The 143,532-nt window shown below is 41.1% G+C and overlaps 2 protein-coding genes and 2 pseudogenes across 7 annotated transcripts; 1 reads left to right on the top strand and 3 right to left on the bottom strand.

Annotated features, from left to right (window-relative positions):
* Positions 1–16,510: 16,510 nt before the first annotated feature.
* On the bottom strand, positions 16,511–17,849 carry LOC120613137 (60S ribosomal protein L6-like; annotated as a pseudogene).
* Positions 17,850–28,651: 10,802 nt separating this feature from the next.
* Positions 28,652–72,104, top strand: CSGALNACT1 (chondroitin sulfate N-acetylgalactosaminyltransferase 1). Its single transcript, XM_039875750.1, has 8 exons — positions 28,652–28,706; positions 29,355–29,438; positions 34,414–34,630; positions 42,765–42,866; positions 57,761–57,939; positions 58,884–58,978; positions 67,027–67,108; positions 70,063–72,104. The coding sequence occupies exons 1-8, from the start codon at positions 28,652–28,654 to the stop codon at positions 70,350–70,352; spliced, it is 1,104 nt and encodes a 367-aa protein (XP_039731684.1). The 3' UTR covers positions 70,353–72,104.
* Positions 72,105–79,323: 7,219 nt separating this feature from the next.
* SH2D4A (SH2 domain containing 4A) lies at positions 79,324–132,420 on the bottom strand. Of its 6 annotated transcripts, none has more exons than XM_039875743.1 (10): positions 132,182–132,420; positions 127,021–127,398; positions 119,128–119,287; positions 117,493–117,664; positions 103,893–103,973; positions 100,164–100,275; positions 98,309–98,510; positions 95,366–95,496; positions 81,531–81,751; positions 79,324–81,050 (listed from the first exon to the last, which is right to left on the bottom strand). In XM_039875743.1, the coding sequence occupies exons 2-10, from the start codon at positions 127,199–127,201 to the stop codon at positions 80,958–80,960; spliced, it is 1,353 nt and encodes a 450-aa protein (XP_039731677.1). In that variant the 5' UTR covers positions 127,202–127,398; positions 132,182–132,420; the 3' UTR covers positions 79,324–80,957. The 6 variants fall into 6 exon arrangements, with proteins under 6 accessions (XP_039731677.1, XP_039731678.1, XP_039731679.1 ...); XM_039875744.1 differs by lacking the exon at positions 132,182–132,420 and adding an exon at positions 128,977–131,791; XM_039875745.1 differs by lacking the exon at positions 132,182–132,420 and adding an exon at positions 131,394–131,791.
* Positions 132,421–139,419: 6,999 nt separating this feature from the next.
* Positions 139,420–139,538, bottom strand: LOC120613143 (uncharacterized; annotated as a pseudogene).
* Positions 139,539–143,532: the final 3,994 nt, after the last annotated feature.

Here is a 143,532-nt window from a genome sequence, read left to right as displayed (position 1 = left end):
TATTTATGCCTGTTTTCTTTGGACACTTTCCTGTCTTGTGATTTTTTTCCACTTTATATATGAACTATAAAATCATGCAATTTTGCTATAGTATCATTTTTCATATACCTAGAGTCAGGTAAATAAATCTTTTACAAGATCAAGCTTTTGGTCTCAGATTTTTGTTTTTTTTTACTCATTTATGTGAGATATTAAAAATGCCTAGCACATTCGGCAGCTAGCAAATATAAGCACATGGTGAGCACTCAGTAAGAGTTCAAAATATCATGATGATGCAGCATCAGATTTTATAGTACTTTGGAGTTTATGGAACATTTCCACATATATTTCCACATATATTAGCTCACTAGCTAGCCCCCAGGGAAAATCATTAAACATCCTTAAAAAAACAAATCCTAGTTGCCACTGCCCCTGGAGTCTGCTGCAGAGCTGCCCACATACAAAGCAATTTCTAAAGAACTTGATTACAAATCAACACCTGCGATTTGGGATGTTCACCTTTGTGGTTTTTAATCTGCGTTTACATTCAAAATCTCTGCTTTTCTGTATGCAGTATCTTAATATATGTAAGGCCTGTCATTCTCAATCAGAGTGACACAGGCCTCCTGTCTCTGAGTTTATTTGCCCTGAGATATGACTGACTTCCTGTCAGAGGCACTCTAATCATAGCTGCACAGTGTGGCTTTCATGAGCTGCATACAGCCTGTGTTTTGAGGCAGATCAATCCACACAGACCTTTCAAATTTGGTGGAGGTCTAGTCAGCTGTTTTCATATGATGAGTAAATAGGCATACACTCTTTAAATATATTTATATATATTTGACTGTCTTAAGAAGCACACTTTATTTCATTTTTCCATTCTTGTCACAAAAGATCGTGAAGACAATCTTTTATATTCTTGAGAAACGGGGCACTATGAAAGATTCTACTAGTCAGAGGAAGCTGCAGGAAGGCAGAGATAAATTCAGCGTAAGGAATAACTTTCAAATAGTGATGTTTCAGAGCAAAGTGGGACTCCTGTCTCTGTAAGAATCTGTCATCAACTGACGGCTACTTGGCCAACTGGTTATAATTCATGATTACGGCCTCAGACAGGCAGTGGGACTGAATTACATTTGAGGATCTTTTCAATCCTGGTTCATGAATGTTGGATCTATACCTGGTTAAGGAGAAAGAAAGGAAGTAGAAAGGGCCTGATTAGAAATCTGTTTTCTATAACGAGTTAAAGCAAGTGATGGGACCATATAAGGGTGAAGTATATCTTTAAAAGAATTTGTTTGGGTTCCTAAATGTAACCTTAGAGAGATTGATTTTGTGTTTGGGGGTCAGTAGTCCAAAAGTTGGGAGCAATTTTAGTAGAAGTCCAATGAGAAATTGTAAGTTTACAAGTGGAAGTGTTCCAGACTCTGAGTTCTTACACAGGGCAACAGATTTGCTGAACCCCGAACTAGTAGGATAATGCATGAGATTCTTTGTGTTAAAAGATGGAAATATTATGTAAAATAGTCAGATAGTAGGTATGTAAAGCTGATTTGACAGGGTGGGGGATCTATATGAGTCTTTGACAAAGACTCTTAAGCTCCTTTGAGACTCAGATTTCTCACCTGTCAAGAAGCTTGTCTGATGCAGGACAGGGACAAATTTCCCGCAGGTGGGGTGGTGGTGGTGGTGGTGGTGGTGGGAGACCCAAAAGGAGAGAAGAGGGTCCTCTGGCAGAGAGTAGAAAGAATTCAACACACATGCCAAAGTTAGAGTCAAAAAGAAAGTTTATTAGAAAAGGGTAACACTCCACAGACGGAGTGTGGAGTCTCAGAGGCAGAAGGTGAGAGGGACAGTGAGAGAGAGAGACAGAGTAAAGGCACTGAGAGGGACCCTGAGTGTTCAGGGAATTCAGTTTATATGTCATTCTTTAGAACCTGTGAGTTACAGTTTAAAAGACTTTGTTAACTCATTTCCTTTGATATGGAATACAGTGAGGTATGTAGCGTGAAGTTAAGAATATGTAGAGTGAAAGGCCTGCTGGCAGTTCCCAGTCTTTAATCTTTAGGTTCCCCATGGTTTTAGCCACCGGGAATGACTCTTGGTTCCTGTTTCCCCTTCGCAGGTGTGGGGAATGGGCTGTAGCAATCCCAGCAGAAATCTTCCTTTGTTCTGCAGGTGTCCTCCTGGCCTGGCTGCAGGGCTGATCAGCATATTGCAGTCTGATTGTGGCTTTCTTAGCATTTAATTCTCTTGCCTCCTACCTACATTAAGACTGCACCTTGATGTTCTCCAAAGCCTTATGCAGCCCCAACCTTCTGCCAAAGTGCTGCTCTGATTTCTTATTATCTTTGCCAAACAACCACCCCTGAGGGATGCGCTGCCACCCACTCTGCCACTCAGAACATGCTGTCTATCCTTGTCTGTCTTTTGGGATCCTCCTTTATGAAAGGAGGAATTCTGGTCTGACTGTGGCCACTTTCCACAATTTTGTGACGCTTGCAGAGGGGGAATACCACATTGATGACTATCTAACTTATTATCTGTATTGATTTAATTCTTATCTATCTCTAAAACACAGAAGGAACAACATTTGCCTCCTTTTTGCTTTCCCCAGATGTTTCCTTGGCACTGATTTTTGTGTTAGATTCTTGCACAATTTTTTTTACAACCATCTGGGAAAAAGAAGTTAAAGTAGGAAAAACGTGATCAGATCCTGTGCCTTAGGATGCCTGTTTATCTCAAGTAAACAAAAAATCATTCTTTATGTTTGTGGTTTAGTTATCTCTTCAGTATGGGATATACAGACTGAGTGGCACTACTTTTGGCTTTGATTTTAAACTTGTAAATAGAGCGCTTGGACATAAATTTCATGTCATTCCATACAACAGTTTAGCTCAGGATAGTTAATAATTAACATTTAAAGCACATCGAGATGGTATTTGGGGACTAAGATAACAATGAGGGGTTCTGTGGTCTGTGCTCTGGTGCCCAGTAAGTTGTACCCTGAGGGGTCCGGAAAAAGGGGATTACTCTGACATTACAAGGGTCTGTTATCTTAGTGCAAAAAGACAATAGACAGGCTCATTTAAGGTAAAGATCGACCTTTGTCAAGAAAGCTATAGGCCCTGCGGTGACTACCCACCGTTACCCGCTTTTACTTAGGAATTTTTATGTTCAGACCATTCTGTGTGGTTACTTTTGGTCTCTGAGTTTGTAAGGCCCATCACGCAGGCTTCCCCTGAACTTGTCAGGTTTACTATGTGGCCTCTTTTTCTTTTTCATCCACAACTTGATTTTGGAGCAAGATGGAGCCAAGCTGTGATCCTTAGGAAGGTGAAGGTTTTGAGGGCACACTGTGATGTATTTTAAAACAAGAGGATATAGAAACAGCTACAAAACCTTAGTAGCTGCCTACATAGTAATCTCAACCTCCTGTACTCTACAACCAAGCCCTCATGCTTTCTGAGGAGCTAAGGCAAGGCATGAAGATACTGAGTATTTGACTTCCATTGTTTGTGTCTCAATAACCTCTAAGAGATACCCTGTGACCACTTTGCTAAAGCTTTTTTAAACAAGTGAAATCCAGTTCCTCTCAGCTTGCAGTTCAGTGATGTGTTTCTTTGTCAGCAACTTTGTGACTTTGAAAAGGTTAGGCAGGCATTCAGATGCATTTTGGGGCATTTGGGGGTACCTGGAGGTCTTGGTGCAGGAGCAAGGGAGAGTGGGGATTCTGCACAGTGAGTGGGTCCAACCTGTGTTTGGGGGCAGAAGAGAAAGTGGTTTGGGAGACTAACTAGCAGGCAAGAAAGCAAAAGGACTTTAGGTGCTGCGTTGGGCCTCAGTTCTCAGCCAGCATCTCCAGGGAAGCGAGGGCATTAGAAATTGGACAGCCCTTCTGAGCATCCCTCGCTGCATTGTGCACTGTGCACGGGCACTAACGCTTTGGTTTACCGTTAAGTTCTCAGAAGGCCTGTGTGATACTAGTTTCCTCTGTGACCTCACCCTGTCCCCTCTATCCTACTTCCTCCCACAAATTTCATTTGTTTGATGATGCTTTAAGTTTCTTTGAGGAGGGAGAAATGCTTGTTTTTCCAAAATCAGAGATAAGAGGCTTACATGCAAATAAATGGTTTGAGGCTATGCTCTGTAGAGTGAATTCCTCCTGTGGTGATAGTAAGAAAGAAAGTCACCCAGCCTTGGATTTTTGACAGTGGGCAGGAACCCAGCCCTCTGTCAAGATGAACAGAAGAGCTAGAATAATTGCTCTACTGTAGCAGAAAATTTTGAAATTCTTAATAATTTTTGAACAAGGGACCCTACGCTGTCATTTTGCACCAAGCCCTGCAAACTAGGTAGGCATTCCTACCTCCAAGATTGATAGGACAGGAGGGGAAGGTAAAGAGAGGAAGGATTAGATTAACTGTGCAGTCCTGACACCTGTGCTGACACCTTTGATGGGCTGGAACACATGGAACCTGTGTTTCACACACACCTATGTATACAGAATATTTTGTTGCAAGACTGCAGAAGCTGGCAGGTCTGACTTTGCTTATGAAGATCTTATTAGTGTTTGCTGTACTCATTCAAAGCAATTTTGTTCCCATAGGATTTTTTTAAATCCTTGAGGCTATCACTCTTCTTCCTGCCTTCTGTTTCCTATTAAAAATATACTTTAAGAGAACACTTGTACTGTTCTGAATTGCCCAAGATGGAAGAATTTGGATTTAGCAGGAGGAATGATCAAAGGCTCAATGGAGACTGAGCAGGGCCTCGTGCAAATTGGAAGGCCATGCGCTCTGTGGCCGTGGGAGGGGTGGGGGAAGATAGATAGGCAGGCAAGGGGCCACCTTCTCATGAGTGGTGCACCCCGGTGGTGTGGCTGGGCTGCTGCTTGGACTTCAGCCTGTTCGGCCCTGTTGGGTAGGAGCTGGTGTTTAGAAAAAGGATCTGTAGTTTTTTAACCGTGCCCCTAGTTTGTCCTGTTAGGGTCATGGATGATGAGGTTTGGCACCAGGGCTAATCAGCATGTGTGGATGAGACATCTGCTATCTGTGCAGAATGTCCTCAGCTGTTTTGGGGGCTGGGAGAGGAGGATAAAGCCAGGTCTCAAGACCAAAGGACCTGATTACTATGTGGGGAGAAAAAACTCTGAGTGATTGAGGGTTCAGAAAGGGAAGCTGACTCTTGGTTTTGTAGGCTTGGTGGCTAGATGGTCAGGGAAGACACTCAAGGAGGTGGGACCTGAGCCAGTCTTGAAAGGTGAGAAGGGGTTACTGGGGAGGGAATGAGGTAGGGAATAGATTGGCAGCAGAGGGTGTGGTACCAGAAAGCCAAATGACTCAGGAACAGGACTGGGATGTAGGGTTAGGGTGGAGACCAGTTGAACCAGCAAGCAGAGCCCAAGAGTCACTAGGAATGTAGCTCACAAGGACTCTCAGAGCTGGATATAGAAATTCAGCTCACAGAAATTGTCTGCATCTGTAGTTAGAAGGCACTTTCTTCCCAGGAGGCAGTGAGCTGAGACGTCCTTATCTGAAATCTTTTCCTATTCTTCCAGCTGGAAGTTCTCTCTCATTCTTCCCAAAGTAGTGTACTGTGCTTGAGGGCACTTCTCAGTCCCCATCTAGGTTTATAGCTCTTCATTTAGATTAAACCAGTAATCTGTACACAGTAGATTTTCTTATTCATTAATTGCATAGCCTTCATACCTATCTTTCCCATTTGGGAACCAGCTAAGTGAGCCTTAGGGAAGTCTCACTCCACCTAGGTCCGCCTGCCAGCACACAGAGGTCCTTGGCCTCCCCCACCCTCTTATTGCTCCTTGTGTGCAGTGTACTCCCAGAGGGCCGGATCCTTATCGCATTCAGCTTTCAGCTTCTGTACCCATTGCATATACTGCACAATCCATGTGTGTAAAAGAAATTACTTGAAACCTTTTGGAAGAAAAGCTTATATGATATCCGAGGTGTGTACAGTGCTTACCTTATAAATCTCTGCTCTTAAAGTTCCATTGTAAATTAATTGTTTGGATCGGAAGATATTAATACCATGAATGGTGGTATTTTGTTCCTGGAACAGACCGCAAATCTGATTTACTTCAACATCAAGAACACAAATGTCAGGAGTCGGGAGTAAGTGGGTGTGGAGAGTAGCTTCTTAAGAAAGTTACTTTCATTCTCTGTCCTGGGTGTTACTAGTACGTTCTCAATGTAGTACCTAACACTGAAACCACTTTAAAAATTTATTTTCAAATATTTTAGAAGGATTGCAAAAATAGCACAGAGAGTTCCTGTGTACCCTTCACTCAACTTTCTATAATGTCAACGTTTTACGTAATCATGGTACAATGATCTAAACTAAGAAGATAACCTTAGTGTAATACTATTAACTAAATTATGCTCAGGCTTTATTCTGTTTTGTTTTTGAATCTCTCCTACTCGGTGTTCTCTGAACTTCTTAGATCTGTGGTTTGGTATCCGTCATGGATTTTGCGAAATTCTGAGCCAGTATATCTTTAAATATTTCTGTGCCCCATTCCTTCTCTCTTTTGCCGGAATTCCAATTATGTGTATGTCACACTGCTTGATATTGTCTCACAGGTCTTGGATGTCTTGTTTCTTTGTCTTTACTTTTTTTCTCTTTGTGGTTCAGTTTGGGTAACTTTTATTGACCTCCCTCAAGGTAACTGATTATTTTCTCAGCAGAGAGAAGGCTACTGATAAGCCCATTCCAAGGCATTCTTTATTTCTGTTACTGCATTTTTCCTTTCTAGCACTTCCATTTGATTCTTATAATTTCCATCTCTCTGCTGGAGTTACCCATCTGACTGCACATGTTGTCCACTTCTTCCACTACAGCCTTTAATATATTCATCATAGTTATTTTAAATTCCCTGTCAGGTCATACCAGCATCTGTGTCATATGTGAGTCTGTTTCTAATAATTGTTTTGTGTCTTGGATTTTTTTTTCTTGCCTTTTCCTATGCCTCACAATTTTTGTTGAAAACCAGACATTGTGTGTAGCTGGTAGAAACTCAGATAAACAACGTTTATGCCAGGAAATGGCACTTTTTTCTTTCTCTTAGGTTTTTAGTGTTTCTGTGTATGCAAGGGCGAGTTAATCTAGTCAGAGGTTGGGCTGGGTTTAAGCTTTGTTGTTATGGTTACCCTCAGTACACTCCAAACTTTATATTCCTTTAGTAATACCTTGTGTTTAAGGTAGAGGTCTTTTTACCTGAGAGCTGTCTGCTCAGCCCTGCAGTTTAGGGCTTCCATTTGCACTGCCCCTCTGAGGACTTCCTGTGTTTCTCTCCTGTCCCATCCCAGCAGTTCTGCTGTGACTTGTCGTTCAAGCTTGTTGGCTTAGCTCCGCAAGGCAGTGGGGGGTTGGGCCCTCTCTGATGTTCTGATTAAAATTCAGTCCTATGCCGGTACCATGTCACTGGATCTTGGGGAGTTTTCCTGTTCCACCCCCAGGAATAAGGCTTTTTCATTCCTCCTTTCCCCCAGCTGCAGTGATTTGTCACTAGTTCCCTAAAAGTGAGGATGTTTGCTGCCCTTTCCCCACCAATAAGGTGTTCATTCTATAGGGGAAGACAGGAGAGGAATGTCTGGGAGGAGTTTCTTGACATTGCCCAACCCCCCCCCCCACCCTCGCCACCTCCCACCTTCCTTCCACCCCCGCCTCCCCTCGCATGGCCAAGCCATGGCCACCTTCCCTGGGCCTGCACTGCATGGACACTTACTTAAGGTTCTTTCTGATTTTTCTGCAAGTACCCAATGAGGTTCCTGGAGAAAGAGCCTGCAAGAGAGTCCAGACTTCTTTACTTTTTGGAACTCCAGTGTCTTCCCTGTCCTGCCAGTTTGCCCTTGGCCCTCATCATTTTGTTAACTACTTCTTATCAGTGTCCACTTGCATCTATCCCGGGAAGCTAGTGCGCATGTCTCTTTTCTCTGTGCAGGCTCCTGTCTCATCTCAGATTTTGGGCCAGCTGTTTATACGGTGACCTCACTTCTCCATTAAGTTCAAAAAAGTCTTGCATTTGAAATTAGTCAGTCTCTCTTTTGTTGTTAAGTGATGCTCCTTCAAGCTCATTATATCCTGGAGTGGATACAGAAGTGCGAAACCACTTTTTAAAGTAATAATTTAAAACCTATTGATTACATTGTGTCCTTCCATTTCTCTACAAATCAATAATCTCTTCTCACAATCTAGTTTCAACTATCATGCACAATTCAACAGTTTAAAAGAATGGAACTGCATTGATTTTACTCGTGAGTGGGAATGTTGTGGCAACATCCCAAATCTGGAAGTCCATTGTTAGATTTATTTTCAGTGAAAACCTCAAACCCCATAATTTCTCTTCTGTAGCCATGAATCAAAGAAATGGGGCTGTTGACTAAAACCCCACCTTGTCCTATATCTCTATTCTTTCTTTAAGTTTTAACATTGAAGTGTTGGGCACTTGGCTTTCTTCACTCAAATGTTGTATTATCATAAAAAGTAAATTTATTCTTATTTGTAATAAGAATAATTTATAATTTACAAGCATACTTCCCCCAACTAGGGGTGTTGAGCCATCCCATCTTCCTCATTGCCAGAATTTGGGGTAATTATTTTCCATCCCTTTCTTCCTTTCACTGTAATCTACCTAGAATCTCTGATGCCAGTGTTGATACAAGTCCCATGTTCACTGGATTAGGGGACTTAAAAGGGTTGGAGAAAGAGGGGGAAAAGGTAATATTTTATTTCCACCTCAAATATCCACTTTTTCCTGCATTTCCCCTGCCCCTGCAGGCCCGAAGTGTGGCTGAAGTGTTTATACCTGCTGCCCATCTCTTTCCTCACCCTACACAAACCCTTGGTTGGGAAGCAAAGCCAATACTTCACAATTCCAGGAGGCTATGCATACCCTTCTAATTCTGTTGTGCTTCTTCCTCTGGGGCCCTGTCCCAGGCAGTCACCTTTGCTTCCTTCCTGTCCTGCACCCATCCCCATGGTCTGGTGCCTGTGCCCTAAGGAGCCAGGTGAGGAATAGCCCTTTCTCCCATTCAAAATGTCTTTTGGACTTTTGAAATTATAACCGTGAATGGATTTCACAATTAGGTGCTTGGATCGATTTATATATGGTGTTATAAATGCTGTACGGTAGGCACATAGTGGGTTAAAGAGGTTTTTGTGGGCTGGTCTGAGGACTTCACCACAACAGATTACCTCGTTTCTGTGCCTTCTGAGTCACAGATAAATGCTGTAACACAACCCATCTGTAAACAGAGGACGACCTCCCTGTATTTCCTTTGCAGTGTAAATGCCGCTGTAGCGCAGCCAGCGTTTCTCTGCACCGCAAGTCGGAATCCATCTGATTTACCCAGAGAGAGGGAGCAGATGGATGGCAGTGCTGAGATTATCTTGACTGTAAGCAAGAGACAGGGTCTGTGAAGCGTCTTTCCTCTCTCTCCATCTGTTTCCATCGAGGTTGTTGATCAGAAGTCGACATTCATAGAGAGATGTGAGCTTGTTCTTTAGAGTGAACAGTCTGCTGAGCTCTTTGACCAGATAACTTTATTTTCATATTAGGACCTGTAAGAGCTGAGGTGGGAGAAGGATAAGCACCAAGCAGAGAGGCTCCATTGTGTAAATGCTCACCGAATCCTACCTGGCTCTCCTCTGCCCCCAGCCTCTGGGTTTTACTGTGGATATAAGTGAAGGGAAGGAATAGACCTTTCCAACCTTGGAGAGTTCTATTTGGTTTATCAATTGATATGGAAAATACAATTCATGTGGAGGTTTTTGGTCGGGAGGATACTGATGGTAGAGAACAGCCAAGAGGAAATTTAATTGCAGGAGGAGCTAATTAGGTCAAGAACTACTTGAAACTTCATAGCTTGTTAAATGTAGGAATAGATGGGTAGTGGGAAACAATGAGACTTATGCTTTGAGATTTTTAAAGATATGGATAATCAGTGGTCTGTTCGTTCATTGGCCGTGCCCTGTGTAATAGGCATTGTCAGTGCTGGGGATGGACATAGTTATGTACAAAGTCCCTGCTCCCTCATAAGCTCCAGAGCCCAGTAGAAGGGACACCCATGTACATAGACAGTGACAGAACAGAGCTATGCCTTAAATGAGTGGTACAGGGGAGAGAGAGTTAGCTGTAAAGTGGCATGGTCAGAAATTATCAAAGGCTTTATATGCCGTCCGTCTAAGGGTTTCTAGTTTATCCTATAGGACAAAACATTAAACGAAATGTTAAACATAGAGTTACTTTATGACAAAACAGCTCTACTCCTAGTTATACACCCAAGAGAAACAAGAACATATACTCACACAAAAAGTTGTACACAAATGTTTAAGTAGCATTGTCCACAATGGCCTAATGGTGGAAACAATTCAAATGACCATCAGTGGAGGGATCGATAAACACAATGTGACATGTACGTATGATGGAGAATTATTCACCATAGAAAGAAACAAAGTGCTGATACACACTACAGCTTAGATGTCCCTTGAAAACATTATGTTGAGTGAAAGAATCCAGATATAAAAGATCACGTATTGTATAATTCGATTTATGTGAAATGTCCAGAACAGGCAAATCTGTAGAGACAGAAAGTAGATTATTGGAAGTTGGCTTGTATACTTAAAAATAGAAAATTGTTTAGTTTGTGAATCATATCGCAATAAAGCCATGTATAAATAAATAAAAATAAATGTGACATAAACTCTGTCCCAAAAAAAAAAAAAAAAAAAAGACCGAAGGCTGGGAGACTAATGAAAAGACTTTAAAAATAGTTAGGTGATGAAGGCTCCTGAACTGAGGCTATGGCAGTGGGATAGGAGGATAGGAGGGATGCTGAATTTGTTCAGGAGACGGTAATTCTTTAGGTCTAACCGTAGACTCCTAAGGTTTTCCATAGACGTTTCTCAGGAGTATTTAATGAATAAGCTACTATGAGCATATTTATTTATATCATGGCTTTTTCAAAAAAGAATTTAAGGCAGCTCTAGTGTTTATTGATGTCAAATCTCCTTCTCACTTATGTAAGTGCTAAATCATATCCTTCTTATGTAAGACACAAATATGGGCAGACACTAGGCAGGGGAGCTGGGGCAGAGGCTGAAAGAAGAAAGACCTAAATCTTGTTTTTTACTATAAGATTAATTCAACAGACAGAAATATGAAGCATCTCTGTTTACATGTTTCTGACCACAGTCAACTGATTGCCTTGAAAATGAATTTCCAATTTGGAAATAATTTTCCAAACATGCTATCATTAGTTTGAGGGTAAACATTTAAGCGTAATAACTAAAAGCAAGTATGCCATTGCTGGGCGGGTGGCTGTTACTGGGCTGGCAGGATGGAACAGCTCTGAGACCAAAACACAGCTGGGCCTCCGGCTGGTGTTGAAGTAGAATATGCCATTACCACGAAAGCCTTTGGGGCAAAATCAAGTCAGACAGGGGCATCAGGCCCGACATCGGCAAGGCTTGGCACCGCTTAGCAGGCCGGCTCCAGCAGATGACAGAGTTTAGGGGGCTGGACATGGCTAGAGTTTTGGGGTTTAACTAGACACCAAGAAACAGGCAGGAGGTTAGATCTGAATCAGGAGATCAGGAGTAGTGTGCTGGAACCTGAAGAGCCTACAGGATTTATCACCAGACGTTTATTGAATGTTTACTGCATGTCATCCACAGCCCAAGGGTGTGTTGGTTGATCTCAGGATAAGGACTGTGTACTTCTCTGAAAAGGAGCTTTCATGATTCTCATGTAGTTAATATTTTGTTATTTAAATCCTATGAATTTCTAGATATTTTCTAAAGGATTCTTAGAAGTTACCAATGTTCCTTTAAGGTGATAGTTTATAAACACGTTACTCATTTTCAAGCTCATAGCTGAACCTCCTCAAAATATGAATATGTTTATGGTCAATAAGTAAATAGAGTTTGTTAATAGTACACAGTATACTTCAGCCTTTGCTCCATGTTTAATGAAATCATTAATCTCTGTAACCTCTACCCACAAACTAAATTGCACTGGAATTCATGAATAAGCACAGACTGTATAGCCTCACATAAAGTGTATGGATATAAAAGTATGTCTTAGTACCCTCCAGTTAGGTACCAAATTTATTCAGAATCAGTCATGTATGTCCTTTGCAGATTATTGAACAACGGAGAACCACAGATGAAATGCTAAGAGTGAAATCTAAAAAAGACTTCATTTGGTTAAAGATATAATGAGCGTGATACAAGTACTTACTTAAACCTAAATGTAAACAAACATCATGAAAGGTAAATGGGCAAAAGATATGAACAGATCACAAAAGAAGAGATATGAGTGTCTGCTATACATATGAAAAAGTGAGAAATAAATAAAAGTTAAAAGTAGAATATTAAATTGCCAACGTTTAAAAAATAATAAGACATTGGTGAGAGTGAGGTGAAATGAACATTTATACTGAGTAATGAGAGTGGTTAGTATAACCATTGTGTAAAGTAATTTGTAGCAAGAGCCTATAAAATGTTCATGCCTTTTCCCAGTATTATCATTTCTGAAAACTTATTCTCAGAAATGCTCATGAATATTTATATTAAGAATGTTCATCATAGAAGTATTTATAATAGCGAATAAGTAGAAACATCCCAAATGTCTGACAATTGGAAACTGGAAAAATCATGTAGTATCTACATAGTGTAACATTGTATAGCAATTGAAAACCATTTATTCAGTAACTCTCAAGTAAAATGGGGCAAAGCCTATGCTGTAGCAAAACCATAATTTCAGTTGTGAAAATAATTATAAAGTTTACATCTATCTTTGAGAAAAAAGATTGAGAGGATGAAAATACTATATCGAAGCATTTATGTTTTTATTCCTCAGTGGTGGAATTATAGGCAATGCTGTTTTCCAGACATTCTACTTTGAAAATCTGTTATTCTTATATTTTGCAAAAAGATATAACAATGCTTGAATCATGTTGACATGATTAAAAGAGAAACTATGTTTGACCTTCTCAAAGTGACAAAGTCTGGTGGTTGAAACAGACACAGAATTCCAGGTGATGGTATTAGTACACTTTCTTCCTGCTTCCTGGTCCATCTGGAGAATCAAGAAGAAAAAAAATTTGTTGGTCACTTTCTCAGTCTTGACCAGTCTTAATCCCAAATATAAGAAGACTGGCAGAGACAGTATGCCTGCAGAGGTGAGGGTTTTTTGGTGTTTTTCGTATTTTTCTTTTTTTTTAGGAAAGTGATTATCAGCCTCTCGTAAGGTTGGAACACAACTTCTCTTGCCCCGAGTTCTACTCTTGCCTTCATCATGATTGATTGCAGGTATCCAGGCTGAAGGGAACAACTCAACATAAAGCTCCAAGTGGGCGCGAGGAGCTCTGAAGGATGGTGGCTCTGGGTCCTTATGGCCCCAAACAACAGTTAGGTAGAACCTGTGTTCAAATAACCAACAGCTCTGGTGCTCTCTGTCTGAGTCCTTTTCCTGTGGCATCTTACACTGCTTTCTAACTTTTTAAAAGCCCTCCTCTGAGGGATAGGAGTTTCAAATGTCAGGAAGAAAGAGAGCAAAACATCTCTTCTTCCTTCTCTTTGAAAAGGACCCTACTGTCAACAGTGCCTTTTTTTTTTTTTTTTTTTTTTTAGCCTGTCTCTTCCTTTTCCTTTCTTTCCCCAAAATATGTTTCGCAGTCAGTTTGTGAAAACTAGTGTGAGCTCAGCAGCCTCTCGTACGAGGCCTTCCATCTGTAGCTTGGTCTGTATTATGTGCCATATATTTAGAATGCCTAAATTAGTAGTGTTCCATGTGCTATTTAAAGACGAGCTGGAAAGTCGGATGGAAGAGCAGGGCTATTGATCAGAACTGGCTTCTAAACGGCGTTGGCTCTCATCCTCGAACCCCAGAAGTTAGAGATATTTTGGGGACATCAAGTGAACAGATGATCTGTGAAGGCAGCTGGCTCCTGTGGTAATTAGTCTGTGGAAGCAATTGGTCATTTTCTGAATTTGGAGCAGAATTTCGCTTCTGTTTGTGCCATTCATGTTGTGGACAGAGGCCCCGCTTAAAACTCGTGGGGCTGGAAAATAAATGTGTGCACATGAACCATCACAGCTGATAGAGAGCAGTTCAGCTTGGCTTCCCAAGGTAAAAGGTTCCCAGCAAAAAGATGGAAGGAGAATTTTGTTTTTGTTTTTAATTTAAAATTGGAGATACATACTCCACTAACTGTGTTTACTAGGGATAAGGGAAGATGGTATTGTCAAGGGAGCCAGTAAAAATGCAGGATAAGACACTTCACGGTGCAGACCTCACTCATTTTTCTTTCAATGCGTGTGTATTGGGGGGTGGGGCTCCCCACACATCCAACAAGCAATTCTCTGACACCAGCTGGGTGTCCTATAATTCTATCCAATTCTGACACTGTCTACCTAGAGATAGCATCAGACTCTGCAGGTTCGGGGCCCAGTCTCACAAAACTGTCTCTGCCCACTTCAGCTGCCATCACGAGTCTAGGTTATCACCTGCACTTTTGATTGTCCAGCTATAGATTGGAGGTTCCAATAACCCCCTCTTTGGGTTCGATTAATTTTCTAGAGCAGTTCACAGAACTCAGAGAAACATTTACTTACTAGATTAGTGGCTTATTATAAAAAGATATAATAAAAGATATAGGTGAACATCTAGATGGAAAAGATCCACAGGGCAAGGTATGTGGGAAGGGGCGCAGAAACTCCCCAAACCACACATCCTTTTGGGAGTTTATGGAGGCTTCAGCAAGCAGGCATGATCAATCACTAAGTCCATGTTCAGCTCTTTTCCTTTCTCAAGAAAATGGAGGGTGGGGCTGAGAATTCCAAACTTCTAATCCTGGCTGGGTCTTCTTATGACCAGCTCTCATTCAGGAGCCCACCCAGAGTTGCCTTAGCTAAGCAAAAGACACTTCTATCACCCAGGAAGTTACAAGAGTTTCAGGAACTGGGAGCAAAGACCAAATATTAAAACAAAAGATGCTCTTAGTACTCTTATTACTTAGGAAGTTACAAGCATTTTGGGAGCTCTGTGCCAAGACCTGAAGACAGAGACCAATATATATTTTCTCTTATCTCACAGTGAGGAACGTTTATGAGACAATCCCATCCTTGTGCTGTCCTCTTTCATAAATTTGGCTTTGGAGTCATGCTGCCTGGATTTAAATCTCAGTTGAACCATTTTAACTAATTGTGTCAGGTAGGTAGGGTGCTTAACCCCTCTGACCCTCACTTTCTCTGTTTGTAAAATGGACATTATTAACACCTCATGGGGTTATTGCAAGGAATATATGGGTTAATACACATAATGCTTTTATAGCAGTGCCTGGCACAATCAATATGAATAATTATCATTACTGTTTTCGTTATTTGTTGATAGGCCTGGGGAAAGCATTTTTATAGCCCCAGAAAGTTTTCAGACTTCTTCCTTCCCCGGCTCCTCATACCCTCCTGAATTACAGTCGATTTTCTTGAAGACACCACTGAGATAGCAGCAGATTCATTTCCCTTTCTTGGCTCATCTCCAAAATATCATTTAATATAAGCATAATTATAAGTTTTTCAGTGAAGAAGCTTTTAGAAGTTTTCTTCACAAAGTCAGAATTGTGATCTTAACTCAATGTTAATTTTATGGTTATGAGTCGTCATATTTAAAATGTCTGTAGTATATTAATCATAATTTTTGTGCATACAGTATCAGTTGAAGTGACAGGGCGCCTCTTAGGAAGTGTATGATGTGGAGAATTTTCAATCTGAGATTTGATATCAATATTTATTCACATTCATTTCAGCATGCCTTGGAAGGTAAGTTTTTGTTCTTCATTTCTTTCTTTGGGCTGCTGTATTCCATTCTAAAACCCTGGGCCTTCTTTGGCTAGAGAATGCCATGATTTCATGATTCCTACAATTTTTTCCTAATGAGAATCCTGTTAGGAGATGGATGGCATAAGCAGGATAGCACAGTTGGCATTTGAAAAGATACTTCTGGACTGAGAACTACTGTGAACAGCAGACATGCGCTCAGCCCCTTAGCTGAAGCTGCAGGCAAATGTGTTAGTGTTGTGGCTTCTCACCTATTGGGGTTTATGAGCAGCTGAGTCTTTCAAAGCTTGACCGTTATTCTTATCTGAAGTTTTACCCATTATTCTTATCGACTTTCCATTCATCCTGTTAATTGCTACTAGATTCTTGTTTCTCTGGCTCAGGGCTCATTTGCTTCGCACTTTGCACGTGGTGAAGACTCTGCTCGGGGTTGACATGAGCACCCCTCCACAGTGGGCTGTGTGTCTGAGACATCCCTGTCGTAGAGACAGGGCACCCGGTGCTCTTTGGTTCTGGCATCGGTTTGACTAAGCAAGAGCAGAAGGAAAAGAAACTCATCCTTTTATTTCTGGACACCACAGCTACTACTGGGAGGTAAACTGCTAATCTCTTTTCTGTGTTGGTTGTCTTATGTGAAACCATTTGTCTTTTTTTTTTTTTTAACAGATCAGGCATTTAGGTTCTTCATCATAAACTCAGAACACTAGTTTGTGAGGATAAATACCATTTGTGAGAGCAAACACAGAGCGGAGGTAGCCCTGGAGCTGAGGGACGGCTTTGATTTTTGGCAGAATCTGCAAGACTACAGCTTTCCGATCAACTTTGCGCTGCTCTGTGATCTTGTATTTCTCTTTCTCTATGTTGAAGATCCCTGGTATCTGGGCTTGCGTAGCTTCTTATTCTTGAAGTAAGTGTCAGTGAGATGTTTGGGGATTTTCACACCGCTGATGTCAATTTTGGTGGAGGTGACAATGACAAATTTCTGGTGAGTTCTACACAGAGGAACTCGATTGAGGGACAGAAGTCCGATCACAAGTAGCAAGCCACTGCTCAGCTTCTTCAGGAAAACCATCCTCTTGCCTCTGTGATGCCAAGTGAGGATGATCAGAATGGTCCCGGGAGTGACCTGAAGTTTTCTCGAATGCCGACCGAAGGGTTTCTTGCCATGGCTCAACAGCTTTCGATGCACATCTTCAGCAGGATAATATCTAGGTATTTTGTGAAGTTTAACCACTGAGGTGCCACATTCTTGTCACCTCCAATTGGTTTTGTGACAGTAGCCAGAACCTTCTCCTTCTTTTTCTTTTCGATCTTAGATTAGCTGTTGAATACTTCCTCTTGTACATGGTCTTTCTGGAATACATGGCCAATTGGGAATACCTGCCAATTCCTCTGACCAGGAGAGGGTTCCGGCTGTAGTGGGGTTTCCCCTTCTTAGGCGTTTTGGCCTTGAGGTTACACTTCTTAACCTTGCCACCGGCATTAGCCTTCTTGGCTTCAGGCTCCTTCTCCTTAGAGTCCAGCTTGTCAGCTTTTTCACCCACCATCATGCAAGATGGGAAAGAGCAAATTGTTTGTCTTTTTAAAGCATGACTGTGTTTTAGGACCTACTTGATTTCATAGTGTTTTTTCTTTTTTAAATGTTAACATGATAGATGAGTCTCTGAGGCAGAACATGAGTAAGTGTTAAGGCACAAGCTCTCAGGAATAAAATTTAAGCCCTTTAGAATTGTCAACTTGAGAAAAAATGGAAGCAATTCTTCAGAAGAGAAGCATCCAATAAAAGTGTGAGTTAGCATTTGAATGTAGGTTACCTTTCTTCCCCCAAAATAATGGTTAAAGGATTTCTCTTTGCCTGGCTTCCTAGGAGGACATGTAGTAAATCCTGAGACCCATTCATACAGGCATTAAATAGTAGATAGCATTTTTAGTTCCCATTCATTCAATGGCATTATTGAGCACCCCCTAAGTGCCAGGCACTGTCCCAGACATTGGGGATCCAGAAGTGAAAACCCAGACACAAAGCCCAGCTCGTGAAGTATATATTCTAGTTAGAGAAGAAGATAAACAAACTGAAATAAGCAAATTATGTAGTATGAGAAAAGGGGGAAAAAATAAAGGAGTTTAAGGAGAGTGGGGGCTGCTGGGGAGAATACTACAGTCTTAAATAAGACAGACTAGACCTTGTTGAGAAGATGACAGTTAACAGAAACTTGAAGGTGAGGGAGCAAGTCATTCATACATCTGGAGGAAGAGGGTTCCAGAGAGAAGGAGCAGCTGGTGCGCTGGCTGTGGCATGCTGGGGCCAGCGTGCCGGGGCAGAGTGGGCGAGAGAGTGGAGAGCAGGAGATCAAGTCAGAGAGGGGAGGGCCCTTCCTGTGGACCATTGTGGGGACTTTGGCTTTTACCCACACTGAGTGGAGAAGACCCTGGCTGGTGTTAAGCAGAAGGGTAACATGATCTGACTCGCATTTTAAAAGGATTATTTTGGCTGCTGTGTTGAGGTAGACTGTAAGGAGATAGGGTAAAAATGAGGAGACCATTAGGTGGCTGTCGCAGAAACCAAATAGCAGATAGTGGCTTGGACCAAGATGGTGACAGTGGTGGTTAGCAGCAATTGGACTCAGGGCACATTTTGAGGATAGAACCAACATGATTTGCTAATAGATTGATGGGAGAAAGAGAGGAGTTAGAAGTGACTCTGGGGACTTTAGCCTGAGTAACTAGAAGGGTGCATTGCTGTTGACAGAGATGGGAAGAGTCTGGGGAGGGAGGGTGGGAAGAGAGGAGGAGAGTGAGAAAGAGAGAGAGTGTGTTAGCGGAAGAACAAGGGTGTGTTTTGCAAGTTGCTGATGTCTTTCAGATGCCTGAAGCTTGTTTTTCTGAGAAAATTATAAGAAAGATATTCTGATAATAGATTTTTTAACACGCATAATTTGTTCTTGAAGGTAGACCCCCTATGTAACTGATAGTGGGAATCAGTGGTTGCTGGGTTGGTGAGAACATTTTTAGTGGTGCGGCAGGGCAGATTCAAGATTGTCGTGGGTTGAGGAAAGGAAGGAGAGGAAGCGGAGTCCTTGGGTATAGACAACGTGATCTAGAACTGCTCTGTCCAGCATGGTAGCCACTCACTATTTGAAATTAAAATTAATTAAAATGATATAACATTATAAATTCTGTTCCTCACTTTCACTAGCCACATTTTCCGGTCCCAGGATCCATTTGGGAACACAGATTGAGAATATTTCCATCATGGCAGAAAATTGTATTTGACAGTGCTGATCTAGATGCTTAGCAGTGAAGGAGAGGAAAAAAATAGAGCAGCAGCTATCCTGAGATTTGTGTGTGTGTATTCAGGGGTGGCTGTGTGTGTGCGTGTGTGTGTGTGTGTGTGTGTGTGTGTGTGTGTGTGTACTTAAGTAGAGAGACATAAGCCATATGGGAAAGAGCTCACATGTGAATGCATGTGTTTGCCTCTGTCTGACCAGGTAGCTATAGTGCATAGAAAATATCCCCACCACTCCTGCCAGCATTTTGATACCCTTAAAAATTATTTCGAATACTTCTAGTTGTGTTAAAAATATTTTACTTAGGAAGAGAAAATATTGTTTTGTCCCTGAGAAAATATCGTTTATCTCCATAGTTTTTAGCTTTGCGCATAAAAAGTGGGTTGATACACGTTTGTTGATTTAGACTCTGAATTGCTATTGGGACATCAGTGGTCTAGTGATGCAATACATATATAATCACCTGTGCTGAGCACTTTCTATGCTCCAGCTACTGTGCCATGTGTTGAGGATATAGAAATGAATTTTTACTATAGAATGCATTTGCATCCCCAGTTTTGTACTCTCTCCCCCGAAGTGGTCCTAAAGTCCACTTGGGTATTATCTTGTGCTGTGATTTGGGGGTCAAAGGGAGCTTGGATAGCCTTGCTAAAGTCCTCGGCAGGGTAGTTAGCTAGAGACCTGTGATGTTATATCCCCAACTACATTGCAACTCTTGAGGTCACGCCTGTCGACATGTGTTTATTGAGGTCCTGCTAAGTGCCTACCCATTTGTTAGCTGCTGGGATGTAGCAAAGATTTAAAAATAAGATAAAATCCCTACTCTAGTTGGGAAAATGAAACGTAAATGCAAGAAGATAAAAGCAGGACCGTGAGTAGAAAGGTGCCGACTGGGAGTGTGGGGCGGACTGTGAGGGCAAGCATCAGGGCACAGAGGGGTCCAGCAGCCCGGAGTAGTGGTCAACAAGGCCGCGCAGGAGAAAGATGTGACCGTAGAGAGTAATTGTAATTTTATCAGCCTCACATGAGAATCTATTGCATTATAAGGCTAGTGTCTGATTAACGATAGCCTTTAAAACTTGGAACAAGAATTTTAACTTGATATTTCCAGCAATAGGGAATATTTTAGGTGCTTGTGCAGGGAGGTGATGAGATACAGGGGAACTTGCCAAGTGCACAGACCTAGCATCCCTCACGAGCATATGAGACCGGAGCACAGTGAGCAGGGGTGGAATGCATTGATCCTGCCTGCGCTTGACACTGTGTGAAAACTTCAGTGTCACTATTTAAGGAGAATTAAGATCTCTCCTTTCTCCTCCCAGTGCTGTCAGTGTTGTTCCTAATCTCACAGATAACTCACTGCTGGGGTAAGCTTGCTGGGGATGTGAAACGAGAAGAGAAATGAGCCCCTTTTTATAGATACACATTTTACTCTTCAGCTCTAGATACTCCAGCTCATTAGATTATTCAGAGAATTAGAGATTCCCAGTGATGCTTCAGCATCTGTGCACTTTGCTAGGTTTGTATAAAATACACTACTTGATTCCTAATTGGAATGTAAGGAGGAGGCAACTGAAATATGCATTGATGTAGTTATATATAATTCAAACTGAAAATAAACCTACCTACCACAGTGAGAATTTTTCCATTAGGCTCTGCTACAAAGAGGTATCTGTCATCCCATTGTTTATATCACTTCTGGTTCTTTAAGAATCTCAGCGTGCAGGGAGAAGTTCTTTCCTGAAGATAGGCATTTAGTGTGATTCACGGACAGGCATCTTTGAAACCTAAGTCAAGTAACGTGGCTCTCCCTCAGGTCCTTGATAAATCTCACAGCTTCTGAGGGTACTTAATGAGAAATACTAACTGTTCATATTTTCTATATCAGTATCTGCACAAATGTCTCTTAATTCTGGATATCTGCCTGGTTATTACAGCACTTCTTACACCTTTTAAACTGTATTCCTTTTGTGTGGCAACAGATTTCTTCTTAAGCCTCAACTTCTATAGTTTAGACGTCACAAGCATGTGAAGGAGAATAAGATATAATTGATGAAGCATGAAGTATGCAGATTTTATATGTGAAAATAATGGAAGGAAAAGAAGAAGAAATCAGCTATATGAAATTATTAACATCGATAAAATCAAAGGCCAGTCTGCAGGACACTTGGGCCACTGGCCCACAAATGACACTTTGAGAACTCTGGTTCTCACCATGGATTGAGTCCTCAGTTCTCTGAGACCTTTCCCCATGGCGTACCTGGAGAATAGATTCTCATACAAAGGCCCCTGAAGTGTCTTATCACAGTGACAGCTGTGATGCCCACCATCTTCATCGGAATGGATGAGGTCCCCAACCCAGAGGATGACCTTTACACAAGTCTTTCAGATGGGTTCCTATCACGAAGTATAATATTTTCTCATATCTTTTCCCAATTCCATCTCTTCACGTCATAATAACCCACATCTCATGACAGCAGCTGCTCACAAGACCATTTACCATTTGGGTTTTTCTCTTTGCGTTCCATGTCTATAACACCATCATATAAGCTGTTTTTCAGGCGTTCACGATTTTCTCGTGCTCCCAGTATTTCTTCTCCACGTTCTTATAGAAACGTCCACCATCCAAACCCTAACCTGAAATGGATTTTATATACCAGGGAAAACCAGGGATCACTAAGATTACTGTTACACACATGGCAAAGCTGCACAGTGTACGTAAAGGTCATTTTAAGGAGAGTAACAAGCATAGAGGGCTGGAAGCTCTTCTGATTTTAATGTTGTGCGCTCCAGTTTCATTTGATTATTAGGACTGTAAGGGATAAAAACCTCTGTCACATTAGGCCTCTGCAACATTGATGCTCCTTTAGCGATGCAGTTTAGAGTAATGGAGCAATTCAGTGTTGGAGAAAGGGGAGGCGTTATTTTTGCCATTACTTAACTTCTAGAATCGTTCTGAAGAGTATCAATGACACTTAACTGCCTGTGAATGACTTCACCTCCATTTGGGAACCACTGGATTGTGGAAGCATTGAAATCACGTTCCTGAAAGCGGTGCTTTCCAACCTTGGCTGCACATTACAATCTCTTGGAGCAGTCCAGGCTGCAATACAGACTAATGAAATCAGAATCTCTGGGGGTGGGGCCTGGGCGTCAGTGTTTTGAAAGCTCCCCAGGTGGTTCCAATGTGCAGCCATGGCTGCGAATCACTGCTTTGAAGGAATCACAAGATCTAGAGCTAGGATAGCCTTAAAGCAATAGTTCTCACACCTTTGCCTGTTTCAGGGGGCTGGTCCCTAGAAATTGTGATACTCTTTGTGGAAGATATAAGGGCAATTTTTGCCCTTCTTCAATGAGTATATAACCTTCTTTGGGAGGAGGGACTGAAATTTTTCTTCCCATACCCCCAAATATGCTAGCTAACACTTATTGAGTGCCTAAAATACTTTGTGCATTAAGTGCTATATATGCACCTCAATCCTAACAATAATCTTATGACATAGGTCTTTTATTACAGTCATTCGTATTTTATGAGTAAGGACGCAGAGGCAAAGAAAAATTCAGTCGCTTGCCCAAGATTACGCAGCTGGAAGTTGACCCCATGCACTCTGGCTCTAGATTCTGTGCTCTCTACTGATTCCCAGTCTACACTGATTCATTCAACAAATATTTACTGAGCGCCTATAATGTGCCAGGCACTGCTCTAGAATGTTCAAGCACACTTACTCATACTTTTATTGTCATGCATGGCTTAGCAGATAACAGACCTGTGTATCACTGTCAGAAAAATGACTTAAAGTCAGTGGTTTTAAAATAATTGTCCTTGGCCAGATGTCCTAAAATATCAACTCTTCTATATTTAACAACCTTATATAGCAAGTTAACTATTTAGTTGAAAGTATATTTTTAAAATTTTCTTCGAGACCCTCTCTTTGACCCACGGATTATTTAGAAGTATGTTGTTTAATTTTCAAGTGTTTAGAGAATTTCTTCTCTTTCTATTATTGGTTTCTACTTTGAATCACTCTCTATAGTTTAAATTCTTTTAAAATTCTTGGTTTGTTTTATATCCCAAAATATAATAGGTGCTTGCGTATTATGCGATTGTTAAGTGGAATATTCTGTATGTCAGTTAGATTCTGTTGGTTGATTGTGTTGTTCACATCTTCTATATCCTACCTGATTTTATGTCCTGACAAGGGGATTGAAGTCCTCAACTATGATCATGGAATTGTCTATTTCTCCTTTCAGTTTTATCAAATTTTGTTTTATGTATTTTTAGGCTCTGTTGTTTGGTGCATAAACATTTAAGATCATGCGTCTTTCTGGTGAATTGATCCTTTTATCATTTTATAATGTACCTCTTTGTCTCTAGTAAATTTTCTTTGTTCTACAATCTACTTTATACAGCCAGTTCTTTTTAATTAATGTTTGCATGGCATAGCTTTCTCCATCCTTTTTCTTTCAATATACCTATGTCATTTGTTGAATTTGAAGTGAATTTTTTGTAAACAGCCTATAGTCGTGTTGTTGTTGTTTTTTAAAAGTCCACTCTGAGAATCTCTTCCTTTTAACTGGTATAGTTAGACCATTTAGACTTAAGGTATTTATTGAAATATTAGAGTTTATGTCTCTCAAGTTAACTATTCATATAACCAGGGTACATTTTTATTTTAGAAAGTTTACCAAGAGATTAAATAAAAACAACTATCAGTGAGTACTTGACCAAGGGGTCTTTGTTTATTTCTGTGATTTTATGGCTAAAGTAAGAGTTTGATATCATCCACATGAAAAGTTTTCTAAGCTAAATTTATTGCAGCCATTCTCAAATGTGTGGAGTTCTGGGGTCTCAGATGCCCATTTGTCCATGTGTTTCATTGACCTAGAACTTTTTTCTGACGAAAATTTTAGTCCCATCTGGGGAAATCCCTTTGTCCAGCTCCATGCAGAGGTTGGGTGACCTTATGTTCTGGCACATGCTGGTTGGTGTGTCATAAGAGGATGCCAGTGATGCCACAAGCACAGTAACGGATAATGAATGTTTGTATCTACTCTTAATGAGCAGCATAGCATATTTACATGCCGTTATCAGTTACTCATTGTCCCAGTTATTATTGCTGGATATCAAATTATCCCAGAATTTAGAGGCTTGAGATCACCATTTTCATATGCTGACAAGATTCTGTGGGTCAGAAGTTCAGGAAGGATAGTGGGGATGGCTTGTTTCTGTTCCAGCATATCTGGGGCTTTGTCTGGGAAGGCTAAAAGTCTAGAGGTGACTCAACAGTTGGAAGCTAAAATCATCTGAATGCTCATTCACTCACAGATCTGGCAGCTGGGCTGTGATGATGTGAGGACCAGGACTGCTAACTGGAGTATATACATGTGACCTCTCTCCGGAGCGTATCTTCTTCACAGCATGACAAACTCGGGTAGTTGAACTTTCCTACATGGCAGTCTGGGTTCCAAAAAAGCTGTTCCAGCAAACAAAGAGGAACTGCATCACTTCACTGTCCTATCTCAGGGAAAACACTCACAAGCCCACTCAAGGAGAGGGAACACAGACCCCTCCCCTAGATGGGAACATTGTCATATAATTTGGAGGGGTCGCGATTTACTTGAGATAAAATATTTAGGGAGTACTATCTAAATAGAGTAAATATTACCTATTCTTATAATTCTCTAAGTTTAAAAATTCCTTATATTAAACTGTCATCTGAAAACTGCATATCTAATAGACCACATTATTTTGATCTCCTATAAAATTGTTTTCATGCTTTAGTAGTATAGCATTAGTTTTATGATATGTTACTGGAGAGGCAGTGGCTTTCATAATCCTAAATTACAATTGTGTTTCTCATTTATTGTTATGTCATGGACACAGTAAGTCGTGTATTGTTTAATGCCTATTTTGTACAGTTGAGAAAACTGAGGCTTTGAGAATTGACTTTGTCCAAAGTAATAGAGCAAGTTAATGGTTGAACGGAGTTGAAATTCAGGTCTCTCTTCCTCTGGGCCAGACTGTCTCTGTAAGAACTTGCCCTGGCTTTGTGACCTAAGGTGTCAGTCACTCTATGACTCGCTACCTCGCAGGGGTTTAGCATGACCGAAACATAGCTCGGCGTTCTGAGCAGATTATTATATTAAAAAGATGTTCTTGTTGGCTTGACAAACCTTGTGAATGCGGTTTGAGAGACAGACATGAGTCAGGGTAATGTAAATACAGTCAGGCTGTGTGTCCTTTAGTTTAGTGATAAGTTGCTTAAGGAGTTGTGCAGGGACGAGCTTACCGGTTAACCAAAGACAATGGTGTGGGCACACATTCCTTTCTCTTTGACCTTTTAACTTCTGCTCATCGCTGCTGCTTATATCTTAAATTTTCTGCTTTTCCGCAACATCCTGGATGTACTGTCCCACAGTGTTTTGAGAGGAAGTCTTGCAGCTGTTTGGAAACATACCCCGATAATGGCCGCTCTGACTTCCTTTCCTCGGATGTTTGTTCTGGAATCCCTGCAGAATTCTCCGCTATCTTAGTCTCCCTGCTGCTTTCTAGCCTCTTAAACTCCAGTTAGTCCAGGTAGGTGTCTAGTCTGTGTAACTTCTCACCGTTGGTTTCTTAAAGTAAGGTTATGGAAAGAGATGGGGCTGCCGTTTCTTCGTAGAAGCCCATCATCCTTGAAGAATAAGAACTCAGGGTGAAAAAGAGGTCTGTGTAGCTGGGGTCTTGAGCAGCACATCGTCTAGTCTGGCCAACAGCGTGAGAGCACGGAGGGAGAGAGAGCACAGAGGCCCGATTTCCAGGGCGGCCACTTCCTGGCCTGTTTATTTCCTGGAAGAACCCCACTTTTTCATTAAACTTAAACATCCTCTGAAATCCATTTTCCCCCCATGCCTTCTGTTATTACTTCTGACTTCAGTCTCTTTGTCGTTTATTCTCACTTTGACCCATTTCGTGTCCTTTGACCCTGCCCTTCCTAAGGCTTTACTCCTCCCTCTCCTGGGCCCCCTTAGGTCTTCCTTCAGCCACTTTCTTCCCAACGCTCTGACTTCCTTGCCCTCCACAGCTGCTCTGCAGAGCCCAGTCCTAGATCAATGAGTCACTGTATTTTATCCTTTCCCTGTTCTTCCTGCTGCCGGAGGAAAGTCACTGTGCACGTACATGCTGATGTCAGTACAGCGTATGCGCCCCAGCCCAGCTGTGCCCTTGTGCTGTTTTGTAACTCCTTTCCACGTCCTTACGCCGCTCTGTCTCCTATTCTGCACTGCCAGGATCCCAGCCCTTTAGCCCTCTTTTTACAGCCTGTACCCCACCCCGAATCCCTCACTCTCAGCGTTGCCTTTCTCCTGCTTCACTGAGAAATTATCAACATTTATTGTCACGCATGCCTTTGGCTCCTTGCCCCAAACCTGCACTATCCGTACCCCTCCTCTCCTCCTCCTGTTCTGTTGTGGGAAATAGGTGACCCTTCTCCGTCCAAGACCAAATCCTTTCTTGGATTGTAGAGTCCACTTACCTCTCACTTTCTCCTTCCATCTGTGTATCCTCATTATCTATTTCTTTTTGTTCCTTACTCTCAGCATATGAAGGACTTGTTTCTTTTTCCTATTTTTTTTTTTTTTAAAGAAAGAAAACACTTAATTCTATAATTTCCTCTGGCTAGTACTCTAATGAGTTCATTCCCTCCTTAGCCAACCACTTTCCTTCCCTCCCTCCCACCCATCCTGCTGTACAGAATGTGTTCGCTAGGGCTGGAGACAAGAGTTCTGGTTTTCCTGGAGCTTACCTTCTGGTGCAGAAACAGTAGTAAATATGTGGATAAGTAAACACCGTTCACATAACGCGCTAAAGCGGGAATGTGAAAGAGGTGACAGAGTGACCGGAGTGGAGGGGGCAGCTTCAGAGAGTGAGATTAGGGAAGGCCTCTTTAAGGATGTAGCATTTGGGTTGAGACCTAAAAGGGGAGAAGGATAAGCCATGTCAGGACCCGAGGGGGAAGCATTCTAGGCAGATGGGAAAGAACAGGCAAAGCAAAGGTCCTAAGGCTGGAATGAACTTGACTTCAAGGAAATGAAAAATAAGTACTCACTCAACTCATTCCTGCCACTTCATCTCTTATCATTTTTCACATCTGGCTTCATACCTGTCGCTTCTCTGAAACCATTATTGATAAGATCTCCTGCTGGTCATCCATTGGCCCGTTTTGTCCTCATCAGACTTAACCTCGATGTATCAGCTGCACTGTCGAGCAGCCCCTCCTTACCTGTGGGGGTGGCCTTCCTGCTGCTGTCTTCTGCCTTTCTCCATACTTCTCTCATTGCCACAGACCTCTCTGTCTCCTTTGCGGATCCACGCACTCTGTACCTGTAGGCTTGGGATATCCCAGGTCTACATCTTAGGCTCCCTCTTCTCATTCTACAGACTTCCTGGATGATCTGACCCACACCTGCAGCTTCACTTTTTATGCAAGGGACAGCTAACTCTTGTCTAAAAGAAGGCCTATCCGCTGAGCCTCAGACCTCCTCAGGCAGCTCCCCAAATGAGCACATCCATAGCTTAACTCGTAACCCTTTTCTCACCTGTAACTGGAATCACACTACCTTTATCTCTCTCACCTGCCATCTCATTTCTAACCAAGTTCTCTATAGTTCTTTCTACTTCTCATCATCTCTACTGCCTTTTCATTTCTTGCTGAATTATTGTGGTTCTTCCCTCATTACCCTCTGATCACATCCCTGTTATCCATCCATGCTCCACACATCTGTGAGCTGATAGTGCTGAGATGATCTCCTCTCTCCCTTGTTGAAGACTTACTGCACTCACGCTCCCTTGAGCTCCAGGGCAGAGTTCGCACTGCAGGATGACCTAGTGGGCTGGCGCAGTGTACCCTTCCTGACTTTCCAGCTTCATCTCCCACCTCTCTCCCACACCTACCTTTTGCATCCCAGCTTTGCTGAACTGTCTCATAGTTTGCCAAACATCGCAAGTTGTTTTTCGTTTGTTATGTGTACTCATGTTATCTTCCTGTAGCATGCCCTCTCCGATTTTGTAGTCCTGGCAAACACCCACTCTCAGCCTTTAGTTCTGCTGAAATATCTTCGAGATCCAACTGTCCAGACCCTCCAGCAGGTGGAGACTCCCTCCTTTCTCTTCCCTTACATCTCATGCAGCCTCTCTTAGGTGCTTCTCATATTATTTATGCCTGTTTTGTTTACCTACTTGCTTTCCTCTGTAGAATGTGAATTCTGAAGGTGCAGTGAATTTTATCATGTTCATCTTTGTATCTCTAATATAGAACCCAATCCATGGTAAATAATAGCCATAAGAAAAATCAATAAGGACAAAAATAACCATGTCAAGTGAATATGAATCATGTGAGGCTGGTGGGTCCCTGATGAGGAGCCCAGCTCAGTGCTGCACTGAAATTATAACACGCCTTCGCTTCCTTATTGTCAAATACCGATAGCTTTCATAGAGTGAAAGGCAGATTGTAGTTTTGGCGGGGGTTGGGGCAGTGGTGGGGGAAATGGCTCTGAAAAGAAAGTCAACGGCTAGTACTTGTGATGAAGGGACACCTCTAAGTAAGTGGAGTTCTTGGAAATTTCTGATTAAGAGGCAAGTGTTGATTTTGTCTGCCTGGATCTATGATGTGAATAAATATATACCAAAAGCAATAAATAGAAATAAGAAAAGGTGACGCATGCGTTGTTTCAGCAAGGACATGGGTCTGTGCAACCAGTTCTTGTCAAATGAAAGAAAGGTTTTGTGAAAAGTTGAAAATGGCGATAGTCTTGAATCAGGACGTGTGCAGGAGCTGCTCTGAGTTAATGCACTTCGATTCAGGAGAATGATGTGCACAGACGTTTCTATAGGCCAACAGATGTGGCAAAGCTTTAAAGTGGTTACTTTTTATTGTTTTGTTTTTTATGGGGAAAAATTATTTATGTTATAGTATCTGAGCATTTAGGGGTTCATGGCAGTCTTAGGACATAACTTTCACAAATGTCAAATGTCTATTACTTTCTCTAAGAAAATTGAGCTGAGAACAGATGGCACTGTAATGGTGTCTCATTTATCTCATGTGGTCTGGGAATGAAATATTCCGTCTAAGCAGAATTTTGTAGGTAACCGAACCACCAAAATAGTAAAATGTTACTATTTTGTAGTAAGTTTTTACTATTTTGGAGTAAAATCTTTCTCAGAATTTCCCTGTTTCTCTTCTTGAACAGAGCAAGGAGAATGTGCTCTTGCAGGGTCAGCAGAAGGAATAGTACGTGCTCTTACGGTGATGTCTTCAGAGGCAACCTATGTGGGTGAAGTGTTTTTTCGTTATATTAAATGATCTCATATATTTAAATTTCTTTTTAAAATAATGTTCTTCCTTCTCCCCTGCTGTCAGGAGGTGACCTATCACTATTTACACTGTCAGCATTTCTGCCTGTTATAGATTTTCTTTTCCTAATTACTTTTTGTCTTGTTAGAAATTTCTTTTTCATAAAAAAATCCCCCCTTTTGGAATTTACTAATTTAATATGTTATGAATTCAGATGATTGTAATTTTAACAACTATTACTATTATGTGTTGAAAGGAAAGCCCTAAGGGTGGATGTAAGGATTATCTGTGGGTAAATGAGCCAAGAACAGTGGTTTTTACTACAGGCTTTCTATTGTGTGTTCTGACTTCTGTTTTTCTTGTTCCTACTTCTTTTCTACACTCTGAGTTATTCATGTTGCATATGAAAAGTGACGTTTAGGGAGTAAACTTTTGCACAGGGGTCTGTCTCAGTCAGTCGTTAATACGTTTGGTGGACACAGGGAAATCACAACTTCTCTGGGTCTCAGTTTGCTCATCTGTAAATTGAGAAGGCTGGACTAGATGATCAATCACCAAGGTCCTTTTATGTTCTCATGTGCCAAAAAAGTAGTTCAGCAAAGAAGAGTTTGAAAGCTCTAAGACCAGAGTGACTGGAGGACTGAATGATCACTTTGGGTTAAGAATGTCATGGAATCATCTCAAAGTGGGAGGGTCACATTTAGAAGGCATGGAAGAGGGAAAGGTAGACTGGTGGGAAAGTGTGTCTTGAGGAAGGCCTTTTCAGAGAAGGGCAGTTATTGCAGTATACCATTTTAACTATTTTTAAGCATACAATTCTGTGGCATAAAGTACATTCACATTGTTGTTAGGATGTCTGAACCACTACCCGTTTCTAGAGCTTTTCATCACGTCAAACATAAACTCTGTACCCATTAAACACTCAGTCCCCATTCCCTGCTCCTCCAGCCTGCTTTCTGTCTCCATGAATTTGACTATTCTAAGTACCTCATCATATAAGTGGAATCCTGCAATATTTGTCCTTTTGTGACTGGCTTATTTCACTTGGCACATGTTTTCAAGATTCATTCATGTTGTAGCATGTATCAAAATTTCATTCCTTTTTAAGGCTGAGCTGAGTAATATTCCATTGTATATATCTACCATATTTTGTTTATGTATTCATCTGCTGATGGAGGTTTGGATGTTTTCCATATTTTGACTGTGGCAAATAATGCTGCTATGAACATGTGTGTACAAGTATCTGTTCGAGTCTCTGTTTTCATTTCTTTTGGGTATGTACCCAGAAGTGGAATCGGTACATCATATAATAATTCTATGTTTAAGTTTTTGAGGAACCACCAAACCACAGTGACTACACCACTTTATATTCTCGACAGCATTGCAGGAGGGTTCCAGTCTCTCCTGGAGGAAGAGTAGTTATATGTGCTCAGTGTAAATCAGCTTGACTGGAGCCCAATTTCACATGAGGCAGAGGCATCAGCTATAATTAGGACAGTAGATTGGGGCCAGATTATGGAGGGTCTTAAAGGCTGGCCCTGGCATTGGTACTTTATTGTATAGGCTTCAGGAAGCTGGTGAGGGATTCTGAGCTAGGGGGAAAGTAGGATTATATTGGTACTGTAGGAAGGCTAAGGGTCAAAGTATATGTATCAGATGATTGGGACATGGGTCGGCAGAAGGTTGCAGCTATCCAGCTGGGAGACCTAGGCTTCATTTCAGAAGGTAGGAAAGGCAGAAATGAAAGTGGAGACACTTCTGAGTTCAGCAGTGCAGCATTGGCCACAACCCATGTATGCTCGTATTGACTGGGGGTAATGATGTGAAGGTGAAGAGTGGTACCTCCTTGACCATCAGCATCATGACTTCTGAGGTCCTAAGTTGAGGACAGGATGTAGAGTGGCCACCAGTGTCTGGTTAGCTCCTTGTCTACTGACGGAATACACATTCACAGCAGATCATGAAGCTGTATCTTGGACACCTGGAGGTGACCCCACCTAGTTCATCATCCTAGGGCCTAGCTCCCTTGAGTAGGATAAGATGAATATTAGCATGCTTGCACAGGTAGCAGAAACACCAAACTCAAAGTAAGTATGGAGAGAAAGAAGGGAAAAGAGGGTGCCAGTTAGGGTGTCTAAACCAAAATTTAAGCTAGCTTCAAAGTTCCTATTTTGATCTTTGATTTGCACAGTGCATAAAAATGATACCATCCCATAAACTGTGACAACGAAGCCTTTTTTTTGGTCGATTTGCTGTGCATTTGCCATCATGCATGCCAGTTACTGGCTGAAACCCATTCCTGCCTCAGAATGCTTCGGCCCCCTTTCCTCTCAGTTCCTTTGTGTTTCCACCACTAAAGAGTTACAGGGGGCACAAAGGTCCCTGTAGGTTGTCCTTTGTGTTACAGGCAGACAAAGTGCTGTGTGTGGCAGGTAGAGGAGCGTGTGCCTGTGGGTGTGGTGAGCGGTTGGCTGGGTGTGGATTTTAGTGGATACTGGATGCAAGAGAGTTTTAAATAACTTACTTAAAATAGATAGAAATCTAAAATCAGATTTCTAAGACATAATTAATTTAATTAGGCAGAATATGGGGAAATATGCTAAAAAGTTGTTCAAGGCATCATCACCATGATGCGGAAGACAATGAGAAAGCAGCTGAAATTGTGTTGTGCAAGACTATCTTGGGCATATCGACCTTCTTGATAGTAAGGAGCGCCATGCCCGGAAACCACTCACAAAGACTGCTACCTGTCCCAGCGGGCTGAGGATGCCTGCTCCACAAGGGCAGCTGTGCTTACAGGGTTATAGGAATCATTATTAATAAGAATTATTACTCTGGATTCCTTATAAATGGATGTGTATCTTGAGACAAGTTTGTGTATATTTCTACCTGTATCTTCAAATCTGTGAATTTAGATTTAAAAATTAATGATTCTTATCCTGATGCTGAGAAAGAAAATGACTCAGTTTTAAAAAAAAACAATCCCTAGCCCACGTACTTTTTTTATCTGCATGTTAAACTGACGACAGCCTTTTCCATGTTTATTGCCATGTGGAGAGGGTCTGCTTGCTGACACCGAATAACAGAAGCTTGACAAGTCACAGCCACCAACCCCAGCAGGTCTGTTTCATGTGTGCAGATATGCTGTTACTGAATGCGACTCCTTTTGAATCAGACAGCCTTATTTGGACCCTAGGAGTTGGTGGTTTATCCTGCTGCTGTAGACACGTTAGAGGTGGGGAAGAGCCTGTTTCCTCAATGAGTACTGGTTACCTGAAAGAATTAACAGTCTTTGAAGGGAACCACTTCACATTTTCACAGAAGTCCTTTGAGCTTCCTAAGAAATGAACCTCCCTCTTTCTTCTGGGAATGACCCCTGCGGGGACTCCGAATTCTGTTCCAACCTGAGCGCAGTGAAACTTCTCTCAGAGAAACTTCTCTCAGCTTCCCTGACTTTGAGGGCTGTTGAGCAGTATGCCCTCTCACCTAAGGAAGCAAAGAAGGCTTCAGAAGAGGATTCAGTCCTTGTAAATCTGTACTTCAAGTCCTTCAATCACCCGTGCTCACTGCCAGCAGATCGCACATTTTGAATCTCCAGGCGGGCCTGTGAGACAGCTATGAGAAACGACACTATGAAACTTTGCAATACCAAACTCCTCTTTGTGGCACCTGAAGGAGATCCAGACTTTGAACAGGATCAAAGAGACTGTAAAACCGGGGCTGTAAGATGAAAAGCTCCTTTGAGGCATAGAACAGAGAACTTAGCAATGTTTGTGAAGACGAGCAGTACTTCCTGTACAAGAATAGACAAGGGAGAGTGAGGAGGAAAAAATAAGTAGTTTGTGAGAGGCCGTGAAAACTGTGACTGACCATAGACACATATATTCCCTGGAAATTTACTTTTGTAGCTACTCAAAGACTGGAAGGTATGTTCTAGCTAACGTGAGGATTAAGAGGAAGGAAGCAATAGGGAATAGACAGCATGGCAAATGAAAGATAAGAGATGAGGAAGCTTATCTAGTGATTTGTTGGCTCATATGTGCTTTTTGTTTTTGTTTTCCTTATTGTAGAAAAACACCCACATTAGCAGTGACGTGGGGAAGACAATGGAGCACAGGTGCCAGGGGATCGTGTGGTCATTGGATAGGGAAGTTCTGTCGGGCCAGGGCCTCAGGAGGCTCACCCTGAGAGTTGAATGGAGATGCTTTGTCACATCTTCAACCTGACAAGCGAGACTGTGTGGAGTTTCAGTAACAGTCACATGGGGTGGAGCACACTTTGGGGGGGTGGTCCATAAATAGACCTCCCAACTAGTCCAGCTCTGAAGCACTGAGCTATGCCGTTTCTCAGAGGTAGGAAGGGCGATATGAAATTAAGTAAATTGTGTGCCTGCTACTGTGCTGGGTACTTTATGTGTTTTCTGCTTTAATGCTTCCAGAAGCTTCCACAGGGCCACATGAGCCTTGAGACTGGCCCCAAATAGACTACTATGGTCAGTTCATCTGAAATGGCTGTAATTTCTAAGAGAAAATTTTAACATGCTTTTAAATTAAATGTAACAATTATAATATTTATCTAATCATATTGCAGAAAGTGCAGATAATAGCAGAAAAGAAAAAATATATAATCCTACCTCATGTCACAGCCAGTCTCATTTTGGCATATTTCCTTTCTTTGATGCCTCTAAATACAGTTTTATATCTAACATTACAAACTTTTCCCCATGTTTTTATGAAGTTTTCATAACTGTTATTTTTAAATTAATGATATTTTTATTTCTTTTGGGGTTTTTAAAGTGGGAGCATTGGCTTTTAATAATAATTATTATTAGACGTAGAGATTTAATCTTAATATATTTTTTTAAAAAGGCGTTTTGTGCGAGATCTCAGCTATTAGAATGCTCAGTAGGCGAGGTTAATTTTTAAAACTATCTTTTCTTGTGTTTCTGTGAATAGGGATCTACCGCACAGAAAAGGATAAAGGCACTTTGTATGAGCTCACGTTCAAAGGGGACCACAAGCACGAATTCAGACGACTTGTCTTGTTTCGACCGTTTGGCCCTATCATGAAAGTAAAAAAAGAAAAGCTCAACATGGCCAACACGCTTATCAACGTTATCGTGCCACTGGCAAAGAGGGTGGACAAGTTCCGACAGTTCATGCAGAACTTCAGGTTTGTTTGTTTGCATCTGTTTATCTTCCTCAGTGTGGTGTGTGCTAAACGCTGATATCATTTCCCGTCATCTCCCTCATTTCCCCTGCCAAGTACAAAGGCCCCTTTCTTTCTCTTCTTGTTCAACTCTGTTTTCTTCATATAAAGTTTATCATTTGTGTTTGCCTTCCCCTAAAGCAATTAAAAAATTGCCAGATAAGCAGATTTACTTTCAGAAGTGAAGAGTAAGAAGGACTGGATTTTCATCAGGATCTGCAAAGATGGCCTCATGCCTGCTGTGTTCAGTTTTAATTGCGTTTGGGCTCAGGTTTGGGGACAGCGGGGGCCGTGGTGTTTCATCAGTGGAGTGGGCCCTCTCCCAGACTCTCACAGGCCGTGGACTTGAGCTAGAGGATATGCTCACTCAGCTGCAGACTGGCTTCATTTGCTGTCCTGCTCTAGCAGTGGCTGGAATGGGTTGAATCAGAATCTATTTTTTTTTTTTTATTTTAATCTATGTCTCCTCAGAGATTAAATTTAGAATTATGCTAAGAAGTTTCCAAGCACTCATTTTTGTAGCCAATCAAGAAGACTAAGTGGGATTTTATTTTTAGATGCAGTAATGTAGTTTTTGCATGTATATCTTTCAGCTCTTGTGCAATGTTGTATCTTATAAGCTATATGGCTACGATTCACTTACTGGTTGAGGTTAATAAGCTAATTTACCTAGACAGCTTATTTTAAAGATGGAAAGTCAGATGTGTCTAATTATAAATCTTGGAAGATTAAACTTATTTTTAATCTTTTATTATTAAATTCACATTATTAAAAGCCAGTAATACTCACTGGTTGATACTTCTCAAAATTCTGCGTAACGCATGTACTTTTTAAAAAATTTTTACCTTTGAAGAGTAACCCTTTTTTAATTAAATTTTGAGGTCAGAATACAGTTGTTTTAGAATACACCTTTGGAGGTCATTTGGTCTAATCCTCCCTTAGTTCAGAATCCCTCGGTAGTATTCCTGACATATAGTTCTCTATGCAGTGTGTGTGTGTGTGTGTGTGTGTGTGTGTACGTGTACCAAATAACTACCGACTTCACAAGGTAGGCTGCCTCTATGCTGACCATCTCTGGATAGAAAGCTCGCTTTTATTAGGACCTGAAGTCTGCTTCTCTATAATTTCTACCCAGTGGATCTAGTTCTAGCCTCTGAAGATATGACTGAACAAATCCATTTCCTCTTAAACATCATGGCCTTTCAAATATGTGAAGAAAGCTATCACAACTACCTTTGTCTTTTCTGTTCCAGGTTCAGGAGCTGTGGCTTTAGTGGTGATATCATGCAGATTTGGGTGGGCCGATATTTCCATTTGTTCCCAGTTTGGAGAATACCCCTGTGGGTATGATCACTTGACTGTCAGCCATGTTGTTCTGGCTCCAGTATTGAAGTGTCTATGTCACTTTGGCTTCTTTTGGCTTTCCTTTGGTGTTTCTGTGTTCTCTCTCTGTCTTCTCCTTGGAGGGGCAGAGTACTGCTGGTTGATTGAGCATTACATCCTGAGAAGGATGGAACTTATGGATGGCTCTAGGCATTAATTGAAATCATTACTCCTGGTGGCTAGTGAGCCCATTTCTAGGACTGGTTTATAGTAAGTTCCTTTGGCTAAGAAGCTGCCTAGAGCTTGGCAGGTTAAGGGCTCTGAGATTTGCTTCAGCACGTAGCCGGGCTTGGTAAGGTAGTGCTGATGCTAAAGAAATGTCTGTCTGGTGAGGGGCCAAGGCCTCTGCGTAGGACCCCGGGTCCTGGAGTAGTGAGATTCTCTTTGGTATATATGACTGGCTACTGCCTCAGTGTCATGCGGATTGCAAATAATTAACAGGAATAAAACCAGAAGGGAAAATTTTGTTGAAAAAGGTAAAATTAATAGCTTACAGGTCTCCAAAATTGAGATAGTGAAATGAAATTTAATTCCAGTTAATGTTTTAAAAATGAACAAAATCCTAGGGCCTTTTCTCTTGACTTTCACTGCTGAGATTGTTGCACGTGGGCAGGAGAGAGTGGCTGGGAAGACTTGTTACGTGGATGGGATATTTGAAGGGCTGTGTGTATCACTTGACCAAACGTGAGGCTAAGAAGACGACTTGGAGATGCAGTACCTGCCTTCATGGAGAGTATAATCACGTGTCCCCTGTCCCTTGAGTTTATTTCTACAAGGGACAGTGGGACACAAGAAAGGCTTCCCAAGACAGAAGATATTTGAGCAGAAGACTGAGTGAGGAGTTTGCTTTGTAGTCCAGGGGTTTCTGAGTGCGTTGAGGTCTCTGAAGAAATGAGATGAGAGAGGGTACTCAAGCCTGAGAGTATTTAATTCTATATCAAAACTCAGTAAAAGTGGCATTTCAGATCGGTCAGCAGAGAATGGATTGTTTGGTGCGTGGCTTTAGCACAATGAACCAAACATAGCAGGAAAAAATTAATTCTTATTTCACACCAAAACCCAAAGTAAATACTCTGGCTGAATAAATATTTAAATGTAATTAATATGACTATAAAAAGTATTGGGAGAAAACATAGGGCTATTTATTAAATATTGGATGTCGTCTCTGTGAAGTTCCTTCCATCCCACGACTGGAAACGCTGACTGCGGTAGGCACTGGACATGGCCCCATGAGTGGTTTTTATTCCCTTCTTTCGTGTTCTCTGTTCTGTAAATTTTTATGTAGTTAACATGTATTTTATGCTTTGTTTAAAAATTCAGTGAAAGGGTTTTTTGGCTCTTATAATTTAAACATGACTTTTTAGTTTGTAAAAGTGATACATGGCTATTATAAGATGCTTAAACAATGCAGAATGCAACAAGGAATAAATTATTTAAAAATTCACTCTTGACTCCACCTCCCCAATTAACCATTTTGAACATTAATTGGACAGCATTCTAGGTACCTTTCTTTGTATATATAAAGATAGAAGAATAACTTGCTAGCTGGGAATAATTTAAATCAACATGAGATATACTATTTTTAACATGAGATATTCTATTTTTAACAACATGAGATACTCTATTTTTAATTAAAAAATTAAATTTTACCTTACTCAGGTTTGTGGAAGAGAATCTGAAGTATAACAGAAGAAATTGCCAATCTTTAAGAAAATGTTTCTCTGCTATGAGAGATATCAGTTCCCAAGAGATCCCTCTAAAGTTAAAAAAGTGATTTTGCAAAACGAGATTGGAATTATTATGTATTTTTGCTACACATTTTAATTTTAGATTGGATCAATTGAAAAATTACAATAAGAAAAGGAAATCGGCAGTTATTCTTTCTCCCTCTCCTGTGTCCCATCTTCCAATATCTTTAGTTATCTATTATTTTTACCTTGTCAGAGTTTGCAACCTTCACATTCTGTTTTGTAATCACAGTTCCTGTATTAAAGTGGACTTAGTGTGTTCATTAGCAGTCCTCTGACAGTAGCTTCCTTATTCCTAAGGTCCTGGTTGGCAAGACAATTTTTCAAGAAGGCTCTTAAGTGCTTGAGAATAAAATGTCCACTTATTATCTTTATAGTTTAAGTATGACTTTGTTGGACTGAATGTTTTTGGGGGACACGCTTTCCGTAGGACTCTATAGAGATTCTTTTTGCATCTGATAATACCGTGGAGAAGTGTTAGGACAACTTGATTTTATCCCTCCCCAAAATTACTTGCTTTTGCCTAATGCCCGAAGAATTCCTTCTTTAGTCTTGAATCATAATAACTTAATCAGGATATGTCTCATCTCAGTGTCTATTGTTCTCTCTCACATTTTCCTGCACTTGTTTCCTTTTTGTGGATTATTTTCATTTATGGAACTTTTGGGGATGTTCTAATTTTGGGTACTTCTCCTGCTTTGTTGGATTCTTTGCTTCGCAGACACAATTGTACAGTCTCAGGTCTTCTCCATTTATTAGCTTCACTCTATCTTTTAATGCCTTTGTCTTTTATCTGCTTTCACAGAAGCCTTTCCTTTACATGAGGAATTTGATTTTCAGATATATCTATTCTGTGCCTTGCTATTTTTAATTTATTACCTGTTTGTTTTATCAATATATTTTCTGAGCACAGAATATGCCTAACCTTAATCTGTTGTTTTTGTCACTTCCTCTTTGAACTTTTTTATTGAATTCACATTTTTATTAAGAAAGTATGAAATACTGTAAGATATTTTCTTCTGTTTGAGTTTTATATTTTTTCAGACTAGGTTTTTCATTGGCTTTTGAACACTGTTGCTTTCTTCTTTAATTTTGTTGTTATTCTTGAAATGTGGTAGCTTATCCTTATCCTTCTTCTGCATGGCATGCGGAGGGCCACTCAGACTTTCTGTTTGCTCTGAAGTAGTGATGGATTCTCCTTGGCTACCTCCAAGTCTTGACTGAGAACTGTTCGTGTCCCGTTCCTACCTATAGTCTGAAGACAGGGTATTTGTTGTTCTATTCACTTCATTTGTAGTCTGAAAGAGAGGTAGAGGAGAGGAAGAATGCAGCTGAGGCTCTCTTCAGCCTTCGTTGGAGGTTCCCAATTTCTGTGGCTCTTCTGAGCCCTGGGATGGATATGTGAGTTGTGTCAGGCTCACTCTACCTAGTTGTGGATGGATCTTTTCCCTGAGGGGTAGGTTTTTAGCTGTCAGAATGGGCTTGGTTAAGGGCTGAGGCCTGAAATACCACAGAATCAGCCCCATTTATTTAGTTCTCTTATCTCATTTACCTTTTATCTTCAGCAGCTCTTCCCAAAACTCGAAGTGGAAAAGAGGAAAAAAGATTTTGGCCTTTTATTTAACTCTGTGTGTGTGTGGAGGCTCTGCTTGGGTGTGAAGACAGAGACAGAGACATATATGAGTTACTTCATTTGACTGTCAGTATCTCTCATCCCTACTCATCTCCCTGCACTTATGAAGGAGCTTGACTAAATGCGATGGTCTTTTGTCCTTTGGTTCTGCCAAGTCCACCTTTTTTCCAGAAGCTACTTCACAAAGCATAATTAGGTTACGTCTACCTTCCTTCTCTACTTTTCACACCATGTGGAGAAACTAAATATTCTGCTGTGCTCCCCCTGTGCCAAGATCCTTAAATGGGGGCTGAGGTTCCTGCCTCTTCCCAGACCAGCCGCTCCCCTCTGCTGCCTTCTCCTCACCTTGGCTGCTTCTCCAGCTCCTCTTCTGGAAGCAGTTGCTGGAGCTGGGAGCCACATGAGGCTAAAATGGAATCATCTGTTTGCTGCCTTGCCCTCCTCTTTGTGATGTTTAAGGCAGACTATTATGTCCCTTTCATTGGTCATTTATTGGTAGCAGAACTTTTTCCATTTTCCACTATTTTTGGTATATGGTTTGTGATTATAACTATTTGAAATTAATTTATTTGAAACCTCTTTCCAATGCATTTCCCTTAAAATGTAAACACCCCTTCTAGACCATCCAACTGTTACTGTAGTTATTCCATCCTGCCTTATATTACAGCTCTTCATTCCTTCCAATACACGGTAAAGTCCCAGGGGCAGTTGTCTAGGTTTGCTTAGGACTGAGAAGTTTCTTGAGATGTGGACTTTCAGTGCTAAAAGCTGGAGAATCCCTGGCAAACTGGATGGTTGGCCTCCCAACAGGGACCGTAAATGAATATTCTTTTTAGATCTTATTCCAACAAGAATAATGCCTTGCACAGCAAAGTTAGCTCAAGGGATCCAGGCAGCATGTGTCCAGGTACAAATAATTTACACCAAAATACAGACATCCTCGTGTACACGGTCACCCACGTACGCTCTCTCTTACACATATCTTTGAGATTGAAGTCTAGTGAGAATTCTTTCGAAAAACACAATAATTACAAGATCATTCAGACAGTGATGTTTTCATAGCACTGCTGTGCTCCTCCTCTCATTGAGCATTTGTTTATTGCATTATAGACAGTTTCAGTCAGGCACAGTAGATGGAGAACTTCTCAGGGCCAGAAATGTCTTACTCATTTTTTAAGACCCCCTGGTAGAATATCTGGAACATGGTCTGTTTGGTTATCGTTTGTTGAATGAAGGAAGGAGTAAATGAATAAATGGAATGGACCCCTGGAGGTGGACCTCAGAACAAATTCTACTTTGCCTTTTTGGGAAACCTCAGCTGCTGAATGAAAAGTGAAGTTCAGATATATGTGTTTTATTCCTTGAAACACATAGTGCTTTGAATGGATTTTAAAATGCCAGCAAAGATGTTACTAGAAAAACGAGAATGCATTTTATTCGGGCTCAGCAGGTGACCCTCTCCTGATTCTGGGATGGATTTTTTCCAACTGCACACATAATTTTAAAGCATGGTTTGTTGAGCGCTTGGCACTGTATGTGTGCTTTTATTCTGCTCTGGCAAAGGAAGTTAAAGCATTATCTGGCAAGTTTGCAGAAGGGATCTTTTCAATGCAGAGAATTTTATTGTTGGTAAGTGATGATTCAGTCTGCAGGGACTGGGGCTGTGAGGGAGCTCTCAGTTTTGAAGCACATTGTCGCATCCCATGCCTCTGTTCCTGATCTCTTTTCTGCTTCTAAGAGCTCTGCCATCAGTCTGGGCTTCAGAGGCAGCTCTTACCTTTCTTCTACAGGAAAGAAACAGAATTCTCAGAGCCAAGCCTGTACCGGGGTGAGCCCTCCGTGCCTCTCGCCTAGGGGCAGTGTAATCTTCCCTGATGTTTATTTCACCTGGAATTCTCTTCTTCCTCCTCTCTGTGTTTTTATACCTTTTCCATCCTTCAAGGCCCCAGCCATTGCGGCCCACAGGATTTGCTGTGCTCTCTGAATTCTCTGTACTTTTTATCAGTGCCACGAGGTGTCCTTATTTTATTTGAGCCATTTTATTTCCTGTGTAAGTTTTTTTGAGGGCAGGAATCGTATCTTCTCTTTAGATTCTTCCCAGCCACCCCGGCTAGACAATGACTTCTTTTTAATGTCATCATAAAAAGCATCGAATAAATTGGCTTCTGCAATTAGAGCTCAGGGATTTCTAGAAATCTGTGATGTGGATTGTTGTGTGGGGATTAAGGAAAGTAGCTAACAGAGACAAAAGGAATTAAATGGAAGGAAATGCAAAATATTAAAATATCACAAAATAAGATCTCACCAGTAGAATCTTTCCATTAACTTACTTTCAGAAAACTCCTGTTAAAATTATGCACTCACATACCTCTATGTACACACATACGTGTACACAAACATATTTACATATATATACATTTATACATATTCATAGACACACATCTACACATACATTTACACACATATTACACATGTGTATGTGAAGCAAACCCTCAGCAGAGGATCTAACTCACCAGGTGAGTTAGGTGTTACCATTGAGAGAACAGGACATATGCAAGTAACAGGTAAGCTTTGATGGGGAAGACAGGTCCAAACAAGTGCAGAGCCAGAGGCCTGGCCCTGAGAAGGCTGTTGGGACCCTGGAACATAAACTGCCAGGTGCCTGGGACAATCAGAGTTACAGAGAGGAGAAATGGAGAACTAGTAAAGGTGATTGTGTCTGCTCAGGAAGGGTGAGACTTAGCAACTGTGCTCCTGCCTTGTCATTCCCTCAGACAGTCATGTCACTGGAGGTTACCAAGGTTTTCTAGAGTTGTAAATGAAAAAATGCCTTTTTACCTTTGCTCATTCAGTCTTTAAGACCTTTAGCATTTGGCACGCACAAGAAAAGCCATAGTCAAGGAGTCTAGTCTAATCCTCTTTGGACTTTAGCTTTCTCATCTGTAAAATGGAATTGGTGTCTTCTTTATTTCATAGACTTCTTATGGCAAAGAAGGGTAGGATGCAGTGCCTAGGATCCAGTGCCCTTTTCCTGGCACTGGGTGGCCCCAGTGGGCCAAGCCTGTGGCATATTGGACCTGTGTGGCCTCTTGCATCTGAGTTTTCATTAACCAGATCTGCATATTGAAATTTCATTGTTTTCTTGTTAAGATCCATCCAAACACAGGTAATTATGATGGTCAGCCAGAAATGTCTCGCTGCTTCATCTCTGCTGTTCTATCAGTTCACTCAGTTTACTTCAAAATCCTTTTGCACTTTATGAAATAAGTATTTGTTTGGGCCTTGCCTATTATTGTGAAAACAAGCCGAAACACACATGTGTTTTGTTTTCTAGGGAGACGTGCATCCAGCAGGATGGGAGAATTCATCTAACTGTTGTTTACTTTGGGAAGGAAGAAATGAATGAGGTCAAAGGAATACTTGAAAACACTTCTAAGTAAGTATGAAGTGGAGCCATAATCAGGAATCATGGTGACTGAGCTCATACACATGCAAGGCTGAAACTTCTGTTTTAGGTGGATTTTTCCTAACAGTACGGGCAAACTGGGAGGTTTGGTTGCTGGCCATGTTTGGGGAAATTCTGCGCCCTCCTTCCTTGGGATACCACCCTACTCTGTCTGACACTAGTCTTCATTGTGCAGGGTGTTGATTTTGACTTTGAGATAAACCGCCCTGAGCAGTGAGGGTAGGAACACGGGCTCCTTTGAGCTTCCACATGGTTGTATGCCATCATTCTTACAACTGTAGATTTGGGATCTTTACTTAAAGAGTAGGAATTAGGGAGGGCACAGCTTGCATTGAGCTCCACCTCAGCCACAGCTTGTATGGCTGAGTGGTAACCATACTCATATCTCATCCACTTAGCAAATAGTCTCACTCTTCTGACTTTCATTCGTGATGCATTTTGAGAGATTAGGGGCAAGCCAGAAGTGATGGCTGGGACAGGATCCTTGATTAAATCTACTCAGTTGAACAGAAATTATTTAACCAAAAACTTTAGACTTAGGCTTGTATGTTTATACCTTGTTGATCAGTTGCATGGGGGAATAAATGTATTCAAAGCAGCAGAGATAGATTTTTTTCCCCTACCACAAGTATTTATTTAATAAATAAATATCTATGACATTTTCTACGAGTGAGAAAGCTGGAATCGTACTGCCATGCTCCTCTCTGGTTTGCCATAGAGATTTGTAGGGTTTCAGTTGAGTAATGAGGCGGGGGTAGTTTCTCCATAAGTGAAACTTGGAAGGTGATCAGTAGTTAACTCAGTGGTAGAAATGGTCTGAATAGGTCCATATGGTCTAAATATAAACAGGGCCTCTACTTTGAGTTTCTGGTAAATGGTACTAGGATGATAGTCAAAGGATAAGATTCCAAGATTTAGTGCACTTTTGTATTTATTGTCATGTTTTGTTACTAATTTTGTATTAATATGCACAAGATCAGAATGCTAATTATAATTATTCAAACATTCTGAAGCAGTCTACTGGCCAAATTTTGTCCATCAATTGTTTTTGTAAATAAAGTTTTATTGGAATGAAGGCACACTTATTTGTTTACATATTATTTATGGCTGCTTTTGTGGTACAACTGCAGAGTTGGATAGTTGTGACAGAGACTATATGACTTGCAAAGCCTAAACTTTACTATTTGGCCCTTTACAGAATAAATTTGCTGACTTCTTTTCTAAATCAACAAAGAGTTAAGAATTTAAAACTAGTAACTGCTTAAAGCTATGGTCCCTATTGAAGGGAGATCAAAGTGAATGAAATAATTGAATATCTTAAATGTAAGTGAAATAGAAATCTCTTGACTGCAGTGCATTGCAATATCCTTTTCATCTCTGCTTAGGAATGAGGAATGTCAATTATTAGAATGTATGCCCTCTGCCCAGTGGATAGGTTTTAATATCTCTGGAAGTGCCCATCCCTGAGCATGATCTTTTAAAAATATCTCAGATGATTCTAACATGCAGCCAGGATTGAGAGCCATTGTCTTAGAGAGTGGCAGTCCACCTCAGGAGCTTCCTGGGAGAGGTCTTGATCGCAGCCAGCTGCCCATTCCAAGGTATTTTAAGTAACTATCCAGGTGACCCCAAGACACAGCCAGGATTGAGAACCTCAGTCCTAATGGGTCTGGCACCTTCTGAGCACATCAGGGGATAACAAGACATTTGCTAATAGATACACATAACCAAATTCACAGGAGTCTGATGGGTAAGTGGAAGGCCAGTTTATACAGTGTTATGGGAAATACCCTTTCTAGTGACTAGAATGCTTAAGGACTCATTATCAAGGCATTCTTTTCAGTATCAAATTACCTGGCAAGCTAAATTCTCAATCAGAATGTTGCTTGGTGAGCAAAGAATGAATAGAATCTGAACATGAAGAGTAAAATCATTTGAGTGGTAGGGATGTAAGTTTACTTCAAATTCTGGAGAATTTCCAGAAGTTACTCTACGCATAGCAGAGAACTTTGTGCTAGAGACTGAGCTGATCAGTGCTTTAAAGCAATGCTGCAGAAACTTTGGCAAAATTAATTGGAATCGCAATTTTCTGTGTTGATGTCCTCGTTCTGTTAACTGGAGATATCTGCAGTGTTAATGTCGCTGATGCCTTGGGGCGTGTCCTACCCCCTCTGTGGTGCTACTTTGCTGAGACTACCTCTCTTAGGAATGCCCCACCCTCTGCAGCCAGCCTGAGTTGATCTCACACTGCTGCACTGCCACTCCGCCTTCAGATGAATCTTCCTATTCACCTGTCACCCCAGCCTGGTACCCAAACCGGCTTCTACCCTTGTCTTGACAACTTATTACGGCCTCCAGCCAAAGCGGGGGCCTGGTTTGCCCCTTTGCCTTTGTTTCCATTATTCTCCTCTACTTGGCATTTCCTCCACTCTTTCTACTTACTCAAACCTCCCACCTGAGTCCCCACCTCATGAGCTCTTCCTGATCTTTATTCCTCTCCTCTCTGAACTGTTCTCCCTTTCAGCACATGTTATATTTAGCACTTGGCATATGATTTGGCTATTTAAATTTCTTTCTTTTGTCCTAACTAGGTTATTTGATGCTTAATAAGTAGTACCATATCACATGCCTCTTTGTAGCTCCAGCACTTAGCAGAATGCCTTACTCAGAAAATGTTCAGTGTTTATTAAGAGAAGGATAATGACAGATATATAATAAATTTGTAAACATAGTAATCTATATGAAAACTTATATAAGAAGCTTTATTTAAATATTTTTGTCATTCTTTTAATATGGTAAAACTTTTGTTTAAATGCACCTTATCTTTGAATAGTAATCATTATTATTTATATGGATTATCTTATTTAATATTCACAGCAACCTTATGAGGTAGATGTTGTTATTATTAGCCCTGTTTTGTAGATAAAGAAACTGAGGCATAGCGAGGTTGTTACTTAGGCTGCCATCTCTGACCCGTGGGAGAGCCAGGGTACGAACTTCGTCTGTGAATTCTGGGATGCCCAGTCTAAAATTGCACCAAATTTTCACTCCAATATACTCCCTCCTAAAACCCACAATGGTTAGTTGAAAGTAATAAGATTTGAAATCAGTCTAAATGAAATTTATTTCATTTGGGTATCAGTAGTGTGATTACACTATTTTAAATCCAGCTAATAAATGTATATATTTTAAGAACATCTTTTAAAAATCCAGTTTAATGACTATGTGCAATGTTTTACTCTCTCTCGGTTTATGCTTACTCATTTGAAATTTACTTTTCAGTTAATTGCTATAGATCAGTGTTTTGCAAACTGCAATTTGTGATTCATTAGGGGGTTATGAAATAGATTTAGTGGGTTATGTTCAGTGTTTTAAAAATTGAAATAGAATAGGAGAGATGATATCAGTGCCTCCCAGCAGTAAGTATTGTTTCATGAAACTTTAATTTCTGTGCATGTGTGTGTGTGTGCATGTGCGTGTATTGTCTCCTAATGTGTAATATATTGCTTTGCAAGGGTTGCAGTCAAAGTATTTAAAAGCCACTGCCATAGAAAACAGCACAAATTATTTTTCAGTATCTGATTCTTATTCCACGGAGTTTTCCGTATTAAGCTCAGTTAATCCCAGATTAAAGCCAAAGTCAGTAGCTCTCAAATATAAATGGGCTTTGGATAACTTGGTGTGCTTTTGAAAATATGCATTCCTGGGATCCAGTTCCAGAAATTCTGAGTCAGTGAGCCTGAGATGAAGCTTGGGAACCAACACTTAGAATGAGTTCCACATGTGATGTTGATGTGGGTGGCTCATGGCCTACACTTGAGAAATGCTGGGTTAGATAGACATTTACTTATAGCTGTGTACAGTAAATCCTCATTTAATGCCATTGATAGGTTCTATGACTTAAAGCAAAACAATGTATAATGAAACCAGTTTTACCATAGGTTAATATAAACAAGAGTTAAATTCCTATGGCATCTCATCAACATTATAATGAAATGCCATTCGCTGTCTGGTGTTATTCAAGGACCTGCTGCATTAGGAAATTTGAAAAACATAACTGGTAGATGAATTAGCATAAGTTGACATTTACTGCATTGCAAGTTTATCTTTATACAGTCATGAGGACACAAAAGCATCTTTCAGTGGAATTAGCTTTGAGATTAAAGTACTAGAAATGAGATACTGCCCTGCCATTGCAAGTATGTGACAAAAGAGGGAGGTGTGTGTGTGTGCGTGTGTGTTGTCAGGGACCTGCTTTGCCCTGGTGTGTATCAGCATGTCATGCCTCTTTGAAGGGATTTGTTTGACACGTACCCTCAGAAAGATTTTATCAGGACATCTCAGAAGAATATTGGAGGGGAGAGAGATTTCGTTCTGTTTTGTTTTGATTTGTTTCTGAAATTTGAGCAGAATTGTTGCTTCGTTTTACTTTTTTTCTTAAACGAGGAACTTTTTAGAAACTCTCATCTGCTAAAATGAAAAATGCAACATAGTGAATGTCTCTCAAGCAGATAAGGAGTCATGCACCCTGAGAAGCACCTCACACACCTCAGGCTTGTGACCATCTCACCTGGAATTTGCCAGGGAAGGGGCCAAGAAGCATGATTCCGCTTGGTGGACCAGTGCTTTATGGAGATGTGCCTATATTTTTTGGCATTCTAAATGGTTTGTTGGAAGATTCAAACATGGCATATAGATTATAGTATTGTGACACTGTTAAATTTCCTGAGTGTGGTTATTATGTTGTCATAATGTTATAAAGGAAATGTCCTGGTTCTTGAGAGATACTTGTCTTTGGGGGTAAAGTTGTCATAATGTCTGCTACGAACTCTCGACCTTCAGAGGAAGAAAGAAAAAATGTACGGCAAATGTTGACATATAGTGAATCTGGGTAAAGGGTATGTGAGTACTTATACTGTTCTTACATTTATGAAGATTAAAAATTTTTCCATATATTGGGGGAATATATGATGAAAAAATTAAGTGATATTAAGTTCATACAATGGAATGTAATGCAACAGTTAAAAGAAAGAGATGTTATGTCAGTGAAAATGGTGAAATAAAGACTTCTGCAAACAAACACTCTCATCCATAAAACAATAAGAAATTTGTTTAAAATGGTTAGAATCAGCTCTTTAAGAACTCTGGAAATTAAACAAAGCTTGCAACAATCTAGAAAGTGTTTATCCTAGAAAAATGACTGAATTTTGGTATGAACAGGGAGCTCTGTGGAGCTTTAACTTGCCCTTTCTCACCTCCCTCTTCAGCTCTTCAGTAGTCTTGAAATCCAACAGCCCACGAGCACAGCAAGAACGATAGCCTGGCAGCCACTAGGGGCCAAAATGGGGCTAGAGCTCCTTTAAAACGTCATTCCCAGAGAATATCATTGTCTGACTTGTCTGGGGGGTCCCCTGGAAGATTCCACTTACAAGATTATTTTTATTTGACCTGATTCAGAGCTCTCCCAGTGGAAAAAGCCTTTTTCTCCAGGGGGTATTTATTGGTCAAAAACAATTATAGAAAGTCTGTAACTGTGGCTGCCTGAGCTGGTAGGTAAGAGTTGGGGCAAACATTAGACTAATCAAAAAGCTTATAAGCCGAAGCTGGAGAGCGAGATCTGCACAGAGACTTTGAAAAGCTCTAGTACATTCCTGGAGATCTAGAAGGGCAGGCACATGTCTAGGGCTGTGCTCATACTTAGGAAAGACCTAAACAGGCCCTAATATTTTATCTCTGGATGACCTCGAGGCCCTGTGCAAGAAGGAAGTAAAGCTAAACAAAGTTGTTAACTGCCAGGTTGAGTGTTAGTGGCATGCCCCAACATGAACATGAAGTTCCTTGGCAAAGACTTAGAGACTTACTGGTTCCAGTCATTTAAGGAAATCTCTCTAATCATTAGCTTACCACTAAGTGGTCACACACAACAAAGACTACAGACTACAGAATTAGTTCATGAAAGTCACTAAACAAACAACAACAACAAACTGCAATAACAAACCCTGGGTTGATTTTGATTTCCAGGATTGCTACACTATATTATTTAAGATATTCAGTTTTTAAAAATTATGAGGCATACGAGGAAACAAAAACATATGGCTCATGCATAGGACCAAAAAACAATTATTATAAATTGTCTCTGAGGAAGCCCAGGTGTTGGACATATGACACAAAGACTTTAAATCAGCTGTATTAAAAATGTTAAAAGAATTAAAAGAAACCATATTAATAGAACTAAAAAGTATGAGAACCATGTCTTACTAAATAGAACTGTGTCTTACCAAATAAACAGTTGGAACTTATAAAAAGAGAACCAAATAGAAATTCTGGAGTTGAAAAGTAAAATAACTAAAATGAAAATTTTACTTGGTGGAGAGGGGGTTCAATAAAGGTTTGAACAGACAAGAGAAAGCATCGGTGAACTTTAAGACAGGCCAATGATCCAGTTTGAGAAACAAAAATAAGGAATGAAGAAAATGAACAAACCATAGACACTTGTAGTATACCATCAAGCATGTCAGCATAGACATAATGGGAGTCTCAGAATGAGAAGAGAAAGGGGCAAAAAAAAAAAAATACTTAAGAAATAATGGCCCCAGACTCCCCAAATTTAATGACAAACATTACACATCTAAGAAACTCAACAAACTCCAAATATGAAAAACTCGAAAGAAATTTACACTAGGCATAGGATAGTCAAAAGGTTGAAAGACAAAGACAGAATCTTGTAGGCAGCAGGAGCGAAGCAGCTCACCAGTTGCAAGGGATCCTTAATGAGATCAGTAGCTGACTTCCCATCAGAAGCAGTGGATGCCAGAAGTGGAATGGCATATTCAAAGTGCTGAAAGGAAAAACTGAGAATTCTATATTCAGCAAAACCATACAACAAAAATGAAGGAGAAATTAAGAAATCCACAAATGAGCAAGAACTGAGAGACTTCATCACTAACAAACTTGCTGTGTAAGAAATATAAAAAGGAGTCCTTGAGGCTGAAATGAAAGGACACTAGTCACAAACTCACATCCAGGTGAAGAAATAAAGAATGCAAGTAAACGTCACTACATAGGGAAACATAAAATACAGTATAAATATTTTTTTTGTTTATAGCTCTATTTTTCTCTAATGTGATTTAAAAGTAAAATGCATAAAGCAGTAATTATAAGCGTATATTGATACATACATGCATAAAGATATCATTTTAATAAAATAACAGTACAAAGAGAGGAGAGAGAATAGAGGAACAAATTTTTGTACACTGTTGAAATTAAGTATTTCTTCAAGAAGAAATAGAAAATCCGATTAGACCTATAACAAGTAAATGGATTGAAATAATAACCAAAACACTTTCCACAAAGAAAAGCCCAGGCCCAAATGGATTCACTGCTGATTTCTACCAATCATGAAAGACAAATTAATACCAATGTTTCACAAACATTCAAAATATAGAGGAAGAGGGAACACTTCCCAACTCATTCTATGAAATCATTATTACCCTGATACCCTAACCAGATAAAGATATCACAAGCATAGGAAATATAGTCAATAATATTATAATAACTATGTTTACTAGTCTTATTGTAGCGATCACTTTGTAAGGTATAGAAATGTCTAATCAGTCTTGCACATCTGAAACTAATATAATATTGTATCACAACTATAATTAAAAACTAAATTTTAAAAGATCACAAGAAAAAAACTATATGCCAATATCCTTTATGAATATTAGATGAAAAATCCTCAGCAAAATACTAGCAAACTGAATCTGACAAATATAAAAAGGATTATACACCATGACCAAGTGAGATTTATCCTAGGAATGCAAGATTGACTCAACAAAAATCAGTCAGTGTAACACACAAAACCACATGACCATCTCCATATACACAGAAAAAAAAAAAATTGGAAAAAAATACGGATTTAGCTTTTCCGGGTATTTACTATAAATGGAATCATACAATATATGACCTCTGAGTCTGACTTCTTCACTTAGCATAATGTTTTCGAGGTTCATCCACATTGTAGCATGTATCAGATAGTTCGTATTTGTGTATGGAAATGTAACTGCTATTCATATGTTATTTTGTATCCTGCAATTTTACTAAATTTGATGATTGTTCCATTAGTTTTTGGTGGAGTCTTTAGGATTTTATATATATAGGATCATGTCATCTGCAAACAAAAGCAAGTTTACTTCTTCCTTTCCTATTTGGATACTTTTTATTTCCTTTTCTTGCCTGATTGCTCTGACTAGGATTTTTAGTACTATGTTGAATAGGAGTAGTGAGAGTGGGCACCCTTGTTTAGTTCCTGATTTTAGAGGGAAGGCTTTTTGAACTTTTCACCATTGTATATAATGTTAGCTGTGGACTTATCATATATGGCGTTAAGTTGAGGTACATTTCTTCTATACCTAATTTGTTGAGAGTTTTTATCATGAAAGATGTTGAATTTTGTCAAATGATTCTTTTGCATCTATTAAAGTGATATATGGTTTTTATCTTTTCATTCCATTAATTGTGTATCACATTTATTAATTTGAGGATGTTGAACCGTCCTTGCATCTTAAGGATGAATCCCACTTGATTGTGGTATATAATCCTTTTAATGTGCTCTTGAATTCAGTTTGCTGTATTTTGTTGAGGATTTTTGCATCTACGTTCTTCAAAGATATGGCTTGTAATTTTCTTTTCTCGTAATGCCCTTGTCTGGCTTTGATATCATGGTAAGGTTGGCCTTGTAAAATGAATTTGAGTGTTTTTTTTTCCTGACATTTTGGAAGAGTTTGAGAAGGATTGGTATTAATTCATCTTTAAATGTTTGGTAGAATTCACCAGTGGAACCATCTGGTCCTGGACTTTTATTTGTTGGGAGGTTTTTGATTACTGATTCAATCTCTTTGCTCATTATTGATCTGTTCAGATTTTCTATTATTTTATGATTCACTCTTGGTAAATTGTATATTTTATGAAATTTACCTCTTTTTTTCTAAGTTATATAATTTATTAGCATATAATTGTCCAATAGTAATCTCTTATGATATTTTTTATTTCTGCATATCAGTTGTAATGTTTCCTCTTTTGTTTATAATTTTATTAATTTAAGTTGTCTTATTTTCTTAAGTAGTCTAGCTAATGGTTTGTCAGTTATTTATCTTTTCAAAAGAAATTTGCTAAAACAGAATCATATTGTGCAAACAGGCCTGTATAAGCTCAGAATCTAGAAAATTCTAAATTAAATGTTTGAAGTACTTTAAATTCTTCACTCTTTTTAAACATCTTCAGTAAGTGGAACTCATAAGCGATTTCAATATTTATGGCTGTTAGGTTTAAAATTGTAAATTATACATTGAATATAATACTGATTTCTATGTAAATTTTTAAGTGCTTTTTTTTTTAAATGAGAGCTATTGTGGGAAGTGTCACATTAAGAGAATTTCCTTGCAATGATAGGAAGAAGTCTGTATTAGAGTAAATCATATTAGTCAGCAAGATCTTTTATCATTTTTAATCTAGCAATTCTGGGAAATGCTAGTCAATTAGAGAAATTAAATCTCCAGTAGAAACAGTAGCTTTCTCAGGTCATTATAACCTCTATCAGAATGATTAAAGATAACTTGGAGGAGTCCCCAAGCACCAGACTATATAAAGGAAAGAAATTGAATGAGAAATTTAAGTTTCATCAGCCAATAATACAATTCAAGAAGAAAAGAAGAAATTATGAGTAATTATGAGTAATCATGTGGCCTTTTGAAACTGCAGACTCTGATTCATAATAGGAAATCAGATAGTATAGAATGTAGTGCTCTCGTTCTATCATGAAAAGTGCCCAATTCTTACTAGGCCATTTTCTAAGGCATGCCACTAAATATTACATTTCTTTGTATGGATAAATTAAATATTTTGAACCAAGTTGCATCTTATTTTTCTCAGCTCTCTTTTTTTTCTGTTATTTATATATTTCTCATCTTCTTAAAAGCTTGGGTTTGTGTCTGTCTTGTGGAATCCGTTGATTGAGACTCTTTCTGATGTGGAAGGTGGACTTATGTGCGGAGGCTTCTCCAGCACCCACCTGAGGGAAGAAGGTGACATCTCAGAGCATCATTCCCCAAGAGTAACAGATCTGAGAGTACCTCAGTGTTTTTCATTGATTCATCTCTTGATTCACACAGTGTTTATTGATCATCCACTGTGTCCCTGTGTATGCCACTTACTGCATCGTGTCGGATAATCTCTGAAGATAGAAAAAACAAAAAGTAAGGCAGTCTCTGTCCTCCAAGGGTTTAGAGCCTGCTAGGTCATCCTGTGCATGTCTGCATGGGCAAAGGCACAAGAAGGCACTGGGCACAGGAGGACAGAGACAGGACTGGGCAAAACGCCTGGGAGCCCAGAGAGCGACTTCAGTTTGCAGCAAGGCATGAGAGGTGGTGACACTTGACATGGGCCATGAAGCTTGAATGGGACTTTCACTGGAGTGCATGGAGAAAGCATATTCCAGAGAAGGACCACTGAGCGGAGACAGGAGGCCGCAGCCACATCCATGCCATCAGTGACCATCTTTTGACCAGTCACTGTGGGGCAAGGGGGACAGACAGAGGACCAAACGGGGTCCCTGCCTGTGCACTTCTATGGTCTACATTTTGAGGTTATAGCCTTGTGGCCATGTTGTGCAAATTTTAAACCCATAACTGCCAGACCACATTGGAGCAAATCACTTTTTTGCGTTCCAATGTGTGTCTTTGCTTTTTCATGGCTTGGATGCTTCTTAATACACTGTTTCAAATACTGTTGAGCAGGGAGTGCTCTGCTTAGTGAGTCCCTTGACTACTGAACAGCGTTTCTGAGTGAAGACATGGGATGTGTTGAGGGAAGGGGCCTGGCTGTCTTGCAGAAGCCATTTTTTCTCCATCCTGTTGCAGCCTGTGTTCTGGAGCTGGTTCTGGTGAGTTAGTGATGAGAGAGGGGGCGTCTGACTTACAGGCCAGATGTTTAACAGTGTATTACTCTCTGTTCCAGAAAAGAGGGCAAGTGAGGTTGCTCAGATTCTCCTTCTGGTGTTTCTAGCTCAACCCTCTTTCTTCATAGAGAACACTTGTTAACGATCAGAGACCCTTCCTGGTGGCACGAGAGGAGAAGGAAGGATTCCCCCAGATAATGGTTAATTATAAGAAGCACTGGGGTTGTACCATTATCTACCTGCAGACAGACCCCTAGCTGAGCACAGTGACCCAGCAGCCACACTGGGAAGCACAGGTAGATGACAGAGTTAGCCCTGGGCCTTCTCCAGTGCTCATGACTGACTGATGGTGCTTCCCAGGCCAGCAATGACTTTGTCCCCACCCTACCTCTATGTGCATTGATGTCCAGCTCCCTAATTAGGCCTTCAGCACAGAGCCATCACATACGTGTGTCGCCAGGCCAGCAGTAACCACACATTTCCTGCTGGCCAGAGTTGGTCAGGGTGGATGAGAAGACCATGCAGAGCTGGCCCAGGCAAGGTTATGTACAGACCAGATGGGGAGGGGGATGGGGGAAGTAGAGGCTACCGTTGCCACATGTGCAGTGGCCTTGTAGGGTGAGAGGGCTGTTGTGTGGGCAGTGAGAAGACAGAGCTGGGTTGTGTGTCCTGGGGCTTTCTCTATGGCCTGCAGACATACTAGAGAGGAGGTTTGAATTGCATATTCAGATTGGGTAGTGCCACAAATGTAACATGGATCGTCTCATCTTTGCAGAGAGGTTGGATGAAGACAAAGGAAGCAGATAGCCATTTGCATTAGGCCATATGGGGGGTGCCCCAGCTTCTATTTTCCTGAATTCTCTTTCCCTAAAGGCAATGCATTGAAACATAGAGGTTGATGTTTTAACACTTTTTAAAAAAAAGTTCTTCCAAATTAAGGTAATGTCAAACACTGGGCATAATGTTCTCCCCATCCCTTTGCCCAGGGACTTTGACTAATAGCCAAGACCCACTCCTCTCTCCACCCGCTACTGTGGCAGAGCAGAGAAGAGCAGCTCAAGCCAGGGTTTGCAAAAATTTTGGACAGAACAAACTAGATTAACTTATGTATCAGGTAAGCGTATATGCCAAATGACCACTCTCCCCTCTAAATTTGTAGCAATCAGCTGTCTCTCTACAATGCATTCAAAGATTGATCACCTGTAGGCTTGTCATATCTTTAATGCTGTTATCTCAGTTTCCGATGCTGCCTTGTATACTTATGTAAGTATTTAGCAGGACTTGACTTTTGTAACTATTTGATATATTTACACAAATGGACTGTAGGCTGTTCAAAGAGGAAAATCCTGCAGTTCCTTTAATGCAGCATATTAGGGAGCTGCCTTCTTCTTCCCTTGATGAAAGTTGTTCAAATATAAAGTGTTTTTATATTCAAACTCTTAAACGATTGTTCCTGGAAGACCTCTTGGAGGAGATCCCTGAATTATGAGTCAGATACAACCTGAATGAGGAAGGTCCTGCTCCTTCATTGCGTTTGGGCACGTCATCCTCCCTGCTCTGCAGAGTGCCTACCAGCTCTCCCTGCAGTCTGGGGGCATCTCAAAGAGCATGAACCCTGAGACAAGCGAAGAAAGAGACCTGCTCCTGGCTGTGAGAGACTGATGGGCCCCAGGATGGTGGGTGAGTCCTGTGAAACCTGGTGAGAGATGGCCCTAAATGAACAGGCAAAATCCAGGCATCTCTCAAGGGTAAAATGTTCCTGAAAACTGAGCAAATAGGGAAATGGATTGAGCTCACTTCCAGGGGCTGAGGTGTAGAAACCTCCAGGGGAGGTGAAGACGACTGCACGTGAACATCTTTGGAGGCAAAGATGTTCTGTCCTTAACTAGGGCCAGACCAAGGATTGAAGAGACCATAGAACATAACCTCAATGCCACTCAGAAAATATGAGCTGGGGCCACCTAGCCAGAGGAAAGAGTCAAGATAAAATTCTGATAGAGGAAGAGAATCCCTCCCAGGTACAGCAGTGCTGAACGGGATGCAGAAACAAAGAAACTTAGAAGTTTAGAGTGTAAAGAGGCCTTGGAACTCTGTAACCATCAGATTTTACAGTGAGAAAAATGAAACCAGAAAAATGAAGTGAAGTGCCCCCAATAAATTAGAGGCAGAGAGCTAAGATTAGAATCATTCATCTGTTCACGTTTATTCACAAACGTCTGTTGAGTGTCTCATGGGGGCCAGGCACGGTTCTAGGCCCTGGATCCAGGTTTTCTGACTCATGCCCTGGTGTCCTTCCCATCACCAGGCCTCCTGTCTTGATTTAAATCTGAAAAGCATGTCTGGTATTAGACTCAGACAAGGTTAGGCCCACAGATTCCGAGGGTAAAAATCCAAGCTAACTCCCAGATCCAAAAGAAGATAATAAGTCAAGGAAGGGGTAGCAAAACTAGTCCTGCTGATTACCGGATGCGTTTTAAAAGTTTATGACTCCATATTTGTGTTGATCTTTATCCAAGATAATTACTGGGAACTCAAACTTTGAAAAGTAGAAATGAGATTTTGTACTTGTTTTGAATACATCAGGATTAGGGAGAAGTTGAGGGATGCAGATAGGCCAGGTAGTTGGGAGGACTCAGAATGATGGACAGAGGTGGGGAATTGGGGGGCTGAGAGAATGGGGTGAAGGGTTAAAGAAGTACAAATTAGTAGTCGATAGATGGTCATGGGGATGGGAAGCATGGCATAGGGAATGCAGTTAGCGTTAATATGTTGGCTAGGTGGGGTGCCAGAGGAGGGAGGGAGCAATTGGGGGGATCGTTTTATGAATTATATAGATGTCTAACTAATGTACTGTATACTTGAAACTAATTAAAATAAATAAATTAAATTTTTTTTTTTAAAAAAAAGAAAAGAAAAGAAGGATGACGTCAGCAGGAAAAGGGGAATTTCCCAAATGCTAGGCCTCTGCACAGGTGGAGTTAGGAGCTCTGCCTGGGAGAAGACAATCCCTGTTCCACTAGGTGCTGAATGAGTTCCTGGAACTTTTGCTCAGGACATGCCCCGTTTCTGTTCCTGGGAAAGAACAGCTGAATGAAGAAACAGCTTGACTTCACTGCCATGGGCCTGGGCATCCTGGCCTGTGCTAACAATAGCAATAGCTGATGCTTACATGGTGCTTTATACTCTTGGCAGTGTTTATCTAACTAATAACTGTGAGACAGTTAAGGAAGGTGTTATTATTCCTGTTTTGCAGATGAGGCAACTGAGGTTCCGAGGATTAATGGGCTTGCCTAGATCACAGAGTTAATCTAGAGGAGAGCCAGGTCTGAGATAGTCCTAGTTTTCTAAATCTAACTACTTCATTTTCCCCATAATGCTCTGCTGCTTTACCTGAAGGTAGAGAAGGAATCCAGGTGTGGATCTGTTATAGAAGGATAGACATATATCAAGACCATCATGCCTGGCTCCTGGAGCCAAATACAGATGGGAAGATGCTATTTGGAGCCGTTCCAATGGGATTTTATTTCCTTGGGCCAGTGGTGTCATGTGGGTGGCTCAGGAGGCATGGAGATTTTCCTGTGTTCTGTTGACCTAATCTTCACTGGGTAGTTTCTCCATCACAAAGAAATACTCATTAATCATGACAATACAGTTTTTGATTTGGAGAAAGTATTAGAGAAACAAGAAATAAACTGGTGTTAAAACTTCACTAAGTGTTTGTTCTTGATACTTTTAATACCAATGAGTTTTTGATGAACGGATCGTTTTGTAACTTCTTGGGTCGTCTCGGTGGCCTCAGAGTTACAGAAGAAACCTGGCAAGATGTGGATGGACCTTGGCCATGTATTTGCCAGGGGATTTGTTGGCCTGGGAAGCCTGGGCGCATGAGTTACTGTCTGGTCTTCTCCTTTAGAGCTGCCAACTTCAGGAACTTCACCTTCATCCAACTGAGTGGAGAGTTTTCCCGGGGAAAGGGACTCGATGTCGGAGCCCGCTCCTGGAAGGGAAGCAACGTCCTTCTCTTTTTCTGTGACGTTGACATCTACTTCACCTCGGAATTCCTCAATACGTGTCGGCTGAATACCCAGCCAGGTAAGGGCGTGTGGCGTGGGTTCTCTTGCTCTCTCTCAGGGTGGCATTTAGCTCTGTCACACTCACATATCATTCTCTTTGCAATTCACTCTGATGTCCTGCTCCCTAATCAGCCTTATTTACCTGAGTGACAAAGAAAAGGAAAATCATCTGGTTTAATTTCTCCTGTGATGTCACAGTGTGGGCCTGTCAGTCATCACAATTCTGGGACTCTTCGTCCCAAGTTCATGTTTATAACCTCTATTCTATTTTCAACTGGGAGGTTGGCTTTGGTGAACATCCACAGGAAAAAGTGTGGTGGGGAGGACATGACATGGAAAAACTTCCTGAAACCAAAGGGAAAAGAGTAGCTGTGAGAAGGTACCAAGGGAGGAAGGGCTTTATGCGGAAATAACCCACAATATGAAAACTATTTTCATAGAATTTGACTCATAGGCAAGACTGATATTCAGCTGATAACCACTGGCATGGGCATGTCAGTTGTTAAAATATTGAAATTCTTCATGTAAATTGATAAAGAGCAATTGCGCTGGTCTCCCTAAGTCTGTGCCTGCTGCCCTAAGTCACCCAGGTCTCTGGCATCCCTTCAGACAGCCCCACGAGCCAGCAAATAAAGGGTTAATGTCCGGTAGAGCAGAGGGCACCAGGACTCTCTTTCACACCCACTCCAATTGGTCTTTGCTTAGTGCCAGAGCCACTGACTGTCAGTATTTTGAATATCACTCCTGTGATAAGAGGTCAGAAATATTAGAGAGTCTGTCCATCTGGTCTACCTGGTACAGAACTTCTAAGATCTATTTTAGACTTGAGTGAAGGGAAAAGGAAGAGTGGATGCAAATATTTGGGATGTTTCAGAGGGCTGAATATAAATGAACAAACCTAATAGTTTTTTTTTTTTTTTTAAGCCTGTTTCTTTAAGGAGATGTTTGTTTTCTGCTTTTCAGGGAAGAAAGTATTTTATCCAGTCCTTTTCAGTCAGTACAATCCTGGCATAATATACGGCCATCACGATGCAGTCCCTCCCTTAGAACAGCAGCTGGTGAGTAATTACTCCGCAGGTGCCTTTGTGTGATTCTGTTTCATGTCTTTCATTATCAGGGGCACCTGACCATGAGTAAAGGTGAGTGGAAATCTGTGGATTGATTCCCACTGTAATTTTTAAGTTTGGCCAGACATTCTGGCCTTTGCTTTCAGTGCCTTGTTGATTAAACTTGTGTGCAGTATTTAAAAGTGGAAAATAAATAGGAACGGTACCTTACAGAAAGGTAATTTCACACCTTCATAGTTTTCTTCTGTGTTTTTTGGAAGCTAGTTTATTGCATTGTGGATGCAGCACATTTTCTCTTTATGATTACAAAATCCTGCAAAGTAAGAAAGATGAGATTTATGTTCCCATTTGACAAATGAAAACCAGAAGTCAGAAAGCAGTGGGTCACTCCGGGGCACACAGCAAGTGAGTTATCAGGGGAGCAGGGACTAGATCCAAGGCCCTTCTCATCATGCCACATGGATAGTGGAACTACACAGCCACCAAGGAGCTCTGTAAGCTGAGATGTCTCTTCGCTAGTGGTGGCAGGTGTTCTGTCCATCAGAGAAGCAGTGCAGGCAACAGGCAGCTGCTGAGAAAAGCCAGAATAGGGTCTCTGTACCACACGTTGGCATGCCCCTCTGCAACTACGTTTCCCATGATTGTTGTCACTCCCCAAGTTGGGCTGTGACCTTTTCCTGCAGAGAGAACAGCTAGGCTCATCTAAAGCCGTGTTCTGGCTCAGGCTGAATCTTAGGGGAGCATCTGACCTGGGGAGTTCTGTTTTTCATTGCTTCTCTCTTCTCTTGAGGCAAAGTCATGTTTCTTCCCACTGAGTACATTGTAGGCTGAGGAAAAGAAATTTGCTGTGTGAATGTAAAGATGCGATAGGACGAAGTCGCTCATTCTTCTGTGCGGTGGGAAAGTAAACAGATTTTCATTGAAAACTTGTGTTTTATGAAATGCTTTTGGAGGACACATTCTGTGTTTAAGCTTCTAGAAGTAGCAAAACCTGTTTCTCCAGCCATATTCTGTGCCCCCTTCCAATTAACCTCTGGCAGTTGATGTAATGATCTGTTCCAGAAAGTTTCAGCTTGGGTTCCTTCAGGTTGGACAAGGTTTATTCCTCACCCATATCTGAGCACAGTTTCACTTGAGACCCAAGCCATACAGTACAGTGGTGATATAGTTTTCTCTTCCCCCAGTGAAATTCTACTACCACAGATATGCTGAATACTTATACATAAACACAGCAAGAGGTTTTCGTTCCCCTAAAACAATCTTTTTCTGCTTTGGGGCAGTATCACCTTCGTTGAGACAGAAAAAGCTTCTTATTTCCTTTCTGTAAGAGTTCTAAGCTTCTAATAGGGTTTGTGGGGGAAATGAGGTACAACATTTATTTTCTTTCAACCAATCAGAATAAAAGTTCCTCTTTTTTTAAATGAAGTACCACTTTACATTTGACATCAAACGTTTTTAATGTTTTGGCTTCAAATTCATAATGAACTTATTTACTTGCAAGGAATTTTGTTCATTTCACAGTTTAAAGTTTTATCCTTTTATTACCATTCCTACAAGGAAGCAGGTACCACAGATACCTAGGGAAGCCACAAGTATGATGCAGTTAAGCCAGTTTCTCAGATCCTCAGAATTACTGGTCGAGCCAGAAACAGAACTCAGATTGCTGTGTCCATAGCTGGAACTTCTGAATTAGCCGGCAACCTTTAACATTTACTTCTAAATATAACTTAGACCTTTCCTAGTCCACGTAAGTCTGATCCTTTGGGGTTCGGTATTTATCCAGAGAAACGCAGCAGTTGTCTCTGAGATGAAGGAATCTCCGTCCAAAAAAAGGAACGTTGATTATGTTCTTGATTATGTTCTTTACTGGATGAACCATTTCTTGAGCACTTGCTGCCTATGGAGAATTAGTCTACATATTAATGGAGGAGTTAGAAGAACTGAAACAGTTTCCCATACTCAGAAATGATTGCAGGATTATTTCACTTATTCTCTTATTTTTCATAGACTTGCCCAAGATCACACAGCCAACTAATAGCAGAGCTCAGGCCAAAACTAGGGTTTCCTTACTCTAGTGCAGTGGAAGTAGATTTGCTTAGGATCTAGATAAGAGCTGAAATGTAAAGGAAATGACTTGACAGAAATTCCAAGGTAAAACGTCAGGCTACAGAAACTAATATACTGGAGATAGAATGTGTATGGGCTGAGAAGTTCTAAACTAAAAAATAATGATTACCGATGGACAAATTAGGAAAGATTTCCTACCAAGAGTTCATTTGGGTTCAGTCTGGAAAGATGTGATGCACATATATTAATACATACTTGATAGCCTTCCCTGGAATGCATCAGTATTAAAGGTGAGGGGAGAACATAGATCCATGATGTAGCTGTAACTGAAGTTACTTACGTATGCAAACAAAAGACAGCATTTCCAACAGGCTGCAAACATGGCCTCATGTTTATTACCTCTGGCTATCGCCACTGTTGTTTGATAATATTTTGCCTGCAGACAAAAGCAAGAAACCAAACTTATGATTTTTTTGCGTGTGTTCAGACTACTTGTTTCTTTACTTGAGTACAGACCATTGGTAATAAGTAGTAAGTGAAATCGTGGGATTTTATGCTATTATTAATTTTTTGAGTTTTAAACCAGACATAAAACTTGTGGATGCTTTAATGTAGAAACAGCTCTCTAAGAAAGGAATGACTCTAATTTCACTAATTATTAACTTCAGACATTCCACTTTTCTGCTTCTAGTCTTGTCGGTTCGTGCCGGGGCCTTGGCAGGAGCCTCTTAGCACTTCTTTCTTTAGCTTCTTTCCCTTCCCTATACTTCAGTCTTTCCTTTATCCTCGGCCAGAGATACATTTCCAAAATGCAGATTGATTCCTTTGAAAAAATCTTTTATGGCATAAAGGCAGTGGTGTGCTGGTAAATGTTTGACAACCCATTCTCTGAAAGGGGCGGGGCCCTGATCCATAGTGTTTGCCATTTTCTGTAGTGTCAGTCGCCTGGTGTGTTTCAGGCTCCTGATTTGCTGTCGCTGACAGCGTTAGGAAGTGCCTTGCACAGTCCTGCTGAACTGGGCCTGGCCGGCTCCAGCACAACTCTGCAACCTTGATTCCTTGTTGAGATTAACTGCCCTCCACGGACTGACTCTAAAACTGATTACAGAGAGAATGTTTGCAAACCCCGGCGCCTGGCACATGATGCCAACTCAGTGGATACCCAAGCCAGCCTCTCTGCCAAGCAAGCACCCTGCCCAGTGTCTCCTCATCTCCTTCCACCTCAGGGCTATCTCCTCACCATTTCTACCGCCCGAAGTGGCCAGTATCTCAGTCTGCCATGCGTCCACCTGTCATTTAAATTTGATGACTTTGTGCCACTTTGTTCAGTGTGCGAATGGTGTATAGGCTCCTGCCCTCATGCTCTCTCTGATTAAACCCTTCCCTTTCTACTGCCTCCAAAAAGTGTTTTACCACTAACCTGAATTTCCTTTAATTTATAAAAATTGCTGACTGGACATAATCCATCCTTTTATTCTGTTTTTATGTATTCGGGAAGCAGACACTCACTGAGTACCCGAAGTAACATGAATAAATGCCACCCACACAGCCTTTCGTAAGGCAGCACTGTGCCCACGTTATCTCATGTAATACTTGAGAAGGGGAAGAGGCTTTATTCTGCTCATTTCACAGATGAAAAACTGGAAGCTCAGAGGCATAAGTAACTTGCCCAGGCTGCTAAGTGGCGGGGTCAGGAATGCAAGTGCCGCCTGTGTGATAGAGACTGGCCTGAAGATGCCAAGCGGACACATTCTTTGGGCTCAGAGTGCTTCTAGGAGGGTACAGAATCTAGCTTGAGGTTACAGATTTCTAGAACAGAGAGAACTTGGACAATTCCTTGTCCAGCATGATACCCTTCAGAAGACATTTAATTTTTTTAATGCATATACCAATAAAAGACTTTAGAAATATGTGGGTTACTACGAATCTTGAAGGAGGTGACATTTGAGTTTATTCTTAAACCAATTATTTGAAAGCTATGGCTCTAGAATACTTTATTTCTCAAGAAATAGAAACTGTCAAAGAACTGTACCCTTATCACAGGGCACGTGCAGCCTCTGGAATCCTTTGCATTGTGATCCCCGAGCCCTCGGGGCTCAGATAATAAGGAATGGGCAGTGTGGGGTGAGGGAGCACCCAGCCCAGCCACAGAAGCCCCAAAGCTCAGTGTCTCTGCCGCTCATGGACAGGGCTGGCTACATACCTGGCATGGCCCGCCCAGTGCACAATGAAAACACAGGGCACTTGTTCAAAACTTATTAAGAATTTCAAGATGGCAATAGCAGAGCCTTAAACTGAGCCTGAAGCCCTCTCAGCGTGGGGCCTGTGGACTGCGTGGTTTGCATACATACCACTGTTGTTTCTCGTGAATGTGAGGCTGCTCAGACATGACGTTGATTCTTGGGAGACTGTCTCTTTGATTTAGGGGAAATACTTTGCCTGGGTATTTTATTTTAGGGCCCAGATTCCTTCACAGGCAGTTGGCCAAGTCAGCACCATTAAACCAGACAGGCGCTGCCTGCCTCACAACACCCAGGATGACCACTTTCCCATGTCTTTAGGGAGAGACACTGATTCATGCTTTGTGTTTTGGTCCTAATAGAAAATATTCAACCCTGTCACATGAATCGCCTGCAGAGCTGCGGGTCTGGAAACTTCCTGTAGGAGAGTAGTCCTGACAAGTGTCCTTTTGTGGTGTGTCTGTGCCCTGCAGTGTCCCGCTGAGGTCTAAGGTAGGGAGAGAAAGGGTGCTATGGAGAGTCGGGAGGAGGCCAGCCCCTGAAAGACATTTTTAAAAACAAGATAGCACTGGAAAACAGATCAGTGAATTCAGGACTCCCAGAAGGAGGAGACATTTTCCTTTTAAAGTCTAATCTTTATCTTAGGGTTTCTTCCTCCTCTAGACATCATTGGTGTGTGTCTTGTCAAAGCTCAAACAGAACAGCGGAGCTCCTTATGCTTGGACAAGGTCATAAGAAATTAAGCCTTTTGCTTAGCCTCCAGGAAGGTGAGAGTATATTTGTCTGCCACATAATTCGGAGAGTTTTCCCACTGGAATTCCTAGGCCTTCGCTGAACCATTTGCTGACAAGAATTCCCTACTTGAACCATGTCTGTTTCCACTGGCTTGATGCTGTCTCTGCCCTAGGATTGGCTGCTCCTCATTTGTTCACTGGAGAAGTACAGTAGGTCCTCAAATAACATTGTTTTGTTCAACATCGCTTTGTTATAATGTTGATGAGATGCCATAGGAACTCAAATCTTGTTTATGTCAATTAGCCTATGGTAAAATTGGTTTGTTATACATCGTTTTTCTTAAAGTCACAGACCTGTTGCTAATGTTACGTGAGGACTTACTGTATTTATTGAGTGCTCATGTGCTGAACAGTGACCTGGGTGCTGGAGACAGAGGAACAGAGCTGAAAGGATAATTTCAGAGAGCTTGGTTTATAGAGAAAATAAACCAGGTGACGGTGGGGAGGGAAGGGCCAAGATGGCGGCTGTGAGCAGTGACATTGGAGCAGAGCCTGGTAGTGAGTTGGGAAAGGATGACCCAGGCAAGGGGGACGGCAAGTGTCTAGGTGCGGAGACCTGTGAGCCTGGTGAGTTCGAGTGAGGGATAGAATATCAGGTCTTTATGTAAGGGGCACACGAGATGGGAGAGGCAGGCAGGGGCCCGGTCACCTGGGGCCTTTGCAGGCTAGAGGTTCCCTCGTGGCATTTATTCTAATTACTTTGGGGAAAATGCAGTTAAAACCATTGCAGTGCTTTAAATGGGAACGTGCTGTGACCTCTTGTACACTTGACAGCACTCACTCCCAGGGAGGCTGCTTGTTGAGAGCGCCACTCCAGTTAGTGACTCGGCACAGCTGGGGGTGGTAGAACCTCTAATAACTGAACCCTAATAAGTGCTCTTCATCTCATCCTGATATTCTTTGCTGTGGGCATGACAAACAGTTCCCACCAAGGGCTAAATTTCAATGAGCTCTTCAGATAGTGGCTTTTTGTGGCTTGCCAACTTTAAAGCCAACATTAATAAGTGTTTATATAGCTCGTTCTCTAGATCACAAATCAGTTTGTTTCTGTCACACTGTCCCGAGCTGAGGGTCACTCTTTGCTCGGTCTTGCCAGGCACTCCATTCACTCATCCCAGTCCTGGCATGGCTGCCTCTTCAATCCCCCTTGTCTTTCTTCCCAAGCCCTGACCCATTGTTTTTTCCTGTTTGGAGCTTTCTCTTTTAGATTCCACATATACCTCAGCCAAATATTTGAAGTTTTGGATACTGACACTTATCATTTTACCCAGAAGCTCAGAGGACTTCTCTGTGTCCTGGCCAACAGAAAGGATACTAAGCCATTGGCTGCAACGGAAACAGTGTACCTGGTATGACAGGGATGAAACAGAAACCATTTTTAAAAATGACTCAGTTTGGAGATTTTTCCAGACTTTCCTGCCCTGAAAAATCTTTCCAGTTGACAATAATGAAATTGTCTTGTCGCTTGGCAGATGCTGCCTAACAGGCCTTTGTTCTGAAGAATTGGAGAGCATGTGTTGGGGACCGCACCAACTGACTAAACCTCTTTTGGTCTTTATTTTCCTTAGGCAGTCCCGATGCGTGCTCACAGTAGTGCGAGCGGCATTCAGATGTAGGTTATAGTGAAAATAAGATGGTTTCATAGGTTACAGAGAAAAAGAGTTTTTAAGTTCCTCAACCAGGCTGCAAGCCATTTGTCGAGTATAATTTAGCCAATGGTATAGATAAAGGGAAACTTCGGAGAGGGGGAATAGAAGTAATAGGATAAATATTTGGATGTTAGAGCTGGAAGAGAGCTTAAGGATAATTTAGCAAAACTTCCACATTTATTGGAAAGGAAATGGAAGCTTGGAGAAGTCAGGGACCTGCCTGAGGCAAAAAAGCTAGCCAGTGGTCAAGCTGGGACAAGACGCTGGTGCTCCTGCCCACAGAAACTCTTTTTAATTAGCAGTGAACAGCGCCAGATGTCCCAGACAGGAAATGCAAAACTCCGAGTGGACGGGGACCTGCTGCAGCCTCCCCTCCTTCCTTTCATCAAAGCACCTATGTAAACGACAAGAATGAATCATGAAAAAGAACTATTAAAATAGGTCCCAAAACCATTCCCAGAATTACCTCAGCCAAAAACATATAAGCAGTTTTTTTTTAAAAGTCTTTCTGCTTCGGCCAGTATATTGGAAATTTACTTGCAAAGGAAAAGATTGAGCAGGGCCAGGTTTTGCTTTTTAAAGACAGTCACTGCTTGGATGGCCTCTCGGCAGCCCTGCAGCCTGGCAGCACTGAAGATGCTTTTTGGAACAGTTTGGTTTTAAAAGAGCTTCAAGATGAATGGACAGAGTCTTTCTTCGCAACCTGGACTCTTAGTACCCTTTTCCTCAGCAAGCGAGAGTCAGCAGAGCCAGAGTCACAGGCTGAAGTTTCAGGTTTTCCTTTTATTCCCTGAGGGAGTCCTGTTTGTGTGCTCTGCCAGGGCAGCTGAATTCTGAGTTGTTCTCTATCCCTTTTCTCAACTTCCTGAGCCCTTTGCTGGCTCCTTGCCCAGGCCTGTGAGAGGGGCCGAGGCCTCCAGTTCTCGCTGGCACTGGTGTTGGGCCAGACACGTAGGTGGCTTTTCCATGGCACTGCTCAAAAACTTGCTCTCCAGTGTGTGTGTGTGTGTGTGTGTGTGTATGTGTGTGTTTTCATACCTACACCCTAGAAACATTCCAGTCAGAAGTGCCAAAAATCACAAGGGCCCATTTTGGGACGGGTGAGTTGACTATTTCTAACCATCTGAAAGGACTCGAATTCACCTGCATTTCCCACACAGGGTTGCGACTCTCGATCAGTGCTGGGATGGGCTCCCTATTCAACATTGCTCAGGCGAGGCTGTGAATACTCTCTATTTGTTGTTATCCACTCTGTCCTTCCTCTTCAAATGACAATGCTTTCCCTGCAGGTCATAAAGAAGGAAACTGGATTTTGGAGAGACTTTGGATTTGGGATGACATGTCAGTATCGGTCAGACTTCATAAATATAGGTAAGACACGTGGACTTGCGACAAATCCGCATCTTTACTGCCACCCAGAGGCCAGTGAGTGGCCATGCAGGAATCGGGTCAGGTTCCAAGGAGTCTGGTGGCAAAGGTGGTGCCACTTCCCAAGAAAAAGATGTTTCTCTTGTCATGGACTTGGGGCTGGACCAAGAGGGGGCTTTGGAGTGTGCGGCACTTCAGCCCCTGTAATCTCCACCAGCACCTCTCATTCGTGCACAGCGTGAGGGAAAACAGCAGCATAAAGGCAGCTTCTACGCAAATCCTCCAAGGCTGCCTTCTCACCTGGTCAGGCTCCTGCACCCTCTCATTTCGAACATCATGGGCTTCCACAATAGGGGGATCCATTAAAAAATAAGGGCAACAAAATAAGGGGAATTTTGGAAAATCATGTACCAGAGAAGATTTAAATTTCTCTCTGCTAAAACTCTGAGAATTCCAGATGTCACTTCAAGCTCTAAGTATACAGTTGCTGTCGCAGACACACGCACACACATGCACGCACGCATGCACACATATATGTACACACAGGCTCTCAGTGCACAGAGAGGAATAGTCCACTGGTTGCAGTTGAAGAGGCTGAGGCTTCAGAGGCAGAGGGACCTCACAGCGGGTGAGGGACATGGTCAGGGTGAGAACAGAGTCGCCTGACCCCTTGGAAATTCCATACCACCTCCTATGGTGCTGCTTATTTGTGGGCATCTGAAGGGAGTAGAACTGTGAATTCTACATGGCTAGCGAATGAATGAACAGGTCAGGAACCCTGACCTGGGGCTCAGGGTTCAGGGTTTGGGGCGGACCCTGAGCCAAGGTGGAGTCAGGGAGGCCCTGCCTCACACGGCACGGAGATTCCCATTCCCACCAGCTCCCTGTGGGTCTCCCAGAATCTGCTCATCGTGTTCTCTCTGGATCGGCTCTCCCTCTGGCCCGAGGCCTAAAGCTTCTCTTTTTAAGACCAGTGAGTCTATCTGAGCAGCCCCAGGTTTTTGTCCAGGGGTGAGGTGGTCTACAGCAGCGGTCCCCAACCTTTTTGGCACCAGGGACTGGTGCTCCTATGAGAATCTAATGCCTGATGATCTGAGGTGGAGCTGAGGCGGTGATGCTAGCGCTGGGGAGCGGCTGCAAATACAAATGAAGCTTCACTTGCTCACTTTCCACTCACCTCCTGCTGTGCAGCCTGGTTCCTAATAGGCCATGGACCCGTACCTGTCCGTGGCCTGGATGTTGGGGACCTCTGGTCTACAGAGACTACAGAACCCTCACAGAAATCACGGGGAAGGAACAACTTGAAGTTAGGTCCAGTAAGAAGCAGCAGAGCACTCAGGATGTTGTTGTGAGTGGCGGGTGCCCTCAGATACAGAGCAGTGAACCACGAGTGTTCTTTGATTCCTCTAAGAGATAATCCTAAATGATTATGTGCAAATCAGATCTCCCAAAATGATATATTTTCTTAAACTTTTTAAAGGAGACTTCCATTTCAAGAAACTGTTTCCTTGCTCTGCGTACAAGAAAAGATTATTTTGTGATGATGGATGTTTATCTAATTTGGGTTTATAGTATATTGTTTTTTTTCTAAAGATAGGGCACAGCTGTAATTGAAAAACGTGGGAATGGTAAGCTGGGAAAGGTGCTCTTCCTCAGTAAGCCATTGCCATAACATTAGAACGAACCTTTGGGTCACATCTATACCCCAGTCATTCTTTGCAATCTTATATTTATCTGCAAGCATCTTACTTGAGCACCTTCTATTTAATAAGTTGTAATGATACCGATGGGAATAATAAACTCGTTATAGCTAACCACGCACTGCCCCTTACACTGTTGTCTCATTCGGTTATGACACCTCCTTCATTTCTGGATAAAGAAATCAAAGCTCAAGAGAGGTAAAACGGCAGCTTGGATGAGAACCAAGACTCAAATTTCAGACCCTTGACTCAGAATGGTACAACTTTCTTTGCCTACACAAGGGGGCCGCAGGTCACTCCGTATACATAGCCCAGGGGTTGGGGGTGTGTAGTTTTCCCTCTGTGAGCTCCCACTTCCGGTCCCAGCAATAACTTCCATCAGAGCAGTGCAGCTTGGGAGCTTCAGGGGACGAAGGAGCTACATAAAGACTCTGAAAAAAAATGTTGAGAGTCATTTCACTGTTTCTTGTAAGGTTTGGACAAATCTTCTAGGTGAGAAAGGAATGATGACCAAAAAAAAAAAAAGGCCAGGTTTTCTTTGGGCTTTAGGTTAAGAAAAGACGTTGAGAGGTGTGTGCATCTCAATTTACAAAGACGAGAGTTAAGGCAACCATTACTCACTTTGTGAAGGAGTCCATGATAAAGTGAAACAAGGTTTTCTGAGCAAAACTTCAGAACTGACTATGAGGCCAGTCCCTTAACATAACTCATTTCACCAGCCTGTGGTAGACTCACAGCTTTTCAGGACCACTTTAGTCTCTGAAAGGAAGAATGCTTTTATGGGATGTGATTTTTTTTCACACTAAGATCCTGTTTTACTCTCTCCTTCTGCATGCCTCTTGTTTATTCCATTTGAAATGGCAGGGGGAGGTCACATTTATATTGAAACACATGAATTTTCATTCGGAGGTTTAAGGTTGAAAAGTTGGGATGCTGTCGTAGCTTTTAGTCTCAGGCTAGGGCTGATCGTTAGCATTGCTGATAGTTCTTGAAAGCAGGCAAATGCTGGGGATTCTGTTTGCAGCCTAGTTATCTCTAGGAGTTAGTGCTGGCTACCACGAAGTTCTCTGTTCGAGAACTCTGAGTTCTCAGACCCGGATAGACACACGTAATTAGGAGTGGTGGTGAAACACATCTCCCTTAAACACGTCTTCTCTTCGTGCAAAGTTCTGTGCTAGTGCAGCTCAGGAAAGAAAGCAAACATAGATCAGGAGATGCGAGCACAGCTTGATTCAGCAGTGTGTTCTCTCCTGACAGGTGGGTTTGATTTGGACATCAAAGGCTGGGGTGGAGAGGACGTGCATCTCTACCGCAAGTATTTGCACAGCAATCTCATAGTGGTGCGGACACCTGTGCGAGGACTCTTCCACCTCTGGCACGAGAAGCGCTGTGTGGACGAGCTGACCCCCGAGCAGTACAAGATGTGCATGCAGTCCAAGGCCATGAACGAGGCCTCCCACGGGCAGCTGGGGATGCTGGTCTTCAGGCATGAGATAGAGGCTCACCTTCGCAAACAGAAACAGAAGACAAGCAGCAAAAAAACATGAACTCCCAGGGATAGATTTGGGGAGATGTTTCATTTTTTTTTCCTTTTGCAATTACCAGACAAGTGGCTGCAATAAGGAAAAGATTTCCATAAAAGATTAAAAAAAAAAAAAAGAATTTGACTGATTAGTAAGAGAGGAGGGAGACAGAGCTTCCAATTTCTGCCTATTTGGCTTTTATGCAACAGGAACTGAAATCTCCCACTTTTGCCTGCAAAAGTAGCCCAAATGCATCCATGCAGTGTCTGACAAAGGCAGAATGATTGTGAGATTATAAGCCTGATAGCTTATAAGGGTTGTTTTGATTGTGTTTGCAGCAAAGTGAATCTATTGTTTTCTATGCTCACTGAAATCTTAATTAAGATCAGTTTTATAGAAGGGTCATTACATGAAAGGCGAGCATATATCACTCCATATGAATGATTATTTCAGTAGGACTCTTGTGTCTAGGAATGCTAAAATATCAGATGGCAGGTGAGGAGACCATGTGAAATTCAAAGATACCCTCATTACAATCCTTGTGAGTATATTAAGCAAAACCAAATGGACTCAAACAGAAAAGAAACCATAACTATTGTGTAATCTGCCCTATAGATTAACCAAAAATAATCTGCTCGTCTTCTGGTTGTAGTTTTAACCATCTCTATTTGTTAATTTTATTTAAAAATGCACTTTTTTTTGCTTATGAGTTGTATTTTGCTTATTTAATGACCAATTTGCAAGCCTTACTAAGAGAGCACAAGTTAGCATACACTTTTATATTTTTTAAGACGATACTTTCAGATGCAGTATGAGAACTTTCAATTCAGAGCATCAGATCGATACTCATATCCGAGGACATGCCAAATGCTGACCCTGTCAAGCACCGAATGCCAAACCTTCATCAAGGTTTGGGGCCACTGATGGATTGAGACATAGATATATTTTACCAAAACTTCATCAAGGTTATGCCAAACCTTCATCGAGGCCGGCACGGTTTGGGGCCACTGATGGATTGAGACATAGATATATTTTACCCGAAGAGTATTTCCGAAGAAGAGCAACTGAAAACTCAACACTGGACGGAAAGAGAAATATACTTTTTACCTTAACAGAAAAAGAAACTCATTCAGACTGGTGGTATCTTGATTTATTCAAAAGTCAGAAAACACATTTGCTCCTCAGAAGAACCAGGGACCACTTTCTTACCTGTTTAAATAAACCAAAGTGTACTATATGAATCAAACAATCTTTTTTCAAAGCAGGGTGCTCTTCCTGGCTTCTGGCTTTCATGAGAAGAATCGCAGAAAAATGAATTTTGTGAAAGATCACTCCATCTGCCGGGGTCTAGTGGGATGGAAGGTTTTGCTACATGTTCACCCACCCCAGTCTAGGAGGAAGTAGCTTGATTATTTTTTAAATTAAGTAGTTCTACTCAGTCACCAAGATGCTTCTGAAAATTGCATTTCATTAAAGTCTCCAACTATTAAAAAAAAATAAATATAGTTAACATTGAGTGGTTTCTACATTCATGAGAAAATTATTTATTTACTAGCCAGTACCAGATGCATGAGCTAATTATCGCTCTGATTACTTATTTTCTGTTTGCCCACAGTCAATTCATTTTTTAAAGGCTTCAAGAACATTCAAGCTGTTGGAGTGTAAAAAAAATGCATTGTATTGATTTGTATAGGTATTCGTAAAATTTAATTAAAACACAGGACATGAATGGAAGATGGCATTGGACAGCTAATAAAATGTGATTTGTGGATATGATTTCTTCCTGGAGTAATAATGCCATGTCTTTAGTTTTTTGAAAATAACTTTTTGTGCATAAATCAGGGTTTCTCGACCTTGGTATTGTGTACATTTTGGACTGGCTTTTTCATTGTCATGGGGGTTGTCCTGTGCACCGTAGGATATTTAGCTGCATCCCTGGCCTCTGCCCACTGGGTGCCAGGAACCTCTCTAACCAGGCTGACAATCGAAATGTCTCCAGTCATTGCTAAGTGTCCCCAGGAGGGCAAAACCACCCCTGGTTGAGGACCACTGGTCTAGAGGGAAAAGAGAACCATAATGATAAACTTGGCCATTAATATAATTTACTTGTCTTTTTAATTAGAAGAAACTAAGAAATGATTTCTAAGGCTTCTTTTGACTCTAATTGTTTCATATTTTCACATTCAGTGTTGATACTTGAGATTCAGGGCACATATCTAGTCTGTCTCTCCACTGGTTCTGATGGATTTGTGGGACTGACCTGCACATTCCTGCCTGTCTCCTCCCTGAGTCAGGAGGACGCATTTCCAACAAGGCCGGTGGCAGCAAGCAACTGTTCTGACCGTAGAGTTAGGCAGGTCTAAGCGTCCCACAGGTGATGCGGTCCCAGGCCATTTGTGCTTGTTCAAATCGCGTATCACAGATGCCTGAAACCATGGTTAAAATTTGGGTTTTAGAAGTAGCTGAAAAGAAGAAGAAACAGCATGATATTAAACTGTTTCTCTCTTTTTAAAGCTTAGTCAGATAAAATAGTTTTATCAAAAGGTAGCAGTTTTATCAAAAGGTAGTACCCTCCACCCTGCACCCCAAATTCCAGCCAGGTGTTAACTACCAGGGATGCAGCTAAATATCCTCTTAAAGCACATGCAAGAGGGGATCTGTCTTAGTTTGGGCTGCTATATCATAAACTGGGTGGTTGATTTCTCGAGGTTCTAGAGATGAGGAAATCCAAGGCCAAGGCTCTGGCAGATCTAGTATCTGGTGAGGGCTGTTCTCCCTGTATCCTCACATGGCTGGGAGCAGACAGAGGGCTACTCTCCTCCTGATCTTAAAATAGCACTCATCCCATCATGGAAGCTCCACTTACATGATGTAATTACCTCTCACAGGCCCCTATCTCCTGATAACATCACATTTGGGCTTCAACATATGAATTTTGTGGGGTTACATTCAGTCCATAGCAGAACCTATCCTCATTCCCTCCCCAAGATGTATATGAAAGAAGGACTGGCGAAGGCCCCACCGAAACATAATCAGGGGCTTGAAATTTAGCCTTAGCTAGCCAAGGAAAGCAGTAATGAACCTGCGGCCTGAAGGACCCAGGCACATTGCATCTTCTGAAGGAAAGATCTTGTCAAGGAAGCACTGAGTCTTAGGCTTGTGGTAGGTCCCTTCCAACTCTCTGCATCCTCTCTATGTTCTTAAATTGCCTAGTAACTAGCCCCAGTCATCTCACTGGAGCTGGGGTCGCTAATATAAACCTCAGTTCTCCAAGTAGCAGCGTGCTGACTCGGCCTTGTGAGAGCCAATTGTTAGCTCCTCTTCCCACTCCTGAATAAGTAATGGCCATGGAGAAGTATTTACACCATGGAAATTGGCAAAGACTACACACCAGGACTCCCCAACTCACCCTCCACCCTGCACCCCAAATTCCAGCCAGGTGTTAACTACCAGCACTCCATTGCCTCTAATCAACATAACCTATTCTTGTGCCCAGTTTTCCCTCTAGTCATCTACTTTCTATTCCCTCCTTTGTAGTCATAAATGTGGCGAATTTGCTTCTCTCCATACATAAGCGATGAGAGAATCAGGCCTAGGAATTTTTGAAAGGTAAACAACTTCACACAGCCTCATTTTTAAGATTTTGCGTGAGCCAAGTAGACATAATGTACAATCCTGAAAAGTAAGAAAATCGTTACCCAGAACCTAATTTTAATAAATTTTGTTTCAAGGAAAATCTTCCAATGTTATCTAAACTTAATATCATGGCTTCTCCAGCCACACCGCTGGGTTCAAATTCTACTTCTTACACTTGCCACCTATATCTTAAACCAGCCACTCAGCGTCTCTGTACCCATTTCCTCATTCAGAGTGATGAATGCAATCATGTCTATAATCATGATTGTTATGAACATTGAGTTAATATGTATGAAGTTCTTGGGACATGTCCAGCACGTGGCAAGTATTTGTGTCCAGCTGTTTTGCAACGCCAGTTCCCCATGGCCAGCACCTTTTGGGAATAATCAGAAGACCATTGTGGGTCACACACTAAAGATCACGAACCATCATGTGCACTGTTTCCTTTATTTCTGTCATTCTGAAAACAATGTCAATCTGAAGAAGGGTTATTAGGAGTGTAAAACAGATAATTTCTCCCTTCAATTCTATGCTCAGTAATTTGGAGCTGATGATTCCACAGGCTGTTGAGAGGCATTAGAGGTTTTTGAAGTAAGGAGCATAACTAGGCACCTTTTGTATGTACATGATGCTAATCTTCCAAGGTAAGTAATATTGTTACTTCCATTTTTCAGGTGCAGAAAACCAAGGCTCGGAAATGGTAAGGCACTCACCCAGAGCTCCAGGCTCACACATCATTTTCCCATCCTTGCCAGCTTCAAAAGGCTTGAAGGTCATGTTGGGTGGAGGGGGCAGGAACTTTGGTCTGGGCCGAGTCCAGAGCCTGTCCTCTTGAACGCTGTTTCCCACTGTTTCTCTACTCTCCAGCCCCACCTGAGGAATCCCCTGACAATGGATGAGCACTTAACATAGTGATTCAGGAACACCGAAGCAAGCTGGCCGCCGCCCGCCAGCTGCTGTGCAATTTTCAGTGGGCTTGGAGCTCTGAAGCCTTGGAAGCTGGTTCTCAGGCAGGATCCCAAGGCATTAGGCTTAAAGACTGCCTTGAGTAGGAGGGGAAACAGGTGGGAATATTTGCTTTTTGAAAAAGATTTGACATTGTTTCTGAGAATTGATAAAGCCCTTGGGCGGTCCCTTAGCTGGGTGGGTGTGTTTTACTCCAACACCCATCAAATAACTGGCAGCTTTGTATGATCTGTGTTCTGATTAGCTTTATATTTGAATTCAAAGCTGTTTCTCCTGGCAGGACTCAATGCTTTGCTCTTGCTGCCAAAATCTATGGGGACTGTGCCAGTTGGTTGGGGGTATTTGAGTGGTGGTTATTTCAACACAGAAAATGTTCTCTCAATCAGCAGAGATGCCTTTCAAAATATCTGCACCACTGATCCTTTACACATGCCCTCTGGAGTACTCAACCCCAGTGCCCTGGGCTGTGTCTGCCTTGTCTGCTCTCCTCAGGGAGGGCATGCAGGTGGCACCCTGGGGAGAGAAGCTGGCGCCGTATTGCCTTAGGGCCGTCTCCATCCACAGTCATTCAGGGGTTCAGGGAGAGCCAGGGCACCTTCAGCAGCCTCCGTCCAGGGCTCATCAAATGTCAGGACTCATCAAATGTCATTTGTCTGGTGTCTGGCTATGCAGGTGGCCTGCGGGCTACGGATAGTCCTCAGGTGGGATATTTGGGGAACTGGACTGACTCTTCATCTACCTAAGAGTCAGACACGTTAGCTTGAAATGCGGGGAATACAGTACTGCTGCCCACTCCCTCGATCTCAGCCATTTCTCATCCCCCACCAGCCCAGGACCCAATCACCCTCCAACTCCAGTGTTTAAAGAACAACAGTAAACATCACATGGTCTGCTAAGATGTGAAACCTCATCTGAAAAGGTTAAGAAAAATAAATAAAAATAGAAAAATAGAAAACAAACAGTAAAAGCCTCAAAGTCAAAGGAAGACTGAAGGAAAAAATATGCATAACTAGTTTTCCTTCTAATTATTAGCCTCAAATGGAGCTGAGTAAAAATTATACCTATAGTATGTGGGGCTGTCAGGAAAGGTAGGGAGTAGCTTGGTTGGAAAGCCTTCCTACGGTTCTGTCACAGCACCGAGAGCACCCCCAAAAGATAAGGTGCTGGCCATGTTTGCTGTTGAGGACATGCAGTGGAAGGCTACTGAGATCTTAACTCAGGTGGTGGGAAGACTTCTTGAAGGAACACCCTTTCAACTGAAGAAAAGTAAAAGCTGATTTAGACTGACGAGGGTTAACAGGGTCTGGCCCACTCCCTGGCAATCTGGCTTAGCATTGGAACTGCCTGATCTATTTGGGAGACAAGGCAGAATTAATCCCAAAGAGGTCTGGGTTTGTAATTATTTTTCTGGTTAAAAAGGGAGCCAAATCTTGGAGTTTTGTGATCAGAAATCCCAGAGCAACTATCATTTTTTCAATGGCTAATTTCGGGGTAAAGACTGGTCACTGCTAATGGGAGTTGTAAAAATCAGGCATTAGAGAATGCTCTTTCCATGCTATTTAAAACACAAACTAAGTGAGCCATTTCTATGCAAGTCAACTGGCTAATACATCGTGTGATCCCTCATTATATCCCTTACTCTTTAAAGTTTCCCTTTCCCTCTTAAAATTCATCCCGGAAACTCTTAACAAATGGGCCATTAGTCTACATAGGCCATCGGTTATATAAGCTGAGTTGGGGGAGCATGGAGTGCCTGGACCCTGGCTTTGCTGGACCATGATTAACTAAGAATAACTACCATTTGTGGAGAGCTTTATATGTCAGGCACTTTACATGTTTTTTTTCTAAGCCTCAGAACCCAACAAGTGACTTCAGTAACTCTTGTTTCAGAGACGAAGCAGCTAAAACTCAGACAAGCTTAGTATTTTCCTTTCCTTTTAAGAGGAGTTCACACAGCTGGTTAATGATGTAACCAGGATCCCAACCTACACCTGCTGGGCTCACTCTCTACTACATCCAGTTACCTCATTACCAAATAATGTGTTTTTACCACAGAATAAAAAGAGGACACTTTGTCATTTAAGCCTCACGATAGTTTTCAATCTGGGGCAGCAGTAGGAAGTCTAAAGATCCCTGCAAAGGGAGACAGGGAAGCATAGCAAGTATACTAGAAATAGAAGGACAGTTGACTTTTGAACAACGTGGGTTTGAGCTGCATGGGTCCACTTATACGTGAATTTTTGTCAATAAATATTGTAAATTTCTTTTCTCATGATGTTCTTAATAACATTTTTATTTTTCTAGCTTTATTATGACCACAGTATATAAAACATATACAAAATATGTATTAATCGACTGTTTATGTCATCAGCAAGGCTTCTACTCAGCACTCAGCTATTAGTAGTTTTGAGGAGAGTCTAAACATGGTTTTTGATGATGTAGGGGATCAGCGCCCCGAACCCTCACGTTATTCAAATGTCAGCTGTACCAAAATCCACACAGGAAGCAGTCAAAGCAGAATTAACACTGCGGAAGATTTAATCTGGGATGTGGAAAGGAAAGAGATGAGAAGTTCTCCTAAAATGCAATGGAAAATGTGGAGAGATGAAAGCAATGAGGATGAGATCACAAAAATGGAAGGCAAAGAAGAGAAGTCTAAGTAGGATTTACAGCTACTCTTGAGGAAGGGAAAACACATTTCAAACAGACGTATTAGTTAAAGATGTAGAAAACGTAGGTCCCCTCCAACCCCCGCTCCCCCAAAAAAGACCTATGCAATGCAGTCTGAATTAAAACGTTTGCCACATTCTTGACAAAAATAAAAGTGAAGAGGCCCCCTGGGGATGCATTCAAGCATATCCTAACAACTATTTTTGTCTTTATGCACCAAATGGTAGGAATCCCACGGTATATGTGTGTGAGGGCCATGACACCTGTTTGGACTCTAGTGCATGAAGAAAGCTACCTCTACAGAAGGTGGCAATTGCAAAAATTTAGGCCATGAATTTTTTCTTTTTCAGACTAAAAACAGATTTCCTGCCACATTAGCACATACCATTACTTTATACCAAGAAGATGGTTTATTCCAAAGCATTAGCTCAAATAGGCAATTTTTCATAGAAATGACCTCGAGATATTTTTAGTGGCCTGCTCGTGCCCCATTTTCACTTTTTCTTCTTTCTCTTGATATTTTTTCTTCTTAATTGTCCCTGTGTTTTCCTTCTTCTTTATAAGGTGTGAACCTACTAACACTTCTCGACATTGCTTAGTGACACTGCTAGTGACACTGAGAGACAAAGTAACTTCCTTGTGCATCCTACTGCAGCAGGGTAAGGCAGGAGACCAGAACCAGGGGATGTACAGGTGACCTGACGTGGGTCTGAAGGGTATGTGAGGGTCTTGCAATAGGGAGGTGGTAGCCAGAGAGTCTGGGATGACTGTAAGCGGAGATTCCAGAATCTTACTGAGGGAGAAAAGAATCAACATGGTCAGGGAGTGGCATTTGCTCAGTCCCAAAGAGGTAGGCAGGTTGGAGTACCTGGGATTGGAGAACATGACATAACATGAGGGGACATCCCCGACCAAGATACCTTGGACAGGCAGGTCATGATGCTGGGCTTGTTAAGGCAACAGAAGGAGGGGAGCACAGCCAAGATTTGGACAGCATCACCTTAGGGTCAGACACAGGGAGACTGAGTCTAATGGAGCTATGATGAGAATTCAGGCCTCTTCAACCCCATTTAGTTGTAATCAGTTTCTGAATTCTGTAAACCATTCTCCTTCTCTAAGAATTTCCAGTATTACTCCTCGCCATCATATCAAACACTGTCAACAACTAATAAGATAAATTAGTACAGAACTCAAATCTGCTTTTCCTTATAATATTAGGTTAATTCAGTCAGGCCATTTCCTGTTTTCTAAATCTTCCTCCAATAGGATGTCACTTAGTGTAGTTATATCTGGATGCAACTGTAGTTATTTTCTCCAAAATAATTGTAGGCAGAGGGTGATGCTGGAATCTTATGTTTTCATAATTACTAGTGACTATAGTGTACTTTTCTATTCATTCCCAAACCTTATTTCAGAGCTAGATGAAAATAATAAAAGTCTTGTAGTTAAAACACTGAGTTTCATTATAAGTGAAAACGGAGGTCCACAGACGTAAAGGGCCCTGCCTGAGATCACACTGCTAGTGGTAGGAAGAGATGGGAACAGAATAGAGGCTTCTGACTTCCAGCCCTGTGCTGTCTGTGCAGTTCTGTAATGTCATGACTGATGAATCATGGTGAGAAACAAAAGCTGACAGATCCTTTTAGACAATTGTCTAATTGACAGTTATCCCTCACACAATAGAAACCATATGGAACATTTCAAGAAACACATAACAACAATCTGTGTTTAAAACTTTCTCATTATAGCACACATACATACCCATGAATACTCACACGTATGCAGGCGCCCCGCCCTCTTCTCTGGTTACATTTCATACTGTCAACAAGTGTTCTATACAACCGACCAACTCATGAACAAACTGCTACCACCTTCTGCTCCCTTTAAAAGAGTGCCGACATAGGGTTAGGCCTGAAGTATGAGTAAATCTCCACCTTCCCAGAAAATTATCTCAGTGGCTCAGAAACTCTTGGATCAGGCCGTCTCCTTTACTGGGGCTGGAGGTTGGGGGTGGGGTGAAGTGGGCATGAGGTTTCTAACTGAGCAAATCTTAATCCCAGAGCTGAACAGAGCCAGTGGGAGGCTATTCTCATTTCCCATTTTTCCTTCATTATGAGGAGGGCGGTATATAATGCACATAAGTTTCTGTAATTACATACACTTCTGTATTAGTTTCCTAAATCTGTAGTAACAAATTACCATAAACTCGGTGGCTTAAGAAAACAGAAATTTATTCTCTCGTAGTTCTGGAGGCTAGAAGTCTGAAATCAAGGTGTCGGTGGGCCATGTTCCCTTCTAAGGCCCTGGGGAGAATCTGATCCATGCCGCTCTCCTAGCTTCTGGTAGTTGCCAGCCATCCCTGGCGTTCCCCAGCTTTTGCAGCTGCATCTCTCCCATCTGCTCTGTGGTCCCAAATCCTCCTCTCCTTATAGGGATGCAAGTCACTGATTCCGGGCTCACCCTGACCCAGTAGGGCCTCATCTTAACTTGACTACACTGGCAAAGACCCTGTTTCCAAATGAGGTCACAGGCACAGGCATGGGGGTCAGGACTTCAACAACATACCTTTTTTGGGGACACAATTCAACCCACAAGTGGTAGTACCCACACAACTCACTGTTCTGTCCTTGTCTGTCACCACTAACAAGCAGCAGCTCCCAAGACCCTAGGCACTGTCTCCTCCGTGCTCTCTGGGGTGGGGCCGAGGCGGACAGGGCATGTGCTGTCCTGATGCTCCAGAGCGAGGAACACGCTCGCTCTCCCAGTCTGCAGTATGGTACATGTTACGCCTCTCCTCCTACATTTTAAAACTCATTCGATTTACATTCCCAACTTTGTTATTCTATGTTTCTTACATCCTGATTCCAAAATGCACAATAAATGAAGTGTGTTTCGAGGTTCATCTCAGTCATCAGTAAAGGCTTATTTTCGAGCTTCCCAAAGTCAGCACAGAACTTCATATAAACAGGACCCTGAGACTTTTGAGATGATGTAGTTCCCACATGCTACTGGTGTTGGAAGTATATCTTCATTCCTAACAAGTTTCAATTTCTTCTTTGTTCATTTTATCTTGCATACATCATTAAGGTTGTATCCTTCATGTTAAGTAGTTGCTGAAATTGGGGATCATCTCCCTTTACTTTTGGAGTGTATACAATGCAGAGGTGATTTTCTCTTAGCATTAAACTTCAGCATCTGTGCAGAAGAGATTTCCATAGGACTCCAAGGTTACTTTCAGTTGATCAGAATTGGCTCTGCTACAGGGTGATTTTGGCTTCACACGCACATGTCCATTTCAGCGCTGTTTGTCCAGAGGAAAGCCCGGCTGGAGGTTGCAGAGTGACACGATGGGGGCTGTCACGCAAAGAGCTCCAGGTAGTCGGGAGTCTGGTCCTGCTGACCACGTGGATACAGAAGGAGCTCCTTCCCCAGGGAAGTTATGGGTTCCTCCTGTGAATCAGACAGCATAGGTCAGGCTGGGCAGGTTGTTACAATACTATAAATAATGATGTTGTGCCATTTCCACCGCCTCAGAGTCCATAACTTCCTGCTTACCCTTGATTTACACAGTTTTATTGGTGGTGTACGACAATTTTAAAAGAGATTTTTCGTATCTACAAACTGCCATGTACTCTCCTGCCCGTGCTGAGTTCTAACTTGAGTGTTCACAGATGTGATCACTGTATGCACAGGTTTTTTAGCATCTCCTATATTCTCTGCCTCAGGGGGGTCCCCCTGAGTATATGAGGAGGAACTAGCCTCAATGATAAAGAAAATGCAATTAAGAATCCTGATTACCAGGAGGAATTATCAAAGACTAATCCCCCCATTACTCGTCTCAATCATTTTTCTTGTAATTGCTTTTCATTGTTAGAGCTGCCGCGGGACAACAGTTTGCAGAACAAATTAAGTTTGTGCATCGTCTCTCACCTTGTGATATTCCACCAGCTCGGCCAGAGTGGCATGCTGCAGCTGGTCCACGCCCAGGAAGCTGTAGGAGTCCGTGGAGGCATCTATGAGGAAATGTTTACAGCCATCCTCAGAAAGGTAGGACAGGGCATAGCCTTTGATCTTTTCACTGACTCGGATCAGAAAACTGCCTGGCACGCATGTGCTCAGAAGGTCGTTTGCTCTCTTTAGTGTGAGAATTCCTAGGGGAAAGAAAAGCAGGTATTTCAGCCAAATCATTTCCAAAACTCTTCTCTGTTAATATAGCTATGTGGATAAAGTTTAGTAAAAATAAGCGCAACATTAAGTCCATTTGGCATTTCTTAGGAATACAGGAAAATGTCATTTATCCTCTGGTATTTGGTAACTGGGCAGGGAAGGTTACATAAACAAGTGGATAGTACAAATGAGAGTATAAATGCTTAACCTTCAGAAGAACACATTTCCACTTATACACCCGGTTATAACAACACAGGGGCTAGATGGCTTCTGAGTCTGGTAGGACCCTTGGCAGTTATCGTGGGTTGTGAGATCTGGAAGGGGACTTGAAGACACGCGCCTCAGTTTATTGACAAGAATTATATGGCCTGCGGGATGATTCAACTTTATCTAGAACAGTGCTTCTCAACCATGGCAATGTCTGAGAGCCATTTTTGATTGTCATGGGCAGGGGACAGGGCTGGAGCAGGGTGAGGTGCTATTGGCATCCAGTATGTAGAGGCCAGGGATGCTGCTAAGCATCCTACAGGGCACAGGACAGCCTCACACTACAAAGAATTATCCAACCCAAAATGTCAATAGTGCTGAAGTTCAGAAATACTGGTCTAGGAGTCAGCAAGTTAGTAATAGAACTAGGATGGACACAGGTCGGCAAGGTGCCCTCTGCTGTAGCTGCTCTTAAATGATGCTCATTGACATAAAAGAATAAAAGTGTGTGTGTGTGTCTTCATAAATATTCAAAGGAATGAAACTTCATATACACTTACATACACACACACACACACACACACACACACACACACACATCCAGGGACTGCATATATGTGCATATGTATGGATGGATATATTTGGATATATATATACATATATATGTATATATATATAAATTCATCTATACATATCTCTTCATCTATACATATCTCTTCATATATATAGTTGAGACGCCTCAAGCATTCACACTAATCCAAACCGGATTTTTCCCCAGTTAGTCCAGACTCGTGAGGTTTGACTCGTATTCCAGGTTTCCCTATTTATTCCTACTGTAATTCTTCGGATGAATCAGTAATGTTATAAAACACACAGAAAGTGCACAAATACATCTTGGAAAGATGGCGAAGTTGTTGAATTATTCAGTGAGCTCTGATTAGAGAGGGAGGAGCAGTTTTCTCCTAATGTTCTTTTTCATTGCAGCAGACTGAAGCTCTTGCCTTCTCCCATTCCACAACTGATACTCAGTATCTTATTATTAGGAAAAATAAGAGCCTCCTGATGAAAAGGCAGTGGAGTATCATAGCCCTTCAGTCTTGTTGTTAGTAAAGTTAATGGAAAATTGAACCCTAATTGTCTAAAGTTAAACATAAAACCGTTTCTATTTTCTGTTTTGTAAATAGACCTTTAATAAAGGGAGGACTTAGAAAATCATTTGTTCTCCCCCAGCCACGACTAACCAATCAGCCCTTCTCCTGACTTCTCCCAGGTACCATTCAGGAGGCCCTGTAGTCTGCACCTCCAAGTTGAAGTGCATGAGGCTCAACCCCAGTCACCGGGGTAAGAACGGGGGGTGGTGTAAAGGCCTGGCAGTCCCGCCACTTAGAAGCAGAAAATGTCTCTGAAACATAAGATGACGTATAGCCTCCCTTTAAGGCCTCCCCAGCTCTACTGCATTCATGCCCAGCAGGGTTAGCGATGCCTACGCATGACCACATCCAGTTGCCTTTCTGCCCTTTTCCTGATGAGACTGAGCCACTAGAAGATGCAGGCACCATGGATACTGAATGAGCATCTTGGGCCAGCTGCTGCACTACCCACTTTAGGTGCTCAAATGATGCCATAAGCTCCGACAGATAAGGACTGTTGCTTCTGTTTGCTTGTTTTACTTTTCTAAACACACCTGGTCCCACTGATTAAATTACAGATGACACTGTAAGCTGAAACGAAGCAACAGGTAACCAGTCTGCCCAGGGACTGGTTGCACATGACCACGGTGTGAAGACTCTGCTTTAACTATCTGTGAAACCAGGGCTATCTTTCGCTGACACTGAAAACTCCCCGCTTCAGAGCCAAGGGGCTGATAGACCATGAGTGAAGGAGAAGCAGCATTCTGGAAAAAAATTTCTCTCCCCTCCTAGATATACTGACAGGCTAACTCTGAAATCCCAAGTGACTTCAACAGATGGGGCATATGTTGTAATTTATAACATCTGGATGTCATCCAGATGGGTTTGGATTGCCGAAGTGAAAACTATTCTGGAAAAGTATGACCAAAACTGGGTTAAGGTCCAATTTCTCTTAAAATCAGGTCATTCAGTAGGTGTAAATCAAACTGCCTGAAGCTTCTCAATCTGTAATTATTACCTGTTTCACCCAGATCTTGGCACCGGCTGATCTCCAGAGACACCAGAACACAATAAAATGATTCTGTGGCAAATCACAGGTCATAATGGAGACTCCTTGCACGCAGTGGCACTGACAAGGGGTTCAGAAGGTAAGTGCTATTGAGACTAGGCTTTGTTCTTTTTGCTTTAAACAGAACTCTTATTCCTGAAAAGCACAGTCTCTTGGCACTTGTATCTGACAATGCAAGACGATGCACAATTTGTCATGATTCAATCAAGGGCAGTAGGTGCATTCAAGGAGGCCTGGCTGTGATCGCTGCCAAGCAGAGAGGCTTGTCTGCTCGCAAAGGGAGTTCTTGAACACAAAGCCAAACTCCAGTGTCAGATATCAATTACCGTGGTGTAGGGCAATCTCTTCACAGTATTTTTCATCCCCTGATTTGTCCTGTGCATGACTCTAAGAATTCTGAAGCATCAGTCTTCATGCAGCTCCCCTAAAAGCCGTGACACCTCCAGGCCACCTCCTTCCGATCAGCTCTCTACACACGCATTTCAAGAACCAAACCTATCTGAGGTCATAGGAGGACTTCGGTGCTAGTAAAAAGGGGTAAATAAAAAGCTTTCCTTTACTTCATCAACTTTTGAAATAAACCAGATCCTTACCCAGCAATGGTCTGTCCATTTTAGAGCTGAATCTGGCAGGGTGTGGCAGAACAACAGCAGTCCAGAAGAAAGCAGATGTCTTCACAAGAGATCTTACTAGACAGCTGGCCCTGAAGAGCCTGTGGCAGAGCTGGGCTAAAACTCCTAAGAGCCTAACACCGAGCTCAGAGATTCGTAACAGCTGGAGTTGAGAGAGAGCAGAGAGGAACATCCCGCTCCTTTCTCTGTGTGGTGCCCGACCTCCCCCTACAACAGTGCCATTCAACAAAATCTTCTGGGATGCCGAAATTTTATCTGTGATGCCCATGTGGCAGTCACTAGACATATGTGGCCATTGAGCACTTGAAGTGTGGCTGGTGAGACTGAGGAACTTGACTTTTAATTTTATTTAATTTTAATTAATTTTAATTTAAGAGCTATATATGACTAATTGCCATATTGGACTGCATAGCTCTAAACCCCTCTGGAGTGAAGGTTTAGAGCTCCATGACAGGCCCGGGAGAATTATTTTTTGCATAGAGGAGAGTAAACAGATCCCGAGAGATCTGAAATAACTCTGAACTCTAGCAGGGCCCTGACTAGAAATCCAAGTGGCAGCAATTACTCTGCAGAAGCGGGGAAGGTCAGTGGGATGCCCTTTCCCACAGCTTCCTCCTGGGAAATACTGACTCATTCTCTAAGATTCAACTCAACAGCATGATGCTTTCTGACTTCTCCCTGAGCAGTAAATCTCAGCTTCCTCTAGGCCTGCTGAGCACCTGGTTCCCACTTCCATTTGAGCACTCACCAGGTCTATCCGAGGCCTTGCCTGGTTCTGAGCATTCACTTGTTCACCCTCGGTCTTGGCGTGCACCGTTCACAGCCCTGTCAGAGCACTAATGGCACAAGTGCTCTGTCTCTCCCTGCTCCACCTCCTGTGAGCTCCTCGAGGACAACTACCACATCTTATTTATCTTCACACCCTCAGCACTTGCCATTTAGACAATGCCCAGGAAAATGAATGATTTTGTCTTACAGTCAAGTCAGAAACATCCTTCTCTAGGACACATCTACACAGCCACTCCCTCCAGTCTGAGAACTGTTATCACAGGGACAAGGGATGCACTTCGTGTTTCTCTGAAGCACCACCAAGCCTAACTTTGTTTATACGTGTGCGTCTGTATGACCAACTTCCAGCATCTGGAGAATATGTATTTAAAAATCAAGGCAATGATAACCAAATATAACAGCACTTAGAGTTTGTGACCTCTGCCTGGCATATCTCAAAGCATGTACTATGCTCCTTTTAATCCTCACAGAGGCCTCACAAAGAGGTACTGTTACCACCCTCAAACAGCAGACGAGAAAACCCACATCGCGGAGAGCGTATATGTGGTTCCAGTCCCTGGGCAGGAGTGCTGGGCTGGAGTTCAGGCAGTCCGGCCCCAGAGCCCAGGCTCTCACACTCAACCAGACCGCTGAGCACCTGGTTCCCACCTCCATGTGAGCACTCACCTGGTCAATCCAAGGTCTCACCACTCCCCATGCTAGCACATCATGCAGCTCACCAGGCTTCCATTTACTATTTCATTTAACCCTCAAAGAATTCTAAAGTAAGGAGCACCGATATTATTATCATCTCCACGTTACAGATGGGAAAACAGGTAGAAAAAGCATAAGCGCCAGGTTACATGGTTAGTGATGGTCTTCCACGCTAGTGTTTTGTTTTTTAACTCACTGGACTTGTGGAATTTTCCTGGAATTGGCTGGAAATAAAATATGAGCATTTATTTCACAAAGAAGTCCTCATTTCTCACCTGGGCAACTTAAAGAAGATTTCAGTTATTAGTTAAGCGCAGTTGCCTGGACGTGGGGACAATGCCCCCATGACCTCTATAACTTCCCTTAAGCTCAGGATGCTGTTGCCAAAGACTGCAAAGCTCTAAGGCTCCTTGGGCTTCGGCGCCCTTTTCCGTCCTACACCGGGTCTGCTGCAGAGCCGCCTGGGTGCTGCCCCTCAGGTGCTCTGCCAGGTAGCTCTCATTCCCTCTTTCGTCAACTGTACTATATTATTTGCCTCTTGGGCTGCCCAGAATGTGGGACAGGGAGAGGATGGCACTAAGACAACGTTTATGAAGGAACACATCTCTGCCATTAAGATGACCTCAAAGTCCCACACTGCAAACTGCCTTGAGAAGGCAGTGAATAAAAGAAAAATTGACTTAGAAAACTTATTTCCAAGTAGCAACCCTACCAGACTCAAAAGGTACATGTTATCCACTGGGGGGTCTTAAATTTGGAAGAGAGCTCTATATTTTCCCTCTTTAGCTCCTTTCTACTTTATGCTTTCTTTAACCCCTTCAGTATCTAAAGGAAGCTCTGGGACCTGCTCTAGGAGAGGTTTGGTGATGCTGAGCTCTTACCCTTGAAGTCTGGGGGCATATTAGGGAGGAGGAAAAATGGTCAAAGCTCTTAAAATATTACTTATAATGTTTCCTTAATAATTCAAGGATTAAAATTATATCATTTGTTTTCACTTAATTAGTGTAATGGTTAACATTTATAACTGGGGCTTACTGTGTGTCATACACAGTACTTTACATATGTTAACTCATTGAATCAGAACCACCATTTGAGGCAGGTAATATCATTATCTGCATTACATAGGTGCGAGACAGAAGTACAGAAGTCATATGACTTGTCTACGGCCACACAGCTGGATGGTAGGAAACTGGGATTTGAACACAGGCAGTGTGGCCCCAGAGATGTGCTCTTAACCACTACACTCTACTGCCTCCTCCCTTGGCATAAAGAAGTAGTGTATAATGTTCTCTGGCTGTGGTAGCAGAAATCCAGTAAACAAACATGATGACAAAGGAAAGTCTGACGACAAAAGCATGGATTTAAAAGTACTTCTCTAAACAGTAGAACCTCCTCTCCATAAAAAATCCGAAATAGAATCCCCAAAGCAGAGTTGCTCTCCTTTGCCCCTCACCCACCCACTCCACCTCTCCCTTGCCTCTGAGCTCCCTCAAGGTCTGTCCAAGAACACAGTGGGAAACTACAAGATGGGAGCGTGCAGCTCCCGGGCACAGGCAGGCCATGGTACCCTGTGGCTGGCAGCATCAGGATGAGGACTCAAATGCATCATTTGAAAAACTCATGTAAGAGAGGGTTTGGGGGTTAATGGACTATTCTCAACATCAATGGAAAAACATACCAACATTTTTGCAGCAAGTTTGCTACACTGAGTAATTTATGAGAAAAGTCAAGGTCTTCCAGAAAATAATAATTAACAAACAATGCATTGTATTGGGGGCATAAGAGCTAGCTCTTCTCAAATGTAAATAAATGTGTGTAGCTTGTTTCTTTATGTTTCATCTTTAGCTACTTAAGACATTAGTCACATAAGAGAACTACAGAGAATAATTCAGACCAAGTGCTTTGATGGCATTAATGTAGATGAAGCCTTTATGCTAAAATGTAGGTGAATTCCCAGGGCTTCATACTAAAGTCTGCTGGTCCCTGCAAGAGCAGGACAGTGACTGCCAGGGAAGGGACTTCCAGTGGCCCTTCCCTACAACACACAGCAGTGACATATTCCTGCTGTTGGCCATGGCTAATTCCACCCCATGAAGTATATGAATCATAAATATAAATATACATCTGTGTCACTTTGAGAAGTCAAACAAATCAATAATTTGTGCTTAGTATAATGAATGACAGAAGCTTGAAAATTCCTTTTGAGAAGTGGGCAGAATTTTGATGGCCCCGCAATTCATCTCCACAACTCAGCAAAACAGTTGAAGGACAGATTATCACTATGGATACCAATTCCCAGGTTCATTAAGATTTTAGCCTGAAAGGAAACTTGGGAGGCCTCTGTGAGACATCCTTGTTGCAATCTATGCAGTTATAGATGCTTAGTCCCGAAGAGCTGTGCTGAAGGAGCTGTGGGCCGGCACACTGCCGGGAAGAGAGGGACACAGGACTGCACCTGGGCAATTATCTCTAGGGAACTAAGTTCCAGGGAGACTCCTTCCACAGAAATGGATAGGATTTACCCCCCTGTCGACCCCAAAAAGAATGAAAATTTGGAGGCGTGTGTCCAAAATGAAAGCAATCAAAAGAGCTGCATTATGAACTATGTTGGTATCCCACAGATGTTAAAGGATTTGCTTCTTAGGTAGCTTAAAATAGAAAATATTGGGACTAAAGTATTTGGAGGGTAGTTTCAATTATATGTCATGACAGCAAAAGGCATCTACAAAAAATTCAGGATGGAAATATTTCATCAACAGTCTCTATATCCAAATTGAATAAGGAAGTGTTAATTACATTTCAGAGGAATAATGATCAACTATTGAGATATAAAGCAGACATGTGAATTCTCTAACAACGAAAACAATTAGAAAATTCCTCAATCATAAATTTGTTTATACGCTTATTTTTACGTTTTCCCCACTTTCTCACTCCCAGCCCCTGCTGCCTTCTGAGCTCCCAAACACTGTTGTGTATTTGACAGGAGTAGGAAACTGCTGATGGAAAGAATAAAGCAATGAGTCTGCTTGTTTTTGGACAGACCGTCAAACTTCAGTTTTAGCTATTCTTTTGTTCTTTTCTCCAAGAAGTATAAAAAAGGTATGTTAGTGAGTATAGTTAATGATATATCTACACACTTTGGAGACTCATAACCAGGAGTCAGAATAAGTAAAGTGGCTTGGCTTAGCAGGTCATTAAACTTAGCCAGGAGGTCACTAATCACCAACTTTACAACCATTCTAGGCCAGAAGGTCTGACTTAAAGATTGCCGTAATATGGTGACCAGATGCAAGAATAAAATGAACAGAAATAAGGATTGTATTTGAGGGTCGAGATAGTCTTGAGCTGAAAAAATGAATTTCAAGACAATAGATGAGAGGAGATAAAGGGTGACAAAGAAAGAAGGAAACAATCTTTCTTCAGTAAACAAAACCAAATAGACTTAATCAATGACAGTATTCAGAAGGTTATAAATCTAGAAAATAGGAGATATTACTTTGACAAGTCTAAGACTCATTCCCATTTCCTTGCGCTCTCCCTCCTAACCCCACACTCAACCTTAATTGGCAATTTCTGCCAAACTTTTCCAAACAATGTTATTTTGTTTTGGGGTGGTTGTCCTTTTTGTCCTTCCAAATTACTCTTGCCTTCTGGGGTGATCTCCTTGATTCTGGGCTTTTTAAGGACAGGCCCTAAATAAATACTTCTGGAAATAGCATAGGGCAGTTTTTATAGTAATTAAGATTTATTTTATTAAAGTACTGCTTATTCCTTGTATATAATGCTGTTACTCAAGACAATATTTGGTGGCAAGGTTAGGATTTTAATGCGGAGAGAACAGAAAGGGTGAACGTACTCTGAAGTTCTTCAGTTCTGGTACGTCATAAGAACAGAAACACTATGTGCCAGGCACTGTTCTAAGCACTTTACATACATTAGGTGATTTACTTAAAACAAAACAAATCTAGGGTAGAGATATTATTATCACCCTGATTCTCCAAAGAAGACTCAATTCAACTACGTGATCTGGTCTTAGAGTCTTGTGCTAAGCCTTCACTATCCTGCTACCTTTCCATGCTAGGAGCTAAGAAAACTCTATGCTGCTTTGGAACATTAAATTTTTTAAAAAATCAGCTTGAGATGTAATTTACACATAATAAAATTCAACATCTTTAAGTGTATGATTTGATGGGTTTTGACAAATGTACAATTGAGTAACCACCACCATAATCATAATATTAACTGCATTTCTATTCCCCCAAATGCTTATGGCCTTGGAGCATTTTATTAAGGATCTGAATGTTAAATATATGCTTCTTGGAATTCTACTTGGGGGTGAGCAAAATAGTGTCCAGACAGAAACATGCTTTCCTTATTCTCACAGGTGGAGATGGGCAAAACTTACGCTAAATGAAGTCTCCTTGACATGTCTACTGTGAGATTTAGCGAACTAATGCATTAATTGGAGAAACAAAATGAGGCAGTATTATTGTTCTCTGATTTAAATTTTACAAGCTGAATAAAAAGCATTATCTGAGCATTCCTACTTGTGTTAGTGGTCAGCTATGCTGTGGCTTTTAAGTTAAATAGCCCTGGGCCTGAGTATTGACTCTGCCACCATTAGTGGTCGAAGCCTGGGAAAGAATGCAATATCCTAGTTCCTACGTTCTTATTCTATAAAGTGGGAATAAAAATTTCCTCCTCTAAAGTGCTCAGTATAATGCGTGACACATGTTAGGCTCTCAAAAAATTACTGCTCCAAGAGAATATTCTGATAGACAATTAGAATTAATAAGAGACTTCAACAGTTTCACTGGATTCAAGATCAATATTTAAGAAGATAATTTCTTTATACCACCAACAATCAACTATATAATTAAAAAAATAATCCCTTTCCCAATAGAAACAAAAATTTTAAGTACGTAGCACTAAATATAATTTGCTTTCTTTTTATTTATTTATTTTTTTTGGTAAAAGTGCACATCATGTATGGGAAATTTATTTAATGATTTAAAAAGAAGTATGTTCATGGATAGAAAGATACAATAACATAAAGATGGCAATTATCTCTCCAAATTAATCTACAAATTCAATGCATTTCCACTCGAAATCCCAATAAAGGTTTTAAAACTTGACATGTTGTCCCTAAAACCCATGTGATCATATAAAGGGGCCAAGGAGAGCTAAGACAATTTCAAAAAAGTAGTAGGAGGGAGAACTTGCCCTCTTAGATGTGAAGAATTATTATAACTATATAGTAATTCCCATATATAGGATCTTGGCATACAACAGAGGTAGCATTACATATCAGTGGAGAAAGGAAGGACTATTTAATGAATGATGTTGGGACAATTGGCCACTCATATGAAAAAGAATAAATTAGGTTTCTGTACTGCATATCATATACAAAAATCAATTATAGGTAGATTGTGTATTATACAATGAGTAAAAGCCAAAAAGGAAAAATAGCTAAACTCAACCCAGTGAAATAAAAAACTTCTTTCCATGCCTTAAAATGTGCCAGTTAAAAGACAAATCACAGACTAGGAGATGAATGAGCAAGAAGGAATTCTGCCAGTGGATAGTCTTTGACCTGGAGCTGCCAGTCTTCTCTGAGTCTCCAGCCTGCTAGCCTACTCAGCAGATTTTAGACTCACCAAGCCTCTGCAGTCATGTGAGCCAGTTCCTTAAGAAGTTGGCCATGAAAAGATATATTTCAGGAATAGTAACTACAAAGGCCCCAAGGAAGGGACAAGTGTGATGTATCAGGGACAGAAGGGGGATTTGTGGTGGAGAACTGAACAAGGTAGGAAATGTGGTTTGAGATGAGTCTGGAGCAATAATCAGGGACAGAACAAGCAGGCTCTTTGGGGCTGTAGGGAGGGGTTTGGGTATTACTTTCATTGCAGTTTGATTATGTTGAGGACAGCAGTGACAGCAGAGGAAAGGTGGAGACTGGTTAGGAGGCTGGAGGTCAGATGAGAGATTGACATGGTTGATTCGGGTTATTCACATTATGATAAAGTCCAAGATTTTTTCCCATTGAAGGACAAGGCAAGATGCTCTAGGACATATGCTGCAGTATTTTCAGTGGTCCTCCTAAATGACTGTGAGTGTAGAATTTCCAAATTAACTAACATTAACTTGCGGAATATTTAAAAAATCAGAAAATTACCAACTACAAAATTCCTTCACCAGGCCTTCTGCCAAAACTGTTGGGGATTCCATGTATTCACGATTCTGTGCTTGCACAGTGTTGCAAGCTGGGCTATGAGTTTGCAGGGAGGTCCTTCCCAGGGGGCAGGTGGAAAAGCATCCTGAGAAAGAACAAATGCATATGACCTAAGAATTAGGTCCCTGGTCTCCAACCCACGAGGAATACCGGAAGCAGCCAAGAGATGGCCAGCAAGTCTCTGCATCATTCCATCTCGGTCTTAATACCCAATTGACCCATGTGAAAGTTAGAAATGTGCTTTGGCTTTCAGGAATACTAACAAAACATGAAAAGGAACTTGAGCATCTTTTCAATGTCTTTTCCCACAAGTCACATATTACTAGTGGGACCAAAAGTCCAGTGAAAATTGAGACCCACGTTCTTTGTGGAAAAAAAAAAAAGCTTTAAATTCTTGCTGAGGGGGTAGATGTGGGGAGACTTTGCATATGTAGAGTTGCCTGAGATCATGAAGAGATGCTCAGGAAGTAGAGTTCGGTATTTAATTCTGGGATCTCTCTTGCATTTGGGATTTTTCATAAAGCTCCTACATCTAGGAATTCAGAGGAAATACCCTATTTTCCTGATTATATAACTGGCATCACAGAGCATGCATCCATGTCAGGATATTTCGAAGCTGTAAACCATTTTGCTTCATTATGACTCCAAGTGTGCAAAGAGACTGGAGACAGATCTGGGGTCTTTGTTCTTCTCTGCCATTGCTCTGAATGTTGGGGATCCCCAGGATTTTGTTCCTGGTCTTCTCTTATCATTCTTTACAACTCACTCCTGGAAAATCTTATCCCTTTATGTTTTTAATTGACAACTGCAATCTGTTATTTCTAGCACTGTTCCATTATTCCAATTACCAAATGAATACTCTCACATGACTGCCCCAAAGATATTTCAAACTCATCTTATCCCAAATAAGCTCATTATTCTCCCTCTTCTCCCTTTCTCTAAGTCTCCTCATCCTCTTATGTTCTTTCTCTCAATTGACAGCATGCCTCCTTCCCCCTGACCCCAGAAGCTAGTGCTCCAGTAGTGTTCATTTCCCTTGTCCCTCCTACCCACGCCCCTCCTTACCTAAAGGAAATTAAGAGAAAAGGGTGAAAGTATGAATTTCTTTTATACTTTCATGAAAGTGGGGTGAAAAGTTAGGTGACCAAAGCAGTAACTTAAGAGGGGGAATTTATGGATTGTATGACAATGAAAGGAAGATGGGGAACCAAACCAGAAATTCCATCCCAATATTTCAAAGCAGGGTTCCTGATAAATAAACAATTATACTTCAAGAAGATACGATGTCATCCATCTTCTCCTTATCATAGAAATATGTGAAATTTTGTCTTCTTAAAACTGAAGACAATGATTTATAATGACAACATGGCTGCGTATTTATTGATTATATTGTTATATTGTATGTTATTTATTTTGTTTATGACTATGATAAATATTTGTATAAATGAAAATAGACCAACAACAAAGCAATTAATAAATTATTATACGTACAACTCAAGAGTCTTATTCTTAAACCAAAGTTCCAACTGGATTTTTAGTTCAACTGTCTCTTCCAAGCTTTTAGCAACTGTTTCAAATAGCACCGACTGTTAAAGTACCAGGATTTTTAATGACATCAACTAACAATTTCCCACTCCCTGCTGTTAAAATAAACTACCACCCTTGTAATTAGGGATGACAGAATCTTCTGCCCAATGACACAGAAACTACAAAGTGGCTGATTCTGAGTTTTTATTTTAAAAAGGAAAATAGAAAAAGCAATGTGAGACAAGTGATCATAGCTATGACTAACATATAATTGACTTGTGTTCTATTTGTCTTTTGACACTGCTGTCATTCTTTCTCTCAACGTCTTCAGAGCAAAATGGAAAGGAAGGAGGCTTACGACCTGGTTCTAGGAAGGAGGGGCATCCCTATGGGAATGGATTCTTACCAAAGCCTGAATTGCTTATTTTTGTGAATACATTTATGTGTGAGATGATACTACATAAAAGAGAGAAAACTTAGATACAATTCAAACCAAGATACCCTTTAGGACAAGTGTGCTCTGTGAGAGAACTTTATTTTTGTTTAAAGCACTTTTGTTGTACATAGAGCCAATTAGTCCAATTTAACCACAGACTTGACAGAAGCCAATTGTGGCAAAAAGTCACTTCCTTTTTCTCGAAGTCCAAGAAACTGAGAAGTCAGTGAAATGTGAGCTGGGTAGAAGGCTTGAATTAATCAAGTTTCTAAGGTCAAGTAAAGAAATGGTTTATTAGCTAATATCTGATTCAGTTCCAAGAAACCCACCTTGCAGCCTTAACTACATACTAGATGAGGAAAATGATGCTCAGATAAATTGATTTGCCACAGAGAAAGATGATTTGCTCAAGGTCATTCAAGCAGTTACTGGAGCACTAACTTTCTGCCTGTTTGACTGATGCCTTGACCACCATGCCCAAAGGCCATATCTGACTCTCCCTTGATGGACCTTGGACCAAAGGTGGTGCCATTTTATGGAAGTCACGATCAAGTGTCCTAGTGTAGGTAATTAGGAGGCACTGCTTTCCCCATTCGCCCAGCAGTGTTTTATTTGTGTGTGCAGTGACTATGTGCACACAGTGACCATGTGCACACAGTGACCATGTGCACGCAGTGACCACGACTGCTGACTGCTTTCTAAATAGGTCATGAGAATGCAGCTCACTGTGAAACTTTTGAAAAACAGCTTTGTGAAAATCATGTCAAAGACCGTTGTTGGGCAGCCCAAATCAAAGGAAGCCTTTGTTCTTTTGCCCTCCTGGTGAATTGGCAGTTTTACACACCGTCAGATGAAGTTTCATTGAAGGAATCTCTACACTCACCATGGAACCAGGGAGCAATGGTGTCGGAGGTCTTCTCATAGCCTGCTCGCAGAGGTAGCTGCTCCTCTTTAAACCATCGGATGATGTCCTCCTGAGCAGAGCTGGATGCTGTCCTTGTCACTCCTTGATTTCTGTTATTTATAAAACCAGTTTTCAAGTTAGATTTAACTAATTTGAAAGTAATGCCTTCAAAAAATACATATACATATATATATACATATACATATATCATGCTTCGCATATCGCCTCAGTCGGAAAAGAAGAAGAAGAAAAAGAAAAGAAAAGAAAAGAAAAGAAAAGAAAAGCAAAAGAAAAAGAAAAAAGAAAAAGAAGGAAGAAAGAAGAAGGAAGGAAAAGAAAGAAAGAAAGAAAGAGAAAGAAAGGAAGAAAGAAAGAAGATGATTATAGATATTTGAAGATCATCTAATTACATGGGTTGAGCTAATGGGAGGTTGGACCCCTACCCACTGCCATTATATAACTCTTCAAGAGCAGAAAAACAGGAAGGAACATAAATATGTCACTTGTCCTTCCAGTCCTATAGGGCTAATCTTGGGTATGAGCTGCTGCTGTGTTAATACATAGATTTTAATTTATTTTTAGTATAAATTAGAAGCTCCATTAACTTCCAATTAAAATTTGAGGAAATAAGCATTAAAAATGTGAAATACACTCCCAGCACTATTTTCCTAGAGAACATATACTTGCAAACACAATAAATCAAATATAATAAAATAAACTTCTTTCCTAAAATTTTCATTATTTGATTTTCTCTTCTTTCTCTGTTTGCTAACTTCCCTGACTTTGTTTCTTCTCTCCCATACTTTGAAGAGGTTTAGTTCTGTTAAGTGTCAGAAATATAAAGTTAAAGAAAGAAGAGTATTTCAAGATTGGTTAAAAAAAAAAAAAAGACATAGTCAGCAGAAGAATATGGAAATCGATTTAGTAGCAGAACTTAAGTTCTGAGATATTAGTCAATTGCCATTACAAAAAGTATCATTTCGATGTGATAAACATATTTACAAGTCCTGCTCAACAGCCCACTAATTTTGAGCAGAATTCAATGTAAAAACAATAACAGTGAGTTTGGATGAGCTACTAGAATGTCCTGTCATGTAAAATAATGTTGTAGCTTTTTATGGTAACATGCTACCACGAATTACATGTGACATATATCAGATGGACTGATATACATGTACATATGCATATATATATATATATATATATATACACACACACACACATACATCTGATATACATGTACATATGCGCATATATATATATATATATACATACATACATAGCATTTTGGAGAAAATAGCCTATAATATTTGACTTTCCTGGGGAGATTACATGATAAGTTCTCCTACTAGTTTTCAAATTAGGTTTTTTTTCCTTAGGAGGTCTTTGGAGATCAAGCAAACACTATAAGGACAGCCAGTTTCTGTGTTTCCCTGGGCTGGCTCTTAGCTGACCTTGGTCATCACTGTTTAAAGTGCCAGCCCTAAAATCATCCCATTTGTCTGCCTCACAAGAAGCACTTCATGCAAGTGTCTTAAGATAGAGAAAAATGAACTAACTGAGCACAGCTTGAAACAAGAATTGCCCTTATTAAAGGCCACCTTCACTGTTGCCAGTAACATACACTGTGCTCTAAAAATATTGCAGGTAAGGGCACAAGTCATACTCTCCTGGAAGAGCCTGAAGAACAGAATTAAGGTACACAAGAGGCGGGGTCCATGATCAATACACACACACACCCACACACACACACACACACACACACACTCACACACTCACACAGAGGGTCCCTGTGCAAATGCTCACACCTTTGTGGCCTGGTCACAAAACTGCAAGGAGACCCGTTGCCTTTTTTGTTTTGCTGTCCGTAAAAGAAAAAAAATCATTCCCCAAACTGTCACTGTAGAACATGGGCATTTAGCGTTGGTCCCCAAGTCTCAAAATGGAACCTTTCCGCTGAGTAAATAGAAATAATTATAGTAGAGGAAAAGGTCCACCTTCGTTTTCCTCTGAGGTCATAATCCCATTAGGAAAAACACCCTGAAGATAACTACTGACTGCAAGCAAAGGGAAATTTTTGTTTGTTTTTTATTTCCCCATTCTCATAACAGAGAAGCATTTTTAGTTTTTATTTCAGAAGGTAAGGCTTACGACAGTTCTGTTTCATCCAATCAACATTTGATTTCTCCTGGTTATTTTAAATATCACCTTTCCATATATTAGAATATTAAATATCATATATCAATAACCAAGAGGAAAGAATTTTATAATCAGTTAACATAAGGGATAGGGGGGTTTCTGTTGTGATATTATTGTACTTTTCTTCAGGTATTTTCCAAAAATATTATTTTGCCTAAACCCCCTCCCGCTCCCCCGCCAACCTAGGAGATAAAGGTACTATCAACACCAAATAAAGAGTTCATTCAAAAAAATAAACATTTCCAAATTCTCAACATGTGAGCGTGGCTTTGTATCCCCGAGTTGGAATTAGCATCAGACCTTTAATCCTGAACAATGAAAATGTAGCTCTTCGGACAACGTGAAAGTCAGCAAGCCCTTAGGTTCCTACTTCGATACTCTGTCACTACTAAGAACAACACTGGGAATTGACAGAACCTCAGTTGTGTCCTCTTGTCTCTTCATTGGCTCACCTGCTGCCACCAGGTGGGGGTGAGCGAGTGGCATGGGAAGTTGGCAAACTCAATGCTCATCATCACTAATTTATTGGGTATATTAATTATAACAACTGTGGATACTTTATAGATAAGAAGGGGGTAAATGCCAGACAGGCTTAGAGGTGAGACCGAATTTAGTTACACAGCCAGTCAAATGGTCCTCCACTTCCTATAGCCCAACATGTGATTTGTCCTTACTCAGCTCATTTCAATCCTTATTCTTAAAGCCATCTGCGTGACTTCTTACCTAAGAGGCTTTTGAGGGCATCCTGCTGGGTTTAGGAACATAGGCTTGGGTGGAAGAGGGGGTCTTTTTGGTTTCTGTGGAACACTTGCGGGGCTTTGCGGTCCCTCACCACTCCTTCCTTTCTGGGATAACCTCTTGTAGTCTTCCCGGGCTTGTTTAGCCAAGGAACGTCTCCTCTCATCAGCTGCTTTGGATTTTCGCACTAGAAAAACAAAAGGGTTTGAGAAAGGCCCTCATTAGCCCATAGAGGTGGTCAGAAGAATCCGCACTGCAGCTGGTGAACAGATGCTGTCATCTGACGATAATGATGAACGATCACTATCAAGGCCTATTATTCAGATAGGGCTTGCACATTTACAACTGCCCAGAGTTCAGTGCAGAATTCCTCTTTATATGGGAGTTTGGGGGCTTTCTGTGAGGGAGAGAGGAGGAAGGGGAGGAGGAAGGGACAAGACAGAAACGTAGAATCTTTTGTTTGAGGATTTCTTGTAGTCAGTAAGACTAAGTGATGAGTCACAGCCTGAGTGAGGATTCCACTTGGCAGAGGTGATGTCATATCCTTCACGCATACTCTAGTTTAGGATGTCATGTGCCCTGAATCACTAGCAAAGGTCAAACTATCAGGAACTTCTCAGTGGCTCAGGCTGTGCATAGGGTGAACAAGCAGTGAGGCTCACCACTGGTCACACTCAGAGCCCACTATGAGCTGAATCCATTGAAAATTGGCCTGCCAGACCAAGAAGTAAAGTGATTCTTAATACAGACAATTATTGGACATGTTGGTACATATAAAAGTACCCCAAGGCTGCCTTTTAATAGTTCTTTGTAAAATGGAGGGTTAATTGTTTTTATTTTACTTTTGTTTTAACGACACAGCATTAGACTCTAATGCAAGATGTAAGAATAATTTTCATTGAGTGTATATACGCATCCGGCATTGCTCAAATCTTATTACGTTTGACTTCAAAGAGATGACAGAGATGTTCCATTACACTAGGACTCCACTGCAGAGAAGCGACTAGATCTTGCAAATATTTCTGTTTCATAGAACTGTCATTTTAATGGTGCTTATTGTACTGGAACTGAAGATCAATTTAGAATTCTCAGCATCCTGCAAACATTGCTACTCCTCTTCCTCAAGTTGCCTCAAGAGCTAATCTGGCAGTTTAGGCTTCTTTGTTTGAGTCAGATGGAAACCCTAGCGCTACCTCAAACCTGAATTAACTTAGCATCTTCAAACGTGCTCTACTCCATATCAATCTGCACTGGCTTCTTTCGAGGGTTTTATCTCCGGTAGCGCTAACTCAAAAAAGAGTCAGGGTTGGGTCAGAGGCATGGGAAGGAGGCTAATATATTCAGCCTGTTATTCCTGTGTTCTTCTGATTACAAAGTTAAGATGTGTTCATTACAGAATTTTTAGAAAATTAGAGAATAATAACAAGAATTCAAATAAGTAACTTGAATCTCACCTCTCCAAGAAAACTAATGTTAACATGTTCATTGCCTTCTAGTTCTTTTCCTTCATATACTTAGATATTTAAAAATAGGGATATTTTTCATACTATTTTATGTTTTTACTTCTCCTTGCTAAAAAGGTATAACATCCCAAGGTTATAAAACACTCTTCTGAAACATGTTTTTTTCATAGCTATATACCATTCTATCATATTGATATAACACAATTTTGGTGGTACAAAGATGAATTGAGAATATTTCTGCTATTCAACAAATGGCTCATAAGCCTTTGAGTAATAGTTTAGTGTTAAAATATCTCTCAACGATCACTTTAAGAGCTTTCTAGATTATCATTTCCTTACATGAACCAATTGGCTTTGAAAGGCCTCTGGGTACTTACAAGATGCCTGCCACTCCGAATCTTCTTTCCAGTTCTTATAAATCTGCTTGGTTCTCTCTTCATCTATTTGTTTTATTTCTTCATCTTGTGTTTTCTTTGTGGATTCCTTCTTCTGTTTAAAAAAATAAGAAACAAACACTAGTGAGCGAATCTGGCAGTCTTCTTGGATGAGGAGGGCTCTAGGCACACCTGATTTCTATCTAACTCCCTCTGGCCCCCTGAGGAGGCACTTAGGTGTTGTGGGAAAAGCATGGTGTCAGCCATACCTGAAGCCGGCTCTACCTCTATCTGGTTGTACAACACCACGGCTTGTTACTAAACCCCTCTCAGGCTCGTTCCCCCTACGTAAAATTAGATAATTAAGACTATTTTGTAGAGTTATAATAAGGGTTAAATAACTTTTAATGGTGCCTAGCACAATGTGTAACAGATAGTAAAAATTGAATAAACATGCTTTAAATTGAGTTCTCTGAAGTAAAGTGTAAACACTGTTTCATGACACCAGTGTAAACACTACAGTACCTGACAGGTTCCACAGAATAATGATATGTTTCTAACGCAATCTGAGCTGTACCTCCACATGCTCTCGAACCATGTGTCTGAAAATGTGGTACTTATACATGATTTTAGGTGGCTCAAAAAGGAATTTCTTTTTGTCTTAAAAAAATAAAACAAAAATATTTTTTAAAAGCATCCTCTTTGTGAAGGGAAAATATTTGTTAAAAAATGAATTTTCCTTTAAAAAAGAATTCAATGGTTTTTTTTTTTGTAGTAAAATAAACACAACATAAAATTTACCGTCATCAATTTTTAACTGTACAGTTCTGTAGCATTAAGAACTAACACATCAAATCACTTAGACTCAAAAAGTACTTTGCTTATTTGGGTACAGCCTTCTGAGTGCTCATAAGACAACTAAAATTGCAACTTGGTGAACTCAATAAAAGCCGTGGTTAGCTAGAAAATGAAACATGCTGAGAGGGTCAGGAAAGTCTGACTATGCTTCATTCTCCATCACGAAAATGACAGTTTTGTTTTCTTTTGTGTTTTTCTAGGAAGATAAAGACTTTCTTGCTGTTAAATTGTTTCACTATAATTAGAATATAAACCTTGATGTGAATTTGTCTTTAATCATCATAGGAAGTCATAAATCATAGTTAATGTAGAAGGTGATAATTCATAAACTGTACTTCACTTCAGGTGTACCTAAACTTTTGTGTACTCATTGTTTTCATTTTTTTCTTATACTCTTTTCCTGCCTAGAGCTAAGTGCCCTTGGTTTATCAACATTATAAAAACCAAAAAATAGCTTCTGGTATTTGAAATGACTGCTAAAATTTGCCACCCCCTTACCGAAGCTGTCTATAAACCTGAAATACATACAAAGTGCTGCCAGCAATTTCTAAGCGTAAACATAATTTAAAAATCTTAAAAGTGGAGCTTTGTTCATCTTCCACATACATACTTTAAAATGATTTAAACTGATTAGAAAAAATATAGTTATAACATTCAACTATGATATTATGGGTTTTATTGCTTACAAAAAGCAAGAAGTTTACTGAGTCTACCTAAGGAAAACCATTAAGTAAAAAATAATGCAGATGACACTCAAATGTCTGAGAGTGCTATATTTAGTAAACAATATTCCTTGTTGATCTTTACTTTCTCTATGTAAAAAAAACATTTCCTCTTTATAAGTGTTTTGCTATGAGCAGGTCGGTCCAAGATGAGGACTGTGAGGTAGGCATGGGAAAGTCAAAGTGAAGGCTGGGGAATGAAGAGGCAGCAGGGCTGAGGCTGGACACTAGTGCAAATGCCCAGGGGCTGAGGTGTGGAGACAGAGAGGAGCAGTGTGAACTATCACGAGGTTTCCTACAGAAAGCCTTCTCACCTGGCCTGTTGATGGAAATACTTTCCACCTGTGCCTCATTAGACCCTATCCATTGACCCAGAGTAGGAAGACTCTGTTTTATTATCTTAGATCTACAGAGAAGCTTGGTAAATGATCTGCACATTCGTTCTCTTGAATTCCGATATAACTTCTTAAGTTAGAGAAGGAATGGAACGGCACTTGGCCCTGGGCATTCTCATGAGAGGTAAATACTGTGAAAGTCTGGCTGTCTCACATTCAAAAGTGTGGATCGGAACCACTCGTCTAGTCTACCACCCCACCTTTTGAGAGACAAGAAAGCTTAGGCCCAATCTAAACAGTGATGTGCCTCAGGCCTCAGATCACTTCTCTTTTCCATCTAAATTTACACGCTAGATGATCTCATCTTTCCTCACGACTTGAAATAACACCTACGTACCAAATTCCTTATAAGGGTCTACATGATTCTCAGCCCTTATCTGCCCTCTCATTTACTGACCTCTCTGCCATCCCTTGACCATGTAAATTGAGCTCTTGCCTCTGTGCCTTCATACCTGCTGTTCTCTCTCACCAGGAACATACTTTCCCCCCCGCCACCCACATAACTCCCTCCCTCATTCCTTCAGGTCTCTACTCCAATATCACCTTCTGAGAGCAGCCTTCTCTGACCACATCTCTAAGAAACCAATTCCCACCCTCCCAGCATTCCTCAGCTCCCTTATCTTAAATTATTTTCTTCCATAGCAATTATGACCACCTGACTTCAAAGAACTGTTTATCATCTACATAAACTAGATTACAAGCTTCCTGAGGGCAGGACTTTTATCTGTTTTGTTCATTGTGTCTCCAATGCCTGTAACAGTGCCTAGCACGTATGAAAAAGACAATACACGTTGGTTGAACAATACACGTTGGTCTTTCTCACCTGTCTTCATTTAAAATAATATAATGTACTCTGAGCAGCGTTACTGAAAATTTCCTTTAGATACTCTATTGCTGCTATTTTAGAAAGAGGTACATATGTACTACATCAGCAGTACACACACCAGGACTACAGATCCAAAACTTTATCACATTTTCTTGAAGTCTCAGACATGCAAGCTATCCCATTCACGCGTGTCTCTACAGAAGAGTCAGAGAATTGATCTCACTGTCCACAGGAACACAGGCCTTGGGGCCCGCCTCCACTACGGCCCCCACATGAGGCCTGTGGTCACTCAGAATCTTCTCTTTACAGTCTCGTGTCTGACCCTACTTTTTCAGCTCTCTGCAAGTCCAATCCTACTACGGTTTCCAAGTGTAGCCTATGCCTCATTGATTTTGAGCAATGCATGATGCGATAACAGTCTAGCACGACGAGGGAAGCGGGCTCAGCCTGTACGAGGAATCTCACGTCTGGATGAATGTGAGAGAGATCTGAGTGCCCGAAGGAGCCCTGGCACAGGGGACGTGGAGGACACAAAAGGCTGCTCATCGTAAGGGACAGGCTCACAGAAACAATGAACACGTAAGGGACTTAGTCTGAAATCACTGTTTCTGCCAAGTGTAGTGTTTCATTTATCACTCTCTGAAATCAGTCTTCCCTCAGTATTTGCAGCAGCCCAGGATATTGTCTCTGTTTTAGATCTTCGGTGAGTCTAGCGGACACGTCTTGGCATCTGTTCTTTCCATGATACTCAAGACTTTCAATTTCAGATAAACAGGCAAAGATGAATAGCTATGTTCAAAACCTTTAAAGAGAGATTTCACATTCTGCTGCTTAATTTCATTTCTGCATGAGACTAATATACCAATTTGTGAAACATTAGTGGGAATGGCTATGCATTTAGCCCCCTGAAGACAGAATATAAATCTTTTACCTGATGAAATCCATATGCCTTCATACGATTGATAGAATCTGCCAACATTTGTTGAATATTTCTCGAGGAACTGGAGGGTAACTAAAAATTAAATGAAACACATTTTTATACCATTGGAGCTGCACTGCAATTTCAGAAAACAATCTGTTAATGCTTTCCTTGTTTTAACGTTCTCCAGTGCTGTCCTCTCCCTCACAACTGGAACCACTAAAGTTTACCACTAGCACCCAAGTTCCTGAGCCAGTCCTGACTGAGGCAAGCAGAGAGGTGGAGCCTCAGTCTCCCCACTCAGTGGGGCTTAGAAGTGAATTACTGCCCAAGAGCCAGGAGCTGGTGGTTTGCTCATGACAAGTGAGTTTGTCTGTCTTGCTCCCAGTGGGCCCCAGGCCCCTGGGATGACTTCTAGATGTCAGTAGTGCTCCTTAATCTAAATTCTCTCCTTCTCTCAATACCTGCTCTTCCTACCCTCCCCCTCCCTCTCCCTCCCACCCTCCCACCCCCCCATTTTACATCAGACCAGAGAAGTGCTTAGTCTTTGCTATTTAACTGCATACACCTTGCTCAGCATCCAGAACTGGGGGCATGCCTGGAATACCAGTTTGGTGCCTGGATGCCCTGCCTACTTTCCCTGTCTGATCACATTCCTCCCCTCTCCTTCCCTTGACTCTGTTATCCAGCCCACTGTCCAGGTTTCTGCTACTCTAGATGGATTTCCCAAGAGGCAATTCCTGCCAGTGGGGTTCCCAGATCCACTGCCTGGATTCCCTGGTGTCATTCCTGCCTGCCACATGCAACCCCCTCTGGCATTGTGACTCAGCTGGCATAGCATAGCAGGGGGCTCTTAAAACCAGGTCAGTTACATAGGCCCCCATCACTCTGTCCCTGGCTTTAGTGCAGAGTCTGGGCCAAGTCCCAGGACAGACAGCCACATGCCTTGTATAGCCTGATATAGCCACCCACAACCCACACTGCCGTGACTTTGCGCCTTGTGCCTGCGAACTCATTCCTGAATTCTGGCAGAGATCAGAAATTACCTACAAATTTTCAGCAGAAAGCTGGTATCAAGATTCGGTGTGGAACAAAGAGGGTCATCACTATGCTATGTAACAAACCAGCATGGCCACTTCAATTTTGCCTTTTTCTCAGTAGCCGAATGTGCTGCATTCCCCAGCTGCCCTAGCTGTTAGGCGTGCTCATATGAATACATTACCTCCAATACGATTCAGGTGATAACAGATACTTGCTACTTCTATCCGGGCCCTTAACATCTCCCTCATGCACACCTCCAGGCCATTTCCCCTTCCTCTGGGCTGGAATCATGACAGCAATCATGCTACTACTAGAGACAGCAGAGCCACAAAAAACCTGAGCCCCTGAATGACTGTGTGGACCTGAGTTGTTCAGAACCAGAACACCCATCTTGGATGTTACAAGGGAGACGATGAACTTCTATTGTGTTTTAACTATTGCCTTTTGGTCCATTTATTGCAGAAGTTTAATCTATCTTAGCTGATAAAATTGGCCCCGACAATTGCTGGTGGCACACACCAAGCTCTCTGCTGAGATATTTTACTAATCATGCTATTAATGCTAATGCCAACTAATGACTGCTGTGACTAGGCACTGTGTTAGTGACTTAGTATTGTTTTTATTCCTCACAACATCTGATGGATATGCAGCATAATGCCCAACTTTTGAATGAAGAAAGTGAATCTCAGAGGAGCTGTGTAGCTTACTGGAATCACACAGCTGGCTTGTGCCAGAGTTTATGCTCATCCCACTATGTCAACATTGTAATGATAGGAAAATGAATTGCAGGTCAAATATTTCTTATGCTTATTTTTTGGCAGAGTAATGAGTCCTATAGTTTTCACAATTGCTACTTGCCATATTCTGTCTTATTTTTTCTTGTTTTAATATTATAAAAATATATGTAGCTACTCTGCACCTAAAATAGAACAGTACAGCAACCAGTTCCTCTACTTAGAAACAGGTTAGAACTGTTTCAACAGGTTTCGTGTAAGTCTGTCTGTTCAAAAGTCCAAGATGACTTTGAAAGGATCGGGCTTGCAGTCTCTGAATACATTTCCACTACAAGGGATGTAAGCTTTAAACACAGGCCCACGCTCCCTTTCCTCAACAATATAAGATCTGTAAGGCATCATTTTGCAAAAAAGGACCAGTTTCTTCTACATTGAAAATTAGGAGGCAGGTAACCTCTTCAGGTACTGTAGGTAATGCTCCAACCACGCTAGCTGCACTCCCAGCCTCTCTATTGGTTTCAGAAGGACCCGGACCTGTGCAACTAGCAGAGCTTTGGACCAAGGGTTTGTCAGTAGCACCTCCACCATGCTCAGCCTTCATGCTTTTGAACAAACTGTTAGTTGTTTCCCGAATTAGCATCAGGCTAATAGGCATTTGACGCTGCTCCTCTAACACACATATTCCAAAGTGTTATCTACTTCATCAAGTATTTCTGCCCCCCCATCACTTGCCTATTACTGTCATTTGCATGAGTGTAAACCTTTAAATATATTGCATGAGTTATTCTTAGAATTATTCCTTCAACTGGACTATTCATCTATACATTCATACAACATGTCTTCTCGCCACTTGCTTTTAATATCTTGATTTTTTTATATCATCGTCAGATTCCTTCTCTTACTAGCACTTTCAATATACTCACTGTTTTTGCACCTATCAGATATGATGGGTTATTAATATTCTTAAAATAACTCAATAACTTAAACACAGACACATGAACCAGACAATGAAAAGGACGTGATGCCAGAGACTAAAGGTCCACAGTGACTGTCAGCACCATCTACTGGTACCGGTCAGAGGTGACATCCTTTCTTTGAAGTTTTAGGTTTTGTTTTCAGGTACTAAAGCTCAAAGTTGGTTCTTAAGTAGAAGAGTTTTAGCATAAGCAATTGATTAGTTTAACAACCAGCCCAGAGAGCAATACTTCTACATGTTTGAAACATATCGTACACTCTAAAACTACTGACACATACTAGGAATCACATTTATAAAAATACTAATTTTCAAAGTGAACCAAAAATTGCCATTATTCCAAAGCATTAAACTCATATAAAGAACTCGATGTAGACTTATGTAGAGCGTTTCATTCAAGTACACTTACATGTTCCACAAATCCACAAAATACATAGAGTATAATGTAATAGATGAGAATAGTGTGATCCAAAAAAGATTTCCTTTAGTAAAAAAACAGCCAGATTAGTGCCTCAAAAGTAGTTATTTATGACACAAAAGTAATTATTTATGACACCAATACGAGAAGGAGACAACCCCAACACCATTGTCTCTCTGAGTGCTCCCAGAATAAGGATAAAGAGGCTTCTTGGCGAGCGTACCATGCTCTCTCTGAAGCGTCCATATGATGCTGTGTTCCAGTGATCTTTAGTTATTCCTATTTGGAACACAAGAAAGGGAAGAAAACTACCCATCTACTTTCATAATTTTTGCTTACAAAGCACTTTCAAGTTCAATACGTCATTTGACCTTCATATCAACCCCATAAGGGTGTCAAAGCAGGTACTGTAATAGGGAAGCAGAGACTGAAACGCATGTCCTCTCCATGTCTATAGCTTGCTTGTTCTGTAGGGTCCCCCAAAGTGAACATATGTCTGCTCTCACGCATGCAAACCACTATAGTCACCTCCCATCTGCTACATTTCAGGTACTTCAGTAGCTGCTGAAACTCTATGAGTAGAGGTAAAGCAATCTTATTTGCTTCAGATTTGTTTCACTTAAAAATAAAAACTGAATAATGCTGTAATGAACAAAGGCATTATTTGTAATAACTAAAAATGTAAACAACCTAAATGTCCTTTGATAGATGATTAGATAAAGATGATGTGGTACATATATACAACGGAATACAAGTCAGCCATAAAAAAGATGAAATATTGCCATCTGTAACAACATGGATGGCTCTTGAGTATTATGCTAAGTGAAATAAGTCAGAAGGAAAAGGACAAGAACTGTATAATTTTATTCGGATATAAAACAAAGAGCAACAAACAAACAAACAAACAAACAAACAAAACAAACTCATAGATACAGACAACAGAATGGTGGTTACGAGAGGGGAAGGGGTGAAGGGAGAAAGAAGACGGTAGAAGGGATCAAATACATGGTGAGGGAAGGAGACTAATCTTGGGGGTGGTGATCGTACAATAGAGTATACAGATACGGTATTACAAAGTTGTACACCTGAAATTTATGTTATTAACCAATGTTACCCCAATCAATTTAATAAAAATTACCACATAATATTTAGGAAAAGCTCCAAAAAATAAAGAGAAAACTTGAAAGTCAATGACACCAGAAGCTAGCGGACTTCCTGCGGACAGCAAGACAGAACATGGTCCTCTCTAATCAGCGCAGACTCAGCTAAATCTGGGAGTGGACTCCATCCGCATTGACTGAAGGATAGTGTGTGTGTATATATATATATATATATATATATATATGGGTATGTGTATGTGTATATGTTTTTTCATTACCATTAAATTTAGAAGTATGACGATTCAAATCCATATAAGCAATTGGGTTATCAAAAGGTTCTGCTAGCAACATTGATATTATATGGTTACGAATTATATTTCCCCCAGAGACTATGTGCCATATGAGAATTATTCTAATTACACTTTTAAAACTGGTTTGAAAAAGTTTATTCTAGCTTCTAAGTTAATATTCACTCTGTTTAAGAGTAGGGCTATGCAATCAAACAAATGCCAAGCACCTTTAATTCCAAGAAAACCAGAAAAATTAAAAAAACAGAACAGCTTTAGCACTCAATTTTTATGATGAATATGAAAATGAAGAATTAATAGGCTAAAATCAAGAGTTCAGTTTGGAAAACAAACTACTAGGTTAAGTATTTACTAATCCTGTTCTTTTAAATCTCTTAAAAACATAGTGTTCCTTAATGGACTGATGGTCAGAATACTAACCTCCTGAGGGCAAAGACCATGTCTGCTTAACTCACTGATAGCTGGAGCCTCAGCAAACTTACAGGGACTGGCATTTAGTAAAGCCTCAATAAATATTTGGTGAATGAATGAACACACTATAAATTCATGAAACACTTTCTCTTTCATTAAGAGATATTCTTTAATCTTAATATTAATCGAGATTGACTGAATTCAAATTCTCTGAAAATCAATGGCTTATAACTCACCCATTTTGCTAACCGGGTCACTGGAATACTCGGACCATTTTATTCCCAATCGTTGTAAATAAAAGGGGAATTTCTGAATGATGACTGTAATATTCAGCTTTTGAACATATAGGTATTTAGCTTTTTCTTTATAAAATAATGGGATAGTCAGAATAATGAAACTATGTTTTGATAAAGTTACAGAGAATAATAACGTAGAGAGAGTGAAGGTATTTTCCTAAGGCCAACTAGACTAATAAGATGAAAAACGGGACAATCAATTTTACTGCTGAAAATATAGTACAGAGTCCCTGTGGAATGATTTTACTGAAACATGAATTAGGACAACGGATACCCCAGGGGATCTTTTCCTTGTTTCTCTAATATTGTTTGTAGCAAAATCTATGCACAGAGACTACTGGATAGCCAGACTTAAATGTATACTGGACTCTAAAATGATGCGTAAGTTTATGGCATACCTTTAAATAATATATTGTCGTTAGTGTCTGAGTTTATTTTGAGCCTATTAAAGCATAGAACTGCCATATTGGATAAACATCTTTCATCACACCTTCCCCCTCCAGCCCCTCGAACCTACGTGCAAATAGCAAAACTGGGCAGTAACAGCCTCAGAAAATGCAATAACACAGAACTGGTAAATGGGTTGTTAGGGCAACGCATTTCAGATATGAAAGAGTTACAAAGGCTACTCTTATATTCTTACCAGGGAGATACCTGACATATGATCCATGAAAAAAGAAAAAGAAGACAAACAAGAGAAACAAAGTAATTATTAAATATAATGTATCAGTATGAAGTAATAAAGGAGTGTTAAGAGAATAGACACGGAGTCTTAAAAACATGATTGATTTGGGAAGTCTTGACGCAATGGAAAATAGGAACCTAACTATAAATAATGATAGAAAATAATTTTTACATCATATATAATTCTTTACAAAACAATTTTATGTTTATTTTTTCATTTGATTCTGACATCCAACCCAGTGATATGTAACTATTATAACCTCCATTTTTTAGATAACAAAACTGAGCCCCAGAGAGTTAACTGACTGACTCTAAGTGGTCAACAGGTCCTTGCATTTCCTAACTCAGGATTCCATATTTTTCTTCCCAGCACACGACTTCTAGTAAGTGAATTATTGCAAATATCACTTACAATCATACAAAATAAAGTTGTGTTACCAACTTCATAATGTATGACTCTCAAAGACTAGTATAGTAATGTTTTACTCTTTTATAATTTATTGTATATTAAGCTTTTTATGTAACATACTGTTTTTAAAAACAACTGCTTAAATGGCTTTTTAAGGCCCAGGGTTTTTGAATCTATCTTATATAAAATTTTATTCTACAAACTATCATGAAATTCTATTATAGTCACACAGAACTGCTTGGGTAATTGTGTAACTCTCTGATTATGGCTCAACCCTTGAATTAATAAAATGAGAACAATTAATTCATCTGTTTTTACCTGGTATGCTCTATACTTCACCTCTCACAAAAATGATATTGAAATACTTCCTGCATGTATACTAGAAGGGAATATAAACAAGGGAAACGGTTACTGGTTTGGAATTATCCCTTTTTCCTTCATATCCAATTCAATCTTCCACATTCTAGCTTGCAGTTCAGAGACACGTTTCCTGCCTGTTTACAGTGGGATTCCTTATTATAAGTGTGAACCCGACTCTCTTTCGGAGATTGGCAATATGGCTGTCTTCAGACCAGAGCCAGCCTAACCCAAGATGCTTCTACCAACCAGGCACAGGGCCTCTACTCTGGGGCGGTGTACAGATTTCTCCACCCTGCCTACTCGCCAAGCTTTAGTACTCATTTCTGATTAAATCACCTAAGGAGTTTTGCTCAAAAACTACTTGTCACCCTTTAAAGAAAGCCCACATTAAATCCCAAACTTGGGTTGCTATGCAGGAGCACCTGAAGATGAATTAGGGTCTAAAACAATTCAGCATATTACTTTCTATTCTTTTAAAGAAGTGGTCTGATCTTAATGTCTCCTTTATAAAGGCAAACCACCAAAATCCGGTTTTCGAGAACTGTTGGTTTTTGAGTAGACAGTAAGCTTAACTTTGGTTTGGAGGGGATGCATGGAAGAAGGAAGTCTCTTATTATGTCTGGAAGGCATTTTGCAGGTTGCTCCACTGTTATCTACTACTGGGAACATAATGCTATGAGTTAGAATAACACTTAAAAATAGAACTGAAAACCACCGTGGTTTCAACATCCAGTTTACAACCAAAATGTACATTTTAGTGGTGAGTTTTTGTTAATAGTTGTTATAGTGAAATGACAGATTTATGAGCTAGTGTCAGAGCCCTGTGGCAGTGTGAGAAGTGTATGTGTTGTGTGTGGTGTGTGCGTGTAGGGATGGAGAGGCAAGAGGTCCTGACTCTAACATGAAGAGGAAGAATCTTGCTCAAGGCTTTTTAGTCTCTTAGCTTCAAGGTCTTTTTTTTTTTTTTTGGAATGTTTTGAATCCTAGTTGTTTGTGTTGTAATTTTTTTTAATCTCCTGTTTTGTAGTGTGGTCCACTCTGAAGGCCGTTTCTGTAAAAATAGTGAGTAATTCTCTATGGATAAAATCTAAAAGTGAGCAGATAGTTTTATTCAAGGTCCTCCTTTGGGGCAAGGACAGTGGGTCCGCTGATTAATGAGTTCCCAGCCTACAAATTACTTTTAACAGAGAAACACGAAGGGGTTTATCTTTGAATTAGCATTCTCTGCCATTCTCCCAACCACACAGAACTGTTCTGCTCTCTCAAATTCTTTTACAGGAGAGGGGGAAAGACATTGGCTGCATTCAGAGAACTGTCGACACTGGGGGTCCCTAAGGGTCTCCAATCAGCCAGGAGTACTCCAAGTTCTTACCTCAGCTCACCGGGGAGTGGGGTGTGAGTCTGCTCACACAGTGCATCACCTGCCATTTTCTCTGGCTCCTATTAACTTCCTATCGGACTTGTTGCTGCCTGAGAATGGCATCTGCTTCCCAATCTGCATGTCTTAAGAACCTGGCTGAGTGACAGCTAACTCCTGATATATACCATCACCTCCTATTCAGCAGCAGACACCCAGTAACACTGTGTTCGTTGTGATCCACTGAGAACCACAATGCTCTTACTAAATATTAAGCAGAGCATCATTTTTAAATCTCCCAAGTGCTATCACCACTGCCAGAAATAAGGACAGGGCAGGTATTTTGTAGGGAACAATAGCTTTTCAGAATAAAAACCACACATTCAGCTCTAATCTAGGCATTATTTCAGCCTCTTCAGCTTTCACAAACCACCCAGCCTCCCTTTGCTTCCAACTATTCATCCGAAAAATGAGAAGGACCAAGGCTAGGCTCATGATAAGAATAGCATCTTATAAGGGATTCGGGGGACGGGGGCGGGGAATCTTGCTGCATTTATCAGATGATATTGGGCAAGCATCTTCAAATGAGATAATTTATAAATTATCTCAGCTTCTTTTGTAAAGAAACAATATTGCTAATTCAATCCCCATTTTACAGAAGGAATAAATTCCTTCCAGGATATGGCCCCAAGTCACAGAGCTGGCTCTAACAACGGAAATCTCCATTCCTAGACTAGAGGCCATCTACTGTGTCAGCAGTCTGATTTCAAGGCATCTCATATTTAATCGGGCAGACTTCCTTTTGGCCATCTTTTTGTTAAAATGAAACTAAATAAACAAATATATTCTTTAAAATATTTTGTAAAGATTATCGTGAATGTGTAAAAGAAGCTCTGACACTGGACCCCATGTTTTCTAAACTCTGAAGCAGGGGTCAAACAGCTCTTCTCAAAACCCCCGGTTTTGCTTCTTGTGGCTCTAAGAGTGAAGCAGAAATTCTTAACCTTTAGAACTAGGGCAAATCTTTCCTTGTTCTAGAAGAGATCTCCTTGGATGAAGCCATCTGCTAATGAAGATATAAAATAAATCATGGTTACACTGGTATAAAATAACCCAGAGCAAACCTGTAGATTGGGCTTTTTAGTGTTCTGCTTCCATGGAGGGAAGGGTACGGCTCTCTAATTTTTAATATGTGAGATTAGCTATGTCCCAGACGGGCCAAGAGATACAGTTTTGAGTCTAGGGTTGGAGTAGGGCTGTGGTGAAAAGCTCGGGATAGGATTGCCAATTGACTGAGAAGACATAATTTGTGCCTTATTTCCAGAAATGAGATTGGGTTAACCTTGGCTCTGTACTACTGGGCTTGGACCTCATACTCTTGTCTAACTCCTGCTTGAATACGAAAAGTCCAGACTTTTTGGTGTGGCTTTTCCATTGAAACTGTATGGAAACTCTCCTTAACAGCTGTAGTGATGTGAGAAAATATTTTACTTCAGGTTATGCAGGCATGGGTGTCGTTTAAGATCACGAATGTTTAGAGCTGGAAGGAAATTTACGAGAATTCACCTCAGCAAACAGATTCTATCTCTACAACTAACTTCTATGACTGAGTATGGCTGCCTGGGGCAGTCTGTGGACAAGTATGTGAGGGCAAGCCCCGCTCAGCAGGGAGAAGTGCTGCAATTGATTAGTGATGTCTGCCCTAGATGTAGATGTGGTAAGTAATTGTACTTATGCTCTGTTTAAGTCTCTTGTTTCATAGATAAGGAAAACGAAATCCAACAGAGACAGAGTCAGAATGAAAACCTAATTCTTCTGACTACATTTTACCATACTTGCTCTCATTATATTACCACAGCTCAAAAACCTACTGCAGGTTCACAATCCCTTATTAACAATTCTGAAACCCAAAAAGCTCTGAAAATATATACTTCTATTAAGAGGAAAACTTGATTTGAACTAACATGGGGCTCAGTATTTATAGTAACTGATTACAGTCTACTGCTCCAAACCAGGAGAAGTCCAGTCTTCTCTTATGCTTCAGTAGAAATACAAAGGGTTACTATTAACTAGTAACACTACTTCCTCTAAGTAACTGGCTTCCACACAAGAGCTTCTACAGTGCTGATTAATATTTGGGTTGAATTTAACTGGGGCACATTTTCTGGTCATGATTTATCATGTGGAAATTTATTACAATTATAACAAGACCATTTTTCTTTAGTAAATCTATAGCTGATTTTCCTTGAACACTGTTTACAATTCTGGAAGATTGATTGTTCTTTAGATCCTTCCATGGTTATTCAGATAAGCATCATGGTCACTAACATCAATAAAAACTGCTTGATAATTTTTCTTTTTATGATAAATTTTAGGCCTTGTAGACAATGAAATTTTAAAGAAATGACAATATCCTTCTAGATTTTATAGTTAAAATAGATTATGGCTGAAACATGAAAATCTTTACTGTGCAAACCTGAATTGCATTTTGGAAACGTATATTGGATGACTCCCAAAGCTCTAGCTTTGGTTTCTCACCAGAGTTTTTGTCTAAAGGAGCAAATCTAGGGAAGATGATGAATTCTGATTTAAATATAGCAAGGGTCTGATGAGAGTGGGAATTAAAGTAGATATACAAAAATGAGGGCTTTCTGTGATTTGGGGGCAAATCATTTAATCTATTTGAGCATTAGTTTCTTCATCTGTCCAAAAGAAATAATACTTGCACAGTCTACTTTACAGGAGTGTTGTGAAATGAAATGGCTTTATGGGAAAAAGCTTTGTGAACTCTAAGTCAATTTGTAAGTATTTTATTATTACATTTAAAATCAATTTCTATCTAGCACTACCACCTTGAGTGGCACAGGAAATCCTTGATGTCTCTAAACTACACTCACCTTCTCCTTTAAAACCAACTCTTCCTCCAGACATTCCTGTTTATGCCGATGATACCCCCATTCACCCAGGCATCCAAGCTTGGAAACTTGGGTTATGCTAAAACCTTGCTCCCAATCTGATCCACAAATGATCAAAGTATAAATTTGATCAAGTCAATTCATTGCTCAAAAATCAATGACAATTTCTAATTATTCTTGAAAAAAGTGTCAAAACTCAAGTCTTTTCCAAGACCCTGTCCTGTCTGGCCTTGACCACCCCTCACTCAATCATAAGCTCTCCTCCTTCCCTTCTACACTCCAGTCAAATGGGCTTCTTTGATTTCTCCAAAGCCCCTGTTCCCCCCAGCTATATAGACTTTGCCCGCTGTCTGTTTGCTGGAACCTCCAGCCCCAGGTATCCTCTGTTGTCATCTCCATCTCCACGCCCTCTGCAAAGCCATCCTGTACTCCCTGGTATTGCTCAAGTTCTATTGTATTGAGGGTGCATGGAAACAACTCCCTTCCCTCGGAGCACTTACTATCATTTGAAATTACATATTACATGAAGTCTCTCCATGCTTCCTCAACTATAAAGTTCATGAGCAGTGATTCTGTTTTTGCTCCTACATTATAATCACAATGCCTGGCACATGAGTAAATCAATCAATATTGGGATCTTCTCCTCACTGTATATGTGTGTGTGTGTGTGTGTGTGTGGGTGTGTGTGTATACACCCACACACACATATATAGATACTCTGACTCAGGCAAAGCTGAAAAAGCAGGAATAAAAAACTTCCACCTCTTTTTTCCATATTCCTGTACCTACATGTTTCCTTACCCCCTGCCCCAATCTAAGGAATGGAAGAATGTCACTTTCTCTATAACTTTCTGATATAGGAAAAGAATAACCACAATATGTATTTTAATTTCTATTGTAATCTTTCATCTTGTGAAATTTGTTTTCTAGGAAAATATTATAATTCAAACACAAAGATAAGCATGCATACTTGATGCCTTAAAGGAGGTATTTTGTTGTTGCTGTTGTTGTTCTTCACTTTAGGGGTGTTGAAAGGGGGCTAGCTCTTTGGGGAGAGTGTGGTATTAAACATGCTGAGTGCAAAGCAGTTCTGGGAAAGCCTGGTGCTCTACTGCAGGTGTGAGGAAAGTACCCAGGCTGACCCTGGGACGTAAACCAAATTTTAGAATTTTGTACCCCTAAATATTTTGAGCCTCATATTTATAGCCCTTTATAGAGCTTCTTCACATTACTCATATTAATAAGGCAATCAAGTACAATAGTTAAGGAGTGACCTGAGAAGGATTCCCGCAGGTTTGAATCCTGGTTCAGTCTTTTTCTTTTTTTCGTTTAATTCATTTATTTAACTTAGTTTCAAGTATACAGTACATTGGTTAGACATCTATATAGTTCATAAAACGATCTCCCCAATTGCTTACTCCCTCCCTGGCCCTCCATCTAGCCAACATATTAACACTAACTGCCGTGCTCGCCATCCCCATGACCATCTATCAACTACTAATTTGTACTTCTTTAGCTACTTTATCAACTATAAGACCTTAGGCGGATGGAGTAACCATACCGAGTTTCAGTTTCCTCACCAGTAAAATGGACAAACAATCCCTAGGTCATAAGATTGTTGTGAAGATTAAATGAGACACTCAGCAGTGTGCTTTGCCATGTACTAAGCCCATGAAATAGGTGGAACAGAGAACTGTACTCCCATTTGACAGCCTCAAAGAGGTCAAGAGGACGTGCAACCAGTGTTGGAGAGCTGGGGACCTGACCGGAAGTCAAATAACTGCAAATCTCTTGTTAATCCTCAGTGTAATGAAATTCCTGGCAGAAGAAGGTACTTCATAATATAGTATTATTGTTCTTCCAAACTATAATCCAAGCAGCAATTTACGTTTGAGCTTTTTAAACCACTTGGAACATAAGAGAATTCCTATCAGTTCTGAGTATAAAATCCTGTTGTGTCGAGGAACTAGCTGTCTCCACAATCACAGGCAGAATCTATGAAGCTGAAGAGGCACTGATATTTGTACTCAACAAAAAGGGGAAGACTCAACAGAATACAGTCTAGATCACAAATGGGCCAGAGTTACTGGCCAGGGGTCAGCAAACTACAGCCTGTGGGCTGAATCTGGCTCTCTGCATGTCTTGGTAAATAAATTTTATTAGAACACATCCGTGCCCATTCATTTGTGCATGGTAGTGACAAGAGACCACATGGTCCACAAAGCCTCAAATGTTTACTATCTAGCCCTTCACAGAAAAGTTGGGGACCCCTGTTATAAAAGCCATGTAACAGGGGAAAATGAACTTTGAAAGTATCTTCAAATGCAAAATCTTATTACTTAAGTTCTTTCTTGGCACCTTCGGTCCTATGAAAAAGGATTTTTTAAACGCACCCCCCAACCCCGCTTTTTTTTTTTGGAAAGTAGCAGGTGAGCCAAATCCCCCTCCAAAAGAAATGAACAGCGGGGCCTTTAATTTGAGAGGAATTTTTCCAGAAAAGCCAGTTTTAAATCCTGATGCTCAGTTACATTCACCTCAGTGTCCCTAATATCTTTTATCTCCCCCAGTGATGAAATTCTGCACATTTACAGCTAGGAAAGACTCACTGGAATCTTCTCTTCTTTAAGGAGCGGTGCTGGTCTTGAGCCGGGTCCAGATTCCTCCCCTTCTGCTGCTTTCTTACAGATGTTCTGAGACTCCCAGGTATCTGGTGCTTGCGGATCAAAGTAGTGTGATTTTGTGGCCAGGCTATTGGTGAATTCTTTGGACTGAGTTTTGCTGAAGAGAAATAAATATAGAATTATTAAAAATATTATTCAACATGGACAGCTTTTCCAAAGCAGATGTCTACGTTCAAATTACGTGAAAAACAGTAATAGATGCCATTTACTGAGTGCTTATGATATGGTAAGCCCTTTGCTAGGTATTCTAAAGACATTAATATAATACGCATAACAATCCTATAATAAAGACATTATTATCCTTACTTTATTATAAGCTCAAAATAGTTATTAAATATTATATGTAGCTATACATAATATTTAATAATTATTTATTATGTAATAACCATACAATCAAAGGCCACATAGTGCACAGCCAGGATTTTAATCCAGGTCTGCCCAACTCCTGGTTCAGAAGCTAAACTGCTAGAGCATACTGCCTTCCTAGGACCAGCAGCCAATAACGATCACCGAATGCCCATTTATAGTTTTAAAGTTACAGGAGTTGGTGGGCAGCATCACCAGCCTTTGGGAACTGAATTAAGGTCCATGCGTATGTTTCTATTTTACCACCTCAGATAGATAAATCTATACTCCAGGGAGAGCAGGCTTCACAGGGGCCCCCCTGGGGACCCAGCTGAGAGGCTCCATTATCTGCGTCACTGCTACCACCCATCATCTTTCTATATCTTCAATGATCACATCACTTACTTATTCAAAACCTCTTCACTGTCCACAGAATGAGGTCCAAACTCCTAAATCTGGCCTTCAAGGCACTTTAGAGCATGGTCCCCATCTCCCACTACTTCCCTGTGTACACCTCAAATGCTCAGAACTCATCATAACCCGAAGAACCACACAGATTCAAGTCTAGGGGTCTTGATTATGCCCTCTGCCAGCAATTTCCTTCCTGACATTCTGCAGCTGGAAAACTCTCCTTATCTTTCAAGGTCCAATTCAGATTTTACCTCTTTTGTGCATGAGAATGATAAGCTCCGTTCTCCGTTTACAACTTAATTATAGCACATATCACAACCTGTAATGGCTGCAGGTAGCTGTGTGTCTGCCTGTTTCTACTCCTGGATTGGAAGCTCCTTGTTCATCTTTTAATTCCCAGTGCCTAGCATGGTGGAAGCACCTATAGGGCCTGCTCACTCAGCTGTCCGCATCTAAGCAATCTTCTTTGGAGGCCTGAAGCTCGATAGTCACTGCATTTCTCGCTTATATTTTTGATGCTCAGCTGTGTCAGCCTGCATTGATTGCTCTAGAATGATTCTAGTGAAGCCAGTGATCACTTGGGAAACCACATCCAGATCAAAACGGGAGTGAAAAGTGGGGAAATAAAACAGCTGATTTGAAAGCATTGTGGGGAAAAAAAGAGAATCGCCAAGAGTCTAAAGAAACTTTCTGAAGAAATCTAAGTGACTTTTTAGACTCTAAAATCCCACACTACTCTTCCGCTAGAAACTGTGAGCAAGAGGTATCTTTGCATTGTCTCTCTTTGGTTTGCAGATCTCATACCTGGGCTCTTCTGCTTCCTGCTCTGCTTTTAGCTGGGCTCTCTCAGCGACAATCTCATTGCAGAGCACGTCATAGGGTTTATCGAGATGATGTTCGCCCATCACCCAGACCCAAACTTCTTTATCAGCTCCTAGTTTCCAATGAACAGATTTGCTGTTCTCTGCAAGCAAAACGAAATTTGGATTGAACAAATATCTTTAGTCAGGGGTTATTATCTTTCCCATCATTAAAGTATTTAGATACTTTAGGGGGAAAAAAATTAGATGAGGCAAAGCATTTCCAACCTGCTCAGGAACAAGCAGCCTTCCCAGGGAGCGATGGAAGTGGTGGCGGTGGGCGGCGGCTGCAGTAAGTTTGTTTTAAAATATGATGAATATCTTTTTTGAATGTGCCCATTTTAGAAATGAAGAAGGCAAGATGGGGAGGAAGCATGCATTGTTTGCACCAATTTCTAAGGTAACAGAGCTAACATCAGATACCAGGGCCTCTAAAGTCTAAGCATCTCTTCATACGCCAGAATTACACAGCACTCCCGGGTTTGGTGTTTCCACTCTCTTTATAGGCTTTATTGCTGGCTAAAAAGAATGCATTTTTGAGTTGTTAGATTGGCTTTAGTTTAAATCCTAGCCCTATCACTTACTAGCTGTGTGACTTGGACAAATTATTTAATCTCTCTGAGCCTCTATTTCCTCCTCTGCAAAACAGGAATAGTGGAGAGGAGGCACCTAGATATGCCAGGTACTTACCCTAGTGCCTGCCACATACCAGGAGTTCAAGAGAGGTTAACTGCTATCATCACTCTCCTATTGTTTATTTATACGGCTGCTCAGAGATTCACACCAGCTTGGGAGAAGATAATACCACTGGTAGTGTGATACTTGGTGAAACTACTTAAATAACCCTTGTTTACATCTGGTCAGCATGGGTTGTATTACATTCTAGTTCCCTTACAGCCACACAGGTCATGCTCCTCAAAATTTGGTGAAGGTGGAACATACCTGGGGGAGGCCAAGAGATGCAGTCCCTAAATCTTAAGGACAGTGCCATTATGGTCCACAGTTGGTTCTGGTCAAGATCCCTGGACCCTGAGGACCCTGTAGCAGCCAGTGGTGTTGAGCATGGGGAAAGGGTACCTGACTGGGACACAGGCTAGGTCATGCTTATAGGTTAGAAATCCACACAGGGATTGTGTCTTGTCTTCTTATATTAAGCAAAAGAAGGTTTTCAATTAAAGTGTCTTCTGTCCCATGTATTTTTGACCTACATCCTACTGCCTGAGGGTATGTTAAAAAAGCAGGCTGCTCAAAGTCAGATTTGTTCTTTATTTTGGCACTTTCCACTCTTAGTGCAGTGGATACTTTCTGCAGGATAATAAAGTTCTAATAAAATACAGGTTGGGCTGGGAGGGTTATAATCACAGTCTTCACTAACAAAGGAGTCAAGTATCATTCAGAAGGAAGCTGACTTCATGCTGCTTCACAAGAGGAGAGACAGGGGAAGTGGCACCTAGGGAGGGAGGGGAGATCCATCCCGAGTGTGTGCCTTCCTGGGGATGGGTCCTGGCCAGCTCTGGCTCAGTGTGAGGGAACACCAAATGGTTCATTAACTTTAGAAAGCTATCATACCTCATAAAACTCCCTTTATTACACTCTCTCAGGGCAACTAATAATGTTTTTTTTTTTTTATTATGCTCCTCTCTAAACCTTCACCTAAGTAACTCTGTACCAATATTTTGGACAACAGGAGGAAGATGCCCAGAGAGGAGACTGACAGAGTGCCAGGGGAGGCAGCTGGGGGAACCCATGGATTCCAGCAGCTCTGCTCAGTACAGAGCAGCACGAGATCCCTCAAACAACTGTCTCTGGAGAGCCCTCAGGCTGCAGGCAGCAGCAGCAGGCAGAAGAGGGTGGAGGAGAGAAATCCAGAGCTGCCTCTGAACAGAGGAGGGTGCTTAGAAACTAAGTGTAGAGAAGAGAGCCAAAGGAGAGGACCAGAGTCTTGACGTTTTAAAAGGAGGCGGGTGGGGAGAGTACGATGAAGATAAATTGTGGTTTGGGGGCAAGAAGAAAGGGAATTAGACACAAGAAGCCAGATTTAGTAGATGCCAAAAAAGGGGCTCTTGACAGAGTGGCACTGACCACAGTTTCCGTTCTGAGTACTTCGCACCTTCAGGAGATCTTAATTGAAGCCTGAAAGCAGGCTTCCAGTGGAACACAATGCCCTAAAACCTTAGGGGAGGGAGGGGAAGTCATTGTGGTAAAATTGTAGTAAAATGAAGGTTAGCTCTGATACCCTCAGCTTTGTACCAATGAAGGAAAACTATTAAGGCTTCTGTTTGGTTCATTCCATAAAAACTTACTGAGTTTATAACTCTAAGAGCTAGATACTGCAAGGGGTACAGAGATAAAACACATGTGGCTATTCTCCTATAAGTCACCTACAGTCTGTGGGAGAAAGAGTGAGGCATCGAATTACTTGTTTAATTAATTTTATTGGGTATCTCTTACGTGCCAGGCACTGAGGTAGGTGCAAGTAAACACCTATGAATAGGACAGACCAGCCCCTGCCTTCAGGGAACTTACCTTCTAGCTGGAGGAGGCAGACATTGAACAATGAATTGATTATAAAAGTAACACACTTGAAAAGGAGGGTGTTAAAGGGTGCTGCGGGAATGCTTAAGAAGGAGAACTAACCAGTGTGGAGGGCCAGAGGGACATACTTTATAGCCACCTTAGATTTTAAGTCTAGTGAAGATTCAGAGGATGGAGAAATTGCTTTGGAAGGACAGAGAAGAAATAAGAAGACAAGTGCTTTGTGTTGAGTTTTGGAGGATGGATATGGGATTTAGACAGACAGAGAACAGAAGTGGGTTTGATGCCTGACACAAAGAACAGCACAATCAGAGATCAGAGAAGAGAATTAATGAGGGGTATGGAGAAGCAGGGTCTCAACCAGAGCTGAAAAGGGTTTTAAAAGTCACCTGGCCATGGGCTGAGGATCATGCAGGGGAGCAGAGGGCCACATGGCACAGACACCTGGCTAAAGGGTTTAAACTTCGGCCCTATACTGCATAAAGCCAAGAGTGGTATTAAAATTCCAGCATTTCCACTGACTCTTTATGTGACCATGTATATGTCACTTTACCTCTCTGACCTTGAGTTCCCTCTTTGTTAAAACACAGGTAATAAGTCCGACCTCATAGGCCTGTCACATGATAAATGCTCAAAAAGTATTAGTTCCATGTTCTTGATCAAGTGACCAATGAAGAGTCCATGATTGTCTGTTTTCAGTGCCAGCATCGGAGAAGTGATTTAGGAAGCACTAGGGCATGTCAGCATGTAGGGTGAATCAGGGTAGTATGAGGTGGGTGGTCAGTGAGTGAGTAGTGGAAGGAATGGGGAAAAGACCAGGAGGGAGGTGACCGAGGCCTGAATGAGGGGAAGGACAGTAAGGACTAGGCGGCTAGTGAAGGACTAGTGAAGGACTCAAAGATGATGCCAATACTTTGAGACTTACTAACTGGGCGGACAGTGGGGGGATAGCAGAAACAGTGACATCAAAAAATACTTTTGTTTGAGAAATAATATAATGAGCTATTTTGGAAATGTAGAATTAATTATGTTGAATTTTATTAGAAATCTACATTAACAGTTTCAGTAGATATCCGAAATATGGAACCTGCGTTTTGAAGTGAGGTCAACATTGACCATGTGAATTTGGGAATTACTTTATGGATGTCGTTGTCGGAGCCATTGGCATAGATGAATTCACAGAGAACAAAGCCTTGTAGAGAACCTTGGAAAAGCATTTGCTCCATTCAGGAGGCAGATGAAAAGGAAGGAAAAAAGAGAGTCTTGATTCAAAAGGAAAAAAAAAAAAAAGAAGATTCTGATTTCTAAATAACTGACGTAGAAGGAGATGGGGAGGACGCACTGCCATGCAGCCACAAGAGAAGGGAGAGAACAAAGCTACACACCGCTGAGATGAGGAAGATCTTCCGCAGTCTCCGACCTCGGAGAGAGTAAGTCTGGGGGAGACAGGTGGGGGAAGGCTACAGAATCGGGACAGAAAGGATAGTAAGAGGTAGAGGCGGTAAGTGTGTGCTCTGGAGAAGTTTAGTATGAGGAAGAAAAGGAGAATTCTGTCATTTGTTCAATGTTTACTGAGCATCTGTTCTGCTCCAGGTACTGCGCCCAGGCCTATGGGAGACAGAGCAGCTCAGGAGCACAGAAGGTTGAAAGATTTCTTTAAATGAGGGAAACATAGACAGGTTTCACACCTGGGCTGTTGGAAGGGGACAGAGAAAAGGCTCCAGGGACCAGGCCAGGGGAATGACGGATGGAAGGATGCGCAGAGAGTATGTAAGGAAAGTGTTGACAAGGAGAGGAGAAACGCTCCAGTCTGGTAAGAGCCGAAAACTGATATGCATAGAAACACATTTCTGTCCCCAAAGTCCTTCCTTAAAGTAAAGGTATAAACTTAAGGGGTTCTAATGGGGCAGGTACCGCTTATCAATATCTACTGCTATCCAGCAATCTGGATTTTCTGTCTACTTCACCTCGAAATTACATACACTCTTTAGTCAGAGGACACTGAGAAAAGGGTCTTTTTATAACACTTCCATTTAATTATAAGTTTTTCTTCCAGTCCTTGAATCATGTTTGGATACTGCAGTTCTCTTCATGTTTGCTTTCTCAAGGATTCTTGAGAATTTCATCTAAAACCAACTTTTCTAGAATAGTAGGTTGATCCTGCTCGGCACCACAGCACAAAGAACCACTGCACAGAGATTCACATCCACACCTCATTCCCCACGTAAAGCCTCTAACAAGACAGTGTTGTAAATTATCCCATAAAGTGGGGTGACACGCGGCCTTGACAGGGAAATGGCCAGGCTTATCCCAGTCTTGTATCACAGCGTGACATTGCTCATGTTTCTATGTCTGATTTCATAGTCTAGAGCACAGCTGTCCAAATGTGAGTTACAGCTGTAATTATACACTTTCTAGTAGCCCCACTACAAAATAAAAGAAAAAAAAAAGATAAAATTAATTTCGATACATTTTATTTTACCCAAGATATCCAAAATGTTATCATGTCAATATATAATGAATATAAAATTATTAATGTGGTATTTTACACTACTTTCTTCCTACCAGGTCTTTGAAATTTGGTAATTTACACTTCCAGCACACCTCAATCCAGACTAGCCTCATTTCACAGGTTCAACAGCCACATGTGGCCAGTGGTAACAGTGGACAACCCAGGTCTAGATCCCTAGTTACACCGCAGCAGGCAGAGAAGGGCCATAATTCTCCCCATCTCAAAGAATCGCATTTCCCCACCACATTCTGAAATGATTTTCTGATCTATTACTGAATTAAATCCATACTTCCGATTGTTTTTCAGCTCCTCCTATTTTTGCTTTAAGATTACTAAAAGGTGGGCAAGTACCTGGGATGCAAGATATCAAACATTTTAGTGATGCTCTTTGAAAACTCACCACAGCGGACAGTATAGAGATAAAAATGACCGGATGACAATGAAAGCACTGTTCAGTGGTGAGCTAGAATGATGTAAAGGAATGGGAGGTGGGCATAAAATATATTTATTTAAATTTTTAAAGTTAAATTTATTAGGGTAGTAAATGAATTAACAAAACAAAACAAACCAAACAAACTCAAAGATATATTTAAAGAGCCAAGAAAAGGACAATCTCCAAAGCTGCAGCCTGGCTAAGAACTTTTAAAAAGCAGCATATAAGTCAGCTCAGTACAAACTGAGCAGGGGCCAGGGCAAGGGAGGCAGAGGGCACAGGCAGGAAAGGAGCAGAGCACACAAGGAGGTGTCTCAACGACAATGGCCAAGGGCTAGGTTTGCAGCCCAAACACACCTCTGGGGAGCACCTGCCATGATAACATTGCCTATACCATCTGTGGCTTTGTCTTCAGAGACAGAACAAGATGAATTATAGAGAAGTGTCTTTTTAACAGAAGCAGGGAAAGAACTTCAAAAATCTTCCTTTTCTGTAGAGAGAAGAAGAACTAGCTTAGTGCAAAATGTTTTTCTAAGTGTTAAATTTAAGGGAGTAATAAACTTTTCCCGTGAAATACAGATAGAACTTTCATTGTGTATATTAATATATTTTTTTCATGATCATTTAACTAAAAAAGTAATATGGGTTTTCTGAGAGGTAGATTCAAAACTCTGCAAAGGAAGAACTTAAGCAAAGAAACTGAAATTGTCTTAATTCACCATAAGGAGATCAATTCAGCAAACATAAGAAGCCTAAAGTCTAAAGTCTTATAAAGTGTCTGGGCCATTAACTCAAAGGGCAAGAACCCTTCAGCTCTCACCCATCCCTAAAGTCATCCATCACATCAATACGTCCTGTCCACAATGAACATGATGCCCGAAGAGGCCAGTTAAAGCTAAAAAGCTCTGATTAAATAATGCAAGGAGAGGAATAAACTAGTTCAGAAAATTCCGTGTGGACATGTTACTTTTTGAAGAAAAAAATTCTATTTTGGATAGTGTCCAGTACTATGAAATCCAACGGATCTGGGTACCTATTGGAGATGTGATCTTGTATATATTAGTTCTCTGATTCTAGTTTCTTCATCTATAAAACGGGACAGTTAATACCGACTTTGTAGAAGTTTTGTGAAGATGAGACATAATGTGTGTAAAAGTGCTTTGCATAGTATCTGACAAAACAGGTATTTAACAAATAGCTGCTATTGATAATAATAATAAATGAGCTACTCATATTTATATCCATATTATTATTAAGCCTTAATTGGAAAAAACTTTTAATAAAAAAACAGTATAAGATAAAGGTCACTAAACTGACTTCCTTTTTGAGTCTGTGTATATATCAGCATGCGAATGAGATTCATTTTCTCAATCTTTGAAACTCCAAATAGTTTTATAAATTTTATTTTCCCTAGCTTAATTTAAAAAACGAGGTGAAATTGGTCTTGAATGCCTGTGTAAGTGACCTTGATTTGTTTGTGAGTTTTTTTTAACAACTTAAGTATTCATCCATGACCAAATTTGACGGTGGGGGGTGGGAGGGGTTGGAGAAAGGGCAGGAGTGGTTAATGTGTACTTTTCTGTGACTATGTTACTGTGTACATATACTTCAAGTCTTGATGTACAAAGAATTCTTCCCCCATGGTCTCAAGCAACTAAGGGACTGCTTGGGTCAAGAAGAAATACATCTGAAAAATTAACTCACACTAAAAACTGAGTATTATGACTTTTTGGCCTACAGCATATTTGTATTTTAAGAGGGAACTTCCCTAAAAATGATAACTCAAAGAAAAATCTCTTAAAGTCTAAGAAATACAAACACAATTGCTATAAAGATACTGATACAAGGACTTTGTATATTGGTAAGTAGAACCGACCAGCTATTTAACAAATATCTGCTATTGATAATAATAATAAATGAGCTACTCATATTTATATCCATATTATTATTAAGACTTAATTGGAAAAAGATTTTAACAAAAAACAGTAAAAGGTAAAGGTCACTAAACTAGGCATCTGTGACAATAAGGAGGATAGACACCTTCCTTAATACTCCTCACATCAAACTCCACAGGTGACTTGTTACTTCAGCTCAAAGTCAGTCAAATTTCAAGTAAGAGATCTGCTTACACAACTCCAGGGTAACTGTTCTGCACATGTGCGTGTATGTGCGCGCGCGCCTCAGTGAAGACTTCAAGTTGAAAAACTGCACTATTGGAATTTCAATAACATTTAGGGTCCATCTACCAAACTGGAACTTGCACCCGGCTTGGCTTGCTTCTGACTAGTGTGAAATGTTAAAACAAGCCGAGGACCATTCTCCTAACACATTCACAGAGGAGATATAGCTAAGTTTACCTTTCTTTGGCCTGGATTTCACTGGCAAGGACTCCTTTTTTTCCATTGCTGCTTCTCTTTCTTTCCATCGCCGGATCTGTTCCTCCCTCATCTTGAAGAACAGGATCTGTTTCTGTTCTTCGCTGAGCTCTGCCAGCAGCTCAGGATCTATGTACATCTCTGATAGTATCTGTTTCAGCATCTTTGCAGGTCTGGAGTCTTTTACGCCTGTGACAAAAGTTCTTGAAATTGGCTTCCAAGTGTGCCTCCACCTGGGCTGGCACTTGGATGGACCTTCCTGGAGACTCAGAACAATCCTGAATGACTGGGATAATAATTCAGCTAACTAGTTCTTGGTCTTCAGCACCAAACATCCTGTCCGAAATGCCGTTCACGAACCTGCAAAAGGCAACAGCCAAAAATCAGGCAGTATTAAAATGTGTAGACACTGGGCAAGGACAGGCTTAGGAATAAAGCGTGGAAGAAAGGCAGTATCGCTTTTCATTTCAAGGAATAGAGAAGAAAAGGTGAGGCATGCTTTGTTAAGAGTTTGTGTAACCACTATCCCGTAATTTCCAAAGATACTTTATCAAAAACACAAAAGAAACCCTAACATTTTACAGGTCATTCTCAGGGAAACAAAAAAATTAAAGGAGGTTTGGCCTTCTCCCAACCAAGCAAACATATTATTACCTCAGAGCCTAACAAACCACCAACTGTACGGCTGAGAAAAGAATTTTTTTAAAAAAGGCCCAGGAATAAATTAAAAGACTTTTTCCAAACAACTTATTTCAAAACAACATACTGTTTTTTTGAGATTTCACATAATTACCCACCTCAAACCAAATCAAAACAGAATCATGCTCAAAGAAGAAAAAAGAAGAAATAAAAATTAGACCACAATGCAATTTTCCCATTTCCCCTTAATAGCAGCATTGAATAAACACAATTATGTACTTTCATCTTCACAGAAGGACAATGGTATTTCCAGACCTACAAGAATCATGAAAACAGTGCAGGTGCAGGAGAGAACATTTACATACATTCTGGAAGGTCACCAGGTTTTAGGTGTACCTCCTCCAGATAATTGAATTTAATAAAATCTAAATTTACAGACCAGATAAACTGGGGGAATGAAGAGGTGATTAGGTTCATTAGAAAAGATCCTTGTTTTATAAAGAATTTACCAGAGGCTCCTTTAAAAAGGAGCCATGGACTGGTACATGCACCAATGGTTTTACAGTGATTCTATTGGAAGGGGGGGTAACAATTCCACTGAGGTTTCATTCTACTTTACACATTTCTATTTGGCTGATTTAAAAAAAAAAAAAAAGCAAATCTTCATACTTTCATAATCGGAATGAAATTATGTTTACTTTTCCATTCTAGAATAAAAGGCTTTTAATTTAAATATGATACACAAAAAAGCTTTCTTACTGTGACTTTTCAGGATTACCCAAACTCTAAGAAATTGACCAGTAATTTGGTGTTTATAACGCCTCAGTAATCTCACCATCTAGCCATGTCCTCTCAAATCTCATTTCTCCAAACTAAGTTCAGATGCTCTGAAACTTCACACTAGTCACTCAGCCTCCGAGTTCCTTTACCTAGTCATCCACATAGCTGGGCTGTGAGCTCCTCTCACCTCCTGGCAGTGTCCTTGAGCTCCCCTTTCTTCCTCTTCTTCCTTGCAAATATTCTCCATTTACATCAGTTTTTTGAGGCAAACACTCTCAACAGCTCCACCCCAAAGTGGTTTGCATACACAGCACATAGCTAGATTCACTAACTATTCATTGTGTACATGGACTTTTACTGAGGCTACAATTATTCTTGCTAACTGCATCCTATAATCTCCTGCAGCATTCAACTACCGGAACTCAAGTGAAACACAATATTAAGAGAAAATTGAAAAAGGATTAAAAGCAATGCAATTGTAATGCAGTCTGGCATGCCTATCCCAGGCTCCCTTCCTACCTTTTTATTTTGCTTTGAGGTGACCCTCTAAGGCTGTAACAGCTACAGAATCGACATCCTGTAACGCTTTCTTGACTTTTGGGTTCTAACAGCTTCTTAAGGGGTGGGCCCACTAAATTTACACCAAAGGAGAGGTTTCCAGAAACTGTGCTTTTATCTGTAGATGATGGGAACCAGAAGAAGAATCTGGGTCCTTGGCACACTCAACTCCAGTGCTGAGATGAAGTGGTAAGAAACCAAAGTGAATGACTCCTTGACATTCCAGTAAATGTCCTTCTGTTGGCCCATTCCATGACTCCAATGGTTGACATTCATAGAAACAAAACACGGTAGAAAATGAATTCATGGAAGCCTGAGGCTTCTGCTCTGTTCTCCATTTCGAATGGGGTAAATCCTAGCAACAGTGATGGCATGAGTAGAGCCTGAAAGTGCCAAATTCACATTTTCCCCCTGCCCGACCCAGAGCACTCCCGGTAATGACAGCTTACACTTACTGTGTCAGCCACTACCTTCAGCACTTTACCTGTATTAACTCATTTAATCTTCACAGTAGCTCTTGGAGTTGAATCCCTCACTAGCCCCATTTCACAGATGGAGAAGATGGAAAGTGGCGGAGCTGGGCAGCCAGGCTCTAAGCCGGCTCTACTGTACAGTGGAGTTTCTTTGTGAGCCCAGAATCAGAATGTCATCAAGATGTGATACCACATGTGAAATCTCAGAAAGAAGACTAGCGAATTCTTGAAGCAATGGAAATGTTGACCTGAAAGTGCCTGACACAGAGTGCCTCTCGGGCAGAAGCCTCATCCTGGTAATTGAGGTTAAGCTTAAGGGAGGCCAGGTATTAAAAAGACCCCACCCTGGGAAGGACAGCAAGGAACTGACTATAGTGCTGGACCAGGTGTGAATGTTGTTTGTTCACTTTTTTCTCCCAGTTTCCCTGTTCACACAACCACTACGAGTAGCAAAAATGGCACAGCCTCTCACAAGTGTGATGAGATGCTCAGCCTTTCACAATTTAAATTTTTCGTTTGCTTTTTGTAGCAAACATAGATTTTTAGCAGTAAACTAGTGGATCTTGAAGGAAAGACACTGGCTTTCCTGTGTCCTCAGAGAATACTTGGGGACTGGCTGACTACTGTCTTATAGTAAAGCTGCTGAATAATATGTACGCCATTCAAAGGATGTTGATTCCTACTGGTGTGAATGAACTCTTTCCTCCCCTATGCTATCAGATGGACAACTCAAACACAGCACTGGGTGCTCACAGGACAATCAGCAAGGGACCCTAACCTGGACTCCCAGCTCTCCCTCTCATGAGCTGTGTGACTTTGGGCTGTTACTTCACTTCTCCGGACTCAGTTTTCTCATCTTTGAAATGAGGGTCTGCACTGTGAATCTTTGTAATTTGAGGACTATGCCGGATAATCTCTGTGAAGTTACAGAGACAAGTGGAGCCAGAATAAAGGAAATAGCAATGAGGAAGTTAACCAGGGATTTTCCCACTTTCACTCCCTGACAGGACAACCATTCCTGATACTAATTCAAACTCAAATGACTTTCCCCTAAAGTTCAGTGTTACAAAATTCCACTTATTCAAGAGCCAATAAAAAGAAAAAGCTCAGCCAACTTGGGTTTCTTCTTCCACAGCACTTTTCTTAAGAGAGAAATGACAAGCCGCAAGCCCACATCTGCTATTTATTCCAAAAATAAATTTCTAAAGGGTCATAGGACCAGTTGTTTCCCAAGATACCCACAGATTTGGCCTGATTGTCACACCTTCCACAGCCCTGTCCTACAAAATAAAAATCGTGTTTTTAATGACTCTGAGACAAAAATAAATAAAAATAAACCACCCCTAAAAGACTCAGCCTGAGATACAGCCTAAATCATAAAAATATTGTAATACCAACAGTATAACTTTAATGCTAAGAATATAGTTTGCATTTTGTTTTAAAATAGCTGTTTTCTGATTTTCAGTTATCTTATTCAACTTTATTAATCTATCTGCAAAAGGGCCATTTTTGAGGACAAAATAAATTACCAGAGGTGACAGCAATTTGGTAAGTTTCGTAAATACATACCATTCTTCAGAAATTTGAAATTACTATACACACAGATTTCTCTGGAAAATTCCACCCACACGCCAAATCATTGCCTTCGACTTATTTATTCACTTAAAAAATACTATATCTAAGAGGTTTCTATTAAATAGGCATTCAAATAAAATCCTCTTAGGAGGTGAAGAGACTAAGTTTAGAAAAAGAGAGGTGCCACACTTGCTTCTTCCTATGATCCTTGGGGAGGGAAAAACAACTCTGAGAAAACCACCAAATTGTCACTTCGCATCGCTTCTCCACGCGCGCCCCCTTTGGAGGCCCACAAAAACCTCAGGAGCAGGAGCGGGCAAGGGTGCCCACCTGGTGGAGGTAGGTCATCGTCACCAAGCTGACTGGGGGCCACGGTCTGGGTCTGAAGCAGGCCCCGGCCCTCCGCGCCCCAAACCCACCGGGCACCGCGGGTGCCGTCGCGCTGAAACCGTTTCCCCGGACGGTCCTGATAGGTCTGGGACGAAGGAAGTCCACACAGCTCTACCCACGTGTGTGCCTGTGCTCGTCCGCGGTGCAGTCGCTCCCGCACAGCGGCGTGGGGTGCCCGTCGCGGGGCGGTGGGAGCCCGGGGCAGCCGGGGGAGACGCGCGGCGCCGGAGCTGTTCTAAAGGAATCCAGTAACTGTAGACCAGCCCAGACCCACCCACGCCGCCACCACCCGGCCGCCCCAGCTCCCTCCCCGGCGGAACCCCGCCTGACGTGCGTGCACACGCCCCTGGGTGACACGGAGCCCCGCCCGCAGCCCCAGAACTGCCCCTACGCCTCCCACGTGCCCTGCGGCTGTCCTCTCAGGGATCCCCTTTACCGCGACCACGAGCCCCGACCCCTGGAGCACCGCCGCTCACCTGCCGGCGGGTCCAGACACCAGACACCGGACACCGGACACCCGCCCGCCTCGCCCGTGCTCGCTGCCCAGCGCCGCACCTGCGCCCAACCTAGGAGCGGCCAAGGGGCCGTGGGAGGGGCGCGGGCCGTGGGGACCCAGGCCTCACCGCCCGCCTCCCCCAGCCCCTGCCCTCTACGCTCCCCCTCAGGGACGCCCCCCAAACTCTTCCCAGCCTCCCCTTCCCGGCCTCCCTCCCCATCCCGGCACCCACCTGTGCAGGGTCTGGGGCTCGCCTGGCAGGGCGACCTGCTCACCCGCCACGTCCTGCTGGGCCGCTCGAAGCTCCGGGAAGGGAGGAAGGGACAGTGAGAGGCGCCCGCGAGCGGCACAGGCTGGCTGGACAAACACTCCGGTGAAATGTTGGCAAACAGTGTCCCTCAGCCCCGGCCCGCCCGTGCCGCCCCACCCGCGGCCCACATGCCGGGGTGACTGACTGGGCGCTCGCGGCTCCACCCAGGTGCTTGGACACGCTCCAGGGCCGGGCGGCGGCGGGGCCGAGCAGCCTGCTGCATCGCAGGCCCGCTGGCCTGGACGCGCCCTGTCCGGATTGGCGGTGGTCTGGGACCAGGCCTCCCCCTCCACCTGCAGTCTTCGAGGGCACGTCCTGACATCTCGGGTCCTGCGGAACTTATTAATATCAGCGGCCTGGCCCCTTTTTCACCCCCAGAGCTCAGAGTTTCTTGCAAGGTAGAGCCTGCGGAGGCGGGCAGGCCCTTCTCAGTTACACTGAGTCCCGCTGGCCAAGTCTGCTCTCCTCTCTGTCGGGTTCTGCTCCTTCGTCTCTTGGAGCTTACTTTTTTTTTTTTTATTTTCCTTTTCTTGCCATTAAGTAAATGACGAATCTCTCAGGCACTTGCAAGTACAAGTATGGCTCTGCAAGACAGGATCAAGGAGGAGAAAGGCTGGAAAAATAGAGACTGAAAACAACAGGGAGAGAAAGAAAATAAAAGAAATTTGGAGGAAGGGTTAAGAAGGTCAAGAATATTGTGAATTGCAGCAAGAACAGGTTGGAGTGGTGCATGAAGGGAGGAGCCGACTGAGGACCGGAAAAGGAAATCTTGGAGGAAAGTGAAGAAGCAGCAAAGTAGACATTGGAGAGCATGTTCCACTGAAGAGGAACGCTTAATATGTAGAGAAAAACAGCTTGCTTTGGTGAAGGCCAGATTGCACGTGTTAGGGAAAGATGTAATAAGCAGTGAGCATTCAGTTCTCTCCACAGTCTACCTAGTAAATTCAGGAGCTTGACATACTCTGTTCAAAAATGAAACTTTCTCATTCCTAACCTCTTCAAACTACAGAAGAAACTCAAGGTTGGAAAGAGCCATGGGGCAGATATCAGTCCTCCAGACCTAACTATTTAGGAACTATTCTAGGGAATCCCATCAGAGGAGAATTTCTGGTTTAGGTTTGGTTCCCACTGCTTATTAAATGAATGGCCTATGGAGTGCTTTTTGGCCAGAGTGTTGTTTGCCCCAGGTTAGCTGTTGTGGACCGCTAAATGAGTCCTAACACTTCATGGATTGAAGAGTTGAAGAACTATAAAGGGTGGTTTATCAGCCAGTAAAAATTCCGTAGGATACTGGTAACAGCCGGTTACCTTCCTCCACGCTCAAATCTCTTTCCATGTCCTGACGAGTTGTTCTTTATAACAGCATTCTCACATTGCTACTAACCTCTCTGTCCTTCGGTCCCCTCCTGTAGATAATACAAGTGCCTATCTCATTAAATTATCGTGAGGGTTAAATGAGATAATATATGTAAAGTGCTTACAACAGTTCTTGGAAGTGGTTAAGTGTTCAAACACATTAACTCCTATTATTTCACAGCAACTTACCACTTCACACCTAGTTTATGGATTTTGCCTCCTGTGGTACCTAGACTCCAAGTTAGCCTCAGCAATCCCTATCTCCTAGTACAGTAGTCCCCCCTTATCTGTGGGGGATACATTCCAAACCCCCCAGTAGATGCCTGAAACCACAGATAGTACCGAACCCCATATATACTTATCTTTCACCCTATATGTACATACCTATGATAAAGTTTGATTTATAAATTAGGTACAGTAAGATTAATAACAATAACAAAATAGAAGAATTATAACAATATACTGTAATAAAAGTTAAGTGAATGGCTTTGAGTCATTGTTAAGTAAAATAAAGTTTAGTTGAGCACAAGAACCACAATACTGTGACAGTCAATCTGATAACTGAAATGGCTGCTAAGTGACTAAGGGGTGGGTAGTGTATACAGTGTGGGTGTGCTGGACAAGGGGACTATTTACAACCAGGATGGGTCAGAGCAAGAGAGATTTCATTAGAACAGCACACGATTTAAAACTTATGAGTTGTTTATTTCTGGAATTTACCATTTAATATTTTCAGACTGCTATTGACCAGCCATGGATAAGGGGGGACTATTTTATGTCACTTCAGAGATTATGTTATAAAAGGCTTTGCGGCTTGTCTTGGTGTATGTGTGTCTCCCTCTCTTGGATTATTTATTCTTAGGAAAGCCAGCTGCTGTGTCACAAGCAGCCTGTGGAGAGGTCCATGTGGAGGGGAATTAAGCACTCCCACCAACAGCCTCAGAATGAATTTGGAAATGAATCCTCAAGCCCCAGTCAAGCCTTCAGCTGACTGCTTCAGTGAAACTCATGGTACCACTCAATTGAGCCAGTTTCGAATTCCTGACCTACAACCTTGAGATAGTTAATTTTTGTTATATTAAGCCACCATGTTTGGGGAAATTGGTTACACAGCAATAGATAATTAATACTCACTAGTCTTATTTCTAAGCCAGTTTTAGCTAGCTTTCATGTACAGGAAATTTCATGTACTGGATAGCTTATTTAAACACAGATCTGGGACCTTACCCTAGACCTAAGAAATATAATATCTGCAAGGCCCAGGTATTTGCATTTTGAACAAGCACTCCAAGTGATTGGATCACAGATGGGGTTACAGATCATGCTGTCAGAAACTCTGCTCCAGGTTCTCCAGGTGAGACATTTCTACATGTAGTTGTCAAATTCATCTTTCTGAACATTGATCCTTAATTTTGTTGCTGAAAAATCTTTGATGCCCACCCCTCCTTCTTGTGCAAAGTAAAACTTAGCCTCTTGCCAACTTTCATGGACCAGAACAATCTAACACTAATCTCTTTCAGCTTTATCGTCTTTCTGTTACAAACTCTGTATTCAAATAATGTGGCATTTTCAGGCCCTAAACCCACATAGGCTCTGCAGCTTCACACTGTGGCTTTTGTCTAAAATGTCTTGCCTCACGACTTGACTTACGAAAATCCCACCTATTCTTCAAGCATCAATCTTTAGGAAAACTTTCCTGCCTGTCTTCTCCTGCGCTGGAAACAGTCCGTACCTCTTCCCTGTTTATAGTACTTGTATCACAAGTTAGCATTTAACACATTCAAGAAATTGAATGAACACCCACTAGTTGCTAGGCCCTGTGGTGACACTGGGGGATGGCAGAGAGCAGACAGCATCTTCGATGCAGCACTGCCTTGTGCAGTAGCTGTGTATATATTTTATACCTCTTTGAAATCATAAATGTCATGATAGCAAGACTAAGCCTATGCAAATTTGAATCCTACCCAACACTCAGGCAGGCAGTAGGTATGCAGTGCATGTTAGTTAAATGGATGTTAACAGCTCAGATGAATGCTGACTGTATACACACAGTATAATCTTTCACTCAACTTGGAGCCCAGTATCTCTTTCCTTGTCTCTCCTTGTTTCCTTTCCGTCCTTCTTATCATGTGCCTCTTTCTTCTATTTGTAGATATCTCCCTTCTTCTCCTCTTATTTCTGTAGTTCTTTCTCCATCCTCTTCACTTTGTCTCCCTTCTCATCTACCACCTTCTCTTTTTGTTCTCTCTCTCCTATCTTCTGGTATTTCTTCTTTCAATGGCATAATCTGGAAGAGAAAATATATTTTTCTTAATTTCAAAAGCAGATAATTAAAATGTGTTATATCGCTTTAAAAAACATCAAGCACCTCTGTTATTTACTTATGAGGCCCTCAATGACACTTTCCCTCCCTTTGGGCCCATGCTCTCAGTAGAAAACAATTCCTCACTCCATGAACTAGGATGCACTGTGGGGAGGATTGCTGCCTTCACATGCTGGCAACACTCCTGCAGGAGTGTTATCTGTGAGGTCTGGGCAACCAGACCTTGGCAGGGAGCAGGTGCTGAGTATCTACTGCTGGCTGGCCACTGGCAAGTTGGAGACATGTATGATGGATGTTATCAGTCCATGTGTTCGTAGGGTGCCCCAATGCCCATCTAGGGCCAACGTTCCAAGAGAAAAGCTAAATATCTATATACAAATTTTTAAATTTGTTATTTATTTGTAGTAATGGACACCAAAAAACAAATAGCTCACATTTTGATTGACATGTTCTCTGGCATTCCTTTTAGAATGTTGCTTATGACCCCTGCTGATCAAGGCTGTCATGTACAGCCTCTGATTAAGGCACTGCACACCTGGAGGGGTGCCAAGGAGAGACTACAGAGCATAAGGCATCCCCGGAGCTGTGCAGCACCGCAGCAGTATTGCTGCCAGAAAGATGAGAGAAGCCACTTTTCACTTTTCATAAGGTCAATTTGTATTTAGGTCCTATAGAAAATGAAAGTTACCTTTAGATTTTTTCTTTATAAAAGAAAATAAGATAGACACCACTAATATTTTTCCTGTCATATTTTCCTGTCATATTTTATCAGAAACCCCAACCATTTCTTTCAATTCTTAAAAACGTAAGTTATAAATTTGTCCCATGGTGAATGGGAAGTAGATGTAAAAGAAAAAGACTAAGCATTTCAACTTTATTAAAAATTGATCAAATCTCAAAATAAATCTCAATCAAGTCATCAATCACGAGAAAAGAATTTATTGAGCTTATTCTATGTTCTCAGTTTTCTGCCAGCAGTTAGATTTGATTTTGAACTATTTTTATTCCTATGACTCTATGTGAACTTTTATTTTTTTTCATCTGCATAAATAGCAAGATAAATTATTGGTCTTTGCATTCATCTTCGAATTAATTAGATTACTCTAAGTTTTTATATTTTTTCCTAAATTACCTTTATGGATTCTTTCCTCATAACCTTTGCTCTAGGTTGTTGAGAGGATGTTGTGTGTGTGTGTGTGTGTGTGTGTGTGTGTGTGTGTGTTTCTGTAGTGAACAGTAAGTAGCCTGTGGCCCAAAGGCACTGCTGACCTGAGGCTGTGGATGGCATTGGACAACCCCTATCCCAAGTGATATGGGCCATCTGTGATGAGTCTGTGGTAACCAATACTTTTTCATAGGTCACAGATCTGAAAACGAGCAGAAGCAAGCTCTTGCTATTATTCTGGCATTCCTTGGATCTTCTCAGGCAGCTTTAAATAGGTCTCCTAAAGCTATTTAATAAAACCAAAATCTCATCCCTTCCTTGGACCAGATTCAGACTCAGGTTTTGACTTCCTAGCTTCTCTCTTATGTGCAATCTTTGCAAAAAGTACATACTCTCATTTTAGTTTTATAAGGGTTTACTGCCAGTGAGCACATAAGTAGTTCTCAAGTGCGTATTAAAGTAACCTAGGGAGATTTAACATTTGTCCCTTTGTTCCTTCCCCCAAGTGATTCTTATTTGATTGGGATAGGATGGAGCCCAGACATCAACGTTTTTTCAAAGCATCCTAATGTTCAGCCAAAGTTGAGAACTGCTAAAATATATGGAAACAAAGTTAATCGGTTATGGGAGATTTTGAAGGCATAGTAACGGCAGCCACTAGACTTTACTAAAATAAACATGAACCTAGATGTTCATCTTCTTGATTCTGGTCTTGAAGTAAGTCCCATAATCTTGTCTGAAGATGGATGGTCCACGGAACCCAGCTTATTTAATAGGGTGGGAATTAAGTGAAATGCATGAGATGACAGTGTCTGGCTCACTATAGCTGCCCAGTATGTCTAAGATTTGCTGCTTTCCTTTCTTTTACTGCTATGTGATTATGAAACCCAGATGTTCCCTCTAGCCTTCGAGTTGAGGAAAGCATTTCCCTCACTGGCCTGAAGACTCCCTCCACTCCACCCCATGGCTCCAGATGTTTTCAGTCACTTCCTTGTCTTTGCTGGAGGTGGCTTTACTTCCACCCCCTAGAACATCAGCTCATCCCAATGAACAATTTCCCTCAGTTATAGTCTTTGCTTGAAGACTCTTCTCTAACTGGATATGGAAGTTCTTTCTACCCCTGGATAAAGTAAGACACTTTGCTCCTTCCTCTAAGTGTGTGTTTACCTAAGAGCCAGCTTTTGGCCTCAACAGTGCATGCCATTGTTTAAGTTTGAGACAGAGAATTGGTTTTTACTGGCATGTTAGTATAATGACAAGGAAATTTGTACAGCATCCAATACAGTGGAAGGTTATGACCACTAAATGAAAGATCATACTATACAAATAGAGGAAGAAGGTAAACTCCCTTTGTAGAAAGAGTCTATATCCATTTAGAATTTATATAATCATACTTGTCCCTCATTGGGAATGAATGCTACATCTTTACCAGTCCTCATTAAAAGGCAATAAATCATACAATATTTAGACCTTGAAGGAATCCGGACATTATTTGGACCTCATTTTGCAGCTGAAAAAAAAAATGGGGGAAAAGCAAGGTTAACCATCACAGAGAGAGCATACCCAGATTAAAACAGTGAGTTTCTGACACATAATCTTTACAGAGTTATTATACTACATTAAGTGAACTAGCTTATTTACCTTACTGAATTCAGAAGTAAGAGTGAAGCAAACCATTACCAGTGTTTCTCTCCTAACAAAATCATCCCTGTCTCTTGATGAAGAGGCAGACAGGAGTTGCCTTCAGGGCTGTGCTAGTTCAAGGCCAGCTGTGGTGAGTACAGGGCTCCACACCAGTCTACTCACAGCACTGGGCTCACAGTAGAAGACCTGCAGGAACCACATTTACTTTTTCGAGTCCCCTCTGGAGAAGCTGAGGCTTTGACCAAATTAAGTATAATAAACAGGTGTTGACTGAACAATCAATCAATTCCGAGGAAACATAAGGAGAAGGAACGAGAACATCAGAAGGAAGAGAGGAATGAACACCAGAAGACAAATGAGAATGGAGGTGATTTTTTAAATGATTACATGACCCAGTTGATTTCTTAAGTGAGCTTTACTTTCCTCTGGTACTTTCCTTTGAAGGCTCAAATCCACACTTTTTCTTATAGGGGAGTGATTCACACAAGAGAGGATGCATCTGGCATCTAGAAATGATTTTGAGTGTCTTTCATAGAAGAAGAGGAATTTCTGGTCAACACTGGCTTAAAAGCATAATTTTTTTTTCTTTTTTTTTTAGGTGACCAACCCTTGGTTGACCTCACAGATTGCAAGGACCTTGTCAACTTACAATCCCTTATTTTTTATTTTTTATGCCTACAGCACCTAGTCTTCCTAGGTGGTCTCCCATCCAAGTACTAACCAGGCCCAATCCTGCTTAGTTTCTGAGATCAGATGGGATTGGACTTATTCAGAGTGGCATGGCTGTAGACTTAAAAACATAAATTTTATTACATGGTGAATAGCCCTCTCGAATTGGCTAAATAATAAGTCTAATTAAATGCCCAGTAATAAAAGACTCAAATCTTACTGTTTTTTAAAATACTATTTTCTAGTTAGACACCAAGAAAGTAGTGTATGTCACCAAAGAGATGACACTTAATGGTCAGATAGAAATAGTTTCTAGTTCTCTGAACATGCTATAAATAATAATGACACCATAAATCTATTTACATTTCAGAACACTTTTAAGCTATTATTTTATTCAATTCTCACAACATATTTGGTGAGATAGCCTTTTGATCTTAACTGACAAATGAGAACACTTACTTACAGGGCAATCTGATGATGTGCCTAGTTTACACAGGAGCTCGGGTAGTAGTAGGACCAAGGCTGGGACTTGGGACTTCTAACATCCATTTCAAGGCTCTTTCCCTACACCCTACTGCCTCTAGCACTCTGTCTTTTCTGCTACTTGCATAGGCTGGAACTTTGTCTCATTATGTTTATATCCCCAGAGCCTAGCCCAGTGCATGATACAGAGTAGGTGCTTAATACATGTTTGTTGAAGAAGTGAAAGAATCTAACTTTGGGTTGCCCAGAGAGACTCAATGCCTCCCTGAATAGTCTGGGTAAACTCATTTTTGAAGATTAAGGTTAAGTAGCTTCGTAACCTAAGAAATTTTTAATGTTTTGTGAATTATCTTAACTCTAGAAATGGCTCAGTTTTAGAATAAATGGCTCATTTCTTGAATGCTCTGAGATGAGATGCTATTCTGTATGAAACGAGGAGATAATCTCAGGGGGATTATATTATCATCTTGCAGCAGAATCATATGCTTCTATTTTTATTTTCCCTTGAAGTTTTATTATTTTTCCAATTATAATTTATTATATGCAACGATATAAATCTTTTATCCCTAGGATGTGAATGACACATCAAGTAACTATTGTTTTGAAATACATAGCATTTCTAGAATTCTGACACAGAAGATTAATATTTGCATGATTTGTCTTTCAATTTTAGTAATGTAACATCTTAAATTATTATTTAACAGTTTCATTGTTCTTGGTTCTCCAACTAGATTATAAATTTCTTCAGAATGGCTTAAGCATTTTATTTACTTTATATCCCCTTCATGCCCAATGAAGGACGAACTGCATAAAGATGGATTTCTGAGTACATAAATCAAGGCAAAGGACATAGCATCCTCTTAAAAATAGTGCTCTTATAGCGGTCTGGAAATGCTTAAGAGAATATTTGTTTTTAAATTTTTTAATAGATATTATAGTTGGCATAAAATTCTGTTTATTAAACTCTTCATAGTATTTCCTTAGAGTTACATATTTTTATCATAAACTTTTTGTTGGAAGGGCAAAAAATATAGACAAAATTGAGGAAGTACTTCTAGCATGTTTGAGCGTGTGGCTCTCCTCTTCCTTCTCTTCCCTCTTTGACTTCTCTTCCTACTCAAATAACATGTTTAGAATCTACAGATGTGTGCTTTCCACTGCTAAAGTGAAAAGGAAATGAATGATTGATTCTGCTTGTTCATCAAACGTGGTAAATGCCTGTTATTGCTGAGGGTGGGGTTGGTAGGGAAGTAACGAAAAGAAACAGTTCCTGACGGCAATGAGCATAATATCTAAAAGGGGGAAATGTTATGAATAAAAACAATTATAATAATTTTAACCCATTTCCTGTTTGCCCCGAGAATACTCGCCAGTGGCGCTGGGGGCTGCAGCATTTACTCGGAGATAGCTAGTGGATTGCAGTCCTAACCTTACCCCCAAAATTTTCCACAAAGTATCTCGCTTTTATTATTATTTTCGCATCGCTCTAGTATATTGATAGTCTTTGGAAATAAAAGACATCATTCTATTTATAGCATTCTGTTTTTAGTAGTGATGTTCCCATTTACAAAATATAGTAATTCTCGAACCTTGAAAACGTAAAATTCTAGAAGAGGTAGCACTCCTGCCAGTGATGTTAACATCGCTCTCGAACAGTTGTTGGCTGAAGATAAATCCAATTTATGTACACATTCCATTTGATAAATCCAATTTATGTACACATTCCTGTTATCTTAGGGTTAGATACAAGTTCTGTTTAGAAATAACCCCAAGAACAGTTTTTATATTTTATTTTCACATTGAAAACCAGCTAGATTTGCTCCAGCCTCAAAGAGCATGTTTATGTAAAATTAAATTAACGCTAGCAGCGAGCTGCACTTTTTCTTTTTTAAATGAGAAATGGGTTAATAAAGGGATAAAAAGTATAAATACCACAATGGCCACAGAGACAAAGCTGTGTTCAGAAGATACATTACATCGACTTGCATAGACCTGCATCCTATGTATGACAAGCTCCGATGATTATGATAAAATTTCTCTCACATCACCTCCTTCTTCCTTTAGCTTATTGGTAAGGAAATGGTAGAAATTCATGGGGTAGTCACAGAGGCATTTGGGGTTGTCAGTGAGGCTGAACACAATAGGATTTTAAGACTCTAGGATTTTAGAAACGTTTTCTTCATTAGAAATTATTAGTCCTCTGGTCTGATGTTTCCAGCTTGTATCCATCTTTTGCTGCATAACAAAAAACCCCAAACTTCGCAACATTAGACGATAACACTTTACTGTTTCTTGTGGGTCTGTGGGACTGTTGGATGGTTATTCTCCTGATCTTGCCTGGACTCACTCATGCAGGTCAGCTGGAACCTGGGACAGGCTGAACCATTTGGGCCTCTCCTTGCATGTGGCCTTTCATTCTCCAGGAGTCTAGACCCATTTCCTCACGGGGCAGTGGCAGCATTCCAAGAGGACAAATCCCAGTGTGCTGCAGCACATGTGCTGATGCTCAGTTGGCTGAGGCAAGCCACACAGCCAAGTTCAGAGTCAAAGTAGGAGGGACTACACAGTGGCTTGGTGTGACTCACTGGGAACCATTACAGAACTCTCTAGAATATGAAAGATCTGCCCAAAGAAGTTCAGAGTTTATTCCATCATGCCCTGGGGTGGCTTGTTTCTGCCGATGTCTGATGTGGAGTGTCTGGACAAATAAATTAAAATAAGCCACTGTGGTACTTCTTACAAGGACCTTCCTTTCTTTCTTTCCCCCTGCCTTCCAAGAGAGACAATGACTTACCCATGCTAACTTAAGGGGCATTAAAGACTAAAATTCATATCTCAATCTAATGATTTTGTCATAAACTACAATCCAGTGATCTTTGCACAAACAGCCTCCCTCCCTCTCTATCCCTTGTGAATATGTTGTCTCCAGTTTCATTTACTTTAAACTACATTTTTGAGGGCTTCTTATCTAACATTTTATGTGATGGTCATTGTTTATAATTAATTTATTTAACATTTCCTTTACTTTTCAATGCTATGAATGACCCCTCATTACTTTATAATTTCTCATTAATTTTATTTTCACTATGTTTGACATTAACTAGTAGAGACAAGTAAGGAATGGCCCAAACCAGATCTGGCAGCACTGAATCTTACATTTCCTCAACTACGTTACCTCCTGTTTATTATTAACTTTGATTTATCTTTTTTTAGCTTGTATTCTGACCATGAGACTATGGTCTGATATATGATAACTTGGGTTGTTCTTTAGAAAAGAGGTGATCATTCCACATCAAACACACCTCAACTTGTAACTGCAAGTGAATTCAAAGTACATTTTTTAATAGATTTCATTTTTCATTAAGCCTAAGGGTATAATTTAATAAACAGTAGAGTGCCACATAGGAGCAGGATGTTGACTACTTCTTTTGGTAGTGTCCTTTGTGTGAGTTAGTTTTCTAGGATGCAAGTCATTGCATGGAAATAAGTTAGGTATCTCTGGAAGCCACATTAATGCTCTCCACTTGTGCTACCTGACTTAAACCAGGAAGTAACTTGAGCGTTAGCATAACAGGTCTCTGAGCAAGTCATGCATTCCTTGTTTTATATATAAAGTTCAGGTTAAGCAAAATA

Source organism: Pteropus medius, unplaced genomic scaffold (genome assembly GCF_902729225.1).
Source record: "Pteropus medius unplaced genomic scaffold, Ma_sr-lr_union100, whole genome shotgun sequence".
Taxonomy (NCBI): domain Eukaryota; kingdom Metazoa; phylum Chordata; class Mammalia; order Chiroptera; family Pteropodidae; genus Pteropus; species Pteropus medius.
Note: the sequence above shows the minus strand (reverse complement) of the source record. Positions and strands in the feature narration are given on the sequence as shown.

Excerpts from the sequence above, each read along its gene's own strand:
- CSGALNACT1 (XM_039875750.1), top strand. The coding sequence starts at position 28,652 with ATGGCTCTGAAAAGAAAGTCAACGGCTAGTACTTGTGATGAAGGGACA. Across the intron at positions 29,439-34,413 it reads TTCAGAGGCAACCTATGTGG|GGATCTACCGCACAGAAAAG; the intron begins GTGAAGTGTTTT and ends TTCTGTGAATAG. Across the intron at positions 58,979-67,026 it reads CTCCCTTAGAACAGCAGCTG|GTCATAAAGAAGGAAACTGG; the intron begins GTGAGTAATTAC and ends CTTTCCCTGCAG.
- SH2D4A (XM_039875743.1), bottom strand. The coding sequence starts at position 127,201 with ATGCTGAAACAGATACTATCAGAGATGTACATAGATCCTGAGCTGCTG. Across the intron at positions 95,497-98,308 it reads TGCCCTCAAAAGCCTCTTAG|AAATCAAGGAGTGACAAGGA; the intron begins GTAAGAAGTCAC and ends TATAAATAACAG. Across the intron at positions 81,051-81,530 it reads AGCTGGTGGAATATCACAAG|GAGGAACCCATAACTTCCCT; the intron begins GTGAGAGACGAT and ends TCTGATTCACAG.